The sequence below is a fragment of the Solanum dulcamara genome, chromosome 12 (assembly GCF_947179165.1).
Source record: "Solanum dulcamara chromosome 12, daSolDulc1.2, whole genome shotgun sequence".
Lineage (NCBI taxonomy): Eukaryota > Viridiplantae > Streptophyta > Magnoliopsida > Solanales > Solanaceae > Solanum > Solanum dulcamara.
This window is the reverse complement of record NC_077248.1, coordinates 16,864,434-17,008,612: the sequence shown is the minus strand read 5'-3', so window position 1 is coordinate 17,008,612 and position 144,179 is coordinate 16,864,434. Positions and strand designations below refer to the sequence as shown.

The following is a 144,179-nucleotide window of genomic DNA, read 5'->3' as shown; positions in this document are numbered from 1 at the left end:
GACAGGAGCACCTCATGGTGAGACGCTCGGCCTAATGAATCCCTTATCTAGCAAGTCCTTCAACTGCTCCTTCCACTCCTTCAACTCGGCTAGAGCCATTCTATATGGATGGATTGAGATAGGCTGGGTATCAGGAAGAACATCAATCCCAAAGTCGATCTTCTTATCAGGAGGGACTCCAAGCAGATCCTCAGGAAAGACATCGCGAAACTTATTGACAATCGGAACCGACTTGAGAGATAGAGACTCAATATTGCCATCTTTCACTCGAACAATGTGATAGATACACCCTTTTGAGATTAGCTTCCTGGCCCTAAGGTAAGAAATAAACTTACCCTTAGGCATAACAGGACTACCCCTCCACTCTATGACAGCTTCGTTCGGGAATTTGAACTTGGCAACCTGAGTTCTACAATCAATAGAGGTATAACAGACATAAAGCAGTCCATGCCAAGGATCATATCAAAATCAACCATGTCCAACTCAACTAGGTCGGCCAAGGTATTCCTATGATGAATTGACACAGTGCAATCTCTATAGACTCTCTTAGCTAAGACAGAATCACCGATCGGAGTAGCTACACTAAAAGGCTCAAGAAGGCATTCGGGAATTGTATTGAATTTACTAGCCACGTAAGGAGTCACAAAAGATAGGGTGGCACTCGGATCCATCAATACATAACAATCAAGAGAAGAGACTCGAATCATACCTGTCACGACGTTTGGAGAATTCTCTTGATCTTGGCGACTACCCATGGCATATAAATGGTTTGTACCTCCCCTCGTGCCTGAAGTAGTGCCCCTCTGATCACCCTTAGTCAGTGGTGTGGTAGTAGAGAACTGGGCCCTGTCTCCCCATGCTGGACACTCTCTCTGAAAATGGTTCATTTGGCTGTATTTATAATAACTGGCCCTCCCCGCTTTACACTCTCCCAAGTGGAGCTTACCACACTTGACACATGGTGGCTTCCCTTGCGAACCTTGACCCACGCTAGCTTGGGATTGAGAACCTTGGGGTCTGAAATTTTGGCGACTCTGTCCCTGCCGATCATACCTGTTCTGCGGCATAGGTGTACTTGCTATGGACGAGGCATAGTTGGAAGGCCTCTTTTGGAAGAAAGACCTGCTGCCCTTGTTTTGCCTCTGTTCATCCTCATGGCCCGCTAATCTTGCCTTCTTGCTCATATGCTCTTCTCTGTCCTTTATCTTCTCATCCTCTACCTGTTGAGCATACACCATTAATTTGGAAATATCCATATCGGAGATTAACAATGCCGCTTTGCACTCCTTCTTCACATGCCTCCCTAATTCGGAGACGAACTTCCTCATCTTTGACCTCATATTTGGAATCATTTCTGGAGCATACCTGGACAACTAGATGAACTTCAGGCCATACTCCTTAACAGTCATGCCTTCTTGTTTCAGATTTACAAACTCTTCCACCTTCGCTTCCCTCAATTCTCGGGGAAAGAAGTGGTCAAGAAAAGCTCTTTCAAATTCATCCCACATAGTAGGTTCAGCATCCTCACCTCTACCTTGTTCCCATTGGTTATACCAAATGTTTGCCACATCCTTGAGTTGATAAGACACCAACTCAACCCCCTCAATTTCCGTAGCATGCATAACTTTCAGAATTTTCCACATCTCATCAATAAAGTTTAAGGGGTCTTCATCAACCTTAGAACTCGTGAATGCTGGCGGATTCATCTTCAGAAATTCTCTAATTCTAGTGGTAGCAGACGGCTCTTGGGAACCAGAGCTAAGAGTCGGCAAACTCTAGTTACCATTTTGGGCAGCCACTAATTGAGAGAGCATGACAATTGCTACTCTAAAGTCTGCTTCCGAAGTTGGTGCAGGTGGAGTAGCAGGCACTTGAGGTGCCTCTGCATACCTCGTCGGTCGGCCTCTAGCCCTCGATGGGCGTACCTCTGACTGGGGCATCTCGGGGTTATCAACATTCCTCTAGCTAGCCGTACGTTTAGGAGGCATTATCTATAACGTATAAATGCATGAATTAGAAAGGAGTTTTATAGAGTTTAACTCTATCGCACGAATTCAGAGTATGAAAGAAGTGAAATAATTCCTAATATCTCATAGCCTCCTGATTATAAGTGTGGTGCACAACACACCCATAAGCAAGACTCTACTAGACACGGCTTCATAGACTCCCTAGGACTCTTAAACTCTGTGCTCTGATACCATATTTGTCATGCCCTAGGAGGGTACCCTAGATGTGACCGGCACTAGAAAGCCATTTCTGACCTTCAAGCGAACCACCTGATTCAGCCACACTATCATTCAATCACATTCACTCAAAGGAAGACTCAATCATAGACACACTATTCATAATATAAGGGCCGAGGGCCAATTACTATCAACTCATCAAAACAGTTATAGTAAGACTTCTCAAAATAGCAGTCCAACCTTCCCACACTCTAGTCTATGAAGCCTCTATCAAAGTATAGAAGGTGTCAATGACAAGCCCATGGCTACCAACAATCAAAATAAATAAACCACAACAAGACTATACAAGAAATCTCAAGATCCTTTGGAAACTTGGAGGACTCACCAACTAGCTGGGAGTGTATGTGGATCTTCAACGAAGCACCGGTTGATGATCTCTAGTACCTGTCTCTACATCATGAAATGATGCAGGCCAAATGGCGTCAGTACATGGAATGTACAAGTATGTAAAATGGCCGGATGAAACAAACATCAAGAAAACATCAATATCAACTCAGGATCTCAACTCATATATATATACATAACAACTCACTCAAGTGTCCTAAGTCTAACAAGAAATGGTTTAGATAGGACCAATCACAAGCCACTCAACTCAACTGACTCGGAGTACTATCAATACCTAAATAGGAGTTTCTCTTATCCAACAACCATCACCTATGAGCCAGTGATAGTACAACAATCAGATGTTGTTGCCACATCTGTCCATACCTTGCCAGGGCATGAACGCCTCCCTAATCATGGATACCATCAATTAATCAAGTCCTATCATTTCAAGACAATAAAATGGAAAACATCCGACTTTAACGGTTCGATCCCACAGGAAGCATCCGACTTTAATGGTTCCATCCCTACCTATGTTGGCAGCGTAGTTTCTGGGGTTCGAGTATGGACTATACTCTTACCCTCTTCGGTGCTCGATACTCCTCCTATGACTCTATGCTTATAAGACTCCCTCAAATCATCTCAAACAAGCCCTCACGACTAGTTTCATATGGGACATTGCCAACTCATCAACTCTATTCTTATTTCAACTCAATTAAGTCATAATGGCAAGTCCCATTTAGGGCCTCGTCCACTCGTCAATTCTATCCTCCAATCAACTCAATCAAGCCTCATTTAGATAAGCATTTATAACCTCTCCTTAGGACTCATCACAACTCTAAAGCTTTAACCCAACAATTCAAGTAGAATAGCACATTCAATAAAATTGACTTATGCAACATAGACTCATGGTTAAAGAGATCAACAAAACATAATAACAAGTCATCTCCATCAACACATACTAACATGAAGGTTTTAGGAACTTCTTAGCTCAAAAACATCAACACCAATAAAGTCAAATTAATAGGAGACAAAACTCATTCAAACATAAATCATACTAAGAAACTCCATTCTCATGGACCTCTAACCTCAAAGCAAGAGTAGGGCACATGGGTGGACTCAACCCATGTTTTAGATAGCCTTACATACCTTAGTGAAGACTTTGAAGAAAACCTTGTTGTTGGGTCTTCAATAGGAACTTTAAGTCTTGAAGCTCTTGGCACAAATCTTTGTTGAGAATGGAGAAGAAGAAGATGATGAAGAAGAGAAAGTTTTCTAGGGCTTTTCTAGAGAGAGAGTGGGGGCTGAAAAATATGTCCCCAAATGCTCAAGGAGGATACATATATAATTTGGGATAAATTCCCAAATTTCTCCTTCTCAAAAGTTTTGAAAAATAGGCAAAAATGCTCCTGGCGCGATAGTGGCGCGTCGCGCCATTGCAGCACCAGGCCAATTACGCCTAAAACTTGCATACCTCGTAGTGGCGCACCGCGCCAGAGACCAAACTACTTAGGCATGTTTCTGGCGCGATAGTGGCGCGTCGCGCCCTTACAGCGCCAAGGCCATTGTTCCTAGATTTTGGAAAATAGGCTTGAAAAACCCTGCAGAACTTTTAGTGGCGCATCGCGCCAAGGACCAAACTACTGAGGCATGTTCCTGGCGCGATAGTGGCACGTTGCGCCACTGTGGCGCCAAGCCCAGTTTTCCAGCAATTGCAACCCAGGCCTGAAATCTCTGTCGTGCTAGTTCGTCTTAGGATCGCCATATCTTTCGACTCCAAACTCCAAAATGTACATTCTTGGTGGCTTGGAAAGAAGACTCGACGACCTTTAATTTGATGGGTCGTGGGCCACCCAGATTGTCGTCTTTCAAAAGATAGGGTCATTAGAAGTCGACCCCATACACGAACTCATCCTAACTTAGCCACGACGAACCCTTTTTGGACCTTGGCTTGGTCCTAGGGGTCCTCTGTGACCCCACATTGCCTCTAACACTCTTCAATTACTCAGGGACTCATCCTAGCTCATGCATACGCTCCTTAATACTCGGGTTCGACCCTACCCGTATACAAGAAGGGTCCGAATCTTAGGGAAACATTTTGAGGGGTGTTACAGCAACACGCGAGGGTCTTAACAGTGGTGCTTGGAATGCTCATTCGGCACTTTATTATTCCCCCAAATAGCCCTAGGTCATAATCTGTCCATACGTCGAGCCTCAAACACTCATTGGGCGTCAACGCTAGCTCTGGGGCTGTGCACCGACCATAGAGTTTCCTAAATCATATGCGTACCTTGGACACTCCTTAGAGATGCCTAGGTACTAGGTAGGCTTTTAAGGACCCCTTTTTTTCATGGTATCAGATGTCCACGCTCCAGATGTCCAATCTTGAAAATGTGTCGGGGGGTTTGAGTTCCACATCTGTTGGTGGGAGGCAAATTTGTCTCCTTATATGGTTTTGGGCAATCCTCCATGACCCTCATGAGATAGCTTTTTCTAGTTGAGTTAAATCTAAAATACATTTCTTTATCAATTACATACATTTATCTGATGGTCTGTCAACTGTATCATGTGAGACACAGCACTGAAAAAATTACCTCTTTAGAAGTGTTTGTGCTGTATGGTAACAATCTAAAATCATGTTTCTCAACATCTGGCAATTAAATCTTAGTGTTTCCTAAAACAAATATTTGCCATGGTTAAGACTTGTTTATGGTCAATAGTTAATTAGAATCCTTACTCCAGCTGAATGCATTATGGAATTAAACCCATATGGGTTTTGACAGGGAAAATATTGAAATTATGGAAACGGTTTGCAAACTCAGAATATCATGCCTCATTGATTATAGAGTCAAACATTAGTCACTGTTATTTCTGTGATTAACAATGAGTAAATTGTGATTTTCAGATATCTACCAGTTTATTCCTAACTATCAAAGTTTGATTCAATCGTCAAGTTACACTAACGAATCTAATATATAGAAAAAGGTATAATCTAGAGATGGTCTTGTTCAAAATCTCTCTCTCTGTCACATACACATGCTTGGTTGTTTTTGCCTTCTTTTCTTCCCTCTTGAGAATTCATTCTCTGAAGTTTGATCATGAATGCACATAATATGATCCCCTAGTATTCCAATACTAGTAAATCTGTCCACGCTTCGCGCGGATAATAAACATTGATTATTTTCCTAATGATTATAAAGATAATAATAGTCCTCAAGTCTCAATATATCAGATTTTATATTTTAGTCCAACTTATCTTTTAGGTGAGACGATACATTTCTTCCAGCTTTTGCCTTTTCCCTTTTTTCTTCGTTTTTACTTCTTTCTCACACATTCATTTTTTTTTCCAGGAAAATATCAAAGCTCCCTTTTCTTTCTTCTTCATTTTTTTTATATTAAAAGAAGTGAGGCTACTCAAAAACGTAGCTGAAGTATGCAAGTAATTAGACTGAAATCTATAATGAGGCAATACAATTCATGGGATTAATTCACGTTATGCTTTATCCAAAATATTTTGAAGTCTTGTCATAAATGTAGTAAAATTGCAATATATATCATAATTGCAGAAATGTTCAGATGCACAAAATAAAGCATCCGTTATCCTGGCATTATGTCACATATTTCAACAATTATCGTAAAATAAAGGATCAACATGGGCACGAGAAATTAATGTGCCAAAAGAAGAAGATTAGATGGCTTCCTATCTATTTATCTACTTTTATACATAATGTAAAACAAGATTGGAAACCATCATGCAATCCAAGAAAAATACAAAGTAAATGAATGAAGAGTACAATTTTTAATTTGAAATGCTCTGTCATTAAATAATTAATCTCTGTAATTGAACTACTCGAGCATGCATATCATTCGATATACAACCACAAAATAATCACCTTCCTATCCTTCGTCGTATTTATTCAAATCATTCCAAAGAAAAAGTAAGAAAGAGAACACAACATTGTTACAACTCAAAGAACACATGCATGTTGGAAATCTGAATACCAGATATTTGTCCACGCTCAGAGAAGAAATCACACAACCAACAAAAAATGGCTAGATGATAGTTAAAATAGAAAAATTTAGAAAGCCAAAAGTTGAGTTCTGCTCTTCAAGATATCATAGTTTGGCTTTACTTATCGAGTCGAGTCTAATTACTCGCTTGTGAAGATCCATCCTATATTAAATTCAAGCTGACAATATTTTATCGTTCTCATTAATAGTGTTCTTGAAACCTTCCTCCAATATGTGTCAGCCTTCTACCTTGTAGAGAACTCCTAGTAACTTATCTATCCACCCTGCAAGAAAATGAAATGTCATCACATAAAACATCATGCATGACAACAACATTTTCTTTTTTCGAATCTATAGTAAAATTAAATATCCTAAAAGCATGTCATAGAGTAAAAAATTTAAGTTGAGTAGTATACTACTGACCTTGTCACGTCTACATCTTGTATAATAGCATTGATAACTTCTTCATTGTAGGTCCCAATCTCATCATCTAAGGCCTCCCTTAATTACTTCCTCAATTTCTATATATTATGTTGGCTTTTATCGAAAATTTCAAATGCCTTCTTCAGGTGCTTCTTATTTATCATCTTTCTTAGGTGTACTAACATGACTCAAACTGGCCCAAGAATCCATCTGTATCAATATCTCCCTGCAAAAACATCACGGATTAGTTGCATGTGTTCTTTGCAAGCCCCATTTAACATTAAATGTACGTATGTGATGGCTAATATTTTTATGTAGTTATAGAAGTCATTTTTTAACGAAGACCCTAATGCCTTGCAGGGGGGGGAGGGGGGCTTGGAGTACTCAAAACTATACAACATAAAACGTATTCAAAATATTGAATACTCAAAACTATACAATATTAATCTATTAAAGAATACAAAAAGAAGAAGGTCCAGCAAGAAGAAAACTAAATTGCAAATGAAATTACGTACAGTAAGCAGGAAAACAAAAAGACTCGTGCTACTTTTATGGTATTTATATACATCTTAATATTCTCATAGAGTTGTCAAAGGTTGTTGCACTGAATCAAACCTCGATAAAATCAATTCTTTTTTAAATGGATTGCCTATCCTGACTTTTTTCTTTTTGTTTCCAATAGAGAGACTACATGTTCACATAAGTAAAAAAAATTGAAATGGCTATGTATATAGTATTGCATTGAGGAGTAAAACACAAGCTTAAAATAAATATATCTTATGAAGCATACCTTTTCAGATGAAGATTCTCTAATAGAATGAGATAGATGCTTATCGTTCTAGATAACTTGTTCAGTCTTTTAGTTCAATATATTCTTCAAACAATACCTTCACCAGATAACAAAATTCATAATATTATTAAGTCAATATAAAAAATCAAATAATAACGTGGCAGAAAATGAGAAAACATATAAAGGGTTTCATCGAGAAGGTAGAATTGAGTGCAAGGAAAGCATTGAAAAGTTTTGAATTGGAAAAAAAGAAGAGATATACTATCTATGAAAGCTAAGGCCAGAGACTAAAGTGCTGATTCATTTGTTCAATGATAACAGAATAGCAGGAGCTCAAATGGAAGATTGAGAATTCAGAGCTAAAATAGGAGTTCAACAAAAGAACTCGAGCAAAATAGTGAGTGTAATAGAAAGAGAGAAATGCACTCGAAGGACTGTAATTCAGCAAAATGTAAATGTAATCATGATCATTCAGTAGTAGGAGTATATCTCTACATAGCTATAATGAAATCAGATCTAACAGCTAAGGCTAACTGCTACTAACAAAATTTTCCTCCAACAGTGTATTCAAATTAACTCCTAACTAACATAATAAACAGAAATGTTGACATGGCCTCTCCTAACTAACTCGATCCCTGGACTAATTCTAATCCTTACACCTGCATCTGTAAATCATGTATCATTCAACGGGAAAAAAAAGGATTTGCAAGATGACTTTCCAAAAACTATCTAAATTTCATATTCATCCAAAAATTGGTTGTTTGAGAGTTCAAGAAATCACCAACAAAACTTCTGTAGTGTTTCATTTAGGGGTTATTTGGTATAGGGGAGATAAGGAATAATAATCCCTGATTAAAATGAAGGATTATTTCATTCTATGTTTGGTTAGATGTATTAGTTAGTCCTAAGATTACTTTTCCCACCATTTGTACTATAATGATGGGATAAGTAATCTCATATTTATTGAGATAACTAATCCCATGATATATCCCAATCCATGGGATAACTTTATCTACCCCATCCTCATACCAAACAGCTCCTAATCTTTTTAGTTATTTAGAAGTCAATATAGAATAAACATATATTAGAGGTATATTAAATTCACATGAAAATGAATTGCAAGAGAAACTCTGGCAGCCAAAGTTGAAAAACATTCTTCGTCACTTGACAAGCACGAGAAGAAATAAAATATACCTGCACAACAATTAAACTATAAATTACAAAAAATAAAAGGATAAACTATTGACTCCCTAAAGAAGTACAAAAAGAACAAAAAATCCCAAACAAACATTTTGATAATCAACTCATTAGTATGTTTCATAGTTTTATAAATCAGATATAAAATTTACCGATAAGGATAATTGTAAACCTGAAGATTTTCCCCCGTCTTTTGATTTTTTTCACTGCAATGGATGTTGTTGGAATTGAAAACCTGAAGTTAATTAAAAAATATTAATTATGCAGAGTTTATAACTACAACATTCTATAGATCACCTTATTAGTTAGCAATATATGGTACAAACCAAATGACCCCTTATATGTTCATATTGAGGTACAATCCACATTATTGTATTACAAAATCAAGGTGCGAATTATATTATGACGACAGTAGGGTTCAAATAACTTTTTTGGTCTCCACTAATACACTCATATATTTTAGACATATTCATGAACCTATTGCTGGTCTCTTATCTCTCTGTTTCTTTAATTTTGTTAGTTCATCCAGAAAAGGAAAAAATTCTGCCTACAACTCGATTAAAAGCTAATCAATACTAATTTGCGATGCATTGGTCCATTTTTTTTTTATTGGTTGCATCTGTTCATAATAAGTTCTACATTCACAACTGAGTGCACACAAGATCTTATCAATTTACACAAACATTCAGAAGTGCTAAAATTGTTATTCCAAAGTTCCCATGGGACATTAAGACAAACCAAATAAATGGTCAAGTAAAGTTGCACAAAACAAACTCTCATCCCAACCAATTCAACAGCCTGCAGGTCAAAATGTATCTTGATAGCATATTGGTGTACGTAAGCAATTAAAATAATTGTTTTGTTAAGGTCAAACCCATCGGTGGCCCCTTAAAGTTGACACCAATTTTCACTTAGACACCTAAACCAAGAAATATTCATTTTAGACACCTAATGTAAGGGTCTGATGTGTCATTTTGACACTTTTTAAACAGCTGGCCCCTCGCCTGTTTTGCACTTACCTGAGGCGCGTAGAAGCTATTTTTTCATCTGATGTGGCACCAAACAAGGCCTATAACGGTCATATCTCTCTTATCTATATATGTATGCCTCTTCTTCTTCATTTTTGCCCTAATCAGTTCTCTCTTCTTCTTTGTTTTTCTCTCTTTCATGCCCTAATTTCTTAGATTGTTTCTCTGATTTAGAAAAAGAAAAAGGCAAAAATCAATTCTCTCTTCTTTTTTGTTTTTCTCTCTTTCATGTCACTCTTCTCCTACACTTCTATGTCGAGCTTCTCCAACTCTTCCATGGCCTCTTTGGATGAATGTCGGTATTGTAAATGTGGTAATGAAGCACTATTAAAGACTTCTTGGACCCAACTAAATCCAGGTCGTAGATTTTTTACTTGTAAAGTAATTCTTCATGTTAATATTTTTACTCATATATTGCAACTTTTATTCAATGTGAATCTTAAAGCTCTATTTATTTTCTGTAAGTACAACAAAAGAGGAATAAGTATTTTCTGTTAATTGTGGGCTTCTAATTTTTTTTCTGGTTGATTTTGTAGAAAATGGGTGGCTGTGATTTTTTTTATTGGTATGAAGATCGACACCCTCCTCAAGCAAATAAGGTAATTTGGAGTTTATTGAAGAAAGTCAAGGCTTTTGATGAAAAAATAAATCGAGCAAGAAATATATTTATTGTTGGTGTGATCGCTACTGGGTTGATAGCGATTGGAATATGGAGATTGAAGCCTAATTGTTAAAATGTGTTGTGTTTTTGCTGTAAAGTTGTTTATGTTTTGGATAGGTGGTGGTGCAGTATTATTTTGATGTTGTTGTTGCTGTAAAGTTAATGTAAGGGTCTGATGTTGTTGTTGCTGTGAAGAAATAATCTTCATGTTGTTGTTGTTGCTGTAAATTTCTAGCTAGGCCACATTTGTATGTATTTTGATGTTATTGTTGTATACAATTCACAATTCACATCTTGTTGAAGTGAATACATATTTCACTTGTTAAAAGTTCAAAATCCCTACACAATGTAACTCAAAAATAGTGGACTGGTTAATACCAACAACAAAAATAGAGACTTCATAAATTTGATACCAAAAATATTTAACGATATCACAATGTAACTACAAAAATATAATTCACAATGAACTCAAAGTTAGCATTATGCTAAATATCACGATCAGTGGACTGGTTTTAACAAGGTTACAATCCTCAGAAGACGTTACACTTTATGTTAAGCTGTTAAGCAATCCGTAATTAGTATTCAAAACTCCAAGCTGTTGTTACTTCTTCTTTTTGTTTGCCATTTGTTGCAACTGGTTGGTAGTGACAGCATCTCTATTTTTCCATCTCAAGCCTCTAGGCTTAAAACCAAGGTCTATGCCTGTTGAACTTGCATCCTTAAAATTTGAACGTGTTGGCAGAATCCTTTGACTTGAAGTCCCTGGCTATTTTTACAGAAAAAGAGAAATCAAAATTAGTAAGTAAGCTACACTACTGAAGATTAGTATGTAACCAAAGAAGAAAACAACATACATTGAGTATTTGGGTTCCACTTGCACTTGTGAATATGCCAAATCCATTACTTGATCCACCATATGATGGCTTCTTTGTCCCCCCTCTTGTAGAGTCTTCTCCAGTTGTTGCAACTCCTCTCTTTTTTCCAACAGTCTCGTTTCTCCTCCGAGGTAGTTGACTTGTTATTCCTTTTGTAAAAGGAATACTTGTATCCACATATGATGGTGGTTGGCTTGAGCTTGTATCATTCACCCTATTAACTCTACTTGTATCAGCACAAACTATTGTTGAAGAAGCTTGACTGCTTGATGTAGTTGATGTAGGTTGGCTGAATGTTGTTGGTTCAGCTTGCAGAGTCTTTTTTGGTTCAGGTTGACTGAAGTTTTTTGGCTCAAGTTGGCAACTTCCTTATGAACTTTGACCAGTAAATTGTGAATTATGGGTAGCTACTTCTGAACTTTGACCAGCAACCTGAATATTTAACCACAAAATATATGTTCATTAAAAATTCAACAAGTGATTAAAAAAGACACAAGCAAGTATAAATTATGTTACCTTGCAATATCTCTGGTTATGACCTTGTTATTTACACATGGAACAAGTCTGTTTTACTCCTTGTTTGGACATTTTTCCATACTTCTTTCTTGGTTCATCTTTGCTCTTTCTTCTACTTCTTGCAGGTCTGTCAGGCATTGGTTTAGGTTCAGGAGGTTCAATCCTTGGATTGTTAGTTTTAGGCCACATCTTCATATTTGGAATTGGTTGGATGAAATGACTATAAGCCTTTAAGAAGGTATCCTTCTTATATCAATGCTCCATAAGAGGTTCAGGCTCCTGTTCTATATGGCACAAAGCAGCAATAGCATGTTGGCATGGAATGCCTCTTAGTTGCCAAGTTCTACAACTACAAACTCTATCAGTCAAGTTAACTATATGCATGTACTCCCCTTCTCCAATCTCAAACCCAACATCAGCATTCCAAAGCACCTTACATGTCCTAGACTTGTCCTTATTCTCCTCTAAGATAAGTCTAGCCATAGGTGCAATATCAGATATCCAGGTATTGGCAAACTTAATCATGTCCACAGTTCTTGTCATTATCTTTCTCCTAATTTCCTCCAACATGGTTATTATAGATTTGTGTCTACATGATATGATCCATAAGTTAAAGGTCTCACAGATGTTATTTTCAACTACATCACATTTGGAATGCTCTTGAAAGAATGCCCTAACCCATGACACCTTTGGACAATGCAATAGGTCAGCACAAATATCCTTACCAAGTTTGCTCATTTTATGAAGCTCATCCTTGAACTTCACTTCAAAACTTGACTTTGAACATCTCTAAAATTGTTTTCTCCTTTCCAGGTTTGATTCCAATTAGACCAAATGTATCTAGCACACATTCTAACTTCAGCATTTGGTAACAGTTCAGCAACTGCTACATGAAAACCCTGCAAAGAAAATAAAATGCAATTCAATACTTAATAGATAATCTAATAGCTTTAGCAAATATAATATGTAATTACCTTTTGCATATCTATCATCACAGTAAGGCCCTGTCCATACGCAACTGTAGGTCCTCTTTTAAGTAATTGATAAAGAAACTTCAACTATGCTTAGTTTCCTTATCTACAACAGTCCAGGCTATAGGAAACATCTGATTGTTTCCATTCTTGTCAACTACTACTAGAAGTTCACCCTTGCAAGCACCCTTTAAGAAACATCCATCAAATCCTATTATTCTTCTACATCCTTCCTTCCACCCCTTTTTCAATGCATCCAAGCACACATAGAAGTATACAAACAAATTCTTTCTTGGTGCAGTTTCTCCATCCATTCTTAAAAAACAGAACTATCAAGATTGGTTTGTTTTATAACCTCAGCATAATCACATAATCTTGAAAATTCCATATTTCAGTCACCCATGAATTCTCTAAGAATCATTGACTTTGCCTTGTAACAAATTGTTACATCTCGCACCTTTGCGCATTCGGAAAGAGGAAAAAATATTTTTGACTTGCAAAGAATGAGGTTGTGAATTATTTTATTTATTTCAATTAGTACCGGTGTGATGTTCATGGAAAAAAGTGGTATGGAAATACGGAGAAAGGCCAAGGGCAAAATTGGAAATTTTGAAAAACTAGTTTTGTGAATTACTAGTAAGACTTATAGTTTTGGACTCCAAACAAAATAATAATGATAAGAAGAGTTGAGGCCCAAAACAAGAAGAGGCCCAAGTCCATGAAAATACTAATCTTATGTAAGAATTAAGTAAGAAGGCCCATTACCCATATGTCTTCTATATAAACATATCATCTAGATCACTAGAAAATTCAAGAATCAAAACAAATTCATCAACTAGAGAAAAAAAAGAGCCAAGACCGAAGCTAGGAGAAGAAAGAGAAAAATTCCAAGTTCTTCAACTTTGATCCAAAAATCTTGTCTTCTTGAATACTTATTAAGTTCGGGGCCCTCTTCAATATGGCATAAGTAATTAAGCGAGAAAACAACATTTGTGGCAAGTCAGAATTTGAAGAATAAGGTAAGAATTTTATCTTCTCATGTTATGAAAGAAGTGGGTGTGTTGTAGCTAGTAGAATTAAGTGAAAATCATGTACTTGTGATGTATGTGTGTGTGACCATGTGGGTATGCAAGTGGGTGTGGGTGGCCATGTGGTGTGAGGGTTGGGAGAAGAGGAATTTAACTTTATTTAACTTGTTAGTGGTGTCGTTATGACGATTATGGTGTAACTAAAAGTTTAATGATTCGAGACGGCATTGAAATTGGTTATAAGTTGTTATAGAGAATTATGTGATTTTAGTATAGCTTTTGTGTAATTATTGAAATAGAATTCTAGTATGTGGATTATTGTTATTCTTAATGAATTTGGAAGGAGACAATGCAATTTGGTAGTTTCGTTACATTCGTAGAAGTTTTGGGTGGATTATGGTTTTGGTGGAATTCTTGTATATTGTATGGCATAATGTTAACTTCTTTCGAATTATGATTACGTGGTCTTGAGCTTGTAAATGAATATGAAATGTTGATATTAGTTTGAAGGTGAGGTAGAGTAGAACTTGTGGCCTTATGTGATAAAAGAGAAGAAGAAGAAAGATTATTAGTGTAAATTGTGCTTTGTAGTAATTGTTGATATTATTGGTATGCTTGTGGGTCTGTTGTTGATATTCTAGCCGAGTTAAATTCTCGGGGATGTTGAATTTATAGGGGAGGTGCTGCCCAAATTTTTGTAGGCAAGTAAAGGAAAAAAAATTGAACTCTTAAAGGCTTATAATTTACATTTGGTAATTGTGACCATTTGTAGATTTTGGAAGAAATGGGATTTGAATTTGAGTGAACGTAAGAAGCGGATAAGGTATGTAAAGCTCTTCTTTTTCTTGTTTTGGCATATCCTAAGTGTAGTAGGTTGTAATTTGAGTCTCGAGAAAAACTCTACTCGTGAGAATCCAAGCTTAAATTTCTTAGAAATCCATTCAGTGAAATTGAATTAAAAATTCATGTATGTTGAAAAGAAACATGCAAATATCGTAACTTCTACTTATATGACCGCATCATCCTACAACCTTGACAGATGACTCCGTAGGGCCAAATGTTTGAAATTTATGTACGCCATCTCGGCTTGGCCAGAGGTGGGCCCACTAGCTTCGAAATTCACCTAGTTGTCCTATCTAGTTTATTCTGATATAATATAAAGGGATAACTTTTGCCTATGAGTTTTCCTACAAAAACTAAAAATAAAATAATAATATCCTGATCGTCCCCTTATGTTCTAATATCCATTTTGGGACTACAAACATAATTTCAGAAATGTTTGATATATATATGTGCTGCATTAGTTTCTCGCTACTCCACTCGTGCATACTACTATGATATCGTTCGCCGGAACCCGAGTCGGCTTTGTAATCGTGTGCCCTATAATATACTCGGTAGTATGATGTATTATAGGTTCCGAGACCTCGCCATAGGGCCGGGTACCATCTATGGTGACATGATATGATATGGCATATGATATGTTCTGATGATATGGCATGTTGTGATGATACGATATGTTTGGGGTTGGTACGGAGATTTGAAACCTTCCGGAGTATGATGTGTTGTGGCACCAGCGTCAGGGTGGTGACCACGTTCTTACGCCTTATGCATGATTTTATTTGCATTATGTACATATGTTTTCAGTACAGATTTTGATGTTCTGGTTTGGTATGTGCTCCTTGTACCCTTCCTTTTAGTTACGATTTATATTCCTTACACTTGTGCTTTACATATTCAGTACATATTTCGTACTGACCCCTTTTCTTCGGGGGCTGTATTACATGCCCGTAGGTATAGACGTTTCGGATTCGTCGGTGTAGGTTGCACACCTTCTGCTACTATAGAGTGCATCATTGACTCGAAGCCGCATTTTGGTATATGCCTTTCTGATGTACACACTCTTATGTATTTGAATATTTGGCTACGGCGGGGCCCTGTCCCGTTATATATTTTCGTTATGCTTTGGTAGAGGCCCGTAGACATCAGTATGGGTCATGGATCGTGTATGTGTGTTTGTCTATGACGGGTGTCTTAATGCGGTCCCTCCTGTTATAACGGACAAAACAGCCTATATGTTTGTGTATATATGCACATATCCGGCGATACGTGTTTCGTCGTCCCTTTTGGTTTGATATGATATTTTCTGCACGCGCGACCGCTTAAGATAATAATTGCCTTCTATTTTGATTAAAAAAATACTAAACCGAAATTCTCCTGTGATATGACGATTTAGTATGTAAGTTCGTTTGGGTATCCAAATAGGGCACCAGTCGTGAACCCGGAGTTGGGTCGTGACACAGATGGTCCTACCCACATACAATTCTAACTTCTCCCTCCACAATTCTTGTATTTCCCAAATCTTTATGGATGATTATTTAGTTATTTCATCCCTGAATTTGTTTGCTAGGAATTTACTTGTACACATTTTGTTCTTATTTGATGGAGAACACTTATGTATAGGATGGTAGTTCTTGATCAAAAAGTTACCAGAATCTCTATCAGTTGCACCATAATACAACCATTTGCATTTTTCTTTGAATTTACATTTAGCCCTTACTCTATGAATTTCATTAGGCCTTAATTTAATCTGATAATTATTTTCTACTGCATAATTTGCCAAAGCCTTTCTAAATTGTTTAGCATTTTTAAAAATCATTCCAAGTTCAAAAATAGAGACTTCACATTCAGCATCATACCTGACATTTTTACTCTTCCTTCTTCCTGGTTGATCAACACCTCTAACAGCTTCTACATCTACCACATCTGTGCTATTATCACTATCACAGTCTGAGCTATCAATATACTTTTCATCTCCTCCTAATCTGCCAACATATTTATCCTTCTTATTTCTTTCAATATCTTCAGAGCCTCTATCAATACCAGCTTCACCAACTGGTATTTCTTCAGGTACTTTCTTTTTTCTCTTAAAATTAGGATTTCTTTTGTTCCTCCTTTCATATCTAAAGGATCTCATTCTTCATCAACATCTGAACCATCTTCATCAGGAATGGCATTTATATTTGAGTCACTACTAGGCAGATCTGACTCATTCACATCTGAAACATCCTCAATCTCATTCACATTTGAAACAGCCTCATTCTCCACATTTCCAACATCAACAGAGTCTGGCCATGGCAAAAGACCAGTTAGAGTTGGCAATTCCTCTAACTCATCAATTTCATGGACCACATAAACATGAAAGTCATCACCATTTATTAAGTCTTTCACATAGTCTAACAACTGAATATCAGAAGTAACTTGGACAAATTAATTTCATTTTGATAGTAAAAACCCTTCACATGTGTGTACCCAAGGTCTTTAGTGTATGAAAGAAACTCGACAAGGCTAAAATGATCTTTATCAATGACAATGGCAAATACATCTACTTCTCCTCTGTAAGTAGGGTTAGGGTCTGTGATAACATGACCCCATGATAAAAACATGTCAATATATAGTCATCCATATCTCAAAAAGGAAATACCGAAAAAACCCTTACTTTATCAGTGCAATTTCTAAAAAAAAACTAGTTACAAAATGCTGACAGAGACACAACCAGAACATACACCTTCTTCTTCAAGGATGAAACATGCAAACACAAACTAATGTCACTTCAAGAAGAAGATGATAGAAATGTCAAAACGCCCAATAAAATTGCAATCTTCAACACTTGATTTCGACCTTTAAACCTAAAAATTGGCAACATAAACAAACATAACAGTTAGTACTAACTAAGAATTGAATGAAAATCAAGACACATTGAATTTTCAGACACTTACCTAGGTTTTGATCGGTGAAGAAGGAAGAGGGTTTCATTTGAACTAAAGAGATAATGGACACAGTGTGTTGAAGATCAAGTTTTGGGCACTGAATGAAAGTCGAGGAAGATTGAACTTTCATACACTTAGCTAGGTTTGATCGGTGAAGAAGTAAGATGGTTTCCTTTGAACTAAAGAGACAAAGGACAGAAGATCAAGTTTTGGGCATTTAATCTTAAAGTTATGATGTGTAAAGATGGTAGTGTTGTCGGAATTTAATTGGTCAACTAATCTATGTGGAAAAAAGTGTAATACACGCTCTATACTCCAACTTCGGATTATTTAAAAAGTGTCAAGATGACACATCAGACCCTTATATTAGGTGTCTAAAATGAATATCTTTTGGTTTAGGGTCTAAGTAAAAATTGGTGTCAACTTTAAAGGGCCACCGATGGATTTGATCTTTTGTTAATGAAAAACGTTTATAATTACCCTATCAAAGAACAAAAATTTCAAATTTGATACCTTTTGAGGATTGAGAAAATAAAAAAATGAATCTTTAATCTACCCCAATCCATGTTAACAACTAAAAGCCTCTTAGTTTTCTAGTTTGTTTCATATTCTCTTTTTGTTTCGCACCAAAATTTCAAAAAGAAATTGAAAAATCATTAGACACAAAAAATCAAAATCTCATACCCAACAAAAGAATATCTTTTCAATTGTATACCTGCATAAAAGCGTCCTCCTCCTCTAAGTAAACCTCATCCATTCCATCATAAGAATCCTCTAAACTTGCAAATGAATCATCACTTTCGTGTTCTGGTGGCGTTCCAAGTTTCTTCAATTTATGGTCCTCGAATTCGTCCTCTGTTGGTCAATTGTCACTCTCTATTTCTTTCTTTTTCATCACCGCTTTTAGATTTAGACACATTTGATTTATCATCTGCCTCCTACATCATTCACCCAAATCTTCTTATTCATCTTCAATATGGTATGTTAATAGGGTTTTGAGAGGAGCAGTTGTGGGGTTTAGCATCTAATATCAGTTGGTCCTTGGAATTATGGTAAGGTTTTGTCAATTAACATAGGGTTGAAGCAAGAATCAAAGGTGACGATTGATTTCTAGAGAATTTTGCTAAAACAATGGGAGGAAGAGAGGTTTTTGTAATTGATTGGGTCGCTTAGTGGATTTTTGTGTGTCAATAGGTGCCTCCTTTTTTTCACCACGAAAAATTGCACAAAATTATGTAAAAAATAAAAAAGAATTTTGATAGTTCTAAGACCGCCACATAGGCGAGACTAAGATTCTCTTTTATATATATATGATAAGATTGGTTTTTACCTTCTCAATTGTTTTTCTCTTTGTTTTTCCAAAGATATCTGACAATTTCCAAAATTTGGCACCTTGATCCTGAGTACTTTACTCAGTAGTTGACAGAGAAAAGTGATGTTTATAGACTTGGTATTGTATTTCTAGAGCTTTTAACAGGGATGTGACCTATTTCTCACGGAAGGAACATCGTGGAGGTACTTGCTTAATTTTCCCCCCCCCTTAAGTTATCTTACCGTTGCACTTTATTCATAGATAGCTCTTCTAGATATATTCAGTAGCTGCTAATGGATCTGAACTAGTAGAGGGCATTTGCTTTCATGAATTTCAATTTTTTTTATCACTTTAATAAGAATTGAGATTCTATTATCAATCAAGTAAAATGATTGTCCACTTAAAATGGTGGATAGTCCATTTACTTTTTAAGTGGGTAAATTGTCCACTAATATTTTCCTCCACTTGTAAATATGGCTATAAATATAGTCTTAAACTTCAATGTAAAAACACACAAAACACATAAAAGAAGAAAATTACTATTACTCTCTCTATATTACTACTCTCTCTAGTAATACTTTCTATATACATATTCTCTTGTTATTCTTCCTTTATAAAATTGTCAAGTTAGTTAATTTATAACACGTTATCAGCACGAAACTCTAATTTTTCAGAAAATTAACTTCTATATCAGGTATATCTACTAAAGAAATTTAATTTTTAAGTTATCTTTGTTACTTTCAAATTAATTTTCATCATGTCAAACTTGTCAAAATTGGAATTTGTGGCACTTGATATTTCTGGTAAAAAGTATTTGTCATGGGTACTTGATGCTGAAATTCACCTTACCGCTAAGGGTCTTAGTGATGCTATAATTGAAGAAAATACAGCATCAAGTCAGGATAAAGCAAAGGCTATGATTTTCCTTCGTCATCATCTAGATGAAAGCCTAAAAATGGAATACTTGACAGTGAAAGATCTACTTGAATTGTGGAAAGACTTAAAAGGGAGGTATGACCACCTCAGGGCAATGGTATTGCCAAGGGCTCGTTATGAGTGAATGCACTTACGGTTTCAAGATTTTAAAACTGTAATTGAGTATAATTCTGTTGTATTTAGAATAACTTCCCAATTAAAATTATGTGGGGAAAATATAAATAATGAGGACATGTTAGAAAAGACACTAACTACTTTTCATGCCTCTAATATAATATTACAGCAGCAATACCGTGAAAAGGGTTTTAAAAAATACTCTGAATTGATATCATGTCTTCTGGTGGCTGAACAACATAATGCCCTTTTAATGAAAAATCATGAAGCCCGTCCCACTGGAACTGCTCCGTTACCGGAGGTAAATATGGTAAAGGCACATGGCCAGTCTGAAAGAAGACAAAATAAAAATTATGGCCACAATAATGTGCGTGGACGTGGCAATGACAGAAGACGATTTAATAATCGTCGAGGTGGTGGTCAACATAAAAGGAAGAACAATATCAGTTCTCAAAATGACCCTTCAAAAAGTAACTGTCATCGTTGTGGCATGAAAGGCCACTAGAAAAATAAATGTCAGACGCCTGAGCATTTTATAAGACTTTATCAAAAAAAATTAAAAGAAAGGCAAATAGAGGTGGTGCCTCTTCTTCTAATGCTCGGATAGAGTCACACTTGGCGTTCGAAAATAATATTGAGGCAAGGCCTTTGAATAATGATAATATTGAAGCAAATATGGCCTTAAGGGATGATGATTTTAATGACCTCAATGATATTACTCATTTGGAGGTTGAAGATTTTTTTAAGGATCTTAATTGATGTTTAATTTCATGTTTTTCAATATGTTATCATGTACTTCAAATTATTGTGTTTTTACGTTTATGTATTTGAAGAAAAAAAATCAAGGTCACATTTTTATGATAATTGTATATTGTTTATTACATTTTGCTATTTTACAATGTTGTAATTAATTACTATTAGTGTGCTATTATTTAATCTTAATATCATATTGTTACTAAAAATAATATTCGCCTTATTTAATGTCATTATACTAATTGTTTATTCTTGTTAATGTTTTAGACATTAATAATATATAATGATTGTATTATTTTTGTCAATAAACAAATTATCTATACATGATGAATAATATTATATTAATGTTTTATAATATTTTATATTTATTTTTAATACTTGTGTATAATATTTATTTAAGGTTAATAAGTATATATAATTCCATAAACTAAATTATTGTAACATTCATCATAATTGAATCATATAATTTTTTAAATTCTAAATTACCATAATTTAACTTTTAAAAAAAGGGACTTATGTTTTTCTAGCAAAATTGTTACTTATTTTATTTCTTACAATGCATTTTTATTTTATGAAGATAAATAAATTTATCATTCTTCAATTGGATTCAAAATGAATAATGGAGATATGTGCATTTTGGATAGTGCCACAACTCATATGATATTAAAAGAAAAGAAATATTTCTCTCATTTAATTATGAAAAAGGCCTATGGCAATACAATATCTGGTAGTACAAAGTTGATTGAAGGTTCTGAAAAAGCGGCCTTATTACTACCTGGAGGAACGATATTGGTAATTGATAATGCATTGTATTGTAGTAAGTCTCAAACAAATTTGTTAAGTTTCAAGGTTATTCGCCAAAATGGCTATCATATTGAGACTGCAAATGAAGGAAAGGTTGAATACCTTTATATTACTACAATAAATATGGAGAAGAAAATTGTGCACGAAAAATTACCTGCACTTTCTGCTGGGTTGTACCATACAAATATTGGTACTGTTGAATCACATGCCATTGTAAACAAAAGGTTTACTGATTCTAATGATTTTATCATTTGGCATGACCGATTGGGCCATCCCGGTTATAATATGATGCGCAGAATTATTGAGAATTCACATGGACACACTTTGAAGAATCAGAAAATTCTTCAATCTAAGTAATTCTCTTGTGTTGCTTGTTTCCAAGGAAAACTGATTATCAAACCATTAGCAACTAAGGTTGGGATTGAATCCCCTGCGTTTCTGGAACGTATACATGGTGATATATGTGGGCCAATTCACCCTTCATGTGGACCATTTAAATATTATATGTTCTTGATAGATGCATCTACAATATGGTCACATGTGTGTTTATTATCAACTTGCAACATGGCTTTTGCGAGATTGTTAGCTCAAATTATAAGGTTAAGAGCACAATTTCCAGATTATGCAATAAAGACAATTCGTCTTGATAATGCTGGTGAATTCACATCTCAATAATTTAATGATTATTGTATGTTAGTTGGAATAAAAATTGAGCATCCGGTCGCTCATGTACATACTCAAAATGGTCTAGCAGAATCATTGATTAAACGCCTCCAATTGATAGCTAGACCATTGCTAATGAGGACAAAACTTCCTATTTTAGTATGGGGGCATGCTATTTTGCATGCAGCAGCACTTGTGCGCATAAGGCCAACAAATTATCATAAATTTTCTCTATTACAGTTGGTGTTTGGAAGGGAGCCAAATATATCTCATCTTAGAATATTTGGGTGTGCGGTATATGTCCCAATTGCTCCACCGCATCGCACAAAGATGGGTCCCCAAAGAAGGTTGGGTATATATGTTGGGTATGAATCTCCTTCTATTATAAAATATCTGGAACCTATGACTGGAGATTTATTTACGGCAAGATTCGCTGATTGTCATTTTAATGAATCGGTATACCCAACATTAGGGGGAGAACATAAGCAGTTGAAAAATGAGATAGATTGGAATTCATTGTCACTATCTCATTTAGATCCTCGAACAAATCAATGTGAACAAGAAGTTCAAAAGATGATTTATTTGCAGAATATTGCAAATCAACTGCCGGATGCATTTACTAACCTTCCACGGGTTACTAAATCGCATATCCCAGCCGCTAATGCTCAAGTTCGAGTTGATGTTCCGGTAGGACAACTTGTTCAGGCAAATGAGTCTAGGCCACGCTTAAAACGTGGAAGACCATTTGGTTCCAAAGATAAAAATCCTCGAAAAAGGAAAGAAATAAATGATCAAGATGATCATAATTTGGAGGCGAGTGCTCAAGAAGAGCCCAGAGACACAACAAATGGTGATACCACCAACGAGGTCCAAGTACCTGAAAATACTGAGAATGAAGAAATCTCAATAAGTTATATCTCTACAAGAAAACGGTGGAACCGAAATGATATTGTGGTCGATAATATTTTTGTTTATAATGTTGCCATTGAAATAATGCAACAAGACAAGGATCTTGAACCAAAATCTGTCGATGAATGCAGACAGAGAAATGATTGGCCAAGATGGAAGGATGCAATTCAAGCAGAGTTAACTTCACTTGAAAAATGGGAAGTTTTCGGATCAATAGTTCGAATACCTGAAGGTGTCAAGCCAATAGGGCACAAATGGGTTTTTGTGCGTAAATGAAATGAAAAGGGTGAAGTCGTAAGATATAAAGCACGACTTGTAGCCCAAGGTTTTTCGCAAAGACCTGGCATTGACTATATGGAAACATATTCCCCTGTGGTGGATGCAATTACTTTCAGGTATCTAATAAATTTGGCAGTTCATGAAAAGCTTGAAATGCACTTAATGGACGTGGTCACTGCCTATTTATATGGCTTATTGGACCACGACATTTTTATGAAAATTCCCGAAGGGTTCAAAGTGCCTGAAGCATACAAGGATTCTCGAGAAAATTGCTCAATAAAGCTTCAGAAATCCTTGTACGGGTTGAAACAATCAGGGCGAATGTGGTACAATCGTCTTAGCGAATATTTTCTAAAAGAAGGATATAAAAATGATCCAATTTGCCCATGTGTCTTTATGAGAAGGTCTGGATCTGAATTTGTCATAATAGCAGTATATGTTGATGGTTTGAATATTATTGGAACTCCAGAAGAACTTTCAAAGGCAGTAAAATATCTGAAAAAGGAGTTTGAAATGAAAGACCTTGGAAAGACAAAATTTTGTCTTGGTCTACAAATTGAACATTTTACAAATGGGATATTTGTCCATCAGTCAACATATACTGAAAATATTTTATAGAGATTTTATATGGATAAAGGACACCCATTGAGTACTCCAATGGTTGTGAGATCTCTTGATATTAATACAGATCTGTTTCGGCCTTATGAAAATGATGAAGAACTTATTGGTGCTAAAATGTCATACCTTAGTGCAATTGGTGCATTAATGTATCTTGCCAACAATTCTAGACCAGATATAGCTTTCTCAGTAAACTTGTTAGCAAGATTTAGTTCTTCACCAACACGCAGACACTGGAATGGAATTAAGCATATATTCAGATACCTTCGAGGTACCATTGATATGGGATTGTTTTACTCAAATGATTCCACGTCATAATTGATCGGTTATGCAGATGCGGGATATTTATCTGATCCCCATAAAGGTCGGTCGCAAACAGGCTATTTATTTACATGTGGTGGTACAGCTATATCATGGCGTTCAACAAAGTAAACTATGGTTGCCACTTCCTCAAATCATGCAGAGATAATAGCCATTCATGAAGCAAGTCGAGAATGTGTTTGGTTAAGATCAATAACTCAACACATTCAAGAAACATATGGTCTTTGTTTGACAAAAGACGCTCCAACAATATTGTATGAAGACAATGTTGCATGTATAGCTCAACTTAAGGGAGGATACATCAAAGAAGACAGAACAAAACATATTTCACCAAAATTCTTTTTCACTCATGATCTTCAAAAGAAGGGTGAAATAGATGTCCAACAAATTCGTTCAAGTGACAATTTGGCAGATATGTTCACCAAAGCATTGTCAACTTCAACCTTTGAGAAAATGAGATACAAAATTGGAATGCGTCGTCTTCAAGATATTAAGTGATATTTTCATCAGGGGGAGCAAAATACGCACTGTACTTTTTTTTCCTTTGTCAAGGTTTTGTCCCACTGGATTTTCCTAATAAGGTTTTTAGTGAGGCAGCACTCAAGGCGTATTATCAGATGTGTGTACTCTTTTTCCTTCATTAGGCTTTTTCCCACTAGATTTTTTCTAATAAGGTTTTAACGAGGCACAACATCTATGGATGTTCAAAATAACAATGTATATTATTTTATTTTTTTGTAAAGTTTTAATGAGACACATTTCTCGTGGACATCCAAGGGGGAGTATTATCAACCAAGTAAAATGGTTGTCCACTTAAAATGGTGGATAGTCCATTTACTTTTTAAGTGGGTAAATTGCCCACTAATATTTTCCTCCACTTGTAAATATGGCTATAAATATAGCCTTAAACTTCAATGTAAAAACACACAAAACACATAAAAGAAGAGAATTATTATTACTCTCTCTATATTACTACTCTCTCTATTAATACTTTCTATATACATATTCTCTTGTTATTCTTCCTTTATAAAATTGTCAAGTTAGTTAATTTATAACAGATTCAGAATAATTGTTGGCATTCTTAAACTTTCTCATACTTTGTTTTGCACAGAAGTGTCTTACCATATCAAATGGTTAATAATGAAGTAGAAAAAATTATATACCCCAAGTCCCCAACCCTTATCTCTTACTGTATTCCCAATGCTGGGTGCTTTGACATAAAATGTTATGAAGCTAGAAACTGAGATCAGAATGAATATGTGAAGTTCTCAATGTTTAAAGCTGATCTACAACTAGTACTAGCTTGCCAGCCTAGAAGACGAGAAATGGCAGAAGATTAGAGTTAGAGATCAACACATATATTTATTGATGTGAATCAGACATTTAGAATTGAAGCTCAAACTGTTTAGAAGTTCGAGGAAAAACTAGAGTCAAAGAAAAAATTGTTTGACTTTATAAGTTTTCAGAGAACGAAGAACATAAAAATCTGATTTTCCTTATTATTAAACAAATGAAAAATAAATTTGATAAATTAGTAAAAGAATATTGATGAAAGCAGAAAAACTATTAACTTCATTACAGATCCAGACTAATTTATATAGTTTACAAATTAACTGAAAATAAAAAAACTAACTCCTAAGGATTAGGGATAAGAATGAAACTAATTAACTGCTAAATAGTAAATAACTGTTCTTTTGATAGATAGGGAGAACTTGGACTGTTGTAGTTCTTATGCACTTTTCTAACACTCATCCTTGCTTTAAGAGTTGCAAACTCCAAGTTTTTGCCTAAGAAGTTGAAATTTATTGCTCGATAAAGGTTTAGTGAAGATATCAGCCAGCTGCTCCTCAGTTTTGCAATAGACCAGAATAATGTCACCATTTTTTTGCACTTCCCTCAAGAAGAAAAGCTTGATGTTGAAATGTTTTTTCTTTCCAAGAAATACAAGATTATGAGAAATTGCTATTGCAGATTGGTTGTCCACAAACACTTCAGTACCCTTTGTTTGATTCATGTACAGATCAACAAATATTTTCCTCAACCACAACGCTTGATTCACTGTTACTGTTGGGGCCACAAATTATGCTTCTGCAGTTTATTGAGCCATAATGTCCTACTTCTTTGAGCACCACGAAAAAATTCCTGAGCCAAGACTGAAGCATCATCTAGATGTGTTCTTCATGTCATCCGCAGATCCAGCCCAAGCACTATCAAAATACCCAATTAGTTTCAGATGTAGTCTTTTCTAAAACTTGACACCATAATTAATGGTACCTTTGATGTATTTGACAATTCATTTTGTTGCTTTTAGATGCACCTCAATAGCGCAATGCAAGAACCTCGATAGAATGCTTACAGCATACAAAACATCGGGTCTTGTAGCTATGAGATACATCAAACAACCGACTAAGCCTCTGAAGTACGTTTCCTCCACTTTCTCTACTTCATCATCCTTGCTTAGTTTCTCTTTTTGGTTCATAGGGGTACTCATCTCCTTGCAATGTTCCAGCTAAACTTCTTGAGAATTTCCTTAGCATATTTCTTCTGGGAAATAAAAACTTCATCCTGTCCCTGCTTGATTTCCATACGAAGAAAATAGGACATTAGACAAAGATCAGTCATCTTGAAGACTTGCATAATTTCTTACTTGAAATCTTTGATATGCCTTGTGTTGCTCTCTGTAACTAGTACATCATCCACATATATAGACACAACAAGGATATCAAAGCCATTATGTTTAACATAAAGAGTAGATTCTGAAAGTACCTTTCTTAGCCTATAAACTTTACTTGGCTTAGGCTTTGAAAAGAGCTTGTCAGAATCTACTCTTTATTGACCATACCAAGCCCTTGGTGTCTGTTTAAGTCCATAAAGTGTCTTTCTTAGCCTATAAACTTTGCCCTCCTTTCATTTCACCACAAATCCCTTGGGTTGCTCAACATAAATTTCTTCCTAAAGAAAACCATTTAGAAATGTTGATTTGACCTCCATCTGGTACACTTTCTAGCCCAATCGTGCAGCAAGAGCAAGAAGTAACTTGATCGTATCAAGCCTAGCGACTGTTGCAAATGTATCAAAATAATTCACACCAAAAATTTGAGCATACCCCTTAACTACAAGTCCTGCTTTATGCTTGTTCATTAAACCATCAGCATTTAGCTTGGTTCTGAAGACCCATTTCAACCCAATAATCTTTCTGTCTTCAGGTTGATCAACAAGCTCCCAAGTCATGTTCTTCTCAATCATAAACAACTCTTATTTCATTGCAGCCACCCATTTTTCATCATTTTTGGCTTTATTATACCCAGCAGGTTCACATACCGCTACATTGCATCTCTGATATATATCAGAGAGTTGTTGAGTACCTTTAATCGGTGAATGATCCACCATTTCATCCTACCATGAGGGTGATATTTGTTTTCAAAAACCTTGGCAGGAAACTTTTCTGCTTTGTCAGAAGAGTTAAGGACAGATTTCTTTGAGTCTTCCCAACACCACTCTTCATTCTCCATAAAATACGCATCTCTAGTGTAGATTATATTTTTAGTTTTTTGTTGGAAGACTTTATATGCCTTTGAAACTGAATTGTATCCAATAAAAATGCCTGGGATAGATTTTTTATCTAGCTTATCTCGTTTAACCTGAGGAACATATGAAAAACAGAGACAACCAAACACTTTAAGGAAATTTAACGATGGTTTGAATCCATACCAAGCTTCAAAAGGATTTCGGTCTTTCATTGCCTTTGTGGGAAGCCTATTTTGGAGAAAAATTGATGTATTTGCTGCCTTTGCCCAAAATTTCTTTGGCAAGTTCTTCTCATGCAATATGCATCTAGTCATCTCCATAATGTATATGTTCATATTCAGAAAATGGAGGTGATCTCTCTCTATCTTCAGTCAGTCTTCTCTCACTTACTCCATTTTGTTGTGGAGTATAGGGAGTAGTAAGTTGATGATGAATACCTACTTCCTCACATAACATATTGAATTGTTGAGAAGTGTATTTCCTTCCATTATTTGTTCTTATGGACTGGATTTTACAATCAACTTCATTTCTACTTTTGCCTTGAACTTTTGAAAGACATTAGCAGCCTCTGACTTATGCTTGAGAAAGTAAATCCAGCACATACGGGTTAGATCATCAACAAAAATGATATAGTAAATGTGATGCCCTATTTTTATTGAGGTTAGATGAAGCACAACTTATAGACTCTAAAAGGATTAATTGTTGTATAGAATCGCCACATAATTTATTAAGGAAAATAAGAAAACTTATTTGATGTATGACATGTATGACTCATGTTTTCATCTACGAAAAAACAGCTTAAATTCTAAATAAGGGTTTACATTATTTCAAAGGGAAGGTATTAAACATCTTTCGAAATCCATAAAATGTGGTACCCGGCTAGGCTTAATTTATCAAAAAGGAATGGGATAAAATTATTATTTGCAAGTATAACACACATATAAATAAAAAAATATATGTACTAAAATTGTATAAAAATATATGTATAAAAGATTATGCATCAAGTAATGTATATTATCATTAACTAAGTGTATGAAAATATGAGAAAGACAATATAAATGTATATAAAAAATATAGTTTTTATGCAATAGTAAAAGAATTGCTCTTTATTAATACGAAAAAAAGGGAACTACTTTACCATATAAAAAAAAACTTTTTATAATGTGTGAAAAGAAAAATATTTTTTTATAGCAATAAAAAAGTATTCTCAAATAAAAATTTTAACTTGCAATATCAATGAGAGGATAAATTATGAAAAATATTTTAAAGGAACAAGATTATTTAATATTGTCTAAAAATGTGAATTAACTGATTAAATAGTTAAATCAATTAAATTTCTTTATGTAAGTATTTACGACATAAGTTTTTCCTTATGTCAATAATATACACCATAATAAATTAAAAATAATATTTGAACTTCATTAAATTCAAATAACTTCCTTGAAAAGCAACTCTGGACTGGGTACTTGTAAAAACACTTAATAAAAGTATTAAATATTTTATTTAAAGAAACAGAAAAAGTGAATAAAGTAAATAAAGTTGCCAAGTTTTCGATATTCACAAAAGAAAAAAATTTAATAACTAAAAAAAAAGAAGCAAACTTTTCCTTCTTTTGATTTCATCTTTTCCGTTCTTTCACGCTTTGCTTGTCCCTTGTGCATAATTCAAATAAACAATATAATAATAATTTAACAGAGAGGGTAAAATGGCAAAGCATAGCATAGCAACGATCAATTATTTTAACACAAAATATTAGATAACAATCAAAAAAAATAGTAGCACAAAAATTAAAGAAAATTAAAACAATCCTTAACTACTATGAACATCATAAAATGGAGCAAATATATGCTGTTGGAGTTTGACTACAAACAAATTCCAACAATATCAGTCACTAGCCAAAACATAAACAAGCAAAAATGGGAGTTTGAGAAGACTGTACAGTGGTGTCATTGATTTTCTACTAGATCTGGTCAGTTGGTGTGTCACGCCCCGGGAGGGTACCCTAGACGTAACTGGCACTCAGAAACCATTTCTGGCTCCCAAGCGAACTACATAGCCTGATCACACATCCGTTCATTCATTCAATCAGCGGAAGACAAAAAAAATAAAGAGAATATTTGGCGGGCAACTCAAAACATCAATCTAACTCAAAGAATAAAGGTCATGGGCCAACAAATCAACTCTAGTATTTTTCATTAAAAATAGTTTGACAAGAATAATGTAAGGAAAGAAATACTCAATCGACCCTTCACTATCTAGTCTATGAAGCCTCTATCACTACTATCTAATTGGTTCCAATGACATGTTCATGGCTACCTCAATTCAAAATGAAAAGAGCTAACTCGATGCAAGAATGATATAAGCGGTGTCCTCCGGATGTAGGGGAGGACTCATCAATACGCTGAGTGTGAAATAGATCCCCAATGATGCTCCTAATTGACGATCTCTTAAACCTGTCTCTGCATCATGAAACGATGCAGGTCCAAATGGACGTCAGTACGTGGAATGTACGAGTATGTAATATGGCAGAATGAAACATACATCAAGGAAGAGTAGCAACGGTCCAAATATCTCAAATCAGAAAGATAAGAGAGACTCAACAAGGCGTCATAAGTCTAAAGTAATAATACATTTTTAGACAAAGACCAATCATATACCATACAGTCCAATCCAATCATACACAATACAGTTCAATCAAATCATTTACAATTCGATCCCTTTCAATCATGTACAATCCGATTACATATACTCAACTCAACAATCAACTCAATGATCAAATCCAATCTAGTCACATACCATTCTATTCAATCCAATCACAATTCCTCTACTCCAATCCGACCATATACAATCTACTCAACATTCAACTCAACAATCAGCTCAAGGGACTCAACTCAGTAAATATGCAAATTAAATTATGCGACGTTTTACAATTCAACTCAAAGGACTCAACTCAATAAATATGTAACAACTCGCTCAAGTGTCCTAAGTCTAACAAGAAATAGTTTAGACAGGACCAACTCATAACCCACTCAACTCAACTGACTCGGAGCACTATCAAGACCTAAATGGGAGTTTCTCATATCCGACAACCATCACTTATGAGCCAGTGATAGTACAACAATCAGACGTCGTTTCCACGTCCGTCCATACCTTGCCAGGGCATGAACGCCTCCCTAATTATGGATACCATCGATTAGTCAAGTCCTATCATTTCAGGACAATAAAAATGGGAAATATCTAACTTTAACGGTTCGATCCCACGGGAAGCATCTGACTTTAATGGTTCCATCCCTACCTACGTTGGCGGCGTAGTTTTCTGGGGTTCGAGTATGGACTGTACTCTCACCCGCCTAGGTGCTCGATACTCCTCTCATGACTCCATGCTCATTAAACTTCTCCAATCATCTCAAACAAGCCCTCACGGCTAGTTTTATGTGGAACATTACCACCTCATCAACTCTGTTCTCATTTCAACTCAATTAACTCATAATGACAAGTCTCATTAGACCTTCTTTTAAATTGACTCATCTCAAATCATCAAACTCTTCTCTTTAAAAATTTATACAATCTCAACTCAATGAATGCAGAAAATATTATGTACATAAAAATGTAATTTCAACTCCTCAACTCAAACTCAAAATAGATACTTTAATGTAAAAATATTCAACTCATTTAAAGGCTCCTCATACTCAACTCATACTTAAACTCCTTTCTAAATCAAAGATGAAACTAATAATTCCTTAGACTTAAAATAGCGTGTAAATGATTTATGCAAAAAGGTTCACAAATAATTTATTTAAAACTCCTTCTCATAAGATCATTTGTTTTTTCAAAATATTCATAAGACTCCAATCAACTCAATTTATGCAATTCACATATCACATTAGACTCCAATCCACTTCATCACATAACATCCTCATCAACATACCTCTTCATCAATCATTCTACACATATTAAATAATCACTATTCACATCATCACTCACACCATCATCAAAACATCATCATTCACGTCACCATCAAATATTATCATCACATCATTGTCAACTATTATCATCACATCATTATCAAACATCTACTCCGCAAATCTTCATTTTAGTCTTATGTTCAAATTATAGAAATAAAGGAACATTCTTAACTATCTAATTCATTCTTTTTATTCCAATCAATACATATATACACAAAACCATCCACCTCAACTCAAGACAAATTATGACCAAAGAAATCTCATCTTGGGTTCATGTGAATGAAACATGAATACATACTCTCAACAAAACTCAACTCAAGAATCTCGTCAACATCTATATACAAAGATACATTTATAATCAATAATATGAAAGATAACTATTTAGTAACTCAAATCATTAAAATCATCAATCAACCAATAGTATCTAAAAACATTCTATAGTTTAGGAAAACTTTCAAGAAAACCTTCTTAGAAGGTTCAACTCTTTCACAACTCCTATCCAACACATCTATGGGCATATGGAAGAACTCAATCCATATTTTAGGTTAGCCTTACATACCTTAGTGAAGACTTGAAGAAAACCTTGATGTTGGGTCTTCAATGGAGGACTCAAATCTTGAAGCTCTTGGACTCTTTTGTTTGAAATGGAGAAGAAGAAGAAGAGAGAGAGAGAAACTCCTAGGGCTTTTCTAGAGAGAGAGTGGGGGCTGAAAAATGATCCTAAAATGGTCTATGGTGATACATATATAATTTGGGACAATTCCCCAATTGCCCCTTCTTAAAAGTTCTGAAAAATAGGCAAAAATACACCTGGCGCGATAGTGGCGCATCGCGCCCTTGCAGCGCCAGGCTAATTACGCCTAAAACCTGCACACCTCGTAGTGGCGCACCACGCCAAGGACCAAACTACTGAGGCACATTCTTGGCGCGATGGTGGTGCGTCGCGCCCTTACGGCGCCAAGGCCAATATTTTCTGAGTTTTGGAAATTGGCTTGGAAAACCCTGCACACCTTATAGTGGCACGTCGCGCCAGAGCCCAAACTACTAAGGCATGTTTCTGGCGCGATAGTGGTGCATCACGCCACTGCGGCGCCAAGCCCAGTTTTCCAGCAATTGCAACCCAGGCCTGAAAATCTCTGTTGTACTATTCTGTAGTAAAATGGCTATAACTTTTGACTCCGAACTCCACAAATTTCAATCTTGGTGGAGTTGGAAAGAAGACTTGAAGACCTTTAATTTGGTAGGTCATGGGCCACCCAGTTCTTTATATCCTAGGAGATATGGTTGTTTGAAGTTGACCCTTATACTAACTCGTCCGAAAACTTAGTCGATTGGAGTTCTTTGGACTCGACTTGGTGTTAGAGATCCCTTATGACCCCTAAACACATCTAACACACTTAAAATACTTAGGAATTAATCCTAACTCATGTGTATAATTACAATTCCTCCGGTCCGAGTCTACCCACACGTGAAGAAATATTCGAGTCTGTGCAAAAGAAATTTTGGGGTGTCACATGGTGGTCTGGTGGTGGGAGCTTTGAACTCGCCGGCTCGCGAATGGAACCGTGGTGTGGATCATCGTGGTTGTTGGTTGGAGAAGCTTCAATGGAGTTCATGGTTACCGTTTGTTGTTGTTACTCCGGTGGGTTCGTGGTGCTGTTTTGGGGAGAGAGAGGGATGTGATGGTTCGCGGGCGAGATGTAGTGGGGAGATAGAGCAACGGTTCTCTCAAAGGAGAGAGTATGTGGCAGTCTCCTTTTCTTTCAAGAAGATGAAGAGAGTGGTTTGTCTATGAGGGAGAAAAAGAGTACAGAATAGAGATAGTGGTTTTGGAAGAATTTTTGTTTGAAATTTTAATTTTCAACATGGATGAGATAACAAGGAGATCTTAAACTCCTAAACAAGTTGTTTGAACAATTAATCAATCAAAAATCAAAAGTCCTTTGGTTTCCTGTATTGATTAAAAAAAAGTTCTTTGATTTCCTGTGTTAATTTAAAAAAAAATTAGTATCTTGTGTTGATTAAATTGTTGATTATGAGTGAAAAATCATTCTCAAAATGATTTAACGAGTCATTACAAAAAATAATAGATGTATCAATATGTAACACAAAAATAAAAAATATAATCGATATTTTGGAAGATATATTGTGTTGTAAAGAATAAATTACAATGTTATGTTATGTACGTTTGAAGATGATTGTAAAAATAGTGTGACTATTAAAATTTACGATGACAATAAATTGATAAAAATCTTATTATTTACGAAACTAAGAATGCTTATCCATAAATTATTGAAAGGGAAAAAATGAGAATAAATTCATGAAAATTCTAAAATATGAATAATTATTAATTAAAAAAAATTAAAACTAAAAATGTGTAAAAAATTATATATTTTTTTGTGTTCTTTAACGATCAAGAAATCTAAATATGTTAATTTTGAGCACAGAGAACCAAAATTGGGTGTCAACAGTAAAGACTATATTTTTAGTGAGGGAGTCCTTTGAGGTCCTGCTCTATGAGTATGAATTAGTTGCAATTTGTTCGAGGCTCTCCGAGTTGTCTTTGGAAATGGAAGTCTCTATTATTTTCCATATTGACACGCAAGACAATTTGAAGAATTTACTTCTAAAATAGGCAAGTCCTTAACTATATTTGCTTTTTGCATTTTAAGCAACCCTTCATAGTGATGTTCGAGTCTCTTATGCCATACTTCTTCAACATTTCTTTGGCTAAAAAAATCACATGCTCCTCCTCAAATGGATCTAATGAGAAACTTTTGCCTCTCATTCTTACTTTAAACATTTTTTTATTTGAAGCATCCTTAATCAAGCAATGTTTATCTTCAAAATTTAATTTGTAGCATTTTTTCATCAATTGACCAACACTAAGCAAGTTTTGATCTATGTCAGGTACATAAAACACATCAACAATTGTTTTAGTACCTAAATGACTTGAAATAGCAATGTTTCCTTTTCCTCTTACTGGAAGATGGTCGCCATTACCTATTCTAACTTTAGAAATGGTCGTGGGCTTTAATTTCTTGAAGAGACACATATCATTTGTTATGTGATTAGTGCATCCACTATCAATCAACCAACACTCACTCGATGATCTGCTTGAAGAACATATAGCAACAAAGAGTTGATCTTCCTCCTCTCCATCAACAATCTGAGCCTCTACTTCTTGTTGCTGACCATTGTTCTTACAAATGACAGCTTCATGCCCAAGTTGCTGGCTGCATTTAGCATCAAGCCTTCTCCAATATTTGTAAGGTGGATGGCCTTTCTTGTTACAATGCTTACAAGGAGGATAACTTCTCTTTGAGTTTCCAACCTTTCCTTTGGTAGTACTCGTTGGAATGCCTTCACCATTCTTTTTGTTCTTCTTCTTTCTGTTTTTGCCTCCATCTTGAGGCTTGGCAAGCAATGCTCCCTCGATATTTCCTTCTTGTCTCATGACCCTTCGTTATTCTTCAGCCTGCAAAGCATTCAACAACTCTACGAAGGTGATCTTGGATAGATCCTTAGTATTTTCCAAAGTAGATATGGTTGCTTCAAATCTTTTCGGCACAGTAACCAAAAAAATTTCAATAATACGTGAATCATTGAACACGGAGCCAAGCAATCTTACCCTGATTTCTATGTTCAAGAGCCTTTCAAAGTAATCTTTGATGGTTTCAGTTTCTTTCATCTTCTGTATCTCGAAGTCTCTTATAAGATTTTGCACTTGCATACCTCTGATCCTTTCATCCCTTGTATATTCTGCCTTGAGATAATCCTAGATGTCTTTAGCTGACTTTAGAGACATAATTCGAGTGAAATGGAAGAAGATACTGCTGAAAATAAACAAGCCTTTGCCTTTATGATTTTTTTGATTTTCTTGTCAATATGGTTCTTGATCTGGGCCATAGTAGGATTTCTATGCAACGGAGGAACTTCATAATCCTCTTCAACTGTCTCCCACATATCCATGGCATCTAGATAAGTTTTCATCCTTACTGCTCAAATCTTATAGTTATCACCATTAAAAACAGGTGGTGCCATTACTGAAAATCTTGATTCTGCCTCCATAATTGATAAACTTGTCTTGTTGATTTTAATCCAGACTTTGATGAAACACCCACAGATCCCTCAAGAAATAAGTGCTCTGATACCAATTGTAAGTTTTCAAAGAATGAAGAACATAAAAATCTGATTTTCCTTGTTATTAAACAAGTGGAAGATAAATTTGATAAACCAGTAAAAGAATATTGATGAAAGCAGAAAAACTACTAACTTCATTACAGATCCAGACTAATTTATAGAGTTAACTGAAAATAAGAAACTAACTCCTAAGAATTAGGGATAAGAATGAAACTAATTAACTGCTAAACAGTAAATAACTGTTTTTCTGATAGATACAAAGAAGTTGGACTGTTGCAGTTCTTATGCACTTTTCTAACAGACTCTCCAAATAGTTTGATTGTTATTCTTTTTGCAACAGTGGGAGTAAGAAGCATTACTTTTTTGTATTATCATGTAAAATATAATAGCAGGTTGAATCAACTTTGAGAGGATAAAAAGACTTATATATATTATCATGATGTTGTTCAACTGTGTTGATGTTCCATTCACAAGAGAAGTGATTTTATCATTTGATAGAAGAGTTTAATGAATATAGAAACATTTTTTTGTAGTAATCAAGTACTGAAAATATTGCCAAAAGAATGTGTTCTAAAATTTCACGTTATTGAACTATTTTATTCATCATTTTAAAATATTTTTTTGGTTTACAAATATGATAGATTTAACGTCTAATTATTTATTATACAACAATAACATACCTGATTTAATTATTTATTACATGTAATATGAAAATGTTAAGGCCCTATTGTATTTTTTTAGGGAGAACTCATATCAGACAACTCATACACATACATATAGAATGACCAATTTTAAATTTGGAAATCTATAGGCCAAAAACAAGGCCTAGGTTTGGAAAAAGGAGCATTTTCTGTGCGTGAGTGTGTGTTTTTGTTTGTTTGTTTTTTTTGCAGATATTCAAATGCAAAAGTTGGATGATTTCCCATTTTTCTCCTCCATGTTTGTATATGTTCTTATTCTAGCTATGAAAAAAAATCCATAAAGGATACAACTTGAAATCTTTTTTAAAAAAAATCTTCTGCAAATTTTACAGAGTATAAATCAAAAATTAAAATTAAAAGAATTGTTGCAACTTTGTGATTTGGTAGAGAAATCAACAAGAAAAGTCTATTAATACATAGATTGTTCAAGAAAAATGATGTATAACTTGGTATAAATTGGTCTATGAATGTATAAATAATATATACCAAAAAAAACTGCATAAGTATAAACAATTATAATTTTGTATAATTACGTATTAATGTTGTATACGGAAACTGGATTTCCGCTTCAACTAGTATGATTTCCAAGACCAACTTTTATCAAACATTATAACTCAATCAACTTAGCATTCTTGATTCAAGTATTTTCAACGATTTAAAATTTCATTCAATAGTTTTAGAATAAGATTTTCCACATCTCATTTGTGTAGTTAGTTATGAAATCCTTTTCATTTTTCTCCATCATTTGTTCTCATTGAACTTTCGTTTTAAATTTCTCTTCGACTCGTGAAGAACTGATTCTGTTAGATTTGAAAATACTGCTTCTCTTTCTTTTGTTTCTCTCTTTTCTTGACTGTGTGGCTCGTGAGTTAGGGTCATTCAAAATTAAGCTGAGATGAACAATTTGAAGAGGAAAAAAAGTTATTGGGTTTTTTTTTGGTAACCATGTAAAAATTACCATTACGAGAACAAAAACATACACCTAAAGATCCCTTGAGTACATCGATGCATCTCAAGTCTCCAACAAAACACAAACTAGTTACACTTTCAGCCTTTGCAAAAAGACACTACATCTACAAGCTTTTCTTGATGAACTAAGTATGTCTATTCTATCTAAAATCTCCCTCTTGATTTTTGTGTGTATCTCATATGTCTGCACATGTACCCCTTTGAAAATTTTCCAGTTCCGAGCTCTCCATGTATGGTAGATCATTGCTCCCCAAGTCGCAACTACCACTTGTTTCTGAAACTGCATCCATTTCTTCCTTTTGATTTTCAGCATGATGTCTTTCACCTCCCCTAGCTGTAAAGGCAAGCATGTCCATTGTTCAACACCCCTCTTAACCTCAATGAACCATGAGCATTCCCTGAACATATGTTTGGAAGTCTTTAACTTCTGTGCATCACACAAACAACAATTAACTTCCTCCACTGAGATGTTCATCTTCACCATTCTTTCCTTAGTTAGCAATCTATCTTGGACAGCTAGCCATAGGATAACTCTATGTTTAGGTTGAGTCACTGCACTCCAAATACATTCAGCAATGATTGATCTGCAGTGGTACCCTTTGAAATCTATATAGCTTCTCGTAATTGAGTATTCACCTCCTCTAGTAAGTTTGTATCTGTCTTGCTTTCACGGAATGGATCTTTCTCCAACACCAACTACTATCTACAGGGGCCTTATGTGTCCAGATATCCAGTCCTTCTTTCATATACACACCATGCACCCACTTAACCCATAAGGGATCCTTATTAACAATTAATTGCCAAAGCAACTTACCAACAGATGCAAGATTCCATAAGTTGCATTCCTTGATATTCAGCCCTCCAAATTTCTTAGGTAGACACACTGTACTCCATGATACTAATGGCACTTTCTTCTTAACCTCATACCCACCCCATAAGTACTCTCTACATCTTTTATCTACCATTTTTGCTATACATTGTGGGAGAACAAAAACTGATCCCCAAAAGCTGTGAATTGGTTTTTCACCTGACCTGTCACTCTGGCTACAAAAATACTCGATTTCTCCATGTTGGAAACTAATCCAGATACATTACTAAAGTATGAAAGAGCCTCCATTACTCTATTCACAGCCTCACCATCTGCAAATATTAAGTGTGTGAGTTTTAGCCCCTTACACATAGGATGAACTCTAAAATCAGGCAACATGCTCATAGTCCTCAATGTTCTGGACAAATATTCCATCACAAGTACAAACAGAAGTGGTGATGCAGGGTCGCCCTGTCTTAAGCCTCTTTTTCCTTTAAAAAAGCCATAACTTTGTCCATTAACTTTCACTGAGAACTTGGGAGTTGTAACACATGTGAGCATCTATTGGAAAAACTGAGCTGGAAAGCCATACCCCTCCATAATTTCCTACAAAAACTTCCAGTTCACCATATCGTATGCCTTTTTCTAGTCTATTTTCATCAAACACCTGGGAGATGTTGATTTCCTGTTATAGTGCCTTAACAAATCATGACAAATCAACACATTATGCACCATAGATCGCCCTTGTACAAACGCTGCTTGGTTCTCAGCCACCAGATGTGCCACTGCTACCTGCAATCTAGTGCATAATAATTTCGAAATACATTTGTAAATTACATTGCAACATGAAATGGGTCTATATTGACTGGCATATTCTGGATTGGCCACTTTAGGTATAAGTGCAATGATAGTGGTATTCAGTTGCTTCAATAACCTCCCATTCTGAAAAAATTCCAATATAGCTTTTGTGATATCCTCCCCTATAATTGGCCAAGCTGCTTTAAAGAAACCACTACCAAACCCATCAGGCCCAGGACTTTTGTTGCTATCTATTTTGAACATTGCTTCTTTTACCTCCTTCTCAGAGAATGGTCTCAATAACTCCAGCTTGTGTTCTGTAGTCAAGCAAGGACCATTTTGAATAACCCTTATTGAAGCTCTGCTCCTACTATCAGTGCTAGTGCCCAAAAGCTCAGTGTAGTACTTAACAAATATGTTAGCTATACTTGTAGGGTCAGTTTGCCATTTACTTTGATCATCCTTTCGTTGAGTGGTGGCCTGCCGTAGTTTCCTATGCTTAATGACTGAATGGAAATACTTTGTGTTGTCATCACCTAGTCTGATCCATGTAGCCTTACTTTTCTGTTGCAAGTACATCTCAGCTATATAAGAAGATCTCCTATACTTTTGGTATACTGTATTTTCTTCCATTTGGATTTGCACATTAGAAGGGACAGCTTGTAGTCTCCCCTGTACTTCTTTTAATGCTATTCTATCCTCACTTGCTTCTGAGATAATATTCCTGAAATGTTGAGAGTTAAATTTCTTAAGTTTCTGCTTCATTAGTTTCAGCTTCTTTACTATTTGGAACATCTTGCACCCCTCTATATACTCTCTCCACACTTCCTTAACCACTCTAGTAAAATTTAGATGTTGAGCCCACACATTTCAATAATGGAACTGCTTCTTCTCCCTTGGTCCCTCTGCTACCCATGTTATTTTATCTGGATAATGATCACTGATACCTTCAGGCAGGAAAATGGCTCTACAAGAAGGCATACTATCCAGCCACATATTGTTTATGAAGATCCAATCTATTTTCGAGAAAATCCTTGGATTACTACCCTTGTCATTCCATGTATACTTACTGCCAGCATGCGGAAGTTCAATCAATTCACACTTGTCAATACATGTGCGGAAATCCACCACATCTGCCCATGTTATAGGATTGCTCCCTATTCTGTCTTCTGCCCTCAGGACTAAATTAAAATCATCTAGGATCATCCATGGCATTTGAAAACCTCTTTGATAAGTCATTAAGTTACTCCAAAGCACTCACCTCTCCTCCTTTGTATTAAAGGCATACACAAAAGTAATTACATATGTCAATTGTAGTGGAATGTAAAAAACCTCGCAAGTGATATATTGGGCTGTCTTATCTATTGGGGTCACTTTGTAATAGTCTGGCCTCCATGTAATCCATATTCTTCCATTATAATGCTCCATTAAATTTGTAGTGTAACTCCATCCTCCAAACAATTTATCAGCAACTTATTCAATCTTGTTGTTTTTTATCTTTGTTTCTAACAGTCCAATTAGACCAACTTGTTCTTCACTGCAAAGGAGCTTCACCTCCTTTTGCTTATTAGGGCTATTCAGCCCTCTGACGTTCCAACTTAACATGTTAACCATCCCCATAATAGGTATGGATTCATTACCAACATTTCCAACTTGTCCCAATGTGTTCAATCTCTTATTATGGTTAATATTTCCCCCACTGCCTCCCAAAACCTGAAAGGAATTGGAATTTTGTAGTTGTTGATGCCCTTGCTGAACTTCTATTTTCTGACTCTTACCTGTTTTTTGTGGTGTTACCCATACCATCTCTTCATTGTGCCTTATTGGTGTCACTTGTGTCTGACTACTCCCTGGTCTGGAAGCTCTATCTTGGATCTGCACTAGTTGAGTCCCATGTCCTTTTAAAGTCCCCTCATCATTGTTTACCCCCTTTCTTTCAGTTCTCCCTTTTGTTACATTTCCTCCAGTGGCACCCATCTTTTTCTTCCTACATATATCCACTCCATGCCCATACTTATGGCAATAAGTGCATAATGTTGGTTTCCAGTCATATATAACTTTCTTCTCAACTACATGACCCCTCTCGTATTTAAACACTATGAGTTCAGGTAGTTTAGTATCCATCCCTACCTCCACAAGTAGTCGAGCAAAGTTCAATCCATTCTTCTTCTTAGTATTGTTATCTACCATCATCGGCTTCCCCACCATACTCCCTAATTTGCTCAAAGCTTTAGGACTCCAATACTTGAAATCAAGCCCTTGGAACCTGATCCATATAGGGACTGTGTAGAGCTTATCCCTTGTGAACTCCATGTCAGGATTTCATGCCTTCACTATGAAGGGCTTATTATCAAAATGATATATTCCTCCTTGGATCACCTCATCCTTTCCAACTACTGTATCAAACCTCTCAAGAATCACTCCATTCTTCAACATAGCTACTTTACTAATTCCATGCTTGCCCCATAGCCTCTTTATATAGCCTCTTATAACTTCAAAAGGAAGGTGAGCCCCCAGTACATAGCACACTATTGCAGAACGCCAATACTCTATTTCTGAGCTAATATCATCGACTTTAATTTCAACCTCCTGTGACTACCCATTCATAACCGGAGCCATATACTCTAACTTATACCCAGCATTTGACACCTTAGTAATATCAAAATTATCCCACACAGAGTTGCGTACCTTCACTGGTTCTTTCTCCTCTCCACTTGATCCGCCCAAGATTTCTTCCCGCTACTTGCTAAATCAACTTGGCTGAGCCTTGGTTGTGTTTCCACAATTTCCTCCCAGACTTGTGCAGCTAATCTCTGTGTTTCCTTAACTATTCCTCTCTCAGTTGCTTCTCGCCCGGTACCTTGAATTTCAATTGGCGAATCTGTTGGTTCCTCACTGATAATTCCTTTAGCTGAATCTATTTCCTGCCCTAGATTTGATCCTCCGTTCCCTAATTTTATTGTTACATTAGATCTCGCTGCATGCACTGCTGAAGATGGTCCTTCCACTGCTATCTGGTTTGATTTCCGGCCTTTTTGAGCTGCTGCCTGTGATTCCTGAGCCATTAGAACCTTCTGGGAAGGGATACGCTCCCTCCTCCCCATGGAAGCGAAGTTTAGTTACCCAAAGCAAGACCAAGTTAGTTAATGGGTTAATTGATAATCTGATAGTAAATTAATAAATTATATTAACATTCAGTATATAAAGTCTTTAACCTAGGTTTTAGTTTCAACATACTTATATTTCTAATTATCTCAAACTCTCGATTATCCTACAAGTGTTTGTTTTTGAGCAAGATGTAATTTTTCAACTCATATATATGGTTCATTTGATTTGTCACCTTGTTTATAAGTGATTTTTAAAGATTTTTTTGTGTCAAATGTTAATGGTTAAACCAATAACCAAACCGATGACGAACAATAACTGATAAGTTAATATCTTAATATTTTATATAAATTGATAATCGATAAGTCCAATCCTTTCCCCTTTCATTCATTTTATGTTTGCCTAACTTGTCTGTGATATTGGCATTATTCTTTTGATGAGTGACAGCTTCTTCTTTGGTCCTTTTCTCTCTTATCTCATCCGGTCTCTTTTAGCACTCTACAGTTGGCAGTGTTATGCCCCAATCTTCTACTCATACTCAAGTTTATGAACAAAGCCTTTAAGTGGTGCGTCTTCATCTTCATCACCAACCCACACATTGTTGATTAATGGCTTTAGCAAATCAATTTCAATACTAACTTGGCGCAGAACGGTTTTCCAATATCTTGATGGTTGATGGTGTTCAACCTCATCTTGGCGCTGTTGGTATGAAAAATCACCATTGTAATACGAGAGAATAGATAGAGAATTTGGAGATTAATTATAGTTGATGTATCATAGATGTGCTTGAATATATATATATATTCATGTTTTGGGGCTTGTTCCATTTGTTTTGGGTAAAATCCTTTGGGATAAATTTCTGTGTACGTTACATTTGTTGAATATTTTAACACCCAGTATACCTGACTAACTCTTCAATTGAATTAGTATTTATTATCCGCCCATTGTTATCAGGTCTACCACCAAGAATAATTGCCATTCAGATATGATCATTTCAACAGCTACACAGCCCGTTGTAGTACAAGTTTGCAACAAGTGAAAAGGGGTAAACAATATTGTCATTTGAAAGTCTACTAAAAATGGCTTTTCTACTACACAAGCTGTTATAACCTCAACAAGAGAACACACAGTCAATCAACATTATTGCACAAGGGAAAACATGTTGAAAACGACTAAGGCAGCAGAAAGATTATATCAACATCCCAAATTTTGAAATATTGCCATAGCAAACATTGAATATGTGGTGAGCTACTTAAATCTGAACAAATGAACAAGCTTGAAAGAAAATGAATACAATTGTTAGCCTATCTACCAAGTTGTGAATATTACAGCGGTTTGACATTGTGGTTGATTTCTATTCAAGCTTCTTAAAAGAATACTGTCAACATCTGGGCACCCGTGCTTGTTTAAAAATTCAGCAACAAATGTCTTCTGCAATATCTTAGGTATATAACCGTAGCACTGCAAGACCAACAGCCGAGATAGAGACAAGAGTACCTATACAGTATTTAATCACTTCATATTTTGCAGCTTCAATTTGCGCCCTCAATGCATGAATTTCCTATACATGGATCAAGCATGAGAAAAAGAAAAGATATTAACAAGATGCATTGAGTTTAAAGAACGTTCACGCTCAAAATATACAAGAGCCAACACTTACTCGATCAAGCTTATTTGTAAGATTTGTAGTTTCTGCATTTTGATTGGCAAGCTCATCACGGATGCGTCTACACAATTTAGAATGACCACAGTCCACAATCAATCATCAAGGAGTTGAAAATGAACAATCTAATCATTCACTAACATCTAACACTCTTCAAGCCTTACCCTCTTTCAAGATTTAAATCCAACCGTTGGCCAGCTGTAAGCTTGTCAACCTCATACCTGCATGAACAAATAATATTGGTTAATGAAACTGGCACTCAAAAGTAAGAATCATTTTTTTGACAATTCAATTGTACCTAAGTTCACTACGCATTTTTTCAATGTCATTCCGAAGCTTTTCAAGTTCACGTTGCAGCAGAGAAAAATGATGTTCCTGCAACAAAAATTATTTAATCAGTATGAATTCCATATGTCAAACTCAAACCAATGCTCATTCAGGGGTAGAACAAAAACATATATAAGTACAACATTACAACCATAATGCAAAAATCATCAGACCAACATACTGAGTTTGAAGTAAATTTCCTCCTTGAGCACTCAATCTTAAGGAAATTTCGAGAAAGGGTTAGAGATCCATGCAAGAGCAAATTAAAATTGACATCTGTTCTCCTATCTGTCTCAAACTGTGTTGAACACAATATTGTCATATAGGCAAGGTTGAAATTTCGCCCAAGCCATCATAATTGCCATATATGCTAGCAGTAACACTTATCTCACTTTTAAAAAGTTTTGAAGTAGTGTCTATCAGAAAGAAAATTAGTCTTGCGTTGATGATTTCCAGCATCCTGGATTAGTCAAAGTAATAAGTTGATTGCTCCTAAAAGATGTTTCCTGGTAAACGAAGTAAAAAGAACTGCTGTGATATCTTTGAAAAAGTTGTCTCAAATCAAGCAATCAATTTGACTCATTGACCACAAATCAAAATTCTAAATACTTGCGTCATCATTATCTAGTGTGGCCAACTAGCTTTTTAGGCTGTAATCCTTTTGATCCCTCAAAACATTGAGGTTGCAACTCCTCTTCTAAGGGATATGCAGCTATCAGAGCTGAGCCAAAGCTCCCTTCACAACCAACTAGTTTTAAATTTAAGACTTGGTTGATAAACTAATAATTACTAGAAAGATCCAGCTGACCCAACTTGTTCATTTGATTTGACAATTTTCATCTTTTTTTTTCTGTTAGTCATTGCTTCTTTATAAAACCGGATTAGGATCATATCATGTCTTAAAGTAGAATAACCATTGTTGATCTGTATTACAGTTCTTTTTTTGGTTGTTGTTGGACATATGAGATATATGATCAGATTAAACTGATCAGCCAACGTGATACGGTACTCTAAAATCCAAGTGATAACTAAGCCTCCTCCCCTGAGCAATGCTGCTTCTTACAAAATTAATCATCTTCCAGATGCTGTTACAAGTGTCAAAGGCAGTCAGCTTTGATGGATCAAACTCGAAATTTCCAACCACCTTCTTATCTCTCTCCACAGTATGGCCTGATATTTTTGATTGATCATCCAAGTCCGAGATGATACTTGTAACTGGGGCATACAATGATAGTTTCATCTCTGCTTGAAGCTGATCTTGCTCAAGTTTCTGGAGCAATTGCCTTTGCTCCTCAATAGAGACTCTTTGACGATCTAAATCATTGATCTCATCGGTTATAACTCTTAAGTTCTACTCTCTAGATCTCCTGGTCCAACTCTTTCTGCAACCTATCTATTTCACCATCTGCAGCAGCTTCAGATTGTGCTTCTGTTGTTCTCTGCTTGCATGCACTTACCTTTCCTTGATAATCTTGAATAGAACTCTGAAGGGCGTGGTACTCAGAGTGGCACTCTGATTGAAGGGCATTAGATTGCTCTATACACTGTTTCAAGAAGCTGAAATATTTATCCTCTTCCAAGAACTGAACAAGATCATTACTAAGAGAAATGAGTCCATATTACAGTTCAAATTAAACGGAAGTATAGCCAAATACAATGCTCTTCATCTGCAATATGATATACTGATTTGGTGTCTCCATCTCCAGACACCCATATGAATCTGCTTGATGTTGAATCTTGAATGAAAGGGAACAACCTCCTCAATTAAAAGAAAAATGATCTCTGATGATAGAGTCTCTGTCTTTTTTAAGCGAACACTGACGAAACTGTAGGATGTTATGGAATGTTGCACACTAAATTTTCTTCCGTAAATCATCAAAAAAAACAGACTTCAAAAAACCTATATTTAATTAGAGTCTCTTACTCCTTATGGGATTTTACTTGTGGAAGAAACAAACGTTTATATGATTTAGGCCTAGCTTGTGAAAATGAGAAATGTGTCCATTTTCAATCAATTTCAAGCACAACCTCATTCCTGACAGGAATTTGGTGCATACTGTAAGTGTAATGAATACTTTGATAATCCAACACAAGGTGATGATTGCTCAACTTAATTGCCTTTTGAAATTGTAATATTTCAACCTATAAATGTAAAATTTGGAAGAAACTCTCATCCACTCTAACCAGAAGGGCATTTGAAAATATTCAAGCAATTAGCGGTACTATTTCACTAAGCATTAACAATTTTAGCATCAACAACAACAACATACCCAGTGAAATCCCACAAGTGGGGTCTGGGGAGGGTAAAATGTACGCAGACCTTAATACTAACTCATTGAGATAGAAAAGTGGTTTCCGAAAGTCACAGTCCCAAGTAAAAGAAAAAAACACTATATATATCATATTGGCACAAAAAAACAAAAAGCGATGCAAATTTTACAGACCAAGAGCAATAACAAGAACAATAATGATAGCAAAACAATGTGATTAATGTGATAATCAAAGACAGTAACAACATAACTAAAAAAAGGCACGCACGCCTAAATCTACGACCACCCTAAACCGGCACACGGCCAGACACCAATCTATTCCTACTAGCCTTCTACCCTAATCCGTGAACTCCACTCCTTTCTATCTAAGGTCATGTCCTCGGTGATATGGAGTAACGTCATATCATGTCTAATCACCTCTCTCCAATACTTTTTCGGTCTACCTCTATCCCTCCACATAATCCCCAAATCCAACCGCTAGCACCTCCTAACTCGGGCGTCGACACCCTTCCTCTGCACATGCCCAAACCATCTCAGTTTCGCTTCTCTCATCTTGTCTGCCATAGATACCACTCCCACCTTCTCCCGAATAACCTCATTCCTGATGTTATCACTCCTAGTGTATCCACACATCCATCTCAACGTCCACATCTCCATCACATGCATCTTCTGAATATGAGAGTTCTTTACTGGCCAACACTCCACTCTATATAACAACGCTGATCTAACCACCATTCTATAAAACCTACCTTTAAATTTAGGTGATACTTTCTTATCACACAGGACTCCAGAGGCAAGCCTCTATTTCATCCACGCTGCCCCAATGCGGTGTGTGACATCATCATCGATGTCTCCACTACTCTAGATGATGGATTCAAGATATTTAAAGCTTTTTATCTTAGGGATAGGTTGAGTGGCAAGCCTCACTTCCATGCCCTCTTTATCCATCGCAACACTGAATTTGCACTCTAAGTATTCTATTTTGGTCCTGCTCAATCCGAACCCTTTGGACTCCAGCATTTGTCTCCATACCTCCAACATATTGTTAACTCTGCCTCGAGTCTCATTAATCAGAACTATATCGTCCGCAAATAGAATACACCATGGAACCTCCTCTTGAATAGATCGTGTCAGCTCATCCATCACTAAGGCAAAAAGAAAAGGACTTAGCACAGATCCCTAATGTAGTCTCATCTCAACAGGAAAATGCTCTAAGTCATCTCCCACCGTCCTAACCCGAGTCTTAGCTCCAGCATACATGTCATTTATCGCCCTAATATACACTATCGGGACACCTTTAGCCTCCAGACACCTCCAGAAAACATCCCTCGGAACTTTGTCATAAGCCTTTTCAAGGTCAATGAACACCATATGGAGATCCCTTTTTCTTTCTCTAAATTTCTCCACCAATCTCCGCATAAGATGGATTGCTTTAGTAGTCAACCGCCCCGGCATGAATCCGAACTGGTTCTCTGAGATTGACACTCCTCTCCTCACCCTCATCTCGCCACCATTCTCTCCCAAATCTTCATAATGTGGCTTAGCAACTTGATACCCCTGTAACTATTACAGTTTTGGATATCACCCTTATTCTTGTACAATGGAACCATAGTACTCCACCTCCTTTCATCAGGCATCTTAGCAGTCTTAAAAATAACATTAAACAACTTAGTCAATCACTCCAAACCTACCTTGTCAGTGCTCTTCCAAAGTCAACCGGAATCTCATCGAGTCCGATCGCTCTCTCCCTCCTCATCCTGCTAATAGCATGTTTAACCTCTTCAACCCTAAAACACCTGCAGTACCTAAAGTCTCGAAGACTATGACAGTACGCCAAATCACCCAGTACAATGTCTCTGTCTCCTTTTTCATTTAAGAGTATGTGGAAGTAAGCTTGCCACCTTTGCTTGATAGAGGTCTCATCTACTAACACTTCACCTTCCTCATTCTTGATGCACTTTACTAGATCCAGGTCGCGGGATTTTCTCTCTCGCTTTGGCGAGCCTAACTCGACATATAAGCATTCAAAAGTTGTCGTCTTAGCACCAGTGACCGCCGACTTCATTTTCGTCTTTGCCTTCTTATAGATATCTTTAAGCCTACTCTTCTCTTCCTCATCCACGTACTCCAACCACTCCGTATAGGCAACCTTCTTGGCTTTTACTTTGCCTTGTACTTCTCCATTCCACCACCAATTCCCTTGACGACTACCAAAGATTCCTCTTGATACCCCTAGAACTTCGATAGCTGTTTTTCTAATGCAACTAGCTGTCATGTCACACATGTTGTTCACATCCCCGCTACTACTCTAGGCGCCTAAACCATTTAACTTCTCCCCTATCTCTCGAGAAAGAGCAGGAGTTGGGGCCCCCACCTAATCCTCGGTCGGTTATAAAGGATCTTTTTTCTCCTATCCCTCTTAATCTCCAAATCCATCACCAAAAGCTTATGTTGGGTAGTAATATTCACTCGAAAAACCTTGCAATCCTTACAAAAGCCTCTATCACCCTTCCGAAAGAGTAAGTAGTCAATTTGAGTCCTAGCTACTAAAGGTGACCAATTGGTTATCCCTCTTCAGAAAACATGAGTTAGCAATAACCAACTCAAAAGCTTTAGCAAACTCCAGGAGAGATGCTCCGCCGCCATTCCTTTCCCCAAAATCAAAGCCTATATGGATATCATCAAAACCATTAGAAGTTGTACCGATATGACCATTGAAATCTCCATCAATGAAAATCTTTTCGGTACTCAGTATACCTATCACTACCTCATCCAAACCCTCCCAAAAAAGCCTTTTGACTTCTTCATCCAGGCCCACATGAGATGCATACGCACTAACAACATTCACAATAAACTTGCCTATAACTAGCTTACTAAACACTGATCCTCTTTACCTCTACCACATACTCCCTAAGATCCGCGTCTACTAGAATACCACTACTTTCTCTTGAGCCTCCTGAGTACCATAATTTAAATCCGTTCACATTCCGAGCTTTGAAACCTACACATCTAGTCTCCTGGACATAAGTTATATTAACTTTTCTCCTCTTAAGACTCTTCACTAGTTCTATGGACTTCTCTGTAAACGACCCTATGTTCCACGATCCTACTCTCAACTTACGAAAACCCATCTCCCTCTTACCACTATTTTCCCTCGCCTTCAACCCCAATTGAGAACATGACTCTAGTCCACCATCAGTAACCAAAGCCACTAAAATGCTATAAACTACAAAGTGAAAAACTGATAACAAATAAATCCAGATAATTCAAGAAATGAGATAATACTTGACAATAAAGAAGAAATTCGCTGGAGGCTTCGCCGGAGAAGGAACGACGGGTCTAGCGAATCTAAATTGCACACCTTCCTTGAACTAAAAAAAAGAATTCTCCCGATGAAAACTGGATCTAAAAACAAGAAATAAAATATTAAAAAAACGATATGAAGCTATCAGAGCGAGGTTCTACTAAGGGATATGGCAAGTGAGGAAGACATCAACGCCACTACCGCCACCAACATCAAGCAAGATGTTGGCAAGAAGACCCGCAAGGGAAGGAAGCACTCTGAGAAGAATGAGGAAGTGTCGCTCGAGCCTACACCAAGCGAAGGCCCTAACATCCTACTCACCCTCGGCCACGGAGATGAGTGACGATGAACGAGGTGAGGAGCTCGTAGACGTCACGCTCGGTATGGAATGGATCGCAAGGGGTGGATGCTGCTCGGCAGGCCGTAGAGATTTTAGCACCAGCTGATTTGAATTATTATGGCCTAATAACGGAGATCAAGAAATGCAAAGGTCGGGCAATACTTAGGCATGTGAATTAACAAAAGTTTTTTAAGAAAAAATTGGATCATTGGGTCAATGAGGTTCCTTATTTAGCTGGGCAAATGAAAGTAAAAAATCTTCATGAACAATAAATGCTGCAAGAAATGATAAGAGAACCTATGAAAAGCATGCCTAACTCAAGATAAGCTACAAAGAAGAAGTCTTCAGATTTGTTCAAGATGTCTTTTATGTGAACATGAGGGTGAAAATAATGAACACTTATTCCTAAACTGCAGGGCAACTATAAATATGTGGCACGTGTTCTTTTGTATTTTGGAAATAACTTAGGTAATACCTAGTTCTACTTTGGCATTGCTGAACAATTGGTGGAGTATTGGGAATAGAGGCGGGGAGGAGGATTGGTGGAAGATCATTCCTGCTTGCATTTGGTGGACAGTGTGGAAAGAGAGGAATGGCAGACATTTTAAAGCTAATAGCAATTCCATCAAGAAAATTAGAATGCATTGTCTTAGCTTGTTCCTTTTTTGGTGTAAACGAAATATGGGGGGGGGGAGTAGGAGAGTTAGTATATTAAATTGGCCATGTATAATTGTATAGGGTTCTGGGTAGGGGTACAAGCACACTTTCGGTGCTTGTAAAGTTTCCACCTTAGCACCTTTTTTGGGAGTGGCTAAGTTTTTATTAAATAGAACTATTACTTGCCTCGAAAAAAGGGTAAGAGAACCATAATCCAGTCAAGCCCCAACTATACTAGACTAGTAATACTTAATCCATAGATCAAAGGTGCATTTTGTCTGTCAACCAACCATCCATCCACCTCCCCTCTCCCCCACCCAAAGGAAAGAAATTCCAAAAAGAATCTACGAAGAGAAGTACAGGATTAGAGTAAAACCAATCAGGTGAATTTACTTTAGAAGTCAAGGCAGATCAAACCCAATACAATAACATAAAATCTCCCCTTACATCCTGATGGGGAGCTAGAAGAATTAACCATTATACTCGTCATATGCAGTGTTGTCAAAGGCACACTTAAGCCCTGAAGCGAGGCACAAAACATGTGAGAACTTCACCTTGCTTTATAGGCACTGAAGTGTTGTCATCAAGGCTCCAAGACATTATTTTCCTTGCCAATGAGTGCAATACTGAAATGTGACACTAAACAGTTGATATTTCACTTTATCAAAATCTTTTGCAAGTTCTTTCTCCATATATTTGTTATTCATGCTTATGATTATTAATTTCAAACGCCACTTGTGAGATTTCTCTGGGTATGTTGTTCTTTTCTTTTTTACGAGAAGGAAAACCCGCAGCCGCAATCCTTTGGGTGCACACAGGGTAAAAGCCCCGCTCGTATGCAATACCTCGCAAATCACACAGGAGAGGTAACCCACACTAGAAAAGCCCAATGCGAAGAGTTCGACCCAGAAGGCAAACCCCTTACTTTAGCTGGCAAGGAGTTTGTTGTTGTATGCTTATGTGTATTAATCTTGGATTACACATACATATTTGTGGTTTTTCTTCATTTGCGCCTTTTTTCATTAAAGCTCAAGCTTTATTTGTGCTTAAAGACCCAAAGGACCTTAGATTTTTTTAAATACATAGCTTATCCTCTTCCCCTCAATGCCACGTTTTTTGCACCATGCACCGACCTCAATTTCATCTTCTGTTTCTTTTCTTTTTTAGATGAAGTTATTGATTCCATTCATGGCATCAAGAAGATGCAAGGTAGTTTTCTTTGTTGTTTTTGACAATTAACTATCATGAATTCAACAACAATTTCATATTCTGTCGCAACTCACAGATTTTCCTACTGAAGTTATCTACCTTACAGTTACACATCACTGAAGAAAAATATCACTGATATGCATTATCACGACCCCATCTACAAACTCATTAATAAAAGTCAAAGCACCAGAGGATGGCTAAGCAATATAGGTCTTAACAACAGCTTGAATATGCTTTTTTGTTTCATTATGTTGAAAAATAACTGGGAACAACAACAGCTTGAATATGTTCAGGGACTACATACAACAACAGTGTACAAAGCTAGCTAACCCATTTATCTAGGCAGAGAAAATCACTTATAGAAGATGTGACTAGTGGCAAGCTAATATTCTACAAGCAGAAGAAATACATTACCCCTACCCCTAGCACAAGACAAAGAGAATAGTTAGACGCACAGCTGAAGACTTTTTAGAATACCAATATGCACCACTAAGAGAGCTTCATGACAATTTTGTACCTGAGAGCTTTGTACTTCAGACTTAAACTTGGAAAGGTTGGCTTCTTGAATCATCTCAGACTACATAGGCAAAAATACACAATAATTATTCAGCATAGTGAAGATGGGCACATTGTTCACAACATAAGATCTTGAGTAAAGTCTTACTTTCTGCATTTCAGCTCGGGAAACAAAAGAATGAGCTACATTTTCCAAGCTGTCATTCAAAACTTCAGTGATAGCAGATGTTATTGCTTCTGCCTGTTCTGATGGTACACCTCGTGCTTCTAATCTCCTAACCTGTCAGCAAACCAGATCTCGAAATAACTATAATTCATATCAACGATAACAAATCAGGAGAGGCTCTAGCCTTGAAAAGTATCCTAGTTTACGACGAAATGGATAGAAGCAAATAGCCAAATACACAAACTCAAAAAGAGCAAAGTTTAGTTGCTTTTCTATTTGTTTTTGAGCTTTATTTTGAAGGTATTGGTTTATGGAATTATAAAAGAACTACTTTCATTATGATTAAAAGGAACAACATCAAACAGATAAAGATCCAAATTCAAGTCATCTTTGGCAGGAAGATGAAGCATTCCTCTTTTGGGATAATTTCACTACAATACAACAAAACATATGAGAAATAAATCAATAAAGAGGAGGATGAAGAAATAATAATTACCAGAGCTAATGTATCGACGAGAAACGCACGCTTTCCATTAGGTTTAGCGAGCTGTGAGATTTGCCTATAATCAAACTTGTTAACAGACGATTTATAGGGCTCAGAACAGTAAAAATTAACTGAACCACCAACGTTGGATTGTGATCTATCAATCAACAAAGCAGCAGAAACTTTAGATGCATTAACCCCTTGAGATTTGGAAAATCTAATCCCACAATTAGCACCTAATTGAACCACACGTCTCGCAACAGCCATTAATTTCTCAAAATCTACAAACCTTTTGATTTTTTCAACAAAAAACTGGACTAAGCTGCATCGATTTCTAACAATATTTTGAACAAAGTATGAAAGGTCAAACTTTCAGAAATGACGGCGAAAAGAGAGATTGAAGGAGACAGAAAAGGGGTAGTTGATTGTTGATGGCGGACGATGGGGATTTCCCTTTTTACGGTTTTTATATCGTGCGGGTTGCTTGCCAAACGAGATTTATATTGGTAGAGTAATTGGGTATTGGTCTTTACGCACAAGATGTGAGGATATGCTCTTTAGGTTTCCAATGGGAAATGACAACTTGGTTTCCTTTTCTTTTTTTGTTTTCACCCTTTTTCTTTTCTTGCATTTTCCCCCCGCTTGACACACAATAATGTTGTGCTTAAATTGGCTCAATTTGCAAGTATGCAATGGAAGGATTAGAAAAGAGGTTGTTATATTCAGGTTTTGATGTATTAACAAATCATACGACCTGGTAGAGGGACTTGATCCCATGAGTAACGTTTGTCCTGAACGAGAAAGTGGACTACAGCTGTAAAGCTGCCCAGGTAGATAGGCAAATCAGAAGAGACTACAAATCATGGGACCTGATCGGGGACCTGGTCCCATGAATGATGTGACCAGCTGTAAAAGTTGTCACCACCTGCTGTGGTTGGTGGGCAGCAGCTGAAGGACAGAGATGTCCAACCAATCAGAAGGTACTAGGTTGTTTCGTCCATATGCTAAATACTATCCTTAGGACATAAGACAACTTAGTTTTCACATATCACATTTACAAAGCAAAAGGAAACGACAGTGTGTGCTCAAAAGAAAGAATGCTTCCTCAAAGCAGGGGCCCTGATCGAGCTACTATTGAAGAATAGTTTTTAGGTTGTTGATTTATTGTAATGTTGAGTCTTGTGTGCTAAATATTGTAAAATCAGCTCCTATCATATAAAGGAATATTGATTATTTCTCTTTGTATTGTGTCATTGTGTCTTCTTTGCTAGAGTTAGCATTAAAGTAGTTAGAAAAGTCTACATTAACCTAGGGGTGGTTGTGTAGTGGAAAATAGTCCTATTGCTTAGTTTCCGAGTCATTGCTAGAGTTAGCCTTGATTGAAGTGTTGAAAGTCTACGTCAACTAGAGTGAGTTGGGGTAGTGGGCAATAGTCATATTGCTTAGGCTCGAAGTCTTATGATAGGGTGTTGCAAGCATAGGGGTGAAGAGGATTTGTATCTAGTTACGTAGGTTGTAATATATCACTTTGCTCTTGCATTTAGTGAAGATTGGTTGAAAATCCTATTGGACAGGTCGTGGTTGTTTCTCCCTTGAGAAAGAAATTTTTCCACGTAAAACTATTGTCTTGTTCATTACTTGCATTAGCTGTTTGTTTCTTGAGCATTTTGTTAACTGACTCGTGTGGTGGACGCATATATTCTATCATTTGGTATCAGAGCAGGGCTCTCTAATTGGCTAACACCCAGAGAGATTTCAGTAAAAGAATGATTGCTCTACTTAATCTGGAGGAAGGACAATCATCTACAAGACCCTCTTGTTTCAATGGCCAGTTTTATAGCTATTAGAAAACTCACATGCATGACTTTCTTATGGCTGAAGATAGTGAATTGTGGGATATTGTTCTTGATGGCCCTTTTATTCCCACAACTGAACTGGAGGAAGGAGAGTTTACCAAAATTATGCCCAAAACTAGGCAACAATATAATGAAAATGACCGGAATAAAATTGAGAAGAACTACAAGGCTAAAAAGTTTTTGTATATGATATTGGAGCTAAAGAATATAATAAAATCTCAACATGTGAGTCAGCTAAAGAGATTTGGGAATGTTTTAAGAATGCTCATGAGGGAACTGAGCAAGTTAAAGAATCCAAAGTTGATATGCTAACCACCCTGTATGAGAATTTTGTCATGAAGGAAGGAGAGACCATTCATGAAATGTATACCAGGTTTTCTTCTATAACCAATGAGCAAAGATGTCTGGAAGAACCCATTAGTCAAAGCAAACAGGTCCAAAAGCTTCTGAGTGTTCTTCCAAAGTCATGGAAAAGCAAGGTGTATGCTATTACTGAGCCTAAGGACCTAAAGACCCTTACCATGGATGTACTTATTGGAAATCTTCAAACCCATGAGCTAAATAGGCAACACGATGGTCATAAAAAATACAATAATAAGGACAAGTCCTTAACTTTAAAGTTTTGTCAAAGTGATGATGATGATGATGAAGAGGATATGACCTACTTGACCCGCATATTTCACAAGATTGTTAGAAAGCACGGTGGGTTTATGAAGAAGAAAAACACCAGTAGGTCAGCAAATGGAAATGACTTATGTCATAAGTGTGGGAAGACTGGACATTTCATTAGAGATTGTCCCTTGAACAAGCAGGAAAATAAAGAATACACCAAGCCTAGAGGAGACGGAAATAGAAGAAGTGACCAGGTCCCTAAGAAGTCAAGAAGAAGGGTTATTGTTGACTATGTGGTAAAGCGCGCTTTAGTTGTTTGGGGAAATTTCTCAAGTGATTCTAAAGAGTCTGAACATCCAGAGGATGTCTCCATGTTGGCTGTCAAGAATGATGAAAATATGTTCGATAGCATGTTTGCCTTTATGGCAAAATCTGAAGATGAAGCTGATGAAAAAGTAGTCTTGCTTGACCTCAAAGAAAATCTTGACTGTTATTCCACCAAAAAACTAAGAAAATTGGCTAGTGTCTTAATTGACTCACTTTGTGAGTTAACTGCTGAAAAATATTTTCTCAATAATAGCATTGATATATTTCAAGATGAGAAAATTGCTTTAGTCACTCAAATGACTGAGTTGGAACAAAAAATTGCTATACCGGATACTGCGAATAATCATCTCAGTGAAATAATGAAGGAAAACCCTCTAACTGATGTCAAGTTAAAGGGTAAATAAAATAAAATCGAGATGGAACTTAAAGAGAGTTTAAAGAACTCTGAGTTAAAGTTAGCATTATCACTAGAGAGAAATCTTCAGCTAGAAAAGGACCTGGTTAGACTCAAGCAGGAGTTAGACATGGCTCTAAAATGGGACAACTCTTCAAAGATGTTGACTAATCTAATCAACCAGGGACAAAATGATGTAAGAGGTCTTGGATGTCCAAGAATAAAATCTCATTTCAATCCACATAGCAAGTATGTGTCTATAGTTGATGACCTACTGTGCATTCACTATGGTAGAAATGAGCATTTTAAAAGGGATTGTGAAGTATTTAGAAGAAGCGTGAAAAAATCCTCAAAATATACTAAGCAGAAAGAAAACCTGAAGAAGGGACCTAGTCCAAGTATTAAAATGAGAAAACAAAACTTGCCCTTCTGGACTAAGAAAGCTTGGTTACCCCTTTGTCTGCCTTTTGGGAGCTCAAGCTTAAATGGGTTCCCAAAACTAACAAGTAATCCTTTTTGCAAGAAAAGTTGAGAGGAAGGACTGAAAAATTCCTCTCTCAAGGCACTACAGGGCGGTAATGTCTCTTTTTAAAATGGCAAAAAGGGATACATTCTTGGCATAGAAAGAATTAGGAAATTATTGAAACACTCTATTGAGGATGTGTATTACATAAATGGACTGAAATATAGCTTGCTAAGTGTCTCACATATCTGTGATAAAGGGAATAAGTGCAAAGTCGATGAGGATTCAGAAATCGAGGAACTTCTTCAAAATTAGAGAAATAGTCTTATGGAAGACCAGTTGATGAAAACCTAACTTAGAAAAGTCTTGATGAAGGAAAGGATGATGCAAACAAAGAACCAGATGAGGGACCTGTTCTCCCCAAGATGCAGAGGCAGATGACTAATATCAGCCTGAATCTCAGTCTGGAGGTGCTGATTTAGATCATGAAAATGTTGACTAGTTCAACTGGATGCACCCAACCCTTTGAGGCTAGATCCGAAAAACAAATATCCAAACTCTTGTTAATATAATTGGCTTGAATTCAATTTCATACTGTTGCAGGTATACACATATGGTGAGATAGCTGAAGCAGGGAAAAAGGCAAAAATGATATGTGCAAACCAACTTCCTACTTTTCGAGAGGGACCTGGTCCATACTCATAGGTTAGCATTCCTAACATTACTTTTAAATTATGAGTAAGAGTTGTTGGGATTGCCACGTGTCACTTATTCCCCTTTTGAAAAAGGCGTTTTTCACATTCGATCATTCAAACGTCCCCTAGCCTAAAGAGCTGAGACAACGCTTAACTTAACCATTCTTCCTTTTGTTTTCTAGAACTAAAAGAATCAATCCTTAAGTTGTCTCTTCTCTCTATCATATTTCATCTTTTGCCCTCAAAATCACATCTCATACTCCCTCATCCTCAGAAAAGATCACCACTGCTGATGACGAAACTCTAGTGTCCCACAAAATTGACACTCCGTCATCCACCCCTGTTTACTCACCTCTTCTGTCAACTGATATGAAAACCCCAACTACTGAAGTTGTTCTCTCTCATGATCAAGTGCAAACTTGTATCTATACCACTTCTCCTTCTACATCTTAAGATGCCTCTAGTCATTCAGAGGTCAGGTCCGTCCTTCAACCTCTTGAAACTGAATCCTCCTTAGACCGCACCTCAACCTCTCAACCTGGTCCCGTGCCATCTACCATGCCTAAGAGGTACTTCGATGGTGATTTTTTTTTAAAAAAACACACACAAGTCCAAATATTCTGGCAACAAGAGAAGATTGGGTTGTCAAAAGCTTGACTGATATGACGGTAAAGGATGGCAAATATGGGCTGGGGTACGGTTACCTAAGGACCTGGTATTTGATAATTTTGGAGTCAAAGTCAGAAAAAGGATCAAAGGAGTAATCAAGCAAGCCTTCTCATAAATCACTCTTCTTGAATGTGAGTGTGTTGAGGAAAAACTAGAAACAAGGCCAAATTCCAAGTTTGTGATCTCATAGAACAACACGAGAAATTAAACCTGGAGCTTGAGGGGATGACGGTAACACTTGCAAGCAGGGATACTGAGATTGTAAGGTTGAATGCTCAGATGCTACAGGCGCAAAGTGGGGGAGCTGGTACAGGCGAGATTTCTGCTTTGTAGATCCAGAATGAGAGCTTGAATACTGAAGTCAATACTCTTACTCGGCAATTGCTTCAAGCTCATGTTGATGAAAATGCCCAAATAACCCTCCTTCACCAATCCTTAGTTCCCAAACCTCCTCCTACATAATCTCCCCAAATCGTTCCAACTACCTAAGACTATCTTTTTGTCCGGTGGCAGTCTTGGCGGTTTTTATTTATAGTTTATTAACTATATTTTGTAATGTTATTCTCTAATTAATGAAGTATTTGCCTTGTCTCTACTGGTCTGAACTTGTTTTGTGCTATTTCTCTCATGCTTTGTGTCTACCCTAAAGGCCATGGATTCTTGCACAATTACTTAACTTTTGCTTGGTTTACTGTGATCTATTTTTAAGATGCCAAAAGGGGGAAGTTATGTATTCATGATATGTCTCGAAGCTATATGACAGGTTGAACTGCCTGATAGGAGAATGTATGAGGGACCTAGTCAGACTGATAGGGGGAATGTAGTTGTGTTCATGGTATGTCTCAAAGCTATGTGACAAGGGGATCAACTACCTGTTTGCAGAAACATGAACACAAGTTCACCTAGTTTGTTATCATCAAAAAGGGGGGAAATGTTATATTTAGGTTTTGATGTATTAACAAACCATAGGACCTGGTAGAGAGACCTAATCCCATTAGTAATGTTTGTCCGAAACAAGAAAGTGCCTTATGAAGGACCTGGTAGTAGAAACATGACTTACAGGTTTGCATGGTTTGTCGTCATCAAAAAGGGGGAAATGTTGTATTAAGGTTTTGATGTATTAACAAACCATAGGACCTGGTCCCATGAGTAACGTTTGTCTGGAACAAGAAAATGGACTATAACTATAAAGTTGCAAAAGCTGCACAGGTAGGTAGACAAATCAGAGAGACTACAAAACATGGGACCTAATTGGGGGCCTGGTCCCATGAATGATGTGACCAGATGTAAAAGTTGCCACCACCTGCTGTGGTTAGTGGGCAGCAGGTGAAGGTCAGAGATGTCTAACCAATCAGAAGGTACTAGGTTGTTTCGTCCATATGCTAAATACTATCTTTAGTACATGGGACAACTTAGTTTTCACATATCACATTTACAAGGCAAAAGGAAACGACAGTGTGTGCTCAAAAGAAAGAATGCTTCCTCAAAGTCGGGGCCTTGATCAAGCTACTATTGAAGAATAGTTTTTAGGTTGTTGATTTATTGTAATGTTGAGTCTTGTGTGCTAAATATTGTAAAATCAGCTCCTATCATATAAAGAAATATTGATTATTTCTCTTTGTATTGTGTCATTGTTGCTTCTTTGCTAGAGTTAGCAGTAAAGTGGTTAGAAAAGTCTACATTAACCTAGGGGTGGTTGTGTAGTGGGAAATATTCTTATTGCTTAGTTTCCGAGTCATTGCTAGAGTTAGCCTTGATCGAAGTGTTAAAAGTCTACGTCAACTAGAGTGAGTTGGGGTAGTGGGCAATAGTCATATTGCTTAGGCTCGAAGTCTTGTGATAGGGTGTTGCAAGCATAGGGGTGAAGAGGATATGTATCTAGTTATGTAGGTTGTAATAGATCACTTTGCTCTTGCATTTAGTGAAGATTGGTTGAAAATTCTGTTGGACAGGTCATGGTTGTTTCTCTCTTGAGAAAAAAAAAATTCCACGTAAAACTATTGTCTTGTTCATTACTTGCATTTGCTGTTTATTTCTTGAGCATTTTGTTAACTGATTGTATCTAGGGACCTAGTCCCCTGGCTCGTGTGGTGGACGCATATATTATGTTAGAGGTCTTTAAATTCAATACACTAACTGAGGGTAGAAAAATAAAACATTTCTCTCTATAAGATTGACTTAGTTAAAATATAGTCATATTCACACACCAAAATACAGGAATACAATCTATGAATTCATCGAAATCATTGGACTCTAGTAGCACTATGGTAGAAGATGTTCGAGACATTCACTCCTTCAAGGAAATCCTCCTGGACAAGAATAGAAAACTCAATCAAGCAAACAAATAATACACCAAGAACAACATAAAAGGACTGGATCCTCCCCCTAACTCTATTCTTTTATCGAAAGAAGGAAAGCAAAGAACATACCAATCATTGAGCTTCTCCGTAATAATTTAATTATTTGGAAAGTGGTTATCACACGATTATTTGAAGATCAAATTGACGGACATGTGCAAACCTTCTGAGCCTCTCATCTTCATTGATCAAGGTTGCGATTACTATATAGCAAAGTTTCACCAAGTGAAAGATATGCATAGGAAATTCATGAAGAATCGTGGTTTGTAGCAAGAAACTCCTTTTTGTAAAAAAAAAATGGGAACCAAATTTCGTCCTTGAAGTATCCATGCTATCCCACACTGCTATTTGAATTCTGCTACTACAACTTTGAATAATTTTTTATGATAAATAAATATTAGAAAAAGTTGGAAAGAAGTTGGGAGCACTTATAAAATAGATACTTGCACTTCAATCGCAATAAGAGGTTGTTATACACTTATCTATACTCAAGTACCACTCAAGGTGATGATCAAAACGAAGGTCACAATTGGGTGCCACAAACAAAAGGTGGTCTATGGATGAAATAAAATATGAGACTAGGCCATATACACAAGAATTTCACTCACAACACAAAAATCCCCTACAATGAGCATATGGATTAAACATCCTATACACATGAATTGCACTTACAACATAAAAATTCCTCACAATGAGCATATGCCTTCAACATCCGATGTGAAAGTACTAATAGAAACTTGGCATGAGTATCTTTCCCAAGAAGAAAAAAATGCCTAAGTCCAATTGTCACTTGTCAAAGGTGAATAAAATGCACAAAAAATACAAGCAAGCACAGAAAAAATATATGACTCATAATTAGGTAAATTACTCGACACACCATCCCAAAATGAATAATTAGCGATGAACAGAAAAATTATCCAATGAAAGAAAATACAAAAGTGGACCTAGGAAATATAATTCAAAGCCCACCAACCAACTAATTGTGCATTAAATGGGAAAAATTTAATGACCCCTACCCCAGCCTCCCAAAAAAACTAATACAAGCAACCCTCAAATTTAAAAATAATTTGACAAATTACTTAAGGTTCATGCCCTAATACAGAAAAGCCCAGAGGGGCCAGACCAAACTAGCCACACTCCTCAAACAGAGTCTCTTATGAAAGCAAATGACTCCGCTTTTTATCATAATAATTCCTACTCTGAGAAAAATAATATCAAACTGGATAAATTAAAGTAATTATATTCATCGCATCAACTTACTCTTCCATTACTCCTTTTAGTAATGAAGGGCGTCAACAATTAAACACAGTCATCAACCCCACTCCAAGCTCCACTAGCCTCAAGAATATCAAAGCCCAACCCAACACCAACTATCAACTATAGGGGCAAGAAATCCAAAAAAGGAAGAATTGTCACTTCTTGCAACGTTGAGAAAGAGCAACCAGGAACTGGAATATATTTTGGCAATCTTTTGGGAGAAAAGCACCGAAGCTTTCGTTCAAAAAGCCTACTAGCATAACTATTATAATCTATTGTACTAGATAGATGACTATATACACCTTCAACATAAGGAATGAGAGGGAAGCAATCCCATAAGTTGTTGCCTCAATCTAGAGAGAGAATCAAAAAGGCCAATCCATATGAGGAAAGAGAAAGTCTTGCATGACCAACCACCAACTCAAAATAAATTTGATAAATTGCATCATTTGGGATGCGAGAAAGCCAATAACGCCAGTTTTCGATGCTAATGTGATGTCATGGTTAAGTTACTCGAGCCCTTAAAATAATTGAGTATAAATTAATTATTATCCAACGTGAATTTAGGTGATAAATTGATTAAAATATGCCAACTTTTTGACAAATGATGAAATGTGATAATCATAAATTCAGCTATTACGAAATTAATCGAGGACAAAGGGCTAAATACGTGAATTTAATTGATAAACGATCGATGCTAATCTCATTGCTAGAAAAAGCTAAACGTCATAAACTTATCAGATAAGCGAGGAGAAAGAATTAAGACAAGAAAATATGGAAAGACTATAAACATCACATAATCTAAATTAAACTACCACATACATAAACATCAAGCAAAATGAAAAATTATATACATTAGGGAGTAATCACTCAATCCCATGCAAAATCTCAAGAAGACTTTTAATTAAAGTCCAATAGTTATCGGGCATAAGTATATCATGTTGATCACTCCCTAATAAGAAAAAGAACAAATATGGAGGGGAGGATTTTTTTTTATCCTAACAGGATCACCCCATACAATTAAAATAATATTTTCCAACTGATTAAATATTGCTAGAGAGCACAGACTATCATTTCTCACTACCTATCTAAGTTGGTTGAATGAGAAAAGACTAATCATCCTAAACATGTCTATTTGTCCCAACATTATATCCAAGAGGCATTGAACTTCTTATTTGGTAAGATCTAGATAAAATAAAATTCCTAAGGGTATTAATTAGACACAAAATTAGTGATATACAAAATAATAAAGCCTTTGAGACAAGCAACACCTAATAATTTCATGTAAGCGATCACGTGATTGACATAATGAATGTTCATGTCAAAGGGTCTGAGGAAGCCAAATCTGTCTTGGCTTGTAACTGATAGGATTTTAGAAGGCAAATAGGCAGTTCACTATTTAACGAGTATGGTCGAATTAATTAAGTGTAAAACCTAAAGAAGCTAAATCAGGATAGAATATTTTTCATATATGTATCATATATTCTTGATTTTATTATTGTGTATTTTCTAATTCTACACCTTTAATTACTTGATAGGATTTATTAGTTGTACTGATATTGTGAGATCCTTTACCACATAATTCTTTTGTTTTAAACAACACATTGTATCAATGAAAGAAATACAAAACCTTTCTCCTGTGTACTCTGCTCCATTGTGGTATTAGAGCTATCAACACTCAAACAAGTATAGACTTGTAATCATCTTCCCATCTTATTCACCAAGTATTTTCCCCCTTCCTTTCTAAACCACCTAAAAATCAATGGTGGACTCATTGGTTTCAGACATCAATCAACAACGACCCAATAAACACTTCTTCCACAATTGTGAATGTTGCTGCAACCAAAACACATATCATTAACATCAACCCAATTGCACAACTTCCAATCAAACTCACTGGTGGTACAAACTTTGCAATATGGAAAGCTCAAATCCAAAAGGTCATGAATGGATTTGACTTAATGAGCTACCTCGATGGATTCATAACGCCGCCACCACATACCATTAAGCAAGACACACAAGATGTCATCAACCCAAACTTCAAAATATGATTTCAGCAAAATAATCTCATTTGCAACGCCTTAATGGCATCTGTTGATTCCACCATTGCACCATCAGTTCCCTTTGCTGAAACTTTAAAAGAAGCGAGGGATTATTTGCACACTACATATGCAAAAAAATCTCAAACCAAGATCTATAATCTTTAAGATGCAATGGTGAAAGTTCAGCGAGATCAAAAATTTGTCACCGATTATCTTAGGAAAATAAAAACTATCACTAATGAATTAGCTATTGCCGATGCTCGAACATCTAATGACAAGTTGGTTGTGAAAATTCTGAGTGACCTTGGAGCTGAATATGAGGCCCTAAGTATTGTTATTCGTTTAAAAGATTCTCTTATCTCATCTATAAGAAATTAGTACACAAGCTCACAGATCATGAACTTTATCTAAAGCAAGTTGAAAAGAAGCAATCACCAACTCCAATCACTGCTCAAGTTGCAAAGGAAACAACTAATCACAATAACAATAGCAACAGGCAAACTCCCCGCTGGTCTGATCAACCTCAATGGCGTTCACAAACTACTCCTTCTGGAATGCAGCAATGGCGTACCCAACACACTCAAAGCAATGGCAAGTTCTCCCAGCCATGGCATCCCTCCATCCCTTTGCATGCCAAAATGCAAACCCGATGTCAGTTATGTGAAAAATTTGGCCATACTGCAAATGTTTGTCGTTCCAAGTCGCATAACCGTTTTGACACTAAGGCTATGTTTGCTGCTCGATCTTCTTCCAATACTGCTCCATGGTTTTGGATTACAGTGCCTCACATTATTTTACTGCTGATTTTCAAATATTTCCTCCCCATATGAATATGCGGTCCAAATCATATAATGACTTTTCCTATTATTCAAAGAAGTCCACTTCCAATGATCCAAACTTGTCTTTTCGTACAAATGACTCTACTATACAAGCAATAGTTGTGAGCCCTTTGTCAGAACTTTCAGCAATCCGATAAAATCAGGTAACTTCCTTTCCTCTAGATAATTCCTTTTTTACTGTTGAATCATTCACAACTCCCCCTTCTAATTTCCTTTCCCAACTGCAGTAATCAACACACTTAACCTTCATTATTCAAAATTAACCAGCCTTTACCACTACGATGCCCCGTCTCCCGCTCCCAACATCAAATCACAAAGCCTAATCCAAAGAATGCACCCATGACCACCCTTACATCTCAAATACCATCAGTCACAGTTAAACAAGCTTGCAAGGATCCATAATGGATATAAGCTATGCAAAGTAAATTTGACACTCTCATGAGCAAAAAAACATGGAACCTTATTCCCCATCTGATCACCAAAATATTGTAAAGAATATATGGATTTTTAGAATCAAGCTCAAATCTGATGGATCGATTGAACGGTACAAGTCTCGCCTTGTTGTGAAAGATTTCACTAAAGACTTGGAATTGATTATGCTGATACTATTGGTCCAGTTTTCAACCAACAACCATTCGAATAGTACTTGCCATCGCTACACAAAACAAGTGGCTGCTTCATCAACTAAACATAAACAATGCTTTTCTACAAGTTACTCTAACTGAGGAAGTCTTTATGAAATAACTGAGAGGTTTTGAGAATCCTGAATACCCAAATTATGTATGAAAACTAAACAAAGTCATCTATGGTATAAAACAGGCACCCTATGGTTGGTACACTGAGCTAACAAAATTTCTCATTACTGCTGGTTTTTGCAAGACTTATTCTGATCACTCTTTATTCACCTTACACTCTCATAAAATCGTCATTTTCTTGCTTGTATATGTATATGCCATTGTTATTATAGGCAATAACTTGCAAACTATTAACAACATTAAGAGCGACTCTCTAACTACTTTTCACTCAAAGACCTCGGACCCCTACATTTTTTCCTGGGCATTGAAGTCCTTCCATAATTAGCTGGACTATTTCTTTCTCAAACTAAGTACATAATGGACATCTTGCAGGGGTTCTCTATGTAGGACTGCCAGGGTGTCTCTACACCTCTATCCACCATGAGTTCACTCCGGTTGAATGATGGCTCATCTCCTACAAATGCAAAACAATATAGAAGTGCAATTGGCAAACTTTAATATCTTGCATTTACTAGATCGGACATAAGCTTTGTTGTTAATAAGCTCTCGCAAGTTATGCATCAACTATCTCACACACTGACAAGTAGTGAAGCATCTCCTACGTTATCTTAAATAAACTATCCATCATGGGCTGTTTTTTCTCCATGGATCTAATGCTACCCTTCATGTTTACATAGACGCCAATTAGGCAGTGGACAACGATGATCGTACCTCTACTTCTGCTTATGTTATCTATCTTGGCTTAACACCAATCAGTTGGTCATCGAAGAAATAGAGAACAGTCGTCCAATTTTCAACTGAGGCCGAATATCACGTGGTTGCTCATGCCATTGATGAGACAAATTGGCCTACCAATCTTCTCAAAGAGCTTCTTATCTCTCTTGATAATGCACCAACTATCTACTGCAACAACATTGACACTACCTATTTGTGCTAAATCCAGTTTTTCACAATAGAATAAAACACGTAGCCATCGATTTTTATTTTATCATGGACCAAGTTCAACGTCAACAGCTCTGCATAATGCATATTCATTCAGTTGACCTATTTATAAAATTCTTATCCGAAGCACAAACTCAATGGGCTATCTCCAAGTTAGCGGTTGTTCCATCACCTCTTAACTTGCGGGAGCATAAAGAAGTTAAATCAAGATAGAATATTTTCATATCTGTATCATATATTCTTGATTTCATTATTGTATATATTTTGATTCTGCACCAGTAGGATTCATTAGTTGTACTGATATTGTGGAATTTTTTACCACATAATTCTTTTGTATTTAAACAACACATTATATCAATGAAAAACATACAAAATCTTTCTCTTGTGTACTCTGCTCTATTAAGACCACAAAAGTTTATTAAAAATAATCAAGTTTTTATGCTATTCCAAACTAGTTAAAGAAAGAAAATCAATTACAAGATTGCAAAAACAATTAAAGAAATAAAGGAAAAAAGTAAGAGAATACAAACCGTAAAAGATTTTTTCCTTAACTTAATTGATCAAGATTTTTTTTTTACATATAATCAGTTAGATTTTCACTCAGAATAACAAAGTCTTGAGCTGTCATACGGCTTAAGGCCAATTAGACAAACACTAGGATCTCATATTACAATTACTGCATCTTTTTGATGCAATTTTTAGCATCAACATGTCGTATTAATTTTTGCTCTGAGGTGATACTTTTTGGGGAGCTTGGGTGAGATACTTGGGATTCAAGTGGATGTTATACTCCCTTTATCTTTACTTTTTTGTCTTTATTATTTCAGACAATTATAGTTTTTGAGATAGTTGTTTTCAATTAGATGCTCTTGTAACATTAGGTCCTGTGTATATTTTGTTATTTTCACACTTCTATTTTATTTATGAAAATTGAATTTTGAAGCTTGCTTCAACTATTTTTAATTACTTCAAAGTAGTGACTTAGATATTTTATTGGGTGAAATGTTGGCTTACTTACCAGCAAGTTAGTATACGTGTCATCATAATCTTGAATTTTGGGACATGACATGCACTATCCAGCAACAAATTCACATACCTGCAACTCTCAGGGAACACATACAAGACAATAGTAGTAGCTATTATAACCTGCAGAATTACTTGCCTGTGTGTTTTTCTGTTTGTTGGTGCAGGGTGATTTGTACCAAGTGGACATGTCCAAACACCTCCAAACTTTGCAAGATTGCAGAAACTACTATTTTGACAAGGCCCAAGAAGTTTCAGCTCAAAAGGATAATTGGAGACACTAGGCGAGCGACCTTGAAACAACCAACTGTCTTAAGCCTAAAGAGAGAGAAACTTGCTAGTTGGAATCTCCAGCTTGGGAGTCAGGCCTTCAAAATTTGCAGGGATAAAGACAAGGCCATATATGCAAACCTCATGAAGTTTCAGGTCAAACGGATAAGTGGAAACGTTAGTCGAGCGACTTGGAAAAAGATAGTAGCTTCCAAAGCTATTACTGAGGTCCACTCTTTATTGCTAGTCTGTGTATATTATGCTTTTCCTTGGTTGGTTTGCTGTATTATTGCAGGTGTCTGGAGTAATATATCAGCATCCTTCAACAACAAATACATAGACAAGAGCACAAAAACAACTTCCAAACACCCTGCAACCTCTAAGCCTCAGCAGGGCAGCAGGTGCAGGGTAAGGAGTAACTTGTGGACCTGTCCAAAGGCTCCCAAACTTTGCAGGAATGCAACATATATTAATTTGATAAGGCCCAAGAAATTTCAACCCAAACGGATAATTGGAGACGTTAGGCGAGCGAGCTTGAAACAATCAGCTGTCTTAACCTTAAAAAGGAAGAATTTTGCTAAATGGAAGCTCCAACTTGGGAAATAAGCCTTCAAACTTTGCATGGCTAAAGGAAAGGATATATATGCAAACTCCAGAAAGTTTCAGCTCAAACGGATAAGTGGAGACGTTAGTCGAGCGACATGGAAAATGCTAACAGGCTCCAAATTTCTCTTTGAGATCCATTCTTTTATATTAACCTGTACAGGTCTTTGCTTGTCCTTGGTTATTTGCTGTGTATTTGCAGGTTGTTGGAGATATACACCAACATGCTTTAACAACAAATACATAGAGGACAACACCTGCAGCAGCTCAACACCTGCAGCAACTCAACACCTGCAACACCTGCAGCAGCTCAGCACCTGCTTGCTTTGTTGCTTGTCTTTGGTTGACAGTTTTTGTTTAGAACCTCATTGGCACTGCTATGAGGGCTGCAGTAACCTGAGGCTTATATGGAGAAGCACACTCAGCTTGCCAACCACACTCTCTATTATCATCACACCCCAGTAACAACTCCACCAACCTGCAGCACACAAGAAACATGGTTACAGCAGCTTGCAGATTTCTTTGGCTGTGTGGTTTGTTGGTTTTGTTTGTCTGTGCAGGTACTCCAAGAATTTGAACCACTTCAAAACAAAGACCAACAAGCAGCCTAATTACAATGGCAGCAACAAGGAGCTGCACACAAACCTGCACCAGCCTATTCAACTCCCACAATTGCTTGCCTTCTTGTTAGTTACTAATGCAGCACAGCAGCAGCAGTATGCAGCATATGCAGCACATAATGAGCATCTACAAGTCACTAGTACCTGGTACAGCAGCATCCAGAAGTGTCTGCTTGTGAATTTTTTTGGTTTTGTTTACCTGTGTAGGTATCCCAAGGAATTGACCACCATCCAAAAGAACCTGTAGGAGCCTGTGCATCTATCCTCCTTGTTTGTCTTCTTGTCACTTGTCTTTACAGGTTCAACTTACTTCAACAAAAGAGAAACAACAACCTGGCATGCTAGGACTTCACCAAATAGTCAGACTCTCATTCATGCCAACACCCTCCCTGTAACATCTGTAACTAAGCTGCAGCAGCCCCATTGCATTTGTTATGTGCAGGCACATAAAATACCTTCAAAGGAGCTGCTCATCTATCCATTGAAGGCAACAAGAAGCTGCCTACAGGTGGCAACTTTAAGTTCATTAAGTATAGGATTAATGATGAGCTTTGGTACACCAAATGAGCTCCAACAATCTGCAGTACATAAGGAGCACTTACAAGTCCAAAATGCAAGCTCCAGCAACCTGCAGATTGACAGGTTTGTCTGCTTTCATTTTAGTTGCTTGTGCAGGTATACTAAAGAACTCCTACACATGGAAGCTGCTGAAATGACATACTGCAACAACCAACAACATCAAACAACATATGGGAGACTCTCAATATTGCAAATACAGAATTTAAGGAAGCCAGCTGCAACAGAGGATTGGCACCACAGTCAGAACTGTTGGACCTGCTCTTGGAATTGTGTGTTTGCTTGTTTGTTTGCTTGTTTGTTTGTGCAGGTTGTTGGAGATACAGGCAACAGTGGAACTAAGATGGAACTCCAACAACCTCAGAGACAACATCCAAGAACCAACAACACTATCATGAGTAGCTGTAACATGTTACATCTCCATCAACTTCATATACATACTGTGGGAACACAACACCAAACAACTGCTCAACCACACACCAAACAACAATTCAACCACAGAGCTAAAGCTGAAGGTGCAGACTTGAAAGATGAAGTTCAACAGCATCAGCAACAACAGATTCTCCACAAAAACTCCAAGGCTGTTGGCTACTATAGTTCCATATACTTCCTCTCCTTTCAGCCTCCTTAGCTGGTAATCATGATACAAAGGCACACTTCACCTGGACCTATTTGGTACGACAAGACTAAAAAGAGCAAAGATGAAAAGAATTTCCCAGCCCATGCGAGATAGAAGTTTCGTATACTTGTTCTTCTTCAATGAAGCTATGTCTGGTATGTAGCATAGTTGGAATAGGACTAGTGTAGGTTACTTTCCGTTTTCTCATGGAAGGGGAGAGTCTCCCTCATTTATGCTTTCATAGTTGAATTGTACCGGGAGGAGTCCTCTCACAGGTTTACTGCTTTCTAGTTATAGTTAGTCTCTTTTTGTATCGGGGATGAGTTAGCCGACCTTAATAGGTTAGCCGACTTATGAACCACCATAGGATCGGAGGTAAGGTTTATGTCCCCCTCCTTGTATTTTTATTTTGATTATTTATATTAAGGTTTGGGGGTGTTGCTTAACCCCTGACTGTGCACGAGAGGTGGGAGCCTCGTGTAGGGTCTGTTCCAAAAAAAAAAAAAAAAAAAAAAAGAAAAAAGACATGCACTATTTTTTTTGTATGTTTTTTTTATGATTTTTCTTATTTTATATTTTATATGAATTTTTGATTGTTGTGAGTTTGTAGTTTTTTTTTGTTCAAAATAGTAATTTATAACTTTATTAGAAATCTGCTAACTACTAATCATACGTTTCCCCTTGTAAAATTAATTACATGTCTGGATAAATATAAGTATAGATATATCGTAAAATACCTTTTCTATCTATATTATATATAATAAAATTATTAATATCTTATCATTTTTTATAATTGCGCGAATCAAAAAAAAATTTACTAATAAATTTATAATTTAATATTCCATAAAATGTCCGAACATAACTTCAATAGATATAAGTTCAATTATTAAAGGTTAAAAATTAGAACAATCCATTTAAAAGACACTAATTAAAGATAAAGCTCATTTAAAAGGCATATTAATTGAGATAGGCCACATGTCAACCTTGTATATGGCCCAAAAAGATATGAGTCGGTAGCCCAAGCAAAACGGGACACCTAAATGTGACAAAAGAAAAGCTAAAGGGTATATTGGGAAAAAAAAAGAAAAAGCTTTACACCTTGTTTGGATGGTTGTATTCTATTATGTTGCTAGTTTAAATACAATGTTTATTTTAATTGTTATCTAAATTTCATTTATTGTATCGTTTAAATTCATCATTAGGTGATGACGGAAAGTCCATTTTTGTGTAACGACTAATTTGATGTAATTGCATCGTTACCTTAATATTCCCTCCTTATTTTGTTTTTATTTATTATTTTTTAATAAGCTTATTTCATTTTTTACTCTTTCTTTTTATAATAACTCTATTCCATATTCTATTTTTCTTGTAGGTTTATTATTCAGACTATTGATGTCATATTATATAACAATACAGAATAATAATATTTATCCAAATATTACATTCATTAAACCATTGCATTTCGATATAATACAATATAATACAATATAATACAATATGTATGAAACAATACTAAGAAGCATCCAAACAAAGTGTGGAAGTCGTGTAGCTTATTTCCTTGGTCTCGCCTTATCTATTGCTTCTACTTGTTCCTCTATTTCTCTCTCTGTGTATGTATTTTGCAGTATCCCAAAATTCTAACCCTAAGCGCCGGATCTAGAGCGCTGTTTCAGGTTCGTCCTCTCTCGCTCTCTCTGTCTACTTCTATCATTACCTTTGGCGTTTATTTTTTAATCTTTAATATATCTTCTCTGCTAAAGCTATTTCCATTTCTATCTCCCCTAATTTGAAATGAAATGGAGTAGAATTGGTATGAGGATTCAGATCAACTAGTTCGGATTAAAGATTACTTGGTTGATTGGTTTAGGTGTCATTTGCGGAGTGGTTCTTAGCTCGTTTTTTCTGGGTCATCTTGGAACGCTAATCTGGATTCGAGTACTTTAGCACCTTGAACCATATCTTTATACACAATTGTTTGTTACATTTCTTCTGATATTTGTTATAGTTTTGCGTTTTTTGTGAGCTTTTAGTGATCGGTCTTGCATAGTGTTTTTCTATCTTAAATTTTATGGGAAACAACTAAGAAGTACTGTTATAAATTGGGGAAGAAGCTGAATGGTGCGTACAAGTGCTTTCCTTGTTTCTTTTTTTGAATAGGTACAAAATAGTAAAGGTTAATGAGAGTGCGAGAAGCTGAAAGAATTTTGTGTTCTAATGCGTGGATCATTGCTCTCTGTCTACTAAGGGTTGGTGGGTGGTGATGAGTTGTTTTACCATTCTGCCTATGGATTCCAATTCATTTCTTGGTGAATGAAATTGAAGATGTCTGAACATTTTTATCCTTCCCGTCCCCAAACCCCCCCAAAAAAAAGAAAAGAAAAAGAAGGGGAACGTTTGCAGCTGAAGGTGATTGAAGGCTGAAATAGAATCTAAAATCCCATTTAATTTTTCTGACCTGGCGAACTGGAAATGCAAAAACGTTGTTTTTCTCTGTTGTTCATTTTCTAGGGGAAGGGCAGTGGCGGAGAGGGGGTTTCCATCAAGGGGTTCAAAAAAATAAGTAAGCACACTAATAGTATCCACAAATAAGCGGTTCAGGTTATATGAACAGGTCAGATCCGATATATGCAACTAGATAAAATTCAACTCTACCTCAACATGAACAATAAGACGCCGGAAGTTAAAAAATCATATTTCGATTTCTAATTTTTTTTAGGCCCTATTGATTATGGAAACAATGACAAAAAGAGGATGGAGGATCAAATGAGCGCAAAATGATTTAATTACCATGAATATGAGGCTAGGAAAAAGTATAAGCAGCAGCAGCAAGCTAAAATATGGAATAAGAGAGGTTGCTACCTAGACTCGAACCCGCAAAGCTGAGGAGAATATGCGAAATCTTTGAACCTGCTTACCATTAAACCAAGCCTTTTGCTTATGCTGAGGGGGTCCATAATTAAGTATATTAACATAAATCAAAAAATTTATCCCATATATACAGTGTAATTTTTCGACGAAGGGGGTTCGAACTCCCTGGACTCCATGTGGCTCCGCCACGGAGGATGGGGGCTGGAATAAAATTGCAGAGTATATCTTTTGCTCAGTGGGTTATGGTGCATTATGGGTCATTGGGGTCCATAATTAAGTATATTAACATAAATCAAAAAATTTATCCCATATATACAGTGTAATTTTTCGACGAAGGGGGTTCGAACTCCCTGGACTCCATGTGGCTCCGCCACGGAGGATGGGGGCTGGAATAAAATTGCAGAGTATATCTTTTGCTCAGTGGGTTATGGTGCATTATGGGTCATTGGGTGCAATTGGTGTGAATGTACTGATAGATTATAATAAGGAGGAATGGTTAAACGAGGATTGAAGATGATAACATGTGGAAAGGATGTAACTGGGGCTTCACTGGGAAGTCATTGATTATATGCAAGATGAAAATGCTTTACTACTTGTAGCTGGGACCATGGGTTAGATTACCATGAACCTTCCCCGATTCAAAAAAGTCCCTTAACTTTTTTAAAGTTAAAGATATGTACTGCCTCTGTCCCATTTTATGTTGCACCCTTTCCTTTTTAGTCTGTCCGAAAAAGATTGTCACCTTACTATAATTAGAAACAATTTAACTTTAAAATTTCCCTTTTACCCTTAATGAAATGATTTAACTTTAAAATTTCCCTTTTAGACCCTAAGTTTCAAAAGTTTTTCTTTTCTTCCTTAAACATTGTGCCAAGTAAACGGTGCCACATAAAATGGGAGGCGGGAGTATGTATTTACTCTGTAATACGTTGAACATTTTTTGCAGTCCAACAAATTCATTTTTTGCTTAAAAGTTTTTGGATACATGTTATTATACCTTATGCACTTATACTGGTTAAGTCAAGGTGTTGTCTGTTGTCTCTTTGAAGTGAGATCGGGTAGGGTGTATGGCAGATTTATAAGACTATGGTAACCTTTGTTTATTATCAATAGAAGAAAATTATTAGGGTGAGAATGGTGCTGTTGCAGATGGTTGATTTGTAAGCTTTTATATGTTAAGATGTAGATCTGTATACTTCTCTGAGGCCTCTATGGTGAAGTGCGCAGAGTGTCTTGATGCCTGCTTTTAGCAGTGGTCCTTTCTACCATTAGCTCTCCGTGAATGATATAAGCTTAACTTGGGCTGATATTTTTAAATTTTAGTACTTGGTGAGAAAGACGAACCAGCAGATTTTTTATCTGAAAAAGGCAAAACCTATTAGATAAAAACTAATATTCTCTCGTTTCAATTTATGTGTCTTACTTTCTTTTTTAGTCTGTATAAAAAAGACTGCCACCTTTCTATATTTCGTAACTTTTTAATTTCAACATTCCCATTTTATCCTTAATCCCTAATAGGAATGGAAGTTTAATACCATAAGATTCAAAATATGTCTTTTTATGTTATACACGTTTAGTTTAAGACCACAAGATTCAAAAGTCTTCTTTACATTGTTAAACTTCTTACTTTATGCCTAGTCAAACTAAGACACATTTTTGTGATCAAGTAAAAGATTTCATTGATAGTAACTAGGCCATCTTGGCAATATACAAGAAATACTCCAAAAAAGGAGAAACCTACAAAATATGGTTCTCTCCAAAAGCCACCCAATCCTCTATACAAATAGGAACTACATGATGTAACCAAAAGAAAACTAGGGATTGAAGGGTTATATAGAAAATAAACGAATTTCACGAGCTATTCATTTGGTACTGGGGTTTGGCACGACATCGAATCTCTTGATATTATCACCAATCTAAGGGCCCATATATGGAAAAATATGCTTCTGTTTTAAATTTTGCGAGACACATGTTGTTGCTTGTCTTTGTTGCAGCTGGAACAGAGGGAATATGACATTTGATTTATTAAAGAGAAGGAAAATGGCATTTGATTCAGAAAATAAAAATCTGGTTCATAACTCTAATTTCTTCAATATATTATTGAATTTAACTTGTTTATACTCCAAAACTAGTTGCTGTTTCTTGTAAAAGATTTTGCTTCTATCTTCAGTTATTTGAGCTTTCTGTCAGCTAGGGAAACCATCTCCGTATGTCTTTGAAGTTGGGACTCAATTGTCAGCTGTTGTAGATAACTAGTGGTTAATAATTATGTTCTGGTTCTGGCATGTGTTAGTCACAGTAGGCATACACTATACTTAGGAGGATGTAGCTGGAGATGATGTTTCCTGAATCAACAAGCTTTTGGTGCTTGTATATTGAATAATATCTCTGTAGTGGTGTTTGGATTTGGTATTTAAAATCAAAGGAGTACAGTAAAAAGGTTTATTTGGACTGATGTGGTCTTGGATGTGTGGTTGTGGTGGACAGGGAGGAGGCAGCAGCTGGGTGGTGGTGTGGTGATATTTTAGCTGGTCGTTTTTGGTGGTTTATTTGTGGTTGTTTGAATATGAAATCTGGCAGCAGAAGCCGAAGCAGGAGCAGAAGCAGAAGCAGGAGCCCAATGGATCGCAAAATCCGCACACAGCGGTTCTCCTACCGTGATGCACCATATAGACGGGAGCCACGTCGGGGTTTCAGGTTCTCTGGTTTTAGTCATTTGTATGTTTAGCTATTCTCATTCCAGCACCTGTTGGCTGGAAGTAAAGAGATATGGATCTGTTCGGCTTGGAATGGAGGCTAAATACTATATTGCATGGATGGGTGTTTCGATATGCATGTTTGGAGCGTTGAACTGAATTTACACTTCTGTTCGCAGATATTTTCCTGTGATTGCACTGCTACCTTCTCCTAAAAAGGGGGAAGGGGGTAATGCTGTTCCGTAATTGTTAGACTAATAATTAGTATACACTTGACGTGGCTGTTTGGAAGCTGATATGGCAGTCCAATTTAGACTTCCGCAAGACTCAAATGTTCAAGTGTGAAGTTGGGACAATCAGTATCCGTTGACTGATTAGTGCTTCTTGTTACTATACCCTGACTGATTGTGCTCAACTTTTTACCTTGTTTATATTTTTTGATCAGTTAAAGTGGATTTTGTTCAATAATGTGGTTTCTCATTTTAAAAGTATGTTCTTTTTATAGTACAACTTTTACTTTGTTTTACTAGTGAAGTTAGGGATCTTATGTAGCTAGAGTCTAAACAAATTTAGTCCTTTGACCTCATACCTTAAGTTTCATTTGCATATGCTCCTCCAATGAGTTTGAAAGAAACATGGAAACAAAATATATTATAATACGCCGATTTCTTGGAGTGTACTATTTTACCTGCTCTTTGACTCTCGCTAACATTCGGATTATATAATTTTTGTCTCTTTGGTGGACATATTTCTTCTTTTTTCTCATGGTTTCTGTCATTACTTTTTTATTTTTTTTAGCAGTCAGAGTCAGAGCAGTCTCTGCAAGAACTGCAAACGGCCTGGCCATTTTGCTCGGGAATGCCCTAATGTTGCCATATGTCACAATTGTGGTCTCCCAGGGTAAGTATTGGAATATTCTGAGTTAATTAACTACTTGTTACCATGGAAAGCTTAAGAATTACAATTGCATTTACTTGATGTACTCTGGAGAAACTGTTGTGCAACAGTTTAAAATTGGACCACAAAGGCTGCTAATGATGATGTTATATTGCCTTTCTGTATTGCTTGCACATCATCCCATTTGTTTACATCTCTTCCTGCCTGTATACAGCTGTCGGATCTTGATATCTGATACAGGTAACTAAGGGGCAAGATATACCCTGATATCCTTTTTAGGGCAGCACACTGCATAGTCTTAAATTACAGGTAACCAAGGGCGGAAGATATCCTGAAATTGAGTTGAAACTTGAGACATTCACATTGTAAGGAAGCAACATGTAGAAATGAGATAATACTATGTAATTTGTAGTACTTAGCTTTTAAAATACCCAAACAATATCAAATTGATCAAGTATTTAAGAACTGCCAGTACATACTAATTGCTTAGCACTAATATAACATTAAACACCAAGCAAACACAAGATTGTTTACGTAATAACCAACAATATCCAGACTTGAGCTTGAGTGTTGTCTTAAAGGGAATGGGGATACATACTGCTGATATTTACTAGTTGCTTGATAAACTGAAAAGGAATGGAGACACATACTGCTGATATTTACAAGTTGGTTGATAAAATGACTTCTTTCTTTGGCTTTTCTAATACGTGTATTATTTATTCATTCATTCACTTTTTTTCGAGGTGTATTTATTTTATTTTATCATCGCTCTCAGTCATGCTTGTTCATGGTGTCCGTAAGGTTGTTAAAACAAGTGATATTTATTACTCCTTTAATTTTGATTTTGCCTCCAATATTTGAACAGACATATTGCCTCGGAGTGTACCACAAAATCTCTTTGTTGGAATTGTCGAGAACCAGGCCATATGGCTGGCAATTGTCCAAATGAAGGAATCTGCCACACCTGTGGTAAGGCAGGACATCGAGCTAGAGACTGCACGGCTCCTCCACTTCCTCCTGGTGACCTGAAGCTGTGCAATAACTGCTTCAAGCAAGGCCACATTGCAGTCGACTGCACCAATGACAAGGCGTGCAAAAATTGTAGGAAGACTGGTCACCTGGCACGTGATTGTCAAAATGATCCTGTGTGCAATTTATGTAATATATCCGGTCATCTGGCTAGAGATTGCCCCAAGGCTGGTGCTTTTGAAGAGAGGGGTGGTGGATTCCGTCATATGGGTGGAGGTGGAGGATATCGGGACATTGTATGCCGAAACTGCCAGCAAGTAGGCCATATGAGTCGAGATTGCATGGCACTGCTGATCTGTCACAACTGTGGGGGAAGAGGACACCAAGCATATGAGTGTCCCTCTGGAAGGTTTATGGACCGTTTTCCCAGGAGGTACTGAGAGATGAAAGCCATGCCATATCAATAGGGTGACTACTGATGACATGTTCTGCTCACCTCTTTGAATTGAGATTGACATTTTTTTTTGTAGAAAATATTGGATTTCGGAATTAGTTGCTTTAGTGTGCGTCTTTTCATCTTTTGAATGGATATGATGAGATTGTTATTTAAGAACATGGATTGTGACTATTGTGAGGTATTTGCATTTTATTTGGTGATTCTGCTAGCTGATGGGAAGGATGACAGCATCCATATATTGGTTTGTCTTGGTATTTGTTCTGTTGATTTTTACGTCTGACAGCCCTGACGTTAGGCTCTTGCTGGTTAAGTACTTGGTGATAGTTATTCTTTGAGTGATTTGCTGGTGACCTAGTTGGAGGTTTACTGCTTATTCACTTAAGAGTGCTCTCTGCGTCATGGTAGAATCTCTTCTGGGCAATTTCTAATACGTAGCGATATGTCTAGTCCCAGCGATATTCCTTTAATTGATGTGCTGGGGACGTGATTTTACCCAAGTATTCTTCTAATTATCAACACTCTTTGTTTCAATTGGTCATCCCTAATGCACAAACTCCTGTTATGACTTGTGAGTTCTGGAACTAAGATTGAATACCCAACAAAAACTTAGCTGTTTCTGTTTTCTGCGAATCTTTGTCCTCAGCAATTTAACTTACCATCAATTATCAATCTATGGGAGGTTATCTTGTTAGTGATTCAGACGAAGGTTATTAGCTGTTGAGAGTAAATTATACTCCATCCGTTTCAAAAAGAATGATCTGGTTTGACTTGATACGGATTTTAAAAAATAAAGAAGATTTTTCAGTCTTATGGTCGTAAATTAAAATTATGTCAAATATACAAAAATGTTTTTTAATCTTGTGGCTTGAAACATGCCACGTGGAAAGGTGTTACCAAAAAAAAGAAAGGAGTCATTATTTTTAAACAGACTAAAAATAAAAGGAGGTCATTCTTTTTGAAACGGAGGAAGTACAGATAATCATTATAGATGAAAGGAAAGAGGAACAAAGTGAAGATGGCTGTTTGGATTAGCTGGATTTAAGTAGGTTTTATGCAGCAAGTGTTGGAACTGTTCGAAGTTAAAGAAAGTTATGGATGTATCTGATGAAAAGTGCTTTTAAGCCTATTTGTCCAACTTTAAACCAATTCAAACGAATTGGTTAAGCAAAGCTAATACAATTTTCTTACCCTAGAAAACAATAAAGATGTTATTGGGTCTAAAGATATTCTGAAATTTAGTGACGGATCTAGAATTTTCGAGACATGAATTTATTGAGGAAATGAATTTTAAAATGTATATCTTTCTCTAGCTATACTTGTTTTTAACATAAATACAAATTTAACATTGAAAAACTGAATTTTACCGAACCCTAGTTAAATTAGCCATTGCTTAATGGTTGAAACAGAAAAAAAGTTACCATGACCATTGATTACTGCCAACACAGCGCAGGGCGTGACGGTCTAATGGACTGCTAATCAGAGCCTCACGTTTGGGCACTGGTGCTGATTTGAGCAAACAAACTTAATTGTACTAGTCATCATGAATTGTTATGTCACTTTCAACTGTCAAATAGCTCCAAATAAAGCAAGCAAAAAATAAAATAATTAGGTCTAAAAATTTGAAACACTAATAATAATAATGAAAAAACCCGACAGACAAGGTGGGTCAAAAAATCGAGAGAAAACCAATTCTGTCCTTGTTTTTTTATATATCTTTTTAATAGAAAACCAACAGATGTTCATCATAAAAACGATGAAAATATTTCATTAAAAAGTATGTGCGGTCGAGTGGTAAAATTATCTAAAGTCATATAGTTCAATTCTAATTCTAAATAGCGACTCTCGATATGCACGATCCGTCGATTTGAAATCGATTTTCCTTAAAAAATCAATACAGTCCGTAGGTTTTAGCCCTTGATTTTGACCCAGTTTTTAGTAGTGAAAAGTCCATGATAGCATAGTGGGAAATCCTTTACGAGGTGGAAATTTCATATATTATAACCACTTGTATTATATTACACCAAAAAAAATAATAATCATGGCAAGTGGACATTGTTGAGGGCATAACAACCTTAATTAATTTTGGTGAAACACTTGCAGTCTTATTAGCACAGTTATTATATAGTAGTTATAAATTTGAGACTGCTTGAGAAATAATTTGTTTGTGGCAAGGAGATACTTGTTGAGAACACTGAGATAAGGTACTTGTAGTAAGTAAGACTACTTGATCCTTTGAGGAGAAAATAACAAAGAAAGTGGCCTCAACATCTCTGTTAAAGTCATCTCCAGTTGTTGACAAGTTTGAATTTGTTAAGGGGCAAGTCTTCGTAAATCTTCACCCTCAGTAATCCGCTGCAATCCTATATCCGCGGTCTGCCCCTTCTCTCACTATCCCTGAAACTTCTTCCTATGCTGATGAGCTCGTTAAGACCGCTGTAAGTTTCATTACTCTATGTCAACTAGAGTTGTTGGGATAGTGGGCTTAGGCTCAAAGTCTTGTAATAAAGGTATTGCAAGCAAGGGGTGGAGAGGGTTAGTGTCTAGTTACAATAGGTTGTAATAGACTACTTTGCTCTTGCATTTTAGCGAAGTTGGTTGTGAAATCCCGGATCGTGATTTTTCCTTCTTGAGCAAGGAGGTTTTCCATGTAAACATTGTGTGCCCTTTTACCTTCTGCACTTAACTTGAGCATTCTGTTAGCACTTAACTTGAGCATTCTGACTGTGTCAAGGGACCTGGTCCCCTAACTCGCGTGGTGAAAGCACATAATCTCAACACCAAGCTTACAGAACACTGCTTGTGGCAGCTCCAGGTCTAGGACAGTACATCTCTGGTGCCATTCTCTTTGAAGAGACTCTCTACCAATCCACAACTGATGGACACAAAATGGTTGATGTCCTTGCTGAACAAAACATTGTTCCTGGTATCAAAGTTGACAAGGTATATTTGTCTAATTTAACCAAGCAAGTTCAGACAATACTAGTTTGGCTTGAAACTCCATTTTCGAATGAAAGTGGAAGGTTGTAGGTTAATAGCTAGCATTACTTTTTAATTGTAACGAATCCACTTGAATAATTGATTCATAACCAATCTAACTAGTTGCATATTGAGGAATAGTAGATTGATTGGTACCAGGCTACCAGCTGACCTTGAGTAGGAGTTATGTCCCGCATCGGTACTACTATGTGCAGAGGTGAGGATTATATAACCTTACGTTCTTCTGCCTCAATAGCTAGCTTTTGGAGTCTAGTTCTCCCATTATCCGTCATGCTCGTTGTGCCTTGGATGGTGGTGCCAGTATTGTGCTAGTAATATCTAGCGCACATCCGTTGAGGCCAACGGATGTGGAGGCGTGGTGGTTTGTTATGTCCCATATCGGTACTACTATGTGGGGTGGTTTTGTATGGGTTCTCCCACCTCAATAGCTAGCTTTTGAGCTGTGGTTCTTCCTGAGTTATAACAATATGTTTGGTTTTTCTGTAACCAACAACTCGAGTTGCTTAGAATAGAATTGCATTTGACCACACGTTTCGAGCTTGGCTTAATAAGAAAAAGAGTTGGGTCTCAACTAAATTTATATGAAATTGATCTCTTAATAATCTTATGATTTGATTAAAAAAGGGTTTGGTTCCCCTTGCTGGTTATAATGATGAGTTATGGTGCCAAGGTCTCGATTGCCTTGCCTCACGCTCTGCTGCTTACTACCAACAAGGAGCTCGATTTGCCAAATAGTAACAACTTTTAGAAAAATCATGTGTTATTTTCTATATACTTTTATCTTATGACTATTGACTATTTATGACTATTGACTATGATCATATGCTTGACATTTTTTTGGTAATTTTAGGCGTACCGTAGTGAGCATTCCTAACGGACCATCTGCATTGGCAGTGAAGGAAGCAGCCTGGGATTTGGCTCTCTATGCTGCCATTTCTCTGGACAGTAGTTTGGCCCCAATATTGGAGCCAGAAATATTGCTGGATGGTGACCATGACATTGACAGGACTTTTGAGGTTGCGCAAAAAGTTTGGGCTGACGTCTTTTTTTTACCTAGCTGAGAACAATGTCATGTTTGAGGGTATCCTTCTCAAGCCAAGTATGGTCACTCCTGGTGCTGAATGCAAAGACAGAGCCACTCCAGAGCAAGTTGCTGATTATACTCTTAAGCTCCTCCAAAGAAGAATTCCCCCAGCTGTCCCTGGAATCATTGCATGTTTCCTTATTTTTACGCTATTACTAAGTTGTTTTAACTTCTATAAACGGATAGTTTGAAGATTTTTTCCACTGTCAAATCACTTAAAAGATGTAACTATCCGTAATAAGTGGAACGAGTTTCCAGGATAATAAGGCAGACTTCTTGCTGGCTGCTACAATAAGTTATATTAAACTGATAGCTTAAAAATTACTTAAACCTTTAAAGAGTGTATAAGTTAAATTCAATTTCAAGTTCTATATGGGCTTCTAAAGACAGAGATATATTCTCTCCTTTTCATTTTTATGTGTCATAGTTTGACTATTGAGTTGAAGAAAGTAAGAGACTAATAATGTGCACAATTTACCAAAATTGGTCTTTGAATTTTATGGTCTTAAACATGCCATGTGGGATATTTAAATAGTTAACTAAAGGTAGCAAGTGACATTCTTTTTCAAATATACTAAATAGAAAAAATAAGACACACAAATTGAAACGGTAGTGTAATTGTTAATGCTTATTATAGGAAACAAATTATCAACTAGCAGAATACTGTCTGCATATACTAGCCTACATTATCAAATCATATACAAATTACATAAAAGAACCATTGAAACCTATGCTTTTGGTGGATTTTGGAATGTTGAATTACTAGGAAGTTTCAACTTATTTTAAGTGCATAGGTTGTAAATAGACGAAAAAGTAAGTAAAACCTTTTGAGGTTACAAACAACATAAACTTTTAAACAGGTAGGAGATTATTACCTTAACTCATGCTAACAAGATAATGCTGTCGGGATTTGAACAGTTCTTATCTGGTGGACAATCAGAAGTTGAGGCTACCTTCAACTTGAATGCCATGAACCAATCTCCAAACCCACGGCATGTGTCCTTCTCGGCGCTTCAAAACACTTGCTTGAAGACACGGGGAGGATTCCCAGAGAACGTGAAGGCTGCTCAGGACGCGTTGCTAATCAGGGCTAAGGCCAACTCTCTTGCTCAGCTTGGAAAAAACACTGACGAGGGTGAATCAGATGAAGCTAAACAAGGAATGTTCGTTAACGGCTACGTGTACTAAGGACATAATCAAAGTCTTGAGCACTAAGAAGTGAAAGAAAATGAAAATAAGCTGGATGATTATAGTGTAGAAGAGTAGTAGAATTGTGATCCACAGAGGAGTATTTTTGGGATATCGATTATTTGTACTTTTTAACCACTTTAATATATATATTTTCTTGCTGATTGAAAGTAGTTAGTAGTAGCATTTTATTTAGATGAATCGTTGGATATGGCACACCTCTTAAAAAGATATTTAAAGACATTAAGCAACGGGTAATTTGTCAATATTACAACATTTATGCCAAGAAGCTTGCTAGTGTAATCCCTCAAGTTTTTTTTTGAAATGCAAAGAAACTTTTGATTCAATTTTCTATTTCTTCTTTTCAGTAAAATAAGAGTTACAGAATTGAAGAAGATTGATTCTTCCCCTCCCCCCCCCCCCCCACAGACATAAATACATATTTTATTGTCATTCAGTTTAATTAGGTGTCTTGAAAGACTGTTAAACTTGTAAATCAGAAACAACTCCAGCAAAAAAACCAGCAGCTGCAACAATTGAGATAACAAGGCAAACTCCACTAAGTAGTTGAAGGCAAATCCACCTTCCACTCCATTTGACAATTTTCTTTCACAATGTACATTTCTACTGGGAAGTAGACGGTAAGTGGCCAAAATCCAAAGGCTCCAAGAGTGCCAACGATGATGTCGTTAAAGAATGGCATCAGCATAGAAATGACCGTGGTGATGATCACGAAGATCGTCCTCCCAACTAGATGGAAAAGATTGAGCTTGAAGGGGTTACAACCGGGGGGAGGGGGGGGGGGATTGGGATATCAATCTATTTCGTGGTGATTTTGCTGTTAGGGTACCCATTCAGCTGCTGTTTTTTCAACTAAGGCGAAAAGGGGTTGGCAGTAAACTTGGTATGCACCCACTAGTGGACAACTATGGCGACATTTGCCATGTCAAGAAGCCAATAGGGGCTATAGAATTCAAATCCAGTTAGTAGGTTTCCAGGGGATTGGTCTCCAAATGCTGCATAGTCAAAGCAACACACAACATGTAGAAAAGAGTTATTACTGGCACACTTATTACTGTTGCCTTTGATGGGGTTCATACCCATTGTATGTAAAAGAAAATAAAAGGAAGAGGTTGGCATGCAACAAATATTGACTAATTAATTTCCATGAAACAAATGTCAAGAAATGTAGATTTTGTAGGTTGCAAGTTGGTAAGATTTGCAGCACACTTTGTTGAAATTGTAATGTTGGCCTATGTCATCAGTGACATAGACATGCTTTTTCTTTCTCTATAAATTGAGAGTTTGTACCTCATTTGAATGTACTCCAATTCACAGAGAAAGAAAATATTTAGAGAGCTGTGAGATATACCATAAACTATAAAAAAATAGTCTGTGAAAAAAATAGAGCGTGAACAATATTTTATTAAAGTGGAAAACCAAAATAGTGTTATTCCTTTTGAGTGTGTTGTGGTCACTTTGAGTATTGTACTTGTAACTATCAGTGTAAAATTCTTTATTATAGTGATATTAGCTGCTCCTCTTGACCCACAATTTTTTTCCTTATTTAAAAGGGTTTTCACGTAAATTCTTGGTGTCATTATTTTTTTATTTTATTTTCACTATTTTGACCATATATATTTTTGTGTTAGTCCACATTTTTTCAACAAACTAGTATCAGAGCGATGTTTTATCTGAGTATGCTCTGTGGTTGCAGCACAATCTGAACTTCCACATCAGAAAAGATTTACTTTAGTTTGCAATATCTATATATTTTTGGGAAAAACAATGAAAGCCAACACAAGTAGAATAGTTACTTTGAATGATGTTAATTATGCCATTTAAAATGAGAAAATGAAAGATCTGCTTTATGTTAAGAATTTTTATTAACCAGTCTTTATCACTGTAAAATCTGATAATAAAACAAATGAAGAATGAAATCTGTTGCACAAACATGTTTGTGAATTTATTAGGCAATGAATTAAAGATAATGCGTTGAACCATATTTTTGGGGAGATACATGCTCGAACCCAATGTGAACATCTTGAAAGTTTGTATGCTCGGAAGACTAGAAACAACAAAATGTTCTTAATAAAACAGATGTTAAGTTTAAAATATCATGATGATTCTCCGATGACAGATCACCTGAATAATTTTCAGAGAATCATGAATCAGTTATCTGCTATGCATTAAATTTAATGAAGAAATTCAAGACTTGCTTCTACTTGGTTCCCTACTAGATTCTTGGGAAACATTTAGAATTTCATTGTCAAATTCTTCTCCAGATGGTGTGATCTCGATGGATTGCGCAAAGAGCAGCATCTTAAACAAAGAGATGAGAAAAAATCTCAAGATTTTTATTCATCAGATGTCCTAGTGACTGACCCTATGGGGAGAAACAAGAATCATGATTTTCAGAATAGAGACCATAACAGAAGCAAATCTAGAGGCGGACTTAAGGATATTGAGTGCTATCATTGTGGTATGAAAGGTCACACAAAAAATGTCACGCCCCGAGAGAGTACCCTAGACGTGACCGGCACTCGAAGACCATTACTGGTCCTCAAGTGTACCACTTAGTCCAATCATACATTCATTTAATCACATTTTATTAGTGGAAGACTTAACTCATTAAGAATACTACTCATAAATAAGGCCAAAGACAAACCGTCTATCCAATCAACAACTAGTAAGAGTGAAACTAGTCAAAACAAAATGAATCAACATCATTATCAATCTAGTCTATGAAGCCTCTATCAACAATCTTAGTGGTGCCAATGACAGGTTCGGGACTATCTTAAATCAATGAAGAAAACTAAACTTAAAGCTTGAAAGATAAATGTGGTATCCTTCGAAAGCAGGGAGGACTCACCAAATGGTTGAATGCAACTAGATTCTCAATGATGCGCCTCTTGATGATCTCTTGTACCTGTCTCTACATCATGAAATGATGCAGGCCTAAATGAATGTCAGTACATGGAATGTATAAGTATGCAAAATAGCAGAATCAAACATGCATTAAGGTAGAATCAAATCAACTCAGAGATTTCCAATCGAGAAGGTGAACAACTCAATCAAGATATTCTAAGTCTAAAACAAGAATAAGATTTAGACAAAGACCAATCATATACAATCCAATCCAATTCAAATCAGAGTCCTGTCAAGATCTATATGGGAGCTTCTCTTATCCGACAACCATCACTTATGAGCCAGTGACAGTACAACAAGCTAACGTTGTTGCCACGTCCGTCCATTACCTTGCCAGGTAAGAACGAATCAACAATCATGGATCCATAACCAATTAAGTCCTATCATGTCAAGACAATAATTTAGGAAACATCCGACTTTAACAGTTCAATCCTCTCATACATTTAGCGACGTAGTTATTGGGTTCGAGTTATTAATTACTCTTATCCAATTCAATGCTCGATAATCCTTCCAAGACTCAATGCTCATAAGACAATCAATCCGAATCAAACCAAATCTGTAAGTCTCTTTTGGACTCTTTTCAACTCATTCATTCTATCAAATCAATCCTTTCAACCAATCAATTTCCCAATCATTCTCAATCATTTAGTTAAGAGAGGTTTTAGACAATCATTTATAACAATATTCATCATGCTCACATTCCAATTACAATCATGCATTCACAGTTCAAGATTCTAGACTAAATCATAAAATATATACAATTCAATATCTATCAATATACTACTAGGGTTTAAGTAAACAAGTAGTTCAAATCATGTGTTCAAGGAGTTCATTCGTAGAAAAGCATGAACTTATTAGAAATCATTAAAATGTGTAAATTTTTAGAAAAGAAATTCTCAAGAATACATTAATGGGGACTCAATCCATTCACAATCAATCTATCACAATCATGGGCATATGGAGGGATAAAATTTATATTTTAGTTCAGCCTTACATACCTGAAATGAGTAAAGGATAATCAATTTGGTAAGAAATTGCTTCAATATCTTGAACCCTAGGACTTTCTCCTCTCCTTAGCCCTAGTTTCTTTTGCTTGAAAGTGTAAAAGTGACTTAGGAATGTTTAGAAAGTTTTTAAAGGTCGAAAATGATCTATATCAGTCATGGGTGAAGTATAGGAGGAGTGAAAAAAGACCGGAATGCCTCTCCTTAAAAATAAAAATAGGCAGGAAAAATTAGCCTGTTGCGGACCTGGTCCCCTCACAATGCAATTTTTTTTTGAATTTTTTTTGATCGAATTCTAATCCTGTAGAAAATAACTACGATAAAATTAAGTCCAAGTACGTGGCACATCCACGACCTATTGCTCACTCTTCTGTTTTCTGCCACTTCACTTTAAAAATTTATCTTTTGATCTGGTTGACCAAAAATTCAACCGAGACCACTTTTCCATACGAATTTTCCCTCTAATCGATATTCCAGCCTTGGATTGGTCAAAAAGGTTAAGAATGATGCGTTGTGTGAGCGTTCTTCGATCTATGGGTATTTTGATAATTTTATTGAATGTAACAAAAAAGTTCTGTCGAAAATTGAAGAGGGAGAACAAAGATAGAGAGGAAAATAAAGAAGATGATAATGCAAATTGCCTAGCCATAATCACCACAGAAGATATAGTTTCCTTCTTTGATGCAGATCTGATAAATATTGCTTGTGATGAGTCAAACTGGGTTGTGGACACTGATGCCGCATCTCATGTGACATCAAGAAAGGATTTTTTCTCTTTCTATACTCTTGGTGACTTTGGAACCTTGAGTATGAGTAATGAGATTGTATCTAGGGTGGTTGGTGTTGGTATAATTTGTTTGGAAATTATTGTTGGAACTATATTACTTTTGAATAATGTAAAACATGCACTTGATGTTCATCTGTACCTAATTTCTATTGGTGTTCTAGATGATGAGGGATTTATTAGTACCAATGGCGGTCGAAAGTGGAAACTCACTAAGGGTTCCTTGGATATGGCTCGTGGTAGCAAATATCGTGGTCTATATTGGACTACAACTTCTATTAGCTTCAGTTGAAAGAGAAACTGGAAAGAAACTGAAATGTATTCGTACTGATAATGATGGTGAATATTGTGGACCATTTGACGAATACTACAAGCATCAAGGTATTAGACACCAGAAGACTCCTCCTAAGACTTATTAACTTAATGGGTTGGCTGAGAGGATGAACATAACCTTGATAGAAAGAGTTAGATGTTTGCTTTCTAAAGAAAAGTTTCCGAACTCCTTTTGGAGTAAGGCCTTTTGACCGCTGCATATGTTATTAACTTATCTCCTACTGTTTCTTTGCAAATTGATGTTCCAAATAGAGTTTGGTATGCAAATGATATTTTTTATGACCGTTTGAGAGTATTTGGTTGCAAATCTTTTGTACATGTGTTGAAAAATAAGAGGTCAAAGTTAGATGCCAAGACAAGGCAGTGCATCTTCATTGGTTATGACCTTGATGAATTTGGTTACATGCTATATGATCCAATTGAGAAAAAGCTTGTAAGAAGCCGCAATATCATCTTTATGGAGAATCAAACCATGATATTGACAAAGTGCAAAAGCTAGAATCTTCAAATTTTGATGGCATAGTCCATCTTGATCAAGTTCCTCATACAAGTGTGTGTGACGTTAGTGGGCTTGATAATCTTGGTGATGCTTAGAATCAAGTCTGAGATCAACATGTTGATGTTGATGATAACAATGATGTTGTTATTGATGATGCTCTTGCTCATGAAGTTGTGGACAAATCAAATATTCCTCTTAGGAGGTCCATAAGACAACATATTACTTTCTCACGTTATTCACCTACTGAGTATGTGCTACTCACTAATGGGGGTGATCTTGAGTGTTATAAGGAGGCCATAGAAGATGAGAATAAGGATCAATGGATTGAATCCATACAAAATGAGATAAAATCTCTACATGAGGACCTCATTTATGAGTTAGTGAAATTTCCTAAGGGCGTGAGAGCTTTGAAGAACAAGTGGGTGTTCAAAGTTAAAATTGTAAAACACAGCTTGAAGCCCAGGTACAAAGCTAGATTGGTTGTTAAGGAATTTAGTCAAAGAAAGGGTATCGACTTTGACAAAATATTTTCTCCTGTTGTGAAAATGTCCTCCATTCGTACAGTTATTGGTTTGACTGCTAGTCTTAATTTAGAGATTGAGCAGATGGATGTGAAGATGACTTTTTTTATGATGACCTACAAAAAGAGATTTATATGAAACAACTTGAGGGCTTCAAAGTAAACGGTAAAGAAAATTTGTGTGCAAACTCAAAAAGAGTCTTCATGGCCTAAAGCAAGCTCCAAGACAGTGACAAAAGAAGTTTGAATCTGTTATAAGAGATAAAGGCTACAAGAAGATTTCCTCAAATCATTGTGTGTTCGTATAAAAATTTTCTGTCAATAATTTATCATCCTTTTACTATATGTGGATAATATGTTGATTGTGGGCAAGAATATTTTCAAGATTGACGAGTTGAAGAAAGAGTTGTGTAAGTCTTCTGTTATGAAAGACTTAGGTCATGCCAACCAAATTCTTAGCGTGAGAATTACTCATCCCAGAGAAGAAAGGAAGATTTACTTGTCACAAAAAGTACATTGAACGTGTATTGGACCACTTCAACAGAAAGAATGCTAAGCCTGTTAGCACACCTCTTGCTGGTCATATGAAGTTGAACAAGAAGACGTGTCCTACTTCTCGGGAGGAAAAAAAGAGCATGACCAAAGTTTCATAGTCCTCCGTTGTCAAAAGTTTAATGTATGCAATGGTATGCACTAGATCTGATATTGCTCACACAATTGATGTTTTCAGCAAATTTCTCGATAATTCAGGAAAATAACATAGGAAATCTGTAAAGTGGATACTCAGAGGATCAAATTCAATCTTGAAGGGCTATATAGATGCTGATATGACAGGTGACCTTGATAACAAAAAAATCACTATTGGATATTTGCTTTCTTTTTCAGGGAGAGCTATATCATGGTAGTTTGAAGTTGCAGAAGTGTGTTGCAATGTCTACAGCTGAAGATGAGTGTATTGCAGCTATTGAAGCTAGCAAGGAGATGATATGGCTCAAATAATTTCTTCAAGAGCTTGACTTGCATCAAAATGAGTATGTCATCTACTGTGATAGTCAAAGTACAATAGACTTGAGCAATAAATCCATGTACCATTCAAGGAAAAAACACACAAATATGAGATGTCACTGGATTCAAGAAAAGATAGAAGACGAATCTATGCAGGTTGAGAAAATCTCTACAAATGAGAATACTGCTCATATGCTGACCAAAGTGGTGACAAAGGACAAGTTCAAATTGTGCAAAGAACTTGTTGGCATGCACTCAAACTAGAAGCTCGGTGTTATTTCCTTTCGGTGAATGGGTTTGGAGGAAGAGATTTATGGGATTCATACCCATTATATGAAAAAGAAAATAAAAGGAAGAAGTTGGCATGTAGTAAATATAGACTAATTAATTGGCATGAAGCAAATGTCAAGAAATGTAGATTTTGTAGGTTGCAAGTTGATAAGATTTGTAGCACACTTTGTTGAAATTGTAATATTGGCCTATGTCATCAGTGACATAGGCATGCTCTTTCTTTCTCTATAAATTGAGAGCTTGTAGCTCATTTGAATGTACACCAATTCACAGAGAAATAAAAAATTTACAGAGTTGTGAGGTATACTATAGACTATAAGAAAATAGTCTGTGAAGAAAAATAGAGTGTGGACGATATTTTAGTAAGGTGAAAAACCAAAAAAGTGTTATTCCTTTTGAGTGTGTTGTAGTCACTTTGAATATTGTACTCGTGACTACCCAGTGTAATCCTTACTATAGTGATATCAGTTGCTGCTCTTGACCCGTGGTTTTTCTCTTATTTAAAAGGGTTTCCACATAAATTCTTGGTTTCATTATTTTCCCATTTTATTTCCACAATTTTGATCATATATATTTTTGTGTTAGTCCGCGTTTTTCCAACAATCTTCTTCATAGTCTTTACTTCTCTTGGTGGTGATTTGAGATTTGTGACAAGATAATTTCCATCACTCCAAACATGATCATGTATGGTGTGCTTGAAACATTGCAAGAAAGCATGGTGACCATGATGGTTATGGAAACAATCAGACCGAAACCAATATGCTAATAGACGAATGATGCAATGGTGTAGCCAATTGCAACTCCAACAAGATTTACATATCCACAAATCTTAATCTGAACCCCACCAAGGTTGGCTCGGATAACATCCATATATAAGTATAGTTTCTTGTTCCAGTAACAATCCATCCAAGCCAATGATAGAACTTCTGAACCAATCACAACTGTAATTATGTGCCTTCCAAACAGACCCTGTTCTTTTCAGACGACCATTGTCATCAAAATATTTTGATTCACCATACACATTTACCCAAACATGATCTCCCATCTTTTTCAACAAACAGAAACAAACTTAATTAGTTGAATTCCCAACTACAACTCGTATATATAGATTCCAACTCGTCCCAAACCTATAGAAAAAGTTTTTTCCAAAAAAAATATTGATCCCTAAGACTTGAGAAATAAGTTACGTTACGAAAGTTTCCATATTTGTTATTTTGGTTCAATAATGGAGTAGTTCATATTGTTAGTTCCAGAAACCTATTTCCATACAAAACTAGACAACGTCAGAGTAATTTCGTTAGTTTAGAAAAAGTCCTATGCATATGTTGTGCTTGCTTAGTTTCATTACTACTATTCACATATTTTCATCCACATTTAAGGGTTCGTACTTCTTGTTCATTGTTATTACATTCTGTTCTCGAGGTTTTCGTTACGCTATGACAATGATTTGTAATTCTCAGCCAAAATTACTTGGCACTGTGAATATGGCGGCGGCATATTGCTATAAGAAGAGAAAGAGTTCGACGTATGATCATCATATCAATTATTTATCAGTGATGCTAAGGACATGAAAAAAGATAATAAGATCCTTCGGGCAGTGATGTTGAAGAAACGCTATGCTGATGTGATCTTCAAATCCCAACAACAAGTTCTTGGTGAAGCATTTGTGGGAATGAGATGAAGAAGAAAGCTAGTCTGTGGGAGAAGCAATTTCAAGAAGAGAAAGCCAAGTAGCAGCGGGAAAGAGATAGAAAAGCAGCTCGGATCGCCATTGAAAGCATTAAAAGGACCATTGATTTTGATGATGGTATTCAAGTGGAAAGAGATTTGTTGGCCATCATCAGTGCTACGAGTCGTTGGTGAAGGAGTTTACATATTTTATGTAGTATTTCTTCTTGGTTTCTAGTTCTCTATTAGTAAATTCTTTTATGGTTATTGGTGATTGAAAATCAAGAATCTGTATACGTAGGTTTTGTTGGTAAAGATTTCTACAAATTAATGACCAAATAAATATGTGGATATATTTAGAGTGTGTCAAGAGACAACTCTTTTTAACTTACCTAAACTCTTTTCTGGATTTCTTAGAAATTAAAATGCTCATTTAATAGACAAGATAGCTTAATACTACTTTAAAGCTGAATAATTAGATTATCATTTAAAGTTGAACAACATTAGCAACATCGCTATAATTTTTTTTTCTCCTTATTATTTCAATTGTGAACCTACTTAATCACGTGACGATTATAATATTGTGATAACCTCTCATTGATTATATAAAAAAATCTCACTTTTGAAAAAAAGAAGTCAATGCCATGATGATATATCTTGAACACCAAAATGTGGAAACTGATCAAATGTTTAGACTAGATCAAATGCAACCATCCAGAAAATGTAGAAAAGTTTGGGCTGTCATGCACACAAATTAAACTTCAAGAAAATAAATAATTAATGTGGCTAAACTAACAGTATAACCTAGCTAGTTGGAATTAATACTCAGTATCAGGGATTTCTTCAAGTACTATGTCGACATTTAATTTGGTGATGCTGGAGGAAACTGCAGTAGTTCAAGGTCTCTCGACTCCATCATCATCGAGTTGTCTCGAAGGCTTCTACAAGTGAAGGATAACGAGCCAGTAAAATCTTCATGAAAACAAGTTCAGCAGAGGAGTTATCGAAATTCATCAACTTTATCTTTTCAAGTTCTGTGAGATCCTTATCCATACATTCTGGTGCCGTCAAATAGTCTATAACTGCCACTAGGTTGCCATCTCTAGGAGTTACGAGATCTTGCTATATATATAGACTTCGGGAGTTACGAGTCTATAACTTATCTCATCACGGACTCTTGCCCCATCGAGACTCATCCACGGTTTGAGGTCCGGACACTAGACTTTTTAGCTGGGCAGTCCATATTGACTATTTGGAGATTACCTCTGAATTTCTTCTTTGAGACTCAACCGCGGTTCGAGGTCCGGCTCTAGATTTCTTAGCTAGGCTGCTACTATTGGATTCTACTGGTTACTTAGAGGCTAACCGCGGTTCAAGGTCCGGACTACGCCTTTCCGGCTCTGGACTCACCGTTCTTACTCTTAGTAGTTTTAACAATTTTGTGTACCCATAGGACTTATGGGGGTCTCCTCGGGTGTTTACTTAAACTTGCGCACGAGTGTACCTTCTGGGCTTATGGGACCCCAGTTTGGTTTAGTTAGTTGTATTTAGTTCTTTTAGTCCTTAAACTCGTGTGCATTTCCTATACTTCCTGTTGATTATAGTATTTCTTCAGATTCTATCTTTTCTTATTGCTTTTACTTTTCAAGCTCAGTCGACCTATGATGCCTGCTAGGTATCTGTTATTTTGATACTCATACTACACTCTGCATATATTTTCCTGATGCAGATCCGAACACTAGTTACCAGCAATGATTCAGGGCAGCTGTGTTATATCCCGTATTTTATACGGTTAAATATTTTAAAGTAGCCGTGGTAAATTGAAGGGAATGACCATCTTCCAAAATTTATTTTAATGTACAAGTTGATTATGAATATTATTTATGAACATTAATAGTGTGGAAATATTGGGAAAGGCAAAGGGAAAAAAGGAAAATTCGCAAAGTAGCCTATGGTAATATTGTGGAAGGCTAGGGGTAAAATGGAAATTTCACAAAGTGTTCAAGAATGTTCTTGAAATACCAAAGTGTTCAAGAAAATTCATGTAGGGGTATACTCTTTTATGGCCATGTGATGAATATATATGAACCAAAGTGTACATGGAAAGACAATTAAGTCATCTTTATTTGTTAAAGAAAGTTCTAGAAAAAACAATGGAGAAGGGGTCATTTGTCTATATTCATATTTGAGGGACTTATTTTCAAATATGGATAAGTGATGGAAGATATTTATATATAAGTGTGTGTCTTATGACTCATTAGGGTCATTATTATTCCAAGAGAATTCTAGAAAATTCAAGAGGAAGAAGAGAAGAGAAACTTGAAGCTAGAGAGAGAGAGAGCTCGGTTTTGGGGGAGAAAAAGAGGTAAGTCTTCAATTTTGCTTCGTGAATTAATTATCTAGGGTGTACCACATTGTTAAGGAGGTATTGATAATGTAAATTTATGGTTTGGAGCAGCCCAAATCGTTACCAAACAGCCCCAAAATTTTAGCCGCGCTACGAGAGCTTTCGAGGCAAGTTTTGACGAGTTTTGGGCAAGGTAAGAGTTTTTCTTTCGAACTGGATTTTAGGATGATGTTATGAGGTATATTACATGTATTAAATTATGCTGGAAGTGGAAAAATTTCACAAGGATGCTTGACGTTAAAAAACAAGCTAAATTAAAGTCGTAGTAGCTAAATCGAAATTGCGTAGTTTGCTGTCGTTGTGGCGCTGCGGGTGCAGCTGGTTGGGTTGTGTGTTGAAGGGATGTAAAGTATTTTAAAAAGGGTGTGGGTTCTTCTGGTTACAGCCACATGACCCCCGTTTGGTATGGTTAAAGATTTTATGAAATAAAGGTTAAAAACTCTATTTTGGTATTGTAGTTTTATGCTAGTTGTTTAGAGCTTGTGTTGTGTAAAGTTGAGGTGATTTGATTGTATATATACTGCTGGTTGTTGTTGTTGATATGATTGTTGACATGGTGGCCGAGTTGAGATCTCGGGGATGGTGTATTTATAGGGGAGATGCTGCTGAAATTTTGACAAATTAGAAATTAATTTGTTTGAAGGATTAAGACAAGTATATGGTGGTGAATCTAATGACTATGTCAACTCTCTTGAATGTAGAAAAACAAGTTGGACGCATAAGCATAGCTAGTAAGGCGCGACACAGGTATGTAAAGCCAACCGTTCCTTCTTTTGGTATGTCTTTGGCATAAGTATGTAAGGCTTACCCTTTTCTTTCAAGGCATGATTCCGATGTTATGGTTTCATAAGTACTTCCATATTTTCTTTATTTTCAAAAGCTAGGTGTCAATGGTCCCAAGGAAATGACTACTTTTTCTATAATCCGTCAATATTTTCAAAATGTCTATAGTTTTCCAAAATAAAGGTTGACAATATTACAAGCTTTTATGACAATAACGATGGATATATTTTACAACGACATTGATGATGTCGAGGATGAGAATATGTCTATGATGGCTATGATAAGAACGGCTTCATGTATGTAAGGTTTACCCTTCTTTCTCTTGGCATGTTTTGACATAAGTATATAGAGCTACTCTTTCTTTTGGGCATGGTTTTTATGAAATAAGTATATGACCTTTTATACAATTTCAAGGAAGTCTTATTCGTAGAGCCACTAGGATAGCCAATTTTTCTTGAGTTTCCAAAGGATATTTTCTCGTACTTAGATACGTGTATATGATTCCAAAAATTTTATTTTGATATAATCCATGGTAATTTTCGAAAGGTACTTGACACGACTCTTGTCCTTATTTTTGAATCATAGCTCATTCCGATCATTCTACGAGTCTTGAAAATTGATCCTATGTGCATATGTATACGATTTGGCGCCTTACGAGATTGTGACCTTATTCTACGTTCTCTTAATATTATCCTTCGTTGATAGTCTCATCTTATAATAATTGTTCCTTCAAGGTGAGACAAAGCGACCATGGTTAGTGTATAATACAATTGGAGGTTACCGACCTTCCGTCACTCTGATAGATACATGACTTTCGTTGATCTCTCCTGCATGCTGTCTATATGTATATGTATATGTATATGGGGGATATGGGGAGGTGTATATGTGGCGCTATAAATGCAATCCCACCTGATCAGTTGGCGTAATTTCCATCCCGGACGCGGGATGTCCAGACGCGGGACATATGTGGGCGATATGACATGTTCTATTTTCTATGTATATGAAAAAGAAATGTTAAGGAAAGACAAGCATCCATGGCATCCGGCCTAAAAGGCACTCATATGTACAGGTTACTCTCTTATCTCACTATATGTTCTATGATATGGTTGTTCCTACCTTATGTTCTTTATTATGCTGATTTTCATGCCTTACATACTCGGTACATTACTCGTACTGACCCCTTTTTCTTTAAGGGCCGCGTTTTATGCCGCACAGGTACACCCAGACAAGTAGAAGCTATTATAGAAGATGTTGCAGTGGGGTTAGCAACTCCACTTATTTCTGGAGTGCTGCTGAGTCAAAGTATATGCGCTATGATATTTCATTCGAAGTTAGAGACTTTGCAGACAGAGTTGTGGGTATAGAGTGTCAGCTTTGTAAGCGGCGTCACCAGCCGATAGATTATTATGTCGTATGTCACGAGTTTTATGGGATGATAGATTTTGGAAAAAAAAAGATTAGGGAAGCTTAGCTATGGTTTTCATTTCTTATTGATGTAAAAGTCTAAAGAGATTAAGTATGTACTATGAAGCAGCGGGTTCGCTCGGCTCCAAGCAGGGGGTCGGGTGTCCATCACACCCTATTAATATTGGGGTGTGACAAGCTGTAGTCTATTTCGGAAGCGTGGGTGAGCATTTGGTGTTTTTGGATCTTCCTGTCTCCATCTATACATATTTGACTAGTCTTTCACTTTTTGAGACAGTCTTTGTTTCCGTGGTCTACTTTTGGGACTTGTATCAGTTTTTGTATAGTAGCTCTCTACTTGTGACTTTCAGATTCTAGGAGGGATCTTATTTTTCGATGTATACATTTTATTAAATTTTCTTCCGCTTATTCCTATTGTTCCTTTTATGATTTTTGTATTGTTTAGTTTTTACCCTTAATCCCATTACTCGTAGTTCTGGAATACAGGTTGGCTTACCTACTGGTGGATCATAGTAGGTGCCATTATGAATCGTGGCATCGGGTCATGACATGGCATATTCTAGAGACTGCTTCGTGATCTCAGTTGTGAGTCCCACGCCTTCCGAATCAAATGGTGAGTTGCTTCTTCTGGGATGCCACAGATTCATCTATTTTCCTAGTCCATTTGTTCGACTTAGGTTTCTTTGGGTTTGGGGTTGTAGCCCAGTATTCTAGACTATGTAGATGTTTTGATACACGACATTGGGTTTTAGGAGGTTATTTCCGCACTTTTTTTTGATAGTTACTATGATTGTTTGTTTTAAATTAATGAGATTGTTACCTTTACTGGTTTAGTTGATTTAGTATTGGGTTGACAATTGATTCTCCCACCAGGGGTCTAGTGTGGGTTCCTCTCACGGGGGATTTGATCGTGACACATAGTCCCTTTTATAATCCGTAGAATTCATCCATAAAACTTAGGCTAATATGCTTGTTTCAGGACTTTGATCTACAAGCAAATCCACGACCCGTAAAGAAATTATGACTCAAGTTTTGATCCGTAAATCACAGTCCCATATTCCTGCTTCTGAAGTTGGTCTACAAGCCTCATCTATGGCCCGTAGTTCCATCCATGGTCCGTAGTTACTACTCATAGATTCCAAAATTTTTGCAGACTTAAATTTTCTTAGCTTCTCGTGATCTTATCTGGACTTAGAGCTTCTGAGATGTTATAGAAAAATTATTTTTTTTCACTTGTAGAAATATTTTATAATTTTAATTAAACTACTCAAATCATTATATTATTAGATAATTTTTTTTATGCAAAAATATCTAAGGTAATGAATTAGATACATATCTCTAACTTATTAACTTGAAATAACATTATTACTATAAGATTTTTTTTGTAAACTTAAAATCATCACACCTTGTAAAAATATTAGAGAATACTTAGTAAGTATTATAAAAAAAATGGAGACCTCTTATTAGAAATTAGTTTAAGCTTATTGATTTTATTGAACCACATTTGATGTGATATCATTTAATTTTTTTGTTTTTTTTCATCTGATTTTTAGAGAATTTGTGTTGGAGCCCGACTAAATTTGGATATAATATTTTAAATTTTTATTCTTTGATTTTTTAAAATATTTGATTCAATTTTTCAATCTCATGTGATCTCAATATCTCATGTTTTGTTAAATTAAAATGATTTTTTGGGTAAATATGCTATTTAATAAATTTTACCATATTAAATATTGAACTTTGCGAGATAAAATAAAAATTCGGCTAAATAAATTTTCCCAGAATAGATGAATCTACAATTAATTTTTAGTCCTAAATTTTATAATTTTCACTATTTTTAGGTTAGTTATATCTCAGTTTGTTCCTAAATTTTATAACAATATCGGCTTTATTTTCTTTATATTATTGATCAACTCAATCTCTATTTTTCTCTATAAATACTGTTCACACTCTTTGAACTTTTCATCAATACTCCCTCTAAATTAGAGACTAAGAAATTAAAGAAATTCTGTGTCGAAATGGAACTCTTAAGAAACTTTTCTGTCTATACTTTTCTATAAATAAGTTTTATATTAATTTTTTCCAATACCGAGGTTATTGGTTCTCATAAAGTTTTTCGGAAATTAGAGTAGTACAGTTTTAATTTTGTTAAAAAAATATATCTCAAACTGCGTTTCACTTTCAACCACCTAAACATTGGATCAATGGTATGCTTTTCTCTCTAATCCTCTCCCTTATTTTCTTATAACTACAAGCACAAAATTTCTTTTGGGACTAATTGATGATTTTGATTATTTTATTTTGTGTCTCAAATTGATATTATTTATATGCCTAGACAATTATGTATATTCATATTTATACATGGATCTAATAGTTTCACATACGATTTTATGTAAAATATAAAGTTGAAGGAGCCTTATTTTTTTTACTTGTCCTCTTCTTCTTTTATTTTAATGTCTGTAACACAATTTTTCATGAAATATGGACTAGTGATTCCAATATTACAAAGTTTACATCTTAATGTGTTCACTCTCTATTTCTTTTGTTTTGGGGGAGGGGGGAGGGGTGTGTGGTGGGGGAGAGAGTTTAATATTTAAATTTAATAGTTTAATTTTTAAAGTTTAATATTTTCCAAATTTAATAATTATTAAAATTTTAGTAATTTCACCCACGCATTTGATAAAAATTATGAAAATTTTCATAATTAAACTTCGTAAATATGAACTACACCCGCACGTGTGCTTTTAGATGTTTATTCTTATTTGGTTGTCTATATCTTTTTATTTATTTAATTAATTTGATATAATATATGCTTTTAATATTTATATATGATCCTTACTCGTGGTTACACCAATACATATATGAGAAGTTGTGTGTAACAAACATGGTTATCATAAATGGTAGTTAAATAATTTTTCTCTTTTAATCATGATAAAAATACTATTGTTTGGCATAATGGGCGTAGACAAGTTTTTACCTCTTTTTAAATAATCATGAACATAACATATGTGCAACTTCCTACTCTTTGAGATTAGTTAGTAATTTGATCTGAATTTTTATATATAATATTGTCTGTCCTTGGGTAATATTCTATTTGTTTTTTCTTATATTAGAGCATTTTTCAATTGCATTGAAATGCCTTTACTAATCTTCTTCAATTCCTTTTATTGTGGTGGTCTTGGCCTGATGGTCTAAACAACAAACATCAGATCCCACTGGTAAGATCGAGTTTTATATTTAATAGTTTTCTCTAAATTTTAGCTAAAATTTCAATTCATTTATATTTATTTGGTTATTGTAATTTTTTTAATAGATCCAGTGTATTACAATGGAATCTATCATCTATTTTATCATTACAATCCAAAAGGAGAAGTATAAGCTAATATTGTCTGGCCTCATTCAGTATCCACTGACATGATTAGCTGGATCAACTTAGAGCCTGCAATTTATCCATTTGAAGTGTTCGAAAAATATGATACTTGGTCTGGATCAACCACTGTTCTTTCGGGCAACAAGCCTGTTATCCTCTACATTGGGATAGTGGAGTAAAAATAAACCCAAGTATAAAATTATGCAATACCAGCTAACTTGTCTGACCCATTTCTTTGAAAGTGGATCAAGTCCGATAACAACCCATTAGTAGTTGCTGATGACCCAGATACAATTTGGTTAGATCCAGATGGGCGTTGGAGAATGTTGGTTGGAAGCCTTAGAAATCGGAGAGGATTAGCAATATTGTACCGGAGTAGGGGCTTCATGAAGTGGACCAAATCCCAATACCCACTTCATTCATCTGCTAATACGGGAAATTGGGAATGTGTTGATTTTTTTCCAGTATCATTGGAGAATACAAATGGTTTGGACACATCATTTAATGGAGATAAAATTAAACATATTCTTAAAATTAGTCTTGATGATACAAGGTTTGACTACTACACAATTGGTACCTATGACACAAAAAAAGATAGGTACATTTCGGATGATACAATGATTGATGGATGACATGGATTGAGACTAGATTATGGTAATTTTTATGTATCAAAGACTTTTTATGATCCCAGCAAGAATCGAAGAATTTTGTGGAGATGGGACAATGAATCAGACGTAGTTCCAACATATGCCATCAAGAAAGGATGGTCTGGAATTTACGCTATTTCTTGTAAATTATGGATTGATCCTAGTTTCAAACATTTAATTCAATGGCCTATTGAAGAATTAGAAATCTTGAGAAAGAAAAAGATCGAACTACGAAATTACAAATTAACCAAGGGAGAAAATGTGGAAGTTCAACGAATCACACCTGCACAGGTTTGCCTTTTTTAATTCTACTTACAAAATAAATATATCTTGTTTATGAAATTCTGACATAGTTACATGTTCAAATCGTGGAATAACCACTAAAATTTATGTTATAACATCCTACATCATTTTACTTGTAATGTGACCATTTCTCGAATAATGCAAGATGTTTTGTGATCTGAATTGATCTTTTGTATGAAATCATTGTGACAAGACAAATTTAAGCTAATTTGTGAGTGTCAATATAACGACAGGCTGACGTTGAAGTTACATTTTCCTTTTCAAGTTTGGACAATGCAAAAGAATTTGATCTTAGTTGGGTTAATCTTTATGCTCAAGATGTATGTGCCATTAGGGATTCGACAGTTCAAGGTGGACTTGGTCCATTTGGGCTCCTAACATTGTCTTCTGAAAACTTAGAAGAGTACACCTATATTCTTGAGAGTGTTTAAGTTCCAAGATAAGCACAAGATTCTCATGTGCATGCCTCAAGGTTTGTCTTCTAATCACTCTTTTCTTATCAGCAAGTATCTCTCCCCTTAAACTAGAGACATCTCAAGTTTAAACTTTTTTAATGAAAAAACACTTATAGGAGGTGCTCCTCCTATTCAATGGATCTTATAGGATGTGAATTCAAGTTAGTTGGACCAATGAGTTTTGAATATCGATTAATTATAAACATAAAAGTATTGTTATCTTATGCTTTTGCAATTGGCTAACCTTGTCATTCCTTTTTTTTTTGTAATAGATCAAGCATTAGAAGTCAAAAAAAGATGTTAAAACTTCATTTGCTCGATACGTTGAAGTAGATTTAACCGACAAAACATTGTCACTATGGAGTTTGGTAAGCTTTGTTTTATACTTTTTCCTATAAAATGCACTTAAAACTCATATTTCAACTCATTTTTCTTATGTCACATTGACAATTAATTGATGTTTTTCTAGATTGATCACTCTGTATTTAGTGCTGGTGGAAAAATATGCATTACATCAAGGGTTTATCCAGCATTAGCCATCTACGATGACAATCATTTATTTGCTTTCAACAATGGTACTGACACCATCACAATTGAGACTCTTGATGCCTGGAGCATGGGTAATTCCGAAAGATAGAAATAAAAAACATAGTTGCCTTAAATTTCCCTTTTTCTTTTCACGTTGGCCTTTTTTTTTTCTTAATGAGAATTTGTACAGATTTGCGTCTTCTAGTAATTCTTCTTTTCTATTAAAATGAATTGATGCCTCTAGATATAAAATGTAATTATCTTTCTACTGAGTTCTTATTTCATATCATAATACATAATTTTTACTTATTCCTTGTGTATATATATGAGCCACAGAAAAATAAAAGACATATACTTGTTAGTCAGTGTAATAGCTTGTAAGTGTTATGTGATATTTATTTACCCTCCAATATATTAACAATTCATATGGTTAACGAAAACTAAACTAAACTAGACCAATATGTAAACATTCAAACCCAATAATTATTGCTAGATCGAGATTTTATATAAAATAAAACCATAAATATCTGATAAAAAAGAAAGTGAAAGGTTCATCCTTTATAGTGCGTGTTAAGATTCATTCCCAAATGTTGAAAGTGTATCTGATGTGGTATAAAGTCATAATGGACCTCTAGCACTAAGTCGAGTATAAAGCCTTCCTACTGATTAAGTTTTTTCATGAGATCAAGCAAGGGTAAACTTCAAATGACCATATCACTCATAATATGTAGAGTTAGATGGCCCACATCCTATAAAATTAAAGATCTATGAGTCTCCTTTCCAACTTCACCAACCGTTTGTGAATTCGAATTTGGAGGAAAGAGTTATGACTGATTTACCAGAGAGCTCCAGGCTGTCAATAAGTGATGGCCGGAGTGATGAACCGTCACTCAAGTGATGGCCATTATTGTCACGCCCTGGGAGGGTACCCTAGGCGCGACCGACACTCAAAAGCCATTTCTGGCCTTCAAGCGGACCACCTGATGCAGTCACACTATCATTCATTCACATTCACTCAGAGAAAGACTCAATCATAGACACACTATTCATAATATAAGGGCCGAAGGCCAATCACTATCAACTCATCAAAACAATTATAATAAGACTTCTCAAAATAGCAGTCCAACCTTCCCACACTCTAGTCTATGAAGCCTCTATCAAAGTCTAGAAGGTGCCAATGACAAGCCCATGGCTACCAACAATCAAAATAAAGGAAACGACAACAAAACTATACAAGAAAGCTCAATATCCTCTGGAAACTAGGAGGACTCACCAACTAGCTGGGAGTGTATGTGGATCTTCAACGGAGCGCCGATTGATGATCTATAGTACCTGTCGCTGCATCATAAAATGATGCAGGCCAAATGGCGTCAGTACATGGAATGTACGAGCATGTAAAATGGCCGAATGAAACAATATCATAAGGAACCAAATCAACTCGGGAACTTCAACTCGGAAAGAAATACAACTCAACAAGCATCCTAAGTCTAAACAAGAACATAGCTTAGACGGGACCAAATCATATACAATCAACTCAATCAGACTCGGAGTACTACCAAGACCTATGTGGGAGTTTCTCGTATCCGACAACCATTACTTATGAGCCAGTGAAAGTACAATAAACCGACGTTGTTGCCGCGTCTGTTCATACTTTGCCAGAGTATGAACAAATCAACCATTCATGGATCCAATCCAACCAAGTCCTATAATGTTAGGACAATAAATTTGGGGAAACATCCGACTTTAACGGTTCAATCCCCTCCTACGTTTGGCGACGTAGTTATTGGGTTCTAGTATGGACATACTCTTACCCAATTCGGTGCTCGATACTCCTCCCAAGACTCAATGCTCATAAAACTCTATCCAATCAACTCAATTAAATCATATCGACAAGTCTCATTACAACCTTGTCAACTCATCAACTCTATCACAATCAAATCTCTCCCAATCATACTATCCGATCAATCTCAATCATATATCTCAATAGTAGATTTAATGTGCATTTATAACAACATGTAAACCCATCCAATCACTCCTCTATTCATTTAACAAATATTTTTGGGACTCCACACAATCCCAAGGTTTTAAATCAACAATTTAAAATAAACAACATATTTAAGGAAATTAACATTTTTGTCATAATCCACATAATCAAGGAAATAAATAACACATGTTTAACAACCCATCTCCACCAATTCATGCTAACAAGAAGATTTTAGGAATTTCTTAGCTCAACAATATCAATACAACAAGAATCAAATTAGTAGTAGACGAGACTCATTCAAACATAAGCCTATCAAGAAACTCCATTCCTATGGACGTTTATTCTCAAAGAAGGTATAGGGCATATGGGTGGACTCAACCCAAGTTTTAGTTAGCCTTACATACCTAAGTGAAGACTTGAAGAAAACCTTGTTGTAGGGTCTTCAATGGGAACTTGGAGTCTTGAAGCTCTTGGGACAAATCTTTGTTGAAAATGGAGAAGAAGAAGAAGATGATGAAGAAGAGAGAGTTTTCTAGGACTTTTCTAGAGAGAGAGTGGGGGCTGAAAATATGTCCCCAAAATGTTCAAGGATGATACATATATAATTTGGGACAATTCCCAAATTGCCCCTTCTCAAAAGTTCTGAAAAATAGGCTAAAACGCTCCTGGCGCGATAGTGGCGCATTGCGCCATTGCAGCGCCAGGCCGATTTTGCCTAAAAACCTGCACATCGGTTAGTGGCGCACCGCGCCAAGGACCAAACTACTGAGGCACATTCTTGGCGCGATAGTGGCGCATCGCACCCTTACAGCGCCAAGGCCATATTTTCTGGGTTATGGAAATTGGATTGAAAACCCTGCACACCTCGTAGTGGCGCGCCGCGCCAGGGGCCAAACTACTAAGGCGTGTTCCTGGCGCGAAAGTGGCGCGTCGCGCCACTGTAGCGCCAAGCCCAACTTTTCAGCCATTGCAACCCAAGCCTGAAATCCTTGCCGTACTAGTTCGTCTTAGGATCATTATATCTTTCGACTTCGAACTCCAAAAATTACCTTCTTGGTGGCGTTGGAAAGAAGACTCGACGACCTTTTATTTAATAGGCCGTGGTCTACCTAGATTATCGCCTTTCAAAAGATAGGGTCGTTAGAAGTCGACCCCTTATACGAACTTATCCTAAAACTTAGCCACGACAAATCCTTTTGGACTTAGCTTGGTCATAGGGGTCCTCTGTGACCCCACATCACCTACAACACTCTTCAATTTCTTGGGGACTCATATTAACTCATGCATATACTTCACAATACTCGAGTTTGACCCTATCCAATACAAGAAAGGTCCGAATCTTAGGGAAAAATTTTGAGGGGTGTTACAATTATGACGGCCTGTCACTCAAGTGATGGACCTTCAGAAGGGGGCATCACAACTGACTAGTAAGCTCAATATTTTGGCAATAACGATGGAATGAGTGATGTCCTATCACTCAAAGATGACCCGTCATCCAGACGATGGCAGGATGGGAAATTTCACCAATTATGTATTAAATGAGAGTATTTTAATCCTAAAACCTTGGAGAGTTATCTAAATAAGCTTAAAACATATTACGAGGGCTAGATAAAAGCTTTCATAGTTCAAGATCCTCTCATCCTCCCTCCCATATTTTGATTAAGGATAGTTTCGGGTCGTGATAGGTGGAAAAATTCTCTTTTTGTTGGTCAAGAACTTTGGTAACCATTATTTTTTTCACGACCCAAAAGTGGACGTGATAACACTTGTCTTATTTCACCAAGATAAGTCAGCCTAAAACCCAATTAAATAGACAAATGTAGAAGTAATGTGGAAATGAAATCTCAATATCATGAAATATCAGGATAAATTAATCAAACTCTTAATATACCCCTAAAATCTGGTTGTCACGTGTACAAGCCACTAATGTATTACAAAAGAACTGAAAGAAAATACAAGTCTCCATATCATTGTTTCTCAAATAGAACATTAACATAATAAAGGAAAATGAGGGGCCACTGAGATGACAAGTAACTATCTCTCAAGTGTCCAAAGAAAATGCCTCGGACATAATATAGAAGAAAGGCAATTAAAAAGATCCGAGCTCGTGACTTACACAAGTGGTGAAGCAAGGAGTAAGTACCAAACAACACGGTGCTCACCAAGCAAATGACTAATGCTAACTAAAACATACAGAACACAAGTACTCCCAACACTCCAACCGAACCTCTAAAACTACAATATACATAAAATCAATCCAACCTAACAGTTCTCACTCCAAACAACATTGCACAAATAATCTATTATCACTTGCACCTTAGCACGCATAACATATAAATATACATCATCATATATATTTCTTGATTAAATGATTCACAAGATCAAATAATCACACAGGAATACCAGATACAAGGATTAAGTGCAATGCAATGAAGTGTAATGTCATAGAGAGTGATGCATGTCTGCCCTAATGCTACATACTCATTTAATATCAGTTTGAAACCAATGTAGGACATATCTATCTATGTAACCTACCACGTAGCGTGTGGCTCGACTTCTCATATTGAACTTGCCACAGAGCGTGTTCCCCTAACCCTATTTCTCATAGAATCTACCACATAATGTGTGGCCTCTCCCCTATTTCTCATCATTTCCACAAAATGTCTCATCATTGTTGTGTCACAAAACTGATGCAAACAAGCATGTTTATATGTATAATGAGAAGATGAGGATATCAATTTCAAAACACAATTCATATCAATACATTCATGATGTATCATCAATAACAGATCAACCAAATTACTCAAACCATTCACAATATATCACACATCATTATATCATCATATTGCCTCTTATTTCCCCTTTTTCTTCATTGGAATCATTTAACAAGAACAAGTGACCTCAATTATCAAACCCTTCACCAATTCCCTTTACTCTCCAATATACATAAGTAAGAAATACAAGATTCTATATACTCAACAAAGGGTCAAGAAGTTCACTTGCCTCGAAAGAAATCAAACAATCACTCCAACACTTGGATCTTTTTCTTTCGATGAGTATCTAAATCAAGACAATCTATTCAACTATAAAATCACAATAAGAATTCAAAAGCATCGACATCCATATATATATTTTTAGAAAAATGGGTTCAAATCGATCCAAAAACCCAATTCCGAAAATGAGGGATAATTTTGGAAATCTTTAACCGAAGAATTTAGAAACCATCAATGAAAACCATTTCAAAAATAGAGTTGAAATCAGCTCAAAATCATCAATTAATCAAAAATCATAAATTACTTCAAAGGCCTTTCAAGTTAGGGTAAAAACTATGCTTAATCATCAAAATTATAAACTAATTAATGGGTAAAAGAGTTAGGGAGTTAGAAATCATGACCGAGTCAGTGAATCTTGAATCTCATTAAAATCATCATTATCAAGCTCTCAAATTAAAAAATGGAAAAATGGGGTTGAAACCCTGATATTTGGGAGAAACATCACTGGGCCTCACAAACGCAAGCTTAGGTTACTTTCACGAGAGTCGCAAATACGCCAAACTAATAGAAAATGCGATCCCCACATAAGATGACCCCTCACAAACATGTTAAGCCTATTGCTAATGTGAGGTTACAAAAGGCAACCAACTCATCGCCAATGCCAGGTCAACATGCACCATATATCTGCAAGAAAATCAGCCAACACATAAGTCTTCAAATTGACCCTCTATTTCCTCCATTTTCTAATTTTTTTAGCTTCTATAACTTTTTTGTAGCGACCCCAAGTTATTTATAAGTTACCGAGACTAACAGTTTGATCACTTGATCATTTTTTTGGATTTTATGCCTGTTTTTCTATTTTGGAGCTCTTGAAGTTTGAACAGTTCACTTCAGTCATAAATCTAAGCAAACGACCTTATAATTGAATTCTGATAGTTCCATCAACTCTGAAATGGTCATTTTAGGATAGTAGCATGCCCAGCTTGAGTCCCTAGGCTTTCAGTGCGAGTTTGAATCATTAGACGTTTTAGCCTTTATGTTTTAACCTAAGTTTAACCTTGGTCAACATTCTTGGTAAAGATTCTTAGATTGAAATTCTTTCAATGAGGTAAGCTCCAAAATATTGAGTTTGGTATAGAACAATCTTTTATGCAATTTTCGAGGCTCGCACTTTCATCCTGATCTCTTTTGTAGATTTTGGCTTACAGTGACTTTGGGTGTGGGATCTATTTTTCATCGAGATGACCTTTGATGGAAATTTTGACTGCTCCGTTGAGTTCAGAATGTCGTTTAAAGGCAGTTTTCATATTTGGTTTGTTTCGTTTGGACTTTGAAGGATTTTTGAGGGCTTGTTCGAAGTTTTGGTACACTTAGCATTTTTTCTGTTTTCTGGTGCCATGGCTTTAGCAACAAAAGTTGGATTTTTTGGAAGCTACTTTTGCAATCAAAAGTTGGCTTTTGCGGTAGACGCTTTAGCAACCAAAAGTTGGCTTTTGCGAAGGGCAAAGTGGGGTAGGTATCAGGAAAGCGACCGGCTCATCGCTTTTGCGATGGCCGCTTTAGAGACCCTACTGTCGCTTTAGTGACAAATGCCTCTTGGGTGGGGTAACTTTTGCCTAGAGGTGTGGATAAAGTGATGGTCACTTTAGAGATAATTTGTTTGTTTTTGTGACCATTGCTGGGAATTAAATTTCAGTCATTCTTCCATTTCTTCTAAACTCAATATCTAGAGCTAGGAGACTCCGTTTTGGGTGATTCAAAGTCTAGTGTGTTCAAAAAGTTTGTGGCTATGCATTGGAGTGCTCGATAATTGTATCTATCTATTTGAGGTATTTTTGAGTTTTAGTTGTGGTCCTCTCTCTCTTCTTAAGCTTTTATAGTGAAATAATTGTATGGGCTAATTTCATTGAATCTGAGCACCGAATTGTCATATTTTACAATACAAGTTCAGTAATCTTAAAAGAAATTTTTCATAGAGTCAATTTTGGGATTCCCACCGTGGGTCCCATAATCCTATTTTAGAACCCAATTTTGGGTCCGTATTCAATAAATGCGATTTTGGTTTCAAAACATCCGTATTTAAATTGTGGTCAATAATTTATTATCATGGCAGGAATTAAAGGTGATTCTAAGGTGGAAAGCTTCAAATTAGTGGATTCAGAGCACGCGTGGTCGGCTCCAAGGTAGGCTATGGTCTCCAGCTTTGACTGAGATTTATTAGATACAATTTAGTATAATTTACATGTGATTTAGGCTAGTACTTGATGAGTATAGGGTTTGCCTCCTCCCAGCCTATTTTCTTGGTTCTCGATGGAGTTTTAGACTAGAGTAGTCCCGTGAAAATCTTAGTTTAGGCTATAGGCCTTGTTTGTGGTAGTGACTTAGCAATATTATCCTTTTTAGGATTGATATTGATGGTCTTAGGGTAGGTTTGAACCTTAGATGATTTATCATGTGTTGTATTGCTCTTATAGCTAGGCGTAACTTCCGTAAGGGTCTGTTATGGATGGTGTATCTTTATGCTAGTTATTGAGACCTCAATGGCTCGTCGTAGCCATATTTTTGGCTTTGTAGTGCTCGATCATAAGCTGAAGTGGAATATTTGGGGTAAGACATCATTTCTAAAGATATTTCCCCCCCATCTGATTCTAATCCATTTCCCAATTACTTCTCTTTATGTTTAGTAGTAGGCTTGTGATGGCTTATTGTCTAGTATTATATTGTTCAGACCGAGGCCTTGTTTGAGGAGTGATTTGATCCAAGTTAGTTTCCTTTGCTTGGTAGTATGGTAATATTGAGTACTATATCTCTGATTGCATGTACCTTATTTGAATACTGGTGATGGCGTGCTTGCATCGATTGAGAATTTTCACATGTATTGTGGTATGATCCCGATTCTCTCATGGATTTTTACTACTTTTTTGAGAAGGCATTCTCAAACTTTTACTTTGTAAGCTGCTTTTATTGGGGTTGTAACACTAGGATTATTTGGACACCGATTATAAGACTTATAAGGCATTGAGGATGTATCCTTTTCTATAGAAAATATTAGAGGTATCTAGGATGTACTCAACTTTTTATCGATATCCGGCGTGGTGTTGCCCTTTTTCTATAGTGGATGCATCTGGGATACTCTTGGCATGTACTTGATTATCCGATGCGGCGTAGCTCATTTCCTACAGTGGATGCATCTGGGATGCTCTTAGCCTATACTTGACTTTTCAGCGCAGCGTCGCCCTTTTCTACACTATTTTGGCTACTCACTCTCGGGTACCATGATGGGGATGCTATGTGTTATGTATAAGACATAGTTTGGTCCAGACAATGTATACGGACTTCCCACATCCCTTATAAACCTCTCTAATTGGTGCACTATGAACCAGATAAAGGAGATACATGGGTCCCACCTAGCAGGACGAGGGCCAAAGTTGGTTTATACACTTGGTTATTGATAATTTCTAAGAGACATCAATGATGCTGGTTTTTACTATAGACTTGTATTCATTCGCATTCCCTATAACCAATATACTTTTTTGTTATTTGGTCCCTTAGTTTTATGGTGGCCAGGGGTTTGTTTGTATTATTTGTACCTTCTAGGGGTTTGGGCGTACGATTGATTATTATTTGATTATACTTGTACTTATCTGATATTGTAATAGTAGTTGGTTAATAAGGGGACTTAGTCTGTATTTTTTATTAGTGCTCCCTGCTAGGCGGAGTTAGATTAGTCCTTAGTTGAATATGTGATTACTGGTGTTCATCGTCTTTCATTCTTTTTAACTCCTATAGTGATTCATTGTTGTTAGTAGGTATTGGCTTACATTTTTAGGTGTGTTCCTTGACTTCGGTTCATTTATCTATGTATCACATTTCTTTTCTCTTATTTCTTGCACTACCTTATGTTTGCTCTTGATTAGTTGCTTGTGCTGTAATTACCTTGTTATATGTTATCTATGCTTGTTTTATCTATGGAGCTCAGTCAACGTATGCCTATTGAGTATCATTATTTTGGTACTCATACTACACTTCTACACCATGCAATTCATATTACCCGTTGTCGCTAGTGATTTGGACTTTATGTGGAGTAGCTTGGATTCAGAAATTTGTTGAGCTCGTGGTGTCTGGAGTTGTTGATTTCCATCTATTTTGTCCAGGCTAATCTTTATATTTTATTCAAAGACAATGTGTACTTATTTTGTATTTATGAATGCCTTGTACTCTTACTATTTTGTTGCTCTATTACTCACTGATGCTAGGTCTTGGGGAAAGTTCCTTGGATATATTTATGTTGACTCCTTTTTCCTCTCTTTATTATCTTTTGTTGCTTTATTGGTTCCTCTTTCACTTGATAGCCCATTGCTTCTGGTTCTGGGCTATGGGTTAGCCTTACCTACTAGTGGGTTGTAGTAGATGTCATCATGACCTGAGAAAGCCGATCATGACAAGTTAATATCATAGCTCTAGGTTGTTCGGCATCATTGGTTTGAGAGTAATGCTTAGTTGAATCTTGCGGATATGTGCGGAGACATTTTTTTATTATCTTCGGGTGGATATAGAGTTTTTTTAGGAAATTCTGTTCTTAAATCCTTATCGTATGTTTTTCTTTGAATAATCACTAATCCTTTGGAATTGATTCCTTCTTAGATGGATAGCATGAGCTTTTCGATGGACATATCAGCACGTTCAACCAGAGTTTTGGCAGATAGTTCTTAGGACAAAGATGGGTTGATGGTTTCTAATTGGGTTTGTTGTCACTGTCAGAGTATTTCTTGGGATTTCTTGAGTGGGCCGGGAATAACCCTGCATCATCTCCTATGGATCAGATATGAGTCAAGAGTTCATCAAGGGGTTATCTTTTCCACTCCAGTTGGCATCAAGAAATTTGATTTACGCTAGGTCTACCTTTCCAAGGAGGTTAGTCATGAGAGGGCCATAGAGCTGACATGCATTGAGGTTTACAAAGATATTGGTTAGAGGCATCACCATCAGTACAGTGGTGACAACATCTCACTTTGGGGTGAGTATTAATTTAGTGAGAGTCATCTTCCTTCTCAACCCATCAGTCCTATAGAGGTAGAACCTCAGGTTCCAAGAGGTTCTGAGGTAGGTCTTGGAGCTTACAATAGATAGAGTATACTTCAAACCTCTCAGAATGAGCATATTAAGCCTTCATATGTTGGAGCCCATTCTATTCCAGTTGGGTCCTTCTAGCAGGTTGATATTTGTGATTGCTATGAGTGTGGAAAGAGAGGCCACTTTGTTAAAGAGTGTCGCAGGACCCCAATATAATTAACTAGAGGTAGTTTCAGAGGGTTGGAGATGTTCCATAGTTTGTTAGGGGCAGCTACAGGTTTTCAACGCATTCTTCACACCGAGCTTCTGACTACAGAGGTTGCTATGATGGAATAGAGCTTGGGTAATGGTCCAGGGAATGCCCTAGACAGGAGTTGATCATTTAGAGATTTCCAGCATATGTTACTCCCCAAGTTAGTGTGGTTTGAGCTTATTATATTTGTAGAAAGCTTGTGCACCGGTCGAGATTATGTCCCCAGCATGGGACCATGGTGTGATTTGTTCAACTATGTCAGCTTCATTAGTCTACAACATATTGAGCCAGTTGTAGTACCCTGGGGTAGCAGGTGGTAGTGTAGGTGCTCAGTTTAAGGTCGGTCTTGATCCGTTCTATGCTTCGACATATCATCTAGAGGCTGAGGACTTAGTTATCAATTGTATTTGTGTGAATTCATTGTGTTATTATTCATTGCATATATTATGTGTTTTTGGGGTTTTCATACCCTTATGTATTTATTTGACTTGTTATTTATCTCATGCTGGTGGTGGTAGCCTTACTTGGACTTGTGTGTATGTATTTTAATGTCATAGTTGATTTCTTTTAGTAGTGGATTGACTAGGTCGAGTTTTGTTTGCTGAGAAGTAATGGTTGAGTAAGTCCTTGTGCCTTTGCCATGGTGGCTGGGTTATGAGTTTGCTGCCGGGATAGTTAGCTTTTCCTTTTTATTTCCCTGGCCAGTTGTTGTTGTTGTGGTGCCGATCCTTCTTAGATAGAGGGCTAGACCCTCTTTGCTAGTTCTGGGAGTAGAGGTGCTACTAGATCTAGTTAGCTTAGAAAGTCGCCTTAGTTGCGTGTCGTCCCATTGGAGTAGTGGTTGAATGGATTTTCTTACCTTTGTGCATAGCTTGTATTGCTTTGATTAGTATTTTTCTTCTGCCATTCTATTTTTCTTGGCTTAGATGGCTATCTTCGCAGCTTGACATTGTTTGGTTCGTCGTTGTAAGGTTGGTGGTTGAAGTAGTGTGTGAATGTCATGACCCAAGCCTAGGGCTTAGATGCGACACGACGAATAAGACACCCGGAGGTACCTCATCCAAGCCTCTTAGCATTCATTTAGCCTTTAATAGGTAATGACATAAAATAATAAGAGGAAATAAAAGGGATAATGGGACTAAGGAAAACAACATAAGATAAGATTCAATATCCAACTTAAAATGTCATACATTTATGACCAAGCATATCTCTACTAAAAGACTTGGCGGGGAGGGGGGGGCTAAGACATATCTCTAGCTGACCCTCAAAATAATTGTCAAGGTACCAAAAAGGTAGCCAAAAGTCTATACATATCATATGCTAGGAAAGATATGGATATTGTTCCCAAAACATATAAAATCACCAACAATATTAGCCTTCAATAAATCCAACTAGTCACATGTGTAGAACACCGCCGGTTTCACATGGTGATATCATGCAGGCAAAAGAGTATGCGTTTGTACTTTGAATGTACTAAGTATATGAGCATGACATTTAATGAAAAGCATTAAGAAATTTATAATCAAAGTACATAAGTGAATGCATGCTTGAGTAATCTAGTAATGAGCATTAAAACATTCATTTGTGGGAAGATGACCGTAACCGACATTTAAGACCATGCGAGCTATTAGATGGAATCCAAAATAATCCCCTACATTTGCACGAGGAGCCTACTTGCTGGGTAGAAATCCATCATATTCATTCATTTCTTTAACATTTAGGGTTGTTTGTGGATCCACTAGCCTAAGCCTACAAGGGCTCTTATGTTGTCGTATAGTTAGTGAGACAAGGGGTTGCTATTAGGATTTCCTTACTGAATCCCATTTTAGTGTCTTATTCAGTGCTAAGTCAATCCCATGGAATATTTTAATATAACATAAGAACACAATCATTTATATATCTTTAAATCATCCAGGCATTACTAGGTAGAATAGCTCATTAAAACTCTTCTTTAATTCACACAAGAGAGAATCGACCTTTCACTTGTGGAATATAAAATTTCATTCTTTCATTTCATCAGACTCCTTTTGATCATAGACATTTTCTTTCATAAACATTTATTTTGGAGTCAAATAAGTTTAGAAAACACTTAGGCTCCATAGGTGGAAGAATTCATGAATGAGACCCACATACCTTGGGGAAATGAATCCCTAATGCAAGCTTTGAAAATAATGGAGACTTGATCTTGAAATGGAACCCTAGACTTTGCTTGAAATCTTTGGGAGAACCTTGAGAGGAAAGAAATTTGGTGTAGGGGAATTAATGTGAGGAATGAGGGCTTCAGAAGGTTTAGGGTCTTTAGATAGGGTCAATTCATTCCTCAAAACGACCTCACTTGAATATTAAAATATGATAAAAGACCAAAATAACCCTTTTGAAATTGACCGGATAGGGCTTCACGGAGGTCCCATCACGGTCCATGGTTCTCACTATGGCCTGTGGTGGTGTCTTGTGGTAATTGACTTGGAGAAAAACTCTTAGGGTCTACACGAAAAGTCTCAATACTTCCTCTATAGATACCTTTATAGTCCATGGAGGGCATCACGATCTGTGAACCATAGTCATGGTGCAGGTCCTGCAGGAGGGCCTGTAGGAGTGACCACCATGGAACACACCACAGTCTGTGAAGAGCTACACGACCTGTGGTGGTCAATCATGGTTCCTGCCTTAGAAGGTTTTCTATGGGCCTTAGGGGAGGAGTTACCATAGAGGGCACTACGATCCATGGTCCCTCGTCATTGTCCCTTCCCTTCAGGGTTGGGTTTTTGAGCCACCACCATAGTGGCTCACCATGAGAGGTGGTGTTGACCACGATTCGTGATGGCCTTCCATAGTCATCACCTGGTACCAGTTTTCTGTATTTCTCTATGATTTTATTATTTGTTCCTCGTCTAAGGACTTTCTAACTTCCGAGGTCTTACAGTATCTCCCCCTTGGGAAAATTCATCCTCGAATAAGGATCATTAGAAAAGATAAGGATACGATATGAGGAGTAAAAACCTAACATGAATACAATGACACTTGAAATGCATAGAATATAAGATCTTTAAACTTAGCATAAAACGTGACTTTAAAAATTCAACTTCATGAACATGCATGCATATGAAAACTTAGAAAATTTTTAAACAGAGGAGTCTTAAACAATTCATGAATAACTTAGTACCTTAGGCTTGAGTAGAATAAAAAACATTAGGATATTGTTTCACCATATTCGCTTCCGCTTTCCATGTAGCACTTTCAACTTGTTGATTTCTCCAAAGGACTTTAACGGCTGCAACTTCTTTGTTCCTCAATCTCTTAACTTGCCGGTCCAAAATTTCAACCGGGACTTCTTCATAGGTCAAGTTTTCTTCAACATTCACTACTTCCAATTAGACAATGGAACTAGGATCACCCACAAATTTTCTCAACATAGACACATGGTACATTTGATGAACCATGGCCATTTCCAAAGGCAACTCCAACTCATAAGAAACTTTGCCAACACGTCTCAAGATTCTATAAAGCCCTACATTCCTAGGGTTCAATTTCCCCTTCTTACCAAACCAAACTACACCCTTCATAGGCGAAACCTTCAAGTACACCTAATTATTTACACTAAACTCAAGATCCCTTCTCCTAGTATCGAAATAGGACTTTTGACAACTTTGAGCCTGTCACGACCCAACCCCATAGGCCACGACTGGGGTCCGACCTGGACCCTCTTATGCGTATTTATCAGCTACACTTAAGTTAAACCGTGTGTGATGTGATACTATACACAAAAACCTCAATAGTTTAAAACTTTTTCATATACCTACAGTCTCTTTCATGCGTATCATATCATGAAAGGACATGCGCCGACGAGGCTGCCATAACATAAAAACATTTACAACATGCCGTATAGGCATAGTCGAAACAAACTTATAAACAACCCACATCCATATGTCTACAGACCTCTAGGAATAGTAACAACAACATATGGCGGGACAGGGCTCCCACCGTACCCCTGAATGTACAAATATATACATTAAGTGACCGGTATAAAAAATTAGGCTCCAAAATAGTGAAGCACTTCTGACATAGCTGAGAGGAACTCCAAAGCTGACGGATCTCCAGAATGAACATCTGTACCTGCGGGCATGAAATGCAGCCCCCCAAGGAATGGAGGGTCAGTATGATATATGTATTGAATATATAAAGCATAACGCATCACAACTGAGAGAATAACTTAAATAGGGATACAGGAAACAAGTATAACAGTTAATAAGGTACTATACCTGTATCCTATAACATAAGGGCATGTACATCATCTTCATATACCGTATCCGGCCCGCTGGGGGACTCGAAGTTACCATGTTATCGCATACGGCGTCGTGTCATAGGTTACGATTACCTTATTATGTTTTCATATGCATGCCCATCTATCATTACATATCATACCATACCTGGCCTAGTATGGGTCTCGGTGTTATAATCATATCATCACATACCGTACCCGACCCATTAGGGGACTCAGTGTTATTATCATATCATCATGTACCGTACCCGGCCCTTTAAGGGACTTAGTGTTATAATCATAGCATCATATACCGTACCCAACCCATTAGGGGACTCAGTGTTATAATCATAGCATCATATACCGTACCCGTCCCATTAGGGGATTCGATGTCATAGTCATCATATATAGGTAGATCATTATCTGAGACTCACTAGGGTAATCATACTGAACTATCGTTCGTGGATTAGGATAATAATCATCTCAGGTGCCCTTTGAGTGCCACTAGGGCTATATTAAGTGAAGTCTCAGGAATTATAGACATATTTTAGGGTAATGCCAACCGGCTTAAGGGAATCATAGACATCTGTCATCACAAAGTCCTTAGGACTAGGAGTTCTAAGTCCCACTATTAATTGCCATATAGATGGTTCAGGGAAGGTAGCTCAACTATGATGAGAGTTTTCCTGCCAAGGAGTGAATATGAGACATATAACGTATTTGGAGCTTAGGAATGGACTTACTCTAGAGCTCGTATCATGTATTGTTTTCTTTAAGACATGTCAAAAGAAAGAAAGGGTAGGCCTCACCTGTTTGTCCCTTCCTATCCCAAAGGAGTTTGAGAGACAATAATTCAACTATCGTAGGCGTCCTAGTATTCAGCAGTGGATAAGGATCAGAAGGTATGCTCGGGGCCTTATGAATAGAATTATCCCTACTTGCATACGCAAATATACATATTGCACTTCTATCAAGGATATGCCAAGAGAAGGGAAGGATAGACTTACATACTCATCACTTCCTAACGTATGGAAGGCTTGAGAAGGCCTAGTTCAATTACTGTAAGAGTGATTTCATCAAGAAGTAAATGAGGACCATGAACTATGCTTGGCATTTATGAGTAGATTTACCCTCAATCTTATATCATTCATTACTTAACTTGAAGACATGCCAAAAGAAGAAACAAGATAGGCTTTACATACTTATGCCAAAAATATGCCAAAAGAAGAAACAAGATAGGCTTTACATACTTATGCCAAAAACATGCCAAAAGAAAGCTTCACATACCTTGTCCGAGTTATTCCTTATCATGTTCGCCTCGTCGTCCTTTGAACCTATCCAACATAAAATTAATATGAATATCAACCCTCCTTAACTTTCCAGCATCTTAGGTTACACCTTAGTATTACTGGAATCTATTTCCTTAGTTATTTCCTCGACTAGTTCTTTAGTTTGCTAAGGCGTTAACGAAAATTGGGCAGCACCTTCCCTATAATGTGACCTATCCGAATTTATGATTTGGTCCCTAAGACCTACAGCCAACCAACAACAACAACCTGCAGCAATTCACACCAATAATATACAATATAAACTCTAAATGACTCATTCAAAAATATGATATCAAATAGGGCGTCTAGTCTTTATTCTATAACGCCTTTCATTATAAGAAATGAGGGGTCGTGTGGCTGAAACCAGAAGCATCCACACCCATTTTAGAATGCATTTAGTCCCTGCACCAATATATTACACCCCTGCAGCAACAACTCACTCAAAACTATCAAAACGTGAATTCTGGACAGCTTACTATTTTACCTTGTCGCTTCGTTTCGAAGGGGTAATGGATGGAAATAGGATTTATGTCCTCATAAAAGTTATAGACATATGTCTTAGGGTCACGTAAAATTTCGAATAACCCCTACATCAATTCTGTACAAAGAGATATGCCCAAAACACCAATAGCAATCCGTATAAGATTTCCAAAACCAAAATCTGGGTAGTACCTCCTCTACACTTCATCACCCTTTTTCGAGAAGGGAAAAGAAAAACAGGATTTTAAAGTCTACATGAAAGTTATAGACCTATGAAATAAATTTCCAAAACATAATGAATCACCCAAAATGAAGCTATACACAAGAAGTTATACCAATATTACTAACACCCCTCCAAAAATGGGTTTGTTAACTAGTTTTTAACATTTTCCCTCTTTGTTCTTTCAACTTTCTCTCAAGTTCCAAGCTGAAGAATTAATTCCATAGACATCATAATATACATATATACACCTCCACAGGGTTGAGGAACATCATAGATAATTAATTCACGGAGGAAAATTGAAGAACTTACCTTAATTTTTCCTAAATGTGGCTGCCTTTCTCCTTTTTCTTCTGCACGTTTTGCCTTCTAAGTTCTTGGCTGATTTTGGATAAATGACTTTCTTTAAGAGTCATAAAACATAAATACATGGGCTGCCTTGGAGGTGACACGTGTCAGCCCCTTAGGGTGACACGTGTCAAGCCATGATTGGTCACCGTATCATGCTGCCAACTAGGGGCTGCCATATGGCAGTGGGGTCCACCCCCAAGTAGCTGCATCACTTACTCGACCCTAAGTAGGTGCATCACCTTCTTGATTGAGGTGCTTCCACATGTCGCTCCCTCATTGGTTGCCACGTGTCATCTTTTCCCCTTCATCGTGGGTTCATAATCTTGTCTTACTTTAGGAGCCTATGTAATCCATGCTACGTAAGCTTGGTATGTCCTTAATCAACTCAAGTGTATATGACTTCTAAATTAGTAGCTTACGTAGGTAAATCGAGTCCTATGACTCATTACTTGGCCTCCAATTCCTTCCAGATTCTTATGACTCTATTTCCAACCTTCTCTACTATAGAGTATCACATTCTCCTTTCCTTGGAGTCATTTGATAGTGTCGTAGCTTATCCGGCTCACATGAAAATGTCTAAAGAACTTAAGAGACATTCCGAGCTCGAGAGTGTTGGGTGTAATAGAGCCATCTTCAACCTTTCTCTAATGACTTCTCCAAAGCATCAAGTACGAAATCAAGACCCAACAAGGTTATCTCACCCACTTCAAACCAACCAACTGAAGACCTACATAGCCTCCCATTCAAAGCCTCAAACGGTGCCATTTAAATACTTGAGTGGTAGCTATTATTATTGGCAAACTCAATAAGCGGTAGATGTTCATCCCAAATTCCCTTAAACTCCAACACACAAGCTCTTAACATATCCTCTAGTATTTAAATTGTCTGCTCAGTTGCCTATCAATTCGAGGATGGAATGCGGTACTTAGCTTCACTTGGTGCCAAGACCTCTTTGAAATGATCTCTAAAAGTGAGAAGAGAATAGGGTACCATGATCCAAAATAATGGACAACGGTACACCATGCAACCTTACCAATTCTCAAACAACTTAGCATAATCCTTGGCACTATAAGAAGTCTTGACTGGTAGAAAGTGAGACAACTTTGTCATTATATCAATAATCACCCAAATCTAGTCATGGTATTTCCAAGTATGAGGCAAACCCACTACAAAGTCCATGTTCACATCTTCCAACTTCCAAATACGAATTTCAATGTCTTGTACTAGGTCACCCGACCTTTGGTGTTTGGGTTTAACTTGTTGGAAATTTGGGCATTCGGCTACAAGTCTTGCTATGTCTTTTTTCCTACCACCCCACCAATAAAGCTCTTTTAAGTCTCGGTATATTTTAGTCGAACTGGAATGAATAGAATATAAAGAATTATGAGCCTTGTTCAAGTTCAAACCGAGTCCCCTAATCTCGACATTCAAGCATGAATCTCCTTAGGCCATCAACATATGGAACACATAACCGACCTTGGTAGTATAGTATCCCATGTCCCCCTTATGAAAAGACCTCTACTTTCCTTTTCTTCACCCAACTTTTTTTACTCCACAAATGTCGGGTCAAGGTCTTGTTTTGACTTAACATCTATCATCAAAGATGATTTGGACCTGTTATGAACCAACATACCACCATTATTAGAATCACTCAACTTCACCCCTTATCTGGCCAACCGATGAACATCCTTCACCAATTTCGTCTTTCCTTCACCAACATAAGACTCATTCCCCATAGATATTCTTCTAAGCACATAGGCTACAACATTGGTCTTACCCGGATGGTAATACACACTCATGTCATAGTCCTCGAGGAGTTTCAGCCACTTTCTTTGCCTTAGATTGAGGTTTTTTTGAGTGAACACATATAGGAAACTGTTATGATCGGCAAACACATCCACATGTACCCCATAGAGGTAATGCCTCCAAATATTTAGAGAAAATACAATTGCCGCCAACTCATGATCATAGGTAAGGTAGTTACATTCATGCACTTTCAATTGCCTAGAAGTATAGGATCTAACCTTGTTGTTTTTCATTAAGACACAACCTAAACCCATCTTTAAAGCATCAAAATACACCATGAACCTTTCTAAGACTTCTAGTAGAGCCAAGATAGGAGCGGAGGTAAGTTGATTTTTCAAAGTTTGGAAACTCTTTTCACACTCATCTGTCCGTAAGAATTTTGCCTTCTTTGGTGTCAATTTTGTCATAGGAGATGAAGTAGAAGAGAAACCTTCAACAAACCTCTTATAATATTCGGCTAGATCTAAAAAGCTCCTAATGTCAGAAGGAGACAATGACCTAGACCAATTCCTCACCACCTCCATTTTCTTAGGATCAACCTTGATCCTATCACCAGATATTATGTGACCAAGTGAAGCCACCTTTTTCAAACAAAATTCACATTTGATAAATTTGGCAAACAATTGTTTATCCCTCAAGGTTTGAAGCATAACTCTTAAGTGATCATTATTTTCTTTCTCACCCCAAGAGTAGATAAAAATATTGTCAATGAAGACCACCACAAAAGTATTAAGGTAGGGTTTGAACACCCTATTCATTAGGTCCATAAACACCATCGGCGTATTCGTCAACCCAAATAACATTACTACAAACTGAAAGTGACCATATCTTATTCGAAATGCCATCTTGGAAATATCACACTCCCTTACCCTTAGTTGATGATAGCCAGACCGAAAATCAATCTTAGAGAAATGACATCCCCTTGTTATTGATCAAACAAATCATCTATCCTAGGGATTGGGTACTTGTTCTTAATGGTCACCTTGTATAATTGACGGTAATCTATACATATTCAAAGTGACCCATCCTTCTTTCTTACAAACAATACGGGACCACCCCATGGTGAAATACTTGACCTTATGAACCCCTTCTCTAACAAGTTTTTTAATTGATCCTTTAACTTCTTGAATTACACAGGAGCCATTCGGTAAGGTGGAATAGAGATAGGTTGGGTATCGAAGAGAAGATTGATACCAAAATCAACTTTCCTTTTAGGAGGAACACCGAAGAGGTCATCGAGAAAAAACATTGGGAAACTCATTAACAACGAGAACCAACTCAAGAGGAGGACTTTTGGAGTCGACATCCCTAGCCTTCACAATGTGGTAGATGCAACCCTTAGCAATCAACTTTCGATCATTGAGATAAGAAATGAACCTACCCTTCACTACCGAATCATGACCTTTCCATTCAAGAATAGACTCATTTAGAAATTAAAACTTGTATCTATGAGTTCTACAATCTATAAAAACATAAGATGCATGCAACTAATCCATACCAAGAATAATATCAAAATTTACCATGTCAAGTTCAATAAGATCACAAGGAATGAATTTATGTAAGATGGTCATATGACACTCTTATAGACCTTTCTAATAACAATTGATTCACCAATGGGGGTTGACTCCAAATAAGGCTCTATTAACATTTTGGGTAACACATTAAACCTCTTTGCAAGTAATGGAGTAACAAATGACAAATTACCACCTGGATCTAATAATGCATACACATCAAAAGCAAAGACCTTTAATATAACGGTAACAATATTTGGTGCTTTCTCAACCTTTTGTCTCCCATGTAAGGCATAAAAGCGGTTGGTGCGTTGGACACTTCCTTGAGCTTATTGACCATAAGAAATTTGGCCTTGAGGCCTACAACTATCACCCCTATATTCCCTAGCATGATGACCTAATTTACCACACTTGAAGCTTGCATTGGAGCTGGCTAAACATTCTCTTTTGTGAGTCCTACCACACTTCTTGTAAGCGGGAAAATCTTGAGCACCAATATTCTGTCTTGGAACCATAGGGTTAGTACCCCTGTCCTTATTGAACCTTGGAGGAGGAGCATTGGTGGAAACTTGCCCCGTGAATTATTACCCACCTTGGCCCTTTCCACTACTACTATAATGAGATCTTTGAGGATTTAATCCTCCACCATCAACTCTAGCCTTCTTGAGCCCTTTTGACCTCTTCCTCAACTTTTGTTCCTTAATTTGTTCTGCATATATCATGAGTTGTGTATGTCCATATCTTTGACCAACACGACCGTCTTGTACTCCTTGGATACAAAACTAGAATCACCGGAGATAAACTTGCTCATCCTTTCCCTTGGGTCGAATACCATGAAAGGAGCATACTTAGATAATTTAGTGTACTTTAGGCATACTCCCTCAAACTCATGCTCCCTTGACAAAGGTTAATGAACTTTTGGATCTATGCCTCCCTTAGTTTAAAAGGAAACAAATGGTCTAGGAAGGCTTCTTTGAATTCTTCCCATTCTATAGGCCCCATATCTTCACCCCTCTCAAAAAACCATTGCTCATACCAAACCTGTCACGACCCAACCCCGTAGGTCGCGACTGGGGTCCGACTTGGACCTTCCGTACATATATCTATCAGCTGTGGTCACATTAAACTATAAATAAAACAATATCATGTAATAAAGCCCTAATGGGCGATAACATTTCATAAATCTGTAGCCCTTTTTGTTTGTATCACAACATGATAGAACACGCAAGCCGACAAGGCTGCCATAACATAACAACATATACAATGTATCATATAGACCCAGCTGAACCAAACTGATATATATAACCCACATAGACGTGTCTGCAGACCTCTAAGAATATAAATGACAACATATGGCGGGACAAGTCCCCATCCGTACCCCTGAATGGATAAAACAATTTTTATACATCCGTTGACAGTATCAAAAACTAGGCCCCGATACAATGGAGCCTCTTCTAGCTGAGCTGCATGGAATCCTAAGCTGACGGACTCCCAAAACCAGTATCTGTACCTATGGGCATGAACGCAGCCCCCAGAGAAAGGGGGTCGGTACGATATATGTACTGAGTATGTAAAACATAATATAATACAACTGGAAGCATATCTAAGATAGAGAAACAGGGGATAAGATATCAATTCAGAAACTTGTACCTGTACTTTATGAATTACAAAAACATGCATGTTCGAGTCATATCATATAGTCGGCCCTTTCGGGGGTCCGGTGAATCACCTCTGTAAAACCATCATGGCCCCAGTGCCATCACCACTTTATTACAACACATCATCATATATCTATACACGTATCCTGGCCCTCTATTGAGGGACTCAGGGAATAATGTAGTGAACTGTGCACGAGAACATATCCTGGCCCGGGACTCAGGGAAAGAAGTGTTATAATACACACGAGTAGAGTAGTAAGTAACTATATGCAATTTAAATCATTACCAGAGACTCGACAGAACAAGAAAGTTAAGCTTTTGTTTGAGGACCCGAGTAACGGTTTAGTCATCTCGAGTGTCCTCTAAATGCCATTATGGACTATCTCAAAAGTAATCTCGGGGACCCTAGACATGTATTAACGTAGGGCCAAATCATTTATGGAATCAAAACACTTAATCTCGTATAGTCTTTAAGACTTGGAGCCTGTACCTTTGGTACCTTTTTAACATATAGCAATTTCTAGGGAAATAGTTTGACTACTGTAGGAGTTCAATATTCAGAAGTAAATAAGAGATGTTTGAGAATGGAGTTACCCTAGAGCTCAGATAATATTCAACTTACAACTAAGACAAAGGCATGCCCAAAAGAAGAAAGAGAATAAGCTTTATGCAGTCTGTACTTTCTTTCAGGTGATCTTCATATACATATTTTGTACCCGGCCCTTCATGGAGCTCGGTGAACCACTATGGCATCGTAATCTCATTTTCGTATCAAATACATCTCAATGGAAATGAGAGATAGCTTCCCATACATTACATTCTGACATACATAAGCCCTACTAGGCAATACTCAGAATTCTGGGAATGAAATTATCTCTGCACTTCATATACAATTCACTTAAGGCTAAACACTGCCAAAAGGAAAGAAAGATAGCTGTACGACTTTATACCAAAACATGCCACGAGAAAGCTTTACATACCTTGTCTGAATTATTCCTTATCCTTCTTGCCCCGCCGTCCTTTGAACCTATTCAACATAAAAGTAGTATGAATATCAACGCCTTTTACTTTCCATCACCCTAGGTTACATCTTAGTATTAATGGAATCTTTTTCCTTAGTCGTTTTCCCCGACTAGTTCTGTTATTCGCTAAGGCGTCGACGAAAATTGGGCAGCACCTCCCCTATAATGTGCCCTATATAAATTTCCAATTAGGTCCCTAAGACCTACAGCCAACCAATAACAACAACCTGCAACAATTTAGACCAACAATATACAACATAAACTCCAAACGACTTATTCAAAGATACGGTAGCACAATAGGGCGTCTAGCCTTTATTTTGTAACGCCTTTCATTATACGCAATGAGGGGTCGTTTGGATTCAACTAGCAGAATCCTAACCCACATTAGAACCTATTTAGGCCCTGCAACAACACATCAAACCCCTGCAGCAGCACCTCACACGAACAACACCATCCTTCGACGACAATTTAACTATAGCGATTCCAATTTAGTTTATTTCGAATGTCGAGCCTTTCTACGACATTCTTAAACTTCCAGCAGCATAAAAGGGGTGTAATACACCATATAAAAATACCATAAACTCCAATTTAAAAAGTAAAGGTCTTACCTTATGTTAAACTTGTCAAACTCGCCAAAACTTTCCAAAATGTGAAATCTGGACAGCCCACTGTCTTATATTGTCGCTTAGTTTCGGAGGGGTAATTGAGGGAAATAGGATTTGTGTCCTCAATGAAAGTTATAGACATGTGTATCAAGGTCGCAAAGAATTTTGAATTACCCCTACAACAATTTTGTACGGAAATATATGACCAAAATACTTACAGCTGTCCGTGTAGAATTTCCAAAACCAAATCTAAGCAGTACCTCCTCTACACTTCATCACCGTGTTTCGTGCTGATAAAAGTAAAATTGGATTTTGGAGTCTGAACGAAAGTTATATACCCATGAAATACCTTTTGAAAACATATTAAATCATTCAAAACTAATCTATACACAAGAAGTTATACCAATATTACTAACAACAGTCCCTTCCAAAAACGGGTTGATTAATTAGTTCTTAACATTTTTCCTTCAACATTCTCTTATTTTTTTCCAAGTGTAAACTGCAACCATGATTCCGTAGGCATCCTAATACACATGTATACACCCCCACATGGTTTAAAAACATTGTAGATAATTAATTCACGGAGGAAAAATCGAAGAACTCACCTTTAATTCTTCAAAAACGTGGCTGCCTTGTTCCTTTAGGTTCTTCAAGTTTTTCCTCTTATTTGGCTAATGTTTTTGGATGGAAAATGAGTTAAGAGTCAGCCAACATGTATATATACACCTCCTTAGGAGGTGACACATGGCATCCCTCTAGGGTGGCACGTGGCAGCCTCCTAGGGTGCCACCTCGTCTAAGCTTCCAACACAAAACTGCCATATGGCAGCGTGGTGTCCATCCCTAGTAGGTCATCACCTGCTTGCTTGTCACCTGCCTGCTTATCACCTGGTTGCTTGTCACCTGCTTGCTTCACTTTCATTAGTTCGGAAATTAGTGTTTGCTCCCTCTCGTAGGTTCGTAATCTCGTCTTATTTTAAGAGCCTATGTAACCCATGCAACACAAGATTGGTATGTACTCCAATAGCTTAAGTATGTAAGACTTCTAACTTAGTAGTTTACGTAGATAAGTTGAGTCCTACGACTCGTTACTTGGCCTCCAACTCCTTCAGACTTCTCTTGACCCTATTTCCAATCTTCCCTACCATGGGGTGTCCCATTCTCCCTTCTTAGAGTTGTTAAATAGGGTCGTAACTTAAGTAGCTCACATACTAGCTTCTAAGTAACTTAAGAAACATTCCGAGTTCAAAGATGTGGGGTGTAACGTCCTTCCCCCCTTTAGAACATTCGTCCCCGAATGTTAAATGCAACCTTCTGTAAGACTTTATATAAATTATAGAGGGGTTCCTTTCCTTTATGCTATCACATACATTCCCATCTATATTATTAACATATGAGTGCTCAAGAGTTGGAGTTACTTGTAGACATCGGTTACAGGTGCAAATACTTGTATTCCATGTTCACTTCAGTTCCCCGATCATCCTCTTTCTGGTTTTGGTTTTTCCACCGTAACTTGATGGAAGGTACGTCTTTAGTCTACAATCTTCCAGTTTGCCGATCTAAGATGACGATAGGTTTTGCCTAATAGGATTCCATCTTCTAGACCTTATTTATGGAATATACCCTCGGTGACTCATCAGTATTTGATGGACTGGGCGTATAGTTTCCAAATAAGGTGGTAATCTTAACTTACCAGTCATATTGCCCACCTTATGAGTAACTTGATACCGTCTGACATATTCTGGGTCAAGTTCCTTTTCTAGGTGACCCTATGATGAATATTCAATCATCAACTTGAACTCTGTATGTCGACGTCGATTATCTGTATATCATTCCTGCCGACTCTGGCTTTTAGTTAATAGCTTACTTAATCATGTCGGGTCCTTACAGCTTAGTCTTTTCCCCCTCAGGGGGACTTATGGGCTCTCTCATACAACATCTGGTAGGGGGTCATCTGAATACTGGAACGGTGGTCCTTCTCGTGGGCAAACTCGATAAGTGGTGGACGATCGTCTTAGTTACTCTTCAGGCCAACCATATAATAGTATGCTCAGTCTGTTTCGTAGCTCAAGGAAAAATGTGGTACGATGATCTATCTGTGCCCCCGAGTTTTTCTTGGACTGATATCTAGACGTTAATCATAATTAAAGTCCCACCATTTGAGATATCAGCTGGGGAACTTCACGGAACCTTACTACTTCCTTGTTATATAACTTCACCTAGTTCCAGTTGCATAGGTGGTCTTTCTTGAAAGCAATGGGCTGATTCGTTAGTCTTCTCACAATAATCCGTATAGTACCCTACTCTCGAAGGGTATAGAATAGGTGCGTGATGACGTTAATAATTCGGGAATCCTTAGCTTCATATAGTTTTCTCGACTTTCTTCAGAACTTTAATTGGCACTTTATTCTTTTGGGTCCTTCTTCTCCCTTATCCTATATTCAATATCGGGGAAGATCTTTGGTCCACTCGTGGCCATGTTTTACTTCACCCATAGTATTAATTCCATCTCGATAGTTGACTTAACCTATCTTTGCATCTCTCGATAGTTAATTACAACTTGGGCTCCCTTGCCTAGGACAATAGCGCGGGGACTCCGTGAGGTTCTACCGCTTTTTTTTACTCTACAATTTTACACCTTCTCGGCAGATTAGGTAACCTTTGATCGAAGGAGTAGGGACTAATATCGTTATTACACAAGTAACATTCCCTTCAGAGTCATCTGGCGCTGGAGTGAAAAATGAGTTTTGTAGTCTTGGTCATATTGTGGGATTTTCGACCTTGGGCACTGCTTTCTGTCATTTGTAAATTACATCCGCTAGTACCCTTACCTTTGGGTTTTGCTTTTTCGCCCTCAGAGTTGGCTACCAAGTGATGTCGAAATTCCTTCGCCCACTAGCCTATATAGCTATTCTGCTGTTTTCCTCTCATTAACTAGTTCTATGTTGAAGAGTTGTGGCATTCAAGTGTGTCGTCAGTTAGAAAATAGCTAATCCTTCTTGTTTTTCTTAAGACCTTGTTACGATTTTCTTTACCGTATCTTATAATACTCCGAATACATAATCTTATCTTGTTTATCCATTACTAGTCAGATGCTTCTGTCTCGCGTGATCATACCAGCACTAACGCATTAAGTTCCATCTAAATTTCGAAGTTAAGCGTGCTAGGACGAGAGTAATATTGGGATGGGTGACCTCCCTAGGAAGTCTTCGTGTTGTATTTCATTGTAATCCTTACCATAATGGGTGGGGCACTCAACTTAGCTCCCGATTTACCTCAGCGTTGTCTCGCGAGTCTTTATGTTTTGCCCTGTCCTTTCGTCTGTTATCTTGCATCCAGTGTCAGCATAGACCTGTATCTCCACTATCCTCCATTCACTTTGTGTTCTCCTCATTTACTACCATAGGAGGCTTTCTATTCCTTTTCCTTTAGTTATTTATCTATCGCAACATCATTTGCGACTAACTCTATGACCAACGTTTTGACTTTTGGTCTAGCATGCTGTCATTCTCCTTCATAGTGTCTCTTGAATTATTTGATATCCTTTCATGGTTATACTATTTGTTTTTTATACGTAGCCGCCTTCTAGGGTTATGTTGTTCAGGGTCTCGTCACAACTTCTTATCGCTGCCTTATGTAGCATTCTGGCTTCCAACCAACTATTGGTAGCCTCCGAACCTTTTTAACTTGGTTCGGCAAGATACCTTATTGAAGTTAAGACGTTCGTCTCAGATATATTCCCATATCGATTGCCTTCACCTTACTTTTGCCATTTTCTCATTAACTTCCCCCCTTTAGAGGGTACTCGTACTTTCATTTGTTTGTACTTGTAGTCGTTCAATTTCAATTAGGCAGTACTAGTATTCCGACGATAACTATTCCAAGTTTTCTTGAAGCAGTGGCTTTGTCCCAACCTATATCCTTTGTTTCTTGGGATGAATAGAAGTTGCATCATTTATTCCTTATGCTTTCCATCCTCGTCCCTTAAGGGTTCCACTATTTTTGGGGCGACGTTGTGTACACGCATCATTTTTTTGTATTGTAAGCCCCATGTTCTTACTTCGTTCTCAACACCGGCCTTTAACTTAGGCAACGCATACTATGTACGTCTGACTAGTGGTTCCACTTTATCCCTGTATACTCGTATCACACTGTTCAATTCATACTTACATATCCCCCTTTTAATTCGTATTCGTGTTCCATCCCTGCCATTTCTTTGTGGTGCTTCTATTCGAAGCTCTTTCCCCAGTTAGTCGGTGGAGAACTATAAACAGTTATCATAAATCCTTCCTTTTCCAATCATTATTGGAAGAAATCAAAACCTCTTAAACATTATAGTACTTCTTTTAGTACTTAACCTACCTGGTCTCCTTCTGAGTTTATCCTCGAGTTATGAACAACTCGTCTAATTTACAATTAGGAGTTGAGGGCTTGGTATTTTCCAAAAGAGTGAAACTCATTCCGGGGCATCTTATCCTTCATTCTGAGCCCTCTGTTTATATTCCTACAATACAAATATGGCTGGAGATACCGTAATATGAACTCTACTACTTAATTAACCTTTTATTCCTCCGAAATAAAATTCTTCAAGTAAAAAGGGTGCCCCTTGTCGGCGACCTAAAGGATACCTCTTACAGCTTTAGTTGAACACAGTAGGGGTACTTGGTATCAACTTCTCAAACATGTTATAAAACTACGTTTTATTCCCTTTTCCTTGTTCTAGGAAAATTTCGGCAGAGTTTCCTCTACATTTCTTACTTATCCCAAAACCTGCACGCAGAAAATACCAACAATGCCTCACAGGGCTAACATATATATATACATATCATATCACAGCCGCACAGGGCTTTCAATGTCATCTCATATCGCAGCCACACAGGGCTTTCAATGTCAATAGTAATATAAAAAATAATGGACTCACCTTATACGTCCAACTTCAAACTGCATTTGTTGCATTTCCTGTCTGCTTTTCTTTCAGGTTTCGACTTTATATTTCAATACCTTACCCGACGAATATCTTCCGTGGCTTTACTTTACTTACCTGCATGCTTCGTAACTTTCCATGTCGTCAATTACTTCCTTCTGTTGGTATCGTCCTTCTGTTAAGATCCAAGGTTAGTATAAGGAATTTTCCTATGACTCGGATCTAAAGCACGATCTCAGATGTAGAAGAAAAGTAACATCCTAAATGTCCTATAGCTTCCTGTTTATAGATGTGGCGCACAACACATCGATAACCAAGAATCTATTAGACACGGTCTATAAACACTCCGAGGATGAACTGCTCTGATACCACTTCTGTCATGACCCAACCCCGTAGGTCGCGACTGGGGTCCGACTTGGACCTTCCGTACACATATCTATCAGCTGTGGTCACATTGAACTATAAATAAAACAATATCATGTAATAAAGCCCTACTGGACGATAACATTTCATAAATCTGTAGCCCTTTTTGTTTGTATTACAACATGATAGGGCACGCAAGTCGACAAGGCTGCCATAACATAACAACATGTACAATATATCATATAGACCCAGCTGAACCAAACTGATATATACAACCCACATATATGTGTTTGCAGACCTCTAAGAATATAAATGACAACATATGGCGGGATAAGGCTCCCGCCGTACCCCTAAATGGATAAAACAATTTTTATACATCCGTGGACAGTATCAAAAACTAGGCCCCGATACAATGGACCCTCTTCTAGCTGAGCTGCATGGAATCCTAAGCTGACGGACTCCCAAAACCTGTATCTGTACCTACGGGCATGAACGCAGCCCCCCGATAAAGGGGGTCAGTACGATATATGTACTGAGTATGTAAAACATAATATAATACAACTGGAAGCATATCTAAGATAGAGAAACAGGGGATAAGATATCAATTCAGAAACCTGTACCTGTACTTTGTGAATTACAAAAACATGCATGTTCGAGTCATATCATATAGTCGGCCCTTTCGGGGGTCCGGTGAATCACCTCTGTAAAACCATCATGGCCCCAGTGCCATCACCACTTTATTACAACACATCATCATATATCTATACACGTATCCTGGCCCTCTATTGAGGGACTCAGGGAATAATGTAGTGAACTGTGCACGAGAACATATCCTGGCCCGGGACTCAGGGAAAGAAGTGTTATAATACACACGAGTAGAGTAGTAAGTAACTATATGCAATTTAAATCATTACCAGAGACTCGACAGAACAAGAAAGTTAAGCTTTTGTTTGAGGACCCGAGTAATGGTTTAGTCATCTCGAGTGTCCTCTAAATGCCATTATGGACTGTCTCAAAAGTAATCTCGGGGACCCTAGACATGTATTAACGTAGGGCCAAATCATTTATGGAATCAAAACACTTAATCTCGTATAGTCTTTAAGACTTGGAGCCTGTACCTTTGGTACCTTTTTAACATATAGCAGTTTCCAGGGAAATAGTTTGACTACTGTAGGAGTTCAATATTCAGAAGTAAATAAGAGATGTTTGAGAATGGAGTTACCCTAGAGCTCAAATAATATTCAACTTACAACTAAGACAAAGGCATGCCCAAAAGAAGAAAGAGAATAAGCTTTATGCAGTCTGTACTTTCCTTCAGGTGATCTTCATATACATATTTCGTACCCGGCCCTTCATGGGGCTCGGTGAACCACTATGGCATCGTAATCTCATTTTCGTATCAAATACATCTCAATGGAAATGAGAGATAGCTTCCCATACATTACATTCTGACATACATAAGCCCTACTAGACAATACTCAGAATTCTGGGAATGAAATTATCTCTGCACTTCATATACAATTCACTTAAGGCTAAACACTGCCAAAAGGAAAGAAAGATAGCTGTACGACTTTATACCAAAACATGCCACGAGAAAGCTTTACATACCTTGTCTGAATTATTCCTTATCCTTCTTGCCCCGCCGTCCTTTGAACCTATTCAACATGAAAGTAGTATGAATATCAACGCCTTTTACTTTCCATCACCCTAGGTTACATCTTAGTATTAATGGAATCTTTTTCCTTAGTCGTTTTCCCCGACTAGTTCTGTTATTCGCTAAGGCGTCGACGAAAATTGGGCAGCACCTCCCCTATAATGTGCCCTATCCAAATTTCCAATTAGGTCCCTAAGACCTACAGCCAACCAATAACAACAACCTGCATCAATTTGGACCAACAATATACAACATAAACTCCGAACGACTTATTCAAAGATACGGTAGCACAATAGGGCGTCTAGCCTTTATTTTGTAACGCCTTTCATTATACGCAACGAGGGGTCATTTGGATTCAACTAGCAGAACCCTAACCCACATTAGAACCTATTTAGGCCCTGCAACAACACATCAAACCCCTGCAGCAGCACCTCACACGAACAACACCATCCTTCGACGACAATTTAACTATAGCGATTCCAATTTAGTTTATTTAGAATGTCGAGCCTTTCTACGACATTCTTAAACTTCCAGCAGCATAAAAGGGGTGTAATACACCATATAAAAATACCATAAACTCCAATTTAAAAAGTAAAGGTCTTACCTTACGTTAAACTTGTCAAACTCGCCAAAACTTTCCAAAATGTGAAATCTGGACAGCCCACTGTCTTATATTGTCGCTTAGTTTCGGAGGGGTAATTGAGGGAAATAGGATTTGTGTCCTCAATAAAAGTTATATACATGTGTATCAAGGTCACAAAAAAATTGGAATTAGCCCTACAGCAATTTTGTACGGAAATATATGACCAAAATACTTACAGTTGTCCGTGTAGAATTTCCAAAACCAAATCTGAGCAGTACCTCCTCTACACTTCATCACCTTGTTTCGTGCTGATAAAAGTAAAATTGGATTTTGGAGTCTGAAAGAAAGTTATATACCCATAAAATACCTTTCGAAAACATATTAAATCATTCAAAACTAATCTATACACAAGAAGTTATACCAATATTACTAACAACAGTCCCTTCCAAAAATGGGTTGGTTAATTAGTTCTTAACATTTTCTCCTTCAACATTCTCTTATTTTTTTCCAAGTGTAAACTGCAACCATGATTCCGTAGGCATCCTAATACACATGTATACACCCCCACATGGTTGAAAAACATTGTAGATAATTAATTCACGGAGGAAAAATCGAAGAACTCACCTTTAATTCTTCAAAAACGTGGCTGCCTTGTTCCTTTAGGTTCTTCACATTTTTCCTCTTATTTGGCTAATGTTTTTGGATGGAAAATGAGTTAAGAGTCAGCCAACATGTATATATACACCTCCTTAGGAGGTGACACGTGGCATCCCTCTAGGGTGGCACGTGGCAGCCTCCTAGGGTGCCACCTTGTCTAAGCTTCCAACACAAAACTGCCACATGGCAGCGTGGGGTCCATCCCTAGTAGGTCGTCACCTGCTTGCTTGTCACCTGCCTTCTTATCACCTGGTTGCTTGTCACCTGCTTGCTTCACTTTCGTAAGTTCGGAAACTAGTTTTTGCTCCCTCTCGTAGGTTCGTAATCTCGTCTTATTTTAAGAGCCTATGTAACCCATGCAACACAAGATTGGTATGTACTCCAATAGCTTAAGTATGTAAGACTTCTAACTTAGTAGTTTACGTAGATAATTCGAGTCCTACGACTCGTTACTTGGCCTCCAACTCCTTCAGACTTCTCTTGACCCTATTTCCAATCTTCCCTACCATGGGGTGTCCCATTCTCCCTTCTTAGAGTTGTTAAATAGGGTCGTAACTTAAGTAGCTCACATACTAGCTTCTAAGTAACTTAAGGAACATTCCGAGTTCAAAGATGTGGGGTGTAACAAAACCCTTGACACACACTTGAGTTGATAGGACACTAGCTTGACCTTTTTATTTGGAGGCAGTTCCATGATAGCTATCATTTGGTAAACCTCCTTAATGACATCTATAGGGTTCTCATCTACCTTAGAACTATTAAACTCAGGCGGATTTATTCTCGTAAGGTCCCAAATCCTAGAAGATGGAGTAGGCACTTGAGGAGGAAGAGGAAGAACAATGCCTTGGTTAGCTTGGTTGGATACAGCTTGAACCAACGATATGATGATATTCTGGAATTCTGCATGGATCACTCCTTCCTCATGATATGGAGCTTCAGGAACTGAAGGAGCTTCATCCTCATCTTTAACCCTTGCTCTAGGTGGATGTACTCTTCTTAGAAGCATGATCTAGAAGACATTAAAATGGTTCATTAGTTAGAAAAAGTCTTAAGACTCTCTAGGGAATGATATGAATTTTGAAAGAAGTGAAAACTTTGCTAAACATCCCATAGTCTCCTATTCATATTTGTGACGCGCTTCAAAATCATGAATAAGACCCTATTCAACATGGTGTATTGGACTTCGAAAACCATTCAAAACCTTTAGAGGTACCTTACCCAAGCCTCTTAGCATTCATTTAGCCCTTCATAGGTAATGACATAAAACAAAAAGCAAAAATAAAAGGGATAATGGGAATAAGGGAAACAACATACATAAGAGTAAATATCAAACTTAAAATGTCATCAATTTATGTCCAAGCATATTTCTACTAAAACACTTGGCGGGGACTAAGACATGTCCCTAGCTCACCCTTAAAATAAGTGTCAAGTACCAAAAAGGTTGCCAAAAGTCTATACATATCATAAGCTAGGAAATATAGGGATATTGCTCTCAAAATATGGGAACTCACTAATAATAGTAGCCTTTAATGGATCTAACTAGCCACGTGGAGGTAAATATGGAGCAATGTAGGTTCCTGCATGGTGATATCATATAGACAAAAGAGTATGCATTACTACTTTGAATTTACTAAGTATGTGAGCATGCAATGTAATGGAAAACATTAAGACATTTATAGGCAAAGTACATAAGTGAATGCATGGTTGAATAATCTAGTAATGAGCATTAAAACATTCATTTATGGGAAGATAACCATAACTTACATTTAACACCATTCGAGATATTACATGGAACCCAACATAAATCCTTACGTTGGCACGGAGAGCCTACTTGCCGGGTAGAGCCTCGTCAACTTCATTTATTTCTTTAACATTTAGGGCTATTTGTGGATCTACTAGCCTAAGCCTACAAGGGCTCCTATATTGGCAAAAAGTTAATGAGACAAGGGGTTTCTACAAGGATATCTTTATCGAATCTCACCTCAATTCCCCATTCAGTGCTAAGTCAATCTCACAGAATAGTTTAATATAACATAAGAATATAGTCATTTGCATAACATTAGATCATCAAAGCATCACTAGGTAGAATAGCTTATTAAAACTCTTCTTTGATTCACACAAGTGAGAATTGACCTTTCACAAGTGGAATGCATCATTTCATCATTCTTTCATTTCATAAGACTTCCTTTGATCATAGACATTTGCTTTTATAAACATTTATTTTGAAGTCAATGCTTTCAATTTAAACTTGATTGAAATATAATGAGCTAGGTGGGTTCTATTCAAACAACTTTCAAATTATTTAAATCAATGCTAGTATGCATGAGAGTAATGAAATGCATTAATTAAGATATCTTTGAAACCACCCACCAATACACTTTAAAACTCCTTTTCATGCCTTCATATAAGAAAATTTGATAAATCCTCCATTTTATGAAATTAAGAGTCAAAATAAGCCAATATAGATAAATAAACTTCAAATAGACAACTATCTATGCATTTGGAATCATGATAAAAAAAACCCATAAGATTTCACCATTTGAAATAAAATTGGTAAGTTTAGAAAATACTTGGGATCCATGGTTGGAAAAACCCATGAATGAGACCCACATACCTTAAAAAAATGAATCCCTAATGTAAGCTTTGAAAATAATGGAGACTTAATCTTGAAATAAAACCCTAGACTTTGCTTGAAACTGTTGGAAGAACCTTGAGAGGAAAGAAATTTGGTGTAGGGAAGTTAATGTGAGGAATTAGGTATTTGGAAGGTTTAGGGTCATTAGATAGGGTTAATTCAGTTCACAAAATGATCTCACTTCAATATTAAAATATTAGAAAAGACCAAAATACCCCTTTTAAAACTAGCCGGATTGGCTTCACGGAGGACCCATCACGGTCTGTGGTGCTCAGCACGACTCATGGTTGTGTCCCATGGTAGTTGACTTAGAGAAAAATTCTTAGGGTCTTTTGGGAAAGTCTCTGTATTTCTTTCACGGTTCGTGGAATGCATCACGGTCCATGAATCATAGTTGTAGTACACGTCTTATAGAAGGGCCTGCAAGAGTGACCACTACGGTCTTGGAAGACCTACAAGCCCATGGTGGTCGATCGTGGTCCCTACCTTAGAATAATTTTTGAGGGCCTTAGGAGAGGGGTCATCACAGAGGGAACCACGGTCGGTGGTGCTCACCACGGTCCGTGGTGCTTACCACGGTCGATGGTGCTCACCACGGTCCATGGTGCTTACCACAGTTTGTGGTGGTCCCTCGTTATGGTCCTTTCTCTATAGGGTTGGGTTTTTAAACCACTACTATGGTGTCTCACCATGAGGTATGGTGTAGACTACGGCCTGTGATGGCCTTTCGTGGTTATCACTTGGTGCCAGTTTTCTGTATTTCTTTGGGATTTCATCTTTTGTTCCTCATCTAAGGACTTTCCAACTTTGGGGTCTTATAGTGAATAGAGGTGTAGCTTCTTTGGAGTTGTGGTAGATCCCGCTTGTTGATTTTTCTATATGCCTTATTAATATTTTCAGCCCTAAGGATGAGAATTTAAGGTTTTCTCTCTTTTACCTACCTAGTTGGTTCCCTTATGCCAGTCTTAGTGTTTGGGTTTAGTGGTAGTTAGGAAATTTATGGTTGTTGGAGTTATGAGAAAGGTATTATAGCCTTCTGTGGTATTGTGGAAATCTTAGTTGGCCGTCTCTTCCCTTCTGCCTTAGTCTTATTATCGGTTGCAAAGTTATGATCCATTTGTTCAATCTCTTAAAACCACCTCTTTTGGGGATTTTGATGCTGACTCTAGCTAGTTGGGAATTTAGAAAGTGTGACTTCTTATTATGCCTTTTTACTATTATTTTTGGTAGTTATCAAAGCTTTGCTTGCCATTTGGAGAAATGGTGTTTGTTGGTGGCTTCAGATATAGCCTAAGATAGAGGATTGGAAGTTGCTTAGAAATTTCATCTTCAGGATGGGATCAAAGTAATTTGTGGGAGCTATGACTTGGTTTTTATTCAAGATGAAAGGTCTACTTTTACCATATTTAGTAGCTTTTATTGTTTATAGATGGGATTTGGGGCTCTTGGACCATTATTGCTCGGTTGTTTATGTTAGTATGCCTCCTACCTGCTTGGTTTCCCTAGGCTAGGAGGGTTGGATTAGATTTACACTTCCAGAGTAGTTATGGTCGTATGGTATTGGCTTTTTGAAAGTTTTTATGGTAGAAATAACTCACTGGAGCTGAGATCATGCGTCTTTGCCATTCGCAGGTAATTTCCCTTTGGAGTGGAGTATTCAGTTTCAGAAGATTGTGTTTCAGCTTGGATTGATATTCTAAGATTTGGATTTGGATTTTTAGGCTTTTCCCTGAGTGGAATTCATTATTTTGGCAGTTGTCGTTCCCTAATGTTTAGGAGGAGCATGTAACTCTTTGATGTTTCTATGGTATGGTTCTTTAAGAAAGTTTCATATGGTGTTGGAAATGTTCAGAAGAGCTGAGGACAAGTAGAACTCTCTTGGTGAGTAGAAGATGATATATTTGGAGCATAAGGCGAGTATTTTCATTTGGGAGTAGAGTTATGTCTGCCGTTGTGATGTAGTTGCTATTTTTGTGGTTTGAATGTGGTTTTGGTTTTCCTTAGATGAATCTGTTGCTTTTGGTGAAGTTCGGGTTTGTTGGGTGAGAGTTGGAGCTCAAGAATGGAATATGAGGAGTTTTTGGAGTTTAAAGTTAATTTGAGAATTTTTCTCTTAGCCTAAATTCTATGATGGCGTTGTTTGACTTGAGAGGGTCTGGCAGAGCGGACAGACCCAATACCCTCATCTTTTTATGCCTTCAGGCTATAACTATCCTTCTACTTTTGCGGACGAATTATCTATTAGTAGTGGATGTTGCAATGACCCTCTATTTCATTTACTCTATTTTCCAATCTTTTCAAAATTTAGAGCTTTCCTATAGATATCCTAAGTCATTTATGACTTGCTTGGACTGACAGTTTAGTCGCCTGGTCGTTCGTTTAAGTTTTATGCTTATTTTCCTTTTTTGGAGATCTTTGAATTTGAACAGTTGAATTTGGTCAAAACTATAAGAAGACGACCTCAAAATTGAATTTTGACGAATCCATTAACTTTGGAATGGTCATTTTAGGCTAGTAGCATGGTCTGTTTGAGTCCCGAGGCTTTCTATGCAAGTTTGAACCATTATGCGTTTTAGCTTTTAAGTTTTGGCCTAATCTTTACCTTTGTCAACTGTAACACCCCTCAATTTCCTCCCTAAGATTCGGGCCTTCTTTGTATACGTGTGGGGCCCATCGTATTTATTTCGAAGTATGTGCTTGAGTTAAGATGAGTCCCCGAGGAATTTAAGAGTGTTGGAGGTGATGTGGGGTCATTGAGGACCCCTAGGACCGAGCTAAGTCCAAAAGATCCGTCGTGGCTAAGTTTAGGACGAGTTCATGTAAGGGTCGACTTTTAATGACCCTATTATCTGAAAGACGTCAATTTGGGTGGCCCACGACTTATCAAATTAAAGGTCGTCGAGTCTTCTTTCCAACGCCACCAAGAACGTGAATTTTGGAGTTTGGAGTCAAAAGATATGACGATCCTAAGATGAACTAGCACGGCAGGAATCCAAATTTTTGGCCTGAGTTACAACTGCTGGGGAAATGGCCTTGGCGCTGTAAGGGCGCGACGCGCCACTATCGCTCCAGAAACATGCCTCAGTAGTTTGGTACTTGGCGCGATGCGCCACTAAAAGTGTGCAGGGTTTTTCAGGCCAAATTCCCAGAATTTAGAACAATAGGCTTGGCGCTGTAAGGGCGCGACGCGCCACTATCGCTCTAGAAACATGCCTCAGTAGTTTGGTCCCTGATGCGACGCGCCACTAAAAGTTGTGCAGGTTTTAGGCGTGGTTGGCCTTGGCGCTGTAAGGGCGCGACGCGCCACTATCGCGCCAAGGGCGTTTTAGCCTATTTTCAGAACTTTTTGAGGAGGGGCAATTTGGGAGCTTACCCAATTATATATATGTAGCCCTTGGTCTTTTGGGAACTCATTTTGGCAGCCCCCACTCTCTCTCTAAAAAGCCCTAGGAGCTTCTCTCTCTCTCTCTCTCTTCTTCATCTTCTCCATTTCCAATAAAAAGAGTCCAAGAGCTTCAAGATTTGAGTCCCCCATTGAAGACCCAACATCAAGGTTTCTTCAAAGTCTTCAAACAAGGTATGTAAGGCTATCCAAAGCATGGGCTAAGTTCACCCATATGCCCTATTCTTGCTTGAGGTTAGATATTCATGAAAAATAGAGTTCTTGGTATGGTGTATGTCTATATGAACTTTGTCTCCTATTTATAAAATGCTATATGTGTTGATGTTGTTGAGCCAAGAAGTCCTTAAATTCCTTCATGTTGGTATGAATTGTTGTTAGGTTTTGTTGACTTCTTTAGCCATGTGAGTATGTTGTTTAAGTCAATTTCCTTAAATGTGCTATTTTATTGAATGGTTGAGTAGAAGTCATAGAGTTATGTTGAATCTTGAGGAGATTTCCTAAATGTTCATATAGAGGAGGTTTGATTGAGTTGATATGAGAAACGAATTGGCAAGTGGACAAGGTCCTAAATGAGACTTGTCATTGTGCCTCAATTGAATTGCAAATGAGAACCGAGTTGATGAGGTGGTATTGCACCACATGAAACTAGCCGTGAGGGCTTGTTTGAGATGATTTGAGGAGTCTTATGAGCATAGAGTCATGGGAGGAGTATTGAGCACCGAAGCGGGTGAGAGTATAGTCCATACTCGAACCCCAGAAACTACGCCGCCAACATAGGTAGGGATGGAACCGTTAAAGTCGGATGCATCCCGAGGGAGTGGAACCATTAAAGTCGGATGCTTCCCGTGGGATCGAACTGTTAAAGTCAGATGTTTCCCATTTGTATTGTCCTGAAATGATAGGACTTGACTAATCGATGGTATTCATGATTAGAGAGGCGTTCATGCCCTGGCAAGGTATGGACGGATGTGGCAACAACGTCAGATTGTTGTAGTATCACCGGCTCATAGGTGATGGTTGTCAGTTAAGAGAAACTCCCATTTAGGCCTTGTTAGCGCTCCGAGTCAGTCAAGTTAAGTGGCTTATGAGTTAGTCTTGTCTAAACTATTCTTGTTGGACTTAGGACATTTAGTAAGTTGTGATGTATACATGTATGAGTTGAATCTTGAGTTGATATTGATGTTTCTTAATGAGGTTTCATTCGGCCATTTTACATACTCGTACATTCCATGTACTGACGCCATTTGGCCTGCATCGTTTCATATTGCAGAGACAGGTACTAGAGATCATCAATCGGCGCCCCGTTGAAGATCCACATACACTTTCAGCCAGTCGGTGAGTCCTCCTAGCTTCCGAAGGATATTTAGGCCTTCTTGTATAGTTTTGTGGTCCTTTCTTTTATTTAGGTTGTTGATAGCCATGGGCTTGTCATTGGCACCTCTTAGACTTGAATAGAGGCTTCATAGACTGGAGTGTGGAGAGGTCGAGTTGTGATTTTGAGGAGTCTTATTCTACTGTCTTCTTTTGATTGTAAATGTTTGGCCTTCGACCCTTATATTATGAAAAGTATTTTCCTAATTGAGTTCCTACTAATAGAATGTGAATGAACGAATGAGTGACTGGACCAGGTGGTTCACTCGGAGGTTAGAAATGGCTTTCGGGTGCCGATCACATCTAGGGTACCCTCCCGGGGCATGACAAACATGGTATCACAGCCCAGAGTTCAAGTGTCCTAGGGAGTCTATGAAGCCGTGTCTAGTAGAGTCTTGCTTATGGGTGTGTTGTGCACCACATTTATAAGAAAGAGGCTATAGGACATTAGAAATTGTTTCACTTCTTTCAAACGCTGAATTCGTGCGATGGAGTTAAACTCTATGAAACTTCCCTTCTAATTCGTGCGTTTATACGTTACAGATAATGCCTCTAAAACATACTGCTAGTCAGAGGAATGTTGATAATTCTGGGATGCCACAGTCAGAGGCACACCCAGCAAGGGCTAGAGGCCGACCCGCGAGATATGCGGAGGCACCTCAAGTGCCATCTACCCCACCTGCACCCACATCAGAGGCTAAATTTCGAGAGGCAATTGCAATGCTCACTCAACTAATGGCTGCCCGAAGCGGTAATCAGAGTTCGCCGACTCTCAGCTCTAGTTCCAAGGAGCCATCTGCTGCCATTAGAATTAGAGACTTTTTGAGGATGAATCCACCGGCATTTATGAGTTCTAAGGTTGATGAAGATCCCTAGAACTTTATTGATGAAATGTGGAAGATTTTGAAAGCTATGCATGCTACGGAAATTGAGGGGGTCGAGTTGGTGTCTTATCAACTCAAAGATGTGGCAAACATTTCGTATAACCAATGGGAGCAGAGTAGGGGTGAGGGTGCTGAACCTTCTAGGTGGGATGAATTTGAGGGAGCTTTTCTTGGCCACTTCTTTCCCCGAGAATTGAGGGAAGCGAAGGTGGAGGAATTTGTGAACCTGAAACAGGAAGGTATGTCGGTTAAGGAATATGGCCTAAAGTTCATCCATCCATCCAGATATGCTCTAGAAATGATTCTTGATGTGAGGACAAAGATGAGGAAGTTCGTCTTCGGATTAGGGAGGCATGTGAAGAAGGAGTGCAAGGCAGCATTGTTGATCTCGGATATGGATCTTTCCAGATTAATGGTGTATGCTCAACAGGTAGAGGAGGAGAAAAGAAAAGAAAGAGAAGAGCACATGACCAAAAAGGCAAGGTCATCTGGGCATGAGAATGAGCAGAGGCAAAGCAAGGGCAGCAGGTCCTTCTTCCAGAAGAGGCCTTCCAACTATGCCTCATCTACCGCCAGTGCACCGATGTCACAGAACAGGTATGATAGGCAGGGAAAGAGTCGTTAGAATTTCAGACCCCAGGGTTCTCAATCCTAGGTCAGTGCAAGTCAAGGTACAAGGGAGAAGCCATCATGCAGTAAGTGTGGTAGGCTCCACTTTGGAGAATGCAGAGCGGGAAGGGTTGGTTGTTATAAATGCGGCCAAATGGGCCATTTTTAGAGGGAGTATCCAACAAGGGGAAATAGAGTCCAACATTCTGTTACCGCACCACTGGCTAGAGGTAATCAGAGGGGCACTACTTCAGGCACCAGCGGAGGTGCCAACCGCCTATATGCCATGGGTAGTCGCCAAGATCAGGAGAACTCTCCAAACGTCATGACGGGTATGATTCGAGTCTCTTCTTTTGATTATTATGTATTGATAGATCCAGGTGCCACCTTATCTTTTGTGACTCCTTATGTGGCTAGCAAATTCAATAAAATCCCTGAACGTCTTCTTGAGCCCTTTTGTGTGGCCACTCCTGTCGGTGATTCTATCTTAGCTGAGAGAGTCTATAAAGATTGCACTGTGTCAATTCATCACAGGGATACCTTGGTTGACTTGGTTGAGTTAGATATGGTTGATTTCGATGTGATCCTTGGCATGGACTGGCTTTATGTCTGTTATGCCTCTATTGATTGTAGGACTCAAATTGTCACATTCAAATTCCCGAATGAGGCTGTCATAGAGTGGAAGGGTAGTCCTATTGTGCCTAAGGGTAAGTTTATTTCATACCTTAGGGACAGGAAGCTAATCTCAAAAGGGTGTATTTATCACCTTGTTCGAGTGAAAGATGGCAGCATTGAGTCTCCATCCCTTGAGTCGGTTCTGATTGTCAATGAGTTTCCGGATGTCTTTCCTGAAGATCTGCCTGGAGTCCCTCCTGATAGGGAGATCGACTTCGAGATTGATATTCTTCCTGATACCCAGCCTATCTCAATTCCTCTATATAGAATGGCTCCAGCTGAGTTAAAGGAGCAACTGAAGGACTTGTTAGATAAGGGATTTATTAGGCCGAGTGTCTCGCCATGGGGTGCTACGATCCTAT

The 144,179-nt window shown here is 37.1% G+C and overlaps 2 protein-coding genes and 3 pseudogenes across 3 annotated transcripts; 3 read left to right on the top strand and 2 right to left on the bottom strand.

The window, feature by feature from the left end:
- Positions 1–43,719: 43,719 nt before the first annotated feature.
- On the bottom strand, positions 43,720–54,063 carry LOC129876561 (protein FMP32, mitochondrial-like). The gene is made up of 7 exons (XM_055952019.1): positions 53,506–54,063; positions 52,992–53,123; positions 52,845–52,904; positions 44,519–44,595; positions 44,385–44,441; positions 44,218–44,284; positions 43,720–44,118 (listed from the first exon to the last, which is right to left on the bottom strand). The coding sequence occupies exons 1-7, from the start codon at positions 53,758–53,760 to the stop codon at positions 43,999–44,001; spliced, it is 768 nt and encodes a 255-aa protein (XP_055807994.1). The 5' UTR covers positions 53,761–54,063; the 3' UTR covers positions 43,720–43,998.
- A 17,893-nt stretch (positions 54,064–71,956) lies between these two features.
- Positions 71,957–78,470, top strand: LOC129876080 (zinc finger protein GIS2). 2 transcript variants are annotated; one of them, XM_055951386.1, is made up of 4 exons: positions 71,957–72,085; positions 75,768–75,977; positions 76,778–76,876; positions 77,739–78,470. In XM_055951386.1, the coding sequence occupies exons 2-4, from the start codon at positions 75,847–75,849 to the stop codon at positions 78,280–78,282; spliced, it is 774 nt and encodes a 257-aa protein (XP_055807361.1). In that variant the 5' UTR covers positions 71,957–72,085; positions 75,768–75,846; the 3' UTR covers positions 78,283–78,470. The 2 variants fall into 2 exon arrangements, with proteins under 2 accessions (XP_055807361.1, XP_055807360.1); XM_055951385.1 differs by having other exon boundaries at positions 71,958–72,085; positions 76,775–76,876.
- Positions 78,471–80,344: 1,874 nt separating this feature from the next.
- Positions 80,345–83,777, top strand: LOC129877642 (fructose-bisphosphate aldolase, chloroplastic-like; annotated as a pseudogene).
- Positions 83,778–84,027: 250 nt separating this feature from the next.
- On the bottom strand, positions 84,028–86,855 carry LOC129875647 (amino acid permease 3-like; annotated as a pseudogene).
- A 12,378-nt stretch (positions 86,856–99,233) lies between these two features.
- LOC129876434 (beta-fructofuranosidase, insoluble isoenzyme 1-like) lies at positions 99,234–102,749 on the top strand (annotated as a pseudogene).
- The last annotated feature ends 41,430 nt before the right edge of the window (positions 102,750–144,179 follow it).

Excerpts from the sequence above, each read along its gene's own strand:
- LOC129876561 (XM_055952019.1), bottom strand. The coding sequence starts at position 53,760 with ATGGCTGTTGCGAGACGTGTGGTTCAATTAGGTGCTAATTGTGGGATT. Across the intron at positions 44,596-52,844 it reads CTGAAGTACAAAGCTCTCAG|GAACATCATTTTTCTCTGCT; the intron begins GTACAAAATTGT and ends TTTTTGTTGCAG. Across the intron at positions 44,285-44,384 it reads GATTTAAATCTTGAAAGAGG|ACGCATCCGTGATGAGCTTG; the intron begins GTAAGGCTTGAA and ends TAAATTGTGTAG.
- LOC129876080 (XM_055951385.1), top strand. The coding sequence starts at position 75,847 with ATGAAATCTGGCAGCAGAAGCCGAAGCAGGAGCAGAAGCAGAAGCAGG. Across the intron at positions 75,978-76,774 it reads GAGCCACGTCGGGGTTTCAG|CAGTCAGAGTCAGAGCAGTC; the intron begins GTTCTCTGGTTT and ends TATTTTTTTTAG. Across the intron at positions 76,877-77,738 it reads CACAATTGTGGTCTCCCAGG|ACATATTGCCTCGGAGTGTA; the intron begins GTAAGTATTGGA and ends ATATTTGAACAG.